At 42.5% G+C, this 134,933-nt stretch overlaps 2 protein-coding genes and 4 long non-coding RNA genes across 7 annotated transcripts; 3 read left to right on the top strand and 3 right to left on the bottom strand.

Annotated features, from left to right (window-relative positions):
• The first annotated feature begins 22,124 nt into the window (after nt 1-22,124).
• ODC1 (ornithine decarboxylase 1) lies at nt 22,125-32,895 on the top strand. The gene is made up of 11 exons (XM_080999223.1): nt 22,125-22,422; nt 26,515-26,658; nt 26,785-26,958; nt 27,103-27,275; nt 27,522-27,656; nt 27,765-27,846; nt 28,096-28,179; nt 29,657-29,819; nt 30,526-30,638; nt 31,218-31,432; nt 32,418-32,895. Exons 2-11 carry the CDS (start codon nt 26,557-26,559, stop codon nt 32,557-32,559), a joined length of 1,383 nt encoding a protein of 460 aa, XP_080855349.1. The 5' UTR covers nt 22,125-22,422; nt 26,515-26,556; the 3' UTR covers nt 32,560-32,895.
• LOC308473693 lies at nt 23,283-26,507 on the bottom strand. The gene is made up of 2 exons (XR_013984208.1): nt 26,371-26,507; nt 23,283-26,312 (listed from the first exon to the last, which is right to left on the bottom strand). It is a non-coding gene; the product is annotated as an uncharacterized lncRNA (long non-coding RNA).
• Nucleotides 28,271-35,548, bottom strand: LOC308473651. Its single transcript, XR_013984142.1, has 3 exons — nt 35,308-35,548; nt 34,039-34,160; nt 28,271-28,474 (listed from the first exon to the last, which is right to left on the bottom strand). It is a non-coding gene; the product is annotated as an uncharacterized lncRNA (long non-coding RNA).
• Nucleotides 35,549-35,822: 274 nt separating this feature from the next.
• Nucleotides 35,823-59,475, top strand: LOC308473646. Its single transcript, XR_013984132.1, has 4 exons — nt 35,823-36,051; nt 38,411-38,488; nt 54,910-55,032; nt 59,304-59,475. It is a non-coding gene; the product is annotated as an uncharacterized lncRNA (long non-coding RNA).
• On the bottom strand, nt 50,785-125,907 carry HPCAL1 (hippocalcin like 1). Its single transcript, XM_080999400.1, has 4 exons — nt 125,514-125,907; nt 56,939-57,341; nt 55,826-55,931; nt 50,785-51,903 (listed from the first exon to the last, which is right to left on the bottom strand). Exons 2-4 carry the CDS (start codon nt 57,314-57,316, stop codon nt 51,806-51,808), a joined length of 582 nt encoding a protein of 193 aa, XP_080855526.1. The 5' UTR covers nt 57,317-57,341; nt 125,514-125,907; the 3' UTR covers nt 50,785-51,805.
• Nucleotides 125,908-126,100: 193 nt separating this feature from the next.
• On the top strand, nt 126,101-132,827 carry LOC308473684. 2 transcript variants are annotated; one of them, XR_013984195.1, is made up of 4 exons: nt 126,101-127,037; nt 130,749-130,851; nt 132,169-132,244; nt 132,718-132,827. It is a non-coding gene; the product is annotated as an uncharacterized lncRNA (long non-coding RNA). The 2 variants fall into 2 exon arrangements; XR_013984196.1 differs by lacking the exon at nt 126,101-127,037 and having other exon boundaries at nt 127,537-130,851.
• The last annotated feature ends 2,106 nt before the right edge of the window (nt 132,828-134,933 follow it).

Raw genomic sequence — 134,933 nt, 5'->3', positions numbered from 1 at the left:
TTTAAAATTCAAGTTTGCCTAATTAAAATACACAAGTTTGCAAAGCAAATTTCCCTGCTGAAACCAGTGCAAGATCAGGACGAACAGGGACTCAACCCCGCTTGAAAGTTGTTCCCATTGATTCTGAAACACTTCTGTCTAATCCAGATGTGGTGCTGCCGATTGTGTTTGTTCAAAGGTTTCGGAAAGGCACTATGCACTTGCTCATGTGCACTGTATTGTATTGCATCCAGATGTGTGTCTTAAGCTTGCATATATAACCTTAACATGGCATGCCTCACTTCATTGTGCAGAGTTAAAGGCAGAATTCATTTTGTAGGCTAAGTATAAACCATATCCTGGTATTATGCCATCAGTGATGACCAGAAAAACTAGAAGAACAACAGCAATAATGAAGGCTGTGTCTACCTTGACATTTTAAATTTATTTTATCAGATCTGCATGCCACTTTTCAATGGAGGATGGCTATGTTGAGAACACTATAAATTAGCAACTTAGTTACTTTATGAAGAGGTTCTCTCTACTCCAGATATGACTTCTACATCACTTAGGAAAACCTTGGGGCCCCTCCACATTCATTGCACATTAATGATTATTTGTGCTCTTGATGGTATTGTGGTGTTACACATGATCCCACTGTCAATACTGTTTGAGCCTGCAAAAGTTTTTGGGCTAGACGTGCTGCTTTGTTTCCATTAAGTGCATGCCCCATAGCTTCCAGATTGTTTTTTACCACAAATGTTCCTGGAGGTTGTTGCACTGTAGAGTGTTTGTTCAGATGGCAATAATATTGAGGAAGCACCACCGAATTAATAAATCAGAATGATGTATGCACTGTCTAGTATAAATCCACTATTATCACACTATTATGGCATCAATGACATGCTTGACAATACACTGGCAAAACAAACAAAGAAACCCTGCAGTCTGGAGGGGCTCTTAAAGAACCTAGAAATAGTGCTCATAAATATATCACTGACCCAGGGATGGTATTCATATTAAATGGAGAAAACTGAAGCAAAAATTGAAAAAAAAGGAGGAGGGGATAGCAAGTGTTGATTGAGTTACAAGTTATGAGGTCCAGCTCTGAGGGCCTTCTGGCTGTTCCCTCACTGCGAGATGTGAGGTTACAGGGAACCAGGGAGAGGGCCTTCTTGGTGGTGGCGCCCGCCCTGTGGAATGCCCTCCCATCACATGTCAAGGAAATAAACAACTATCTGACTTTTAGAAGACACCTGAAGGCAGCCCTGTTTAGGGAAGTTTTTAGTGTCTGGTGTTTTAATCTGTTGAGAGCCACCCAGAGTGGGGAAACCCAGCCAGATGGGCGGGGTATAAATAATAAATATTGATGATGATGATGATGAAAACACACACACATAGCAAATTTCAGGAGCAATATTGTGTTTTAAAATCTTATTTGCTTGGGTTTTATAAATTAATGCTCTTTGGGGTGCTCTCCTGGGGTTTGTTGTGCCTGTTGAATAATCAGAAAGAGGTTCTTTGAAGCAAAGAGATACTTAATGATGTGAGTAACTCTCAAGCCAAGCTGTGCTCCAATTGCTGACCTTGCCTTGTATTTTCTGAGGGTTAGTAACCCAACAAATGACCCTGATCTCTCCAAGCTGGCTCTAATCTCTCTCTGTGTGTAAATAGATTTATTGTAAGTGGCACAGCAGACATACAGCGCTGGAGCTGCGCTTTCTGTGGAAGCAGGCTAGATTTGGTGGGTGATGCTATAGAGCCAGTCAGCTCAAGATAAGGGCATATTTTCTCAGCATCCAGCCAAAAGACTCAACAAACTCACATAAGACATCTTGTGGGAGTGGAAAGCCATCACATCTGATTGTTTTCTCTCGCAGTATCTCTCAAAGGCAGATCTTACGTTCCACATTTGCTGCTTTCTTACTGGCAGCCCAGCTTAATGCAGCGGTTCAGTGTTTTTCAGGAAATCTTTCTATACCCTACACGCCTGCCTTCTCTACATCAGAGACACCCAAGGCTGACTGATTAGGCTGAAAGCTCATGTTCCTTCAGACATGAATGCTGCACTAATAATAATAATAATTATAATAATTTATAATAATTTATAATAATAATTTATAATAATTTATAATAATAATTTATAATAATTTATAATAATAATTTATAATAATTTATAATAATAATTTATAATAATTTATAATTATTTATAATTATTTATAATTATTTATAATAATAATTTATAATTATTTATAATAATAATTTATAATTATTTATAATAATAATTTATTTATACCCCCCCAATCTGGCTGAGTTTCCCCAGCCACTCTGTGCAGCTCCTTCAGATGTCCTTTAAAAATAGGGTAACTGCTTATTTCCTTGACATCTGACGGGAGGGCCTTCCACAGGGCAGGCGCCACTACCGAGAAGGCTCTCTGTCTGGATCCCTGTAACCTCACTTCTCGCAATGAGGGAACCGCCAGAAGGCCCTCGGCGCTGGATCTCAGTGTCCAGGCTGAACGATGTGGGTGGAGACGCTCCTTCAGGTATACAGGACTGAAGCCGTTTAGGGCTTTAAAGGTCAGCACCAACACTTTGAAGTGTGCTTGGAAACATACTGGGAGCCAATGCAGATCTCTCAGGACCGGTGTTATGTGGTCCCAGCAGCCACTCCCAGTCACCAGTCTAGCTACCACATTCTGGATACACATGCTATACTGCTGCCCTTTCACATTTACAAATGGCCCCTCTTTCACTTTTTCCTCCACGTTAACGCTGGTCAAATGTTTGCCTAAGCAACACAAGAAATCCCAGGTGTGAAAGCAATCTTGAATAAAAAGCACCTCCATCACATGACTTGTGTGATAATTGTACACATGCTGATTTTGCTGCAATGCACATGTGTCGATATGGTGGTGCCTTAGTGCGCATTGTATCTCTTTCTCATCTGTAATAGGCAACCGTAGATCTGTGAAGTTGAGCAATGGCCCTACACTCCCTCTGTCTGCATCTCGATAACATTATACAGTATTCACCCTGTACTCTTACTGTTATCTCTGTCACTCACTAGTTTATGTATGTGTGAGAGAGATTAAAGCAGGCATGTATAAGCAGGAAAAGGAAAAGGCATGGGCTGTGTAAAAAGATGCCTTGCTCGTCCTCGTAACATGTTTTCCTGTTTTATACTTCTCTCCTTCTTGTACTGCCTGAAATAGACATTTCTGGAGGGGTGGTGTGGCAGGGCAGACACTAACTTCACAGGGCCTGATTTGGTCCGTGGGGTGCTAGTTGCTGACTCTCAAAACTCACTGGTGGTTTTGCCATTCAAGATTCCCTTGTTTAAAGACAGGAACAGGTACCGCACAAGGGAGTCAGGAAAAACAAACAGGATCTCTAATAACAATGGTTTGAGGTAGCACATTTCTTTCTCTTCTAAACGAATCAGGTTGCATCACCAATTAACTTTACAAGAGTGATGGCTGATTCATTTTATGCATGCAGAGCAGCAAGCTGTAAAATATTTAAATGTTATTAACATGGGTGAATCAGAACGGTTTCCTAAGTGGGCTTGCTCTCTATGTTAGGCAACGAACTGAATACTGAATGCACTGACTGTGTTGTCTACTTTAATAAGAAGGTGATTACTTATTTCAGGGAGGTTCTATGGCTGCAAGGGCCATAAATATAAAGAAGATAAAAATCATGATCTGTGCTACTATCGTAGTATCATATGAGTATGCGTTTGGTACCAACCATGCCTAGACAGTAGGCATGATGCTGCCAAGTTATACATTTTTAAAGCCCAATTAAATTTGGTGGAAGAGTTACGTATCTGTTTAAATTCCTCCCATATAAAACCATGGGATTTAAAAGCACCTAACATTGGCTGAATCATATTCCGTATTTTTTAAAATGCAATGACTACCGAATTTTTCGCTCTATAGGACGCACTTTTTCCCCTCCAAAAATTAAGGGGAAATGTGTGAGCGTCCTATGGAGCGAATGCAGGCTCCTTGGCTTCAGCGATAGCAACGCGAAGCCTCCGAAGCGCAGAGGGTGCGCTCCCTCCGCGCTCCAGAGGCTACGCGTTGCTTTCGCTGAAGCCTGGAGAGCGAGAGGGGTCGGTGCGCACCGACCCCTCTTGCTCTCCAGGCTTCAGGGATAGCCGCCTGAAACCTTTGGAGCGCAGCGTGAACTCGCACTGCGCTCCAAAGGCTTTGGGTTCCTTTCGCTGAAGCCAGGAGAGCAAGACTCTCCTGGCTTCAGCAGAGAGGAAGAGCTGCGCAGCGCCCCTTCAGCGAAGCAGGAGGAGAAATGGAAGGGGCTCCTTTTCTCCTGCCGTTTCGCTGAAGGGGTGCTGAGCAGAGAGGGGGAGATTTTTTTTTTTCTTGTTCTCCCCCTCTAAAACAAGGTGCGTCCTATGGTCGGGTGCGTCCTATAGCGCGAAAAATACGGTACATAATTGTTACTGACATATTGTGCAGGATCCAGGCTTTCTGTAAGATAACATTTCTGCTTGAAGGGCATGGGGAGGAGAATCACATTTCTCCATAATTCCAGCTGCAGGGGAGAGGGGAGATTGCACTCAAATACAGTGGTACCTTGGCTGTCAAACTTAATCCGTTCCAGGAGTCCATTCGATTGCCGGAATCATTAGAAAACCAAGGTGCTGCTTACGATTGGCTGCAGGAGCTTCCTGTGCTCAGTCTGAAGCCGTGGAAGCCATGTTGGATGTTTGCCTTCCAAAGAACTTTCAAAAACCAGAACACTTATTTCTGGGTTTTTGGCATTTGGGAGCCAAAACGTACAAGTACCAAGGCGTTCAAGAACCAAGGTACGACTATATGCTGTATTATTGGGATTTGGTCAATCAGCCAATTGTCAGCCCATGGAACTCTTAGGTTTCATTGTATTCGTGTATCATTGCATATCGTTGCAACAGGAGTGGGTGCTTAATTTATCCTTACTTTTCAATCCAAGGACTTTTAGCTAGGGACTATTCAGAGCTCACCTGGATAACTTGTGGATTTCCACAGAAATTTCGCAGTGGCAGCAGGAGGCCCCATTAGCTAAAGTGGTACCTCAGGTTAAGAACAGTTTCAGGTTAAGAACGGACCTCCAGAACGAATTAAGTTCTTAACCCGAGGTACCACTGTAATGCTGTGTCATTGATAGTCCACTTTTTTTCCTATTTTCATCATTTCTTAGAACTCTGGATTTTAGAAGTCTCTTTCTTTCTTTCTTTCTTTCTTTCTTTCTTTCTTTCTTTCTTTCTTGGGAAGCTTTTGATCCCCCTTTTCTAATACAAATTACGGTACATCAAAGAGGTGCCTATAGTACACAGAAACCATCTTTTGTGATCCAAACTGTGAAGTTGTCCGCCAGAAAGACTGGCCAGCAAGCAGGGAGTGACAGCTTTTTTTGTTCTGTCAAATTCTGTTGTTACAATGATATTCCTGCCCATGATCAAGCCCTTTCCCCCCTGTTTTGTAGTTTTTATCTACCTTTGAGTATGTTCTATGTGATCAGTAAAACTGAACTTCTTTCAAGTGGGGGACTGCGGGAAGCTCCTTATTTCTAGGAACCATAGGCTGGGTTCTCTGTCATTCATTCTAAAGAAAGAACACTGTAGTAGTTTCTCTAGAATTCAGTGTTAGATCCGGATTTGTGTCTGTGTGTATCTGTCTGTGCGTCAGAGCTTCAGCGTTGTCTTCTATGAACCCACCACAATCACCACTTCCTTCCAATAATGCTAGATGTTGGAGAAGTACAATAAAAGAGCATCGCCCTCACTGGGAGAGGGTGGAATAGTGGTGACTGCCTCAGGCCCTTCTTTGGAAGAGGGGGGACGGGACGGGACATGCCTGACACCATGGTCAGCAGCTCTGTTTCCTAATCAGCCCTGCCATATCCCACAAACGCAAGTGAGGCTTTCTATCTCCTCCTTTCCTTAGAGCAAAGCAGAGTGGAAGTGGCATGCATAAGGAAATATAAAGTAAGTTGTGTGGAGAATCCACAAAGCACAGCATTAATTAAGCCAGGGAGCGAGAGCACTGCTACTAATGGTGAAATATACTCGGAGTCGAGTGTGGATTTCATGCTCTTTATTCAGCTCATAGTAGTGAGGAATGAAAGTTCCCCCAAAATATTTGCTTTATATACATTATTTACACAATGGGTTGCATGTGATTGGCTAATTCCGGGGTTCTCCTGCAGGCCAATCAGGTTGTGGATTCACTTCCACCTGGAGCTGGATTGAGTGACTCCTGCAGACCAATCATACTGCTGCATTGTTCTAGGACCAATCAGACTGCTGCATTCTGAATCCTATTGTTCTAGGACCAATCAGACTCCTGCATTTTGGATCCTATTGTTCTAGGACCAATCAGATTCCTGCATTTTGGATCCTATTGTTCTAGGACCAATCAGGCTGCTGCATTTTGGATCCTATTCAACTCAGTACATAACAAATGGCATGAAGGGGAGGAGGAGGAGGAGAGGCAGAGGCAAGGGGCATTTAAGGTAACAGATAGGGGATCTTTGCCCAGATTAGCACTAGTGCAACAGGACTTTACCTCCTTCTCATGCCCCCACAGAGGCCTCATGCCATGCCCAGAAGACATTAAGGGGGTCTCCATAGGCGGGAGAGAGAAGGAAATAATGTTTTATAGCACAAGTAGAAATTCTTGCACTGACAGAACATTCTCCTTAGCAATCCTGATCTCACAGTGGCCAACTAGATGGTCTATGGGAAGCCCGAAAGCAGGACCTGAGCATTTGGGAAATGCTGTTTGTGGGCTTCCTGTGATCACCTGGCCTCATCCAGCATGGCTTTATTTATGCATACCTCCCAAGTGCCTGAAAAAACATCCCATTTTTTTGGTGTGAGACTGTGGCAGCCATTTTGGGTGACATGATCTCGCATGCTGTTTTGCCGTACACTTGCCTCCCAAAAGCACTTTTTTGGGGTTGTGATCTCACACGGGGGAAAAAATATATGCCCCCAAATAAAAATGTGCTTCCCAGTTTTGGCTCTGGAGAAGTTGGAATATACGCTTATGTACTTACCGATGCCCCATACATATGCCTTCTCCCTATAGGCCCAATTAGGACCACTGCCTAGAAGGAGAGTGCAAAACAAGTGGCGGCAGCTTCTACATGAGAACTTAAGAAGGGCTTGCAGGATCAGGACAAGGCCCATATAGCCCAGCACTTTGTCCACACAGTGGTCGAAAATCTTCATTCACTTCGCTCCTCTCATACTTCGAGAGGGCAGGTGGCAACAGCAAAAAAGAGAGCTCAGTCAGGTCAGCAATGGACCCCTTGTTGGAGTTTGGGCCTCAGCAGCTACCCAGTGATGCCAAGAGCAACCCTCTGTAACACTAGCCATGAGTAGATTTTACAAGAAGCACGGAGCTACAGCCACGCTGTCTCCTTCTCCCGCCCTAGTGTCAGGGTGCTGTCAGTGGCTCCTGGCCAGTTGCCCAGGAAAGTATAAGGACAAGGAAAAGTTTCTTACAGTCCCTTTTTATTTCAAACTTTACAGAGAGAGGCTATAGTCCCCAGCCTCTTGGATAATGGCATTCTCCCAAGTGAATCTCCACCCCTCCTTCTCTCCCACTTCCTCATTCATCATCATATGGGTGCTGTTAAGTGCCCTCTAGGGATGTGGGTGGTGCTGTGGGTTAAACCACAGAGCCTAGGACTTGCCGATCAGAAGGTCGGCGGTTTAAATCCCCGCGACGGGGTGAGCTCCTGTTGCTCAGTCCCTGCTCCTGCCAACCTAGCAGTTCGAAAGCATGTCAAAGTGCAAGTAGATAAATAGGTACCACTCCAGCGGGAAGGTAAACAGCGTTTCCGTGTGCTGCTCTGGTTCGCCAGAAGCGGCTTAGTCATGCTGGCCACATGACCCGGAAGCTGTACGCCGGCTCCCTCAGCCAATAAAGCAAGATGAACGCCACAACCCCAGAGTCGGTCACGACTGGACCTAATGGTCAGGGGTCCTTTTACCTTTAAGTGCCCTCTATCTTGAAGTTGTTTGCTCTCCTACTTTCAAGGTTTGCCAGGTTCTGGGAGATGGTGGGTCTGGAATGCTTTCTATTGACAATGTGTCAGCCAGCTGCTGCTCTGGCTCTGCCTGCTCCTCCTCTCCCATTATTTCCCAATTTCCCCCCTCTGAGTTGTGACCTCCCGCAAACCACTGTTGTAAATCTATCCTTTCTTCCTCTACCTCCTCCCTGTGTCAGGATGGGGAGGCAAGTCTATACCACTCCTCTTCCTCCTCTGCCCAGCTCCTGGCATCTAGTGACGTATAGGAAAACTTTAGATGTGTCATCTTCACACTGTGTGCTGCTGTGCAATCCCTGCTGCCAACAGGGAGACACAAGAATGTGTTTGTGCGTACGGATATCGCAGCACACACTGAGTTTACCTCAGTGAAGAGGAAAGGGAGAGGCACAGTGTGGTGACGTCTCTGAGTATCTCTTCCAACCTCTAATGAAGCCCTCAGAGATCTCACTAAATGAGAGGAGGAGAAGAAAAGCACAACGGAGATCAGGGGGGTAATTTAATATAGCATAGCCTACAACAGAAAAGCTGAGATAAGAAACACACACTTATACAGAAGCTAGCATATGGCATCACAGTTGAAACCCAGCTGCATGAGGAATTGCAGCCAATGTTATTGTGGTGCTTCATTCTTTCATGTGCTTATGGTTTTATTGTGCTGGCTGCTGTTATTTATTGACTGCAGCGTTATTGTGTGTCTTTAATTGTGTTGCCTCATATATTGCTGTTAATTTTTGGTGACTTGCCTTGTAAGGAATTTTGGGGTTTTTTTTGAAAGGCAGTTTACAAAACTACAAACTAAAACAAGAAATCTGTGTGTACAAATGTATTCAGTAGGTACACTGTAGAAACAGATAGCTAAACTTCAGAAGAACGGATGAAATACAACTGCATGAATAGTGGACACAACGGATGACTAGGGCAAAAGATGGCTGGAAAACTTGATTGCAGCATTCGATCATGGGCCAGTTTCTGGAATCCATGACTGAACCAGTTTTCTTAGCATCTGAAAATGCCAATTTTACTTATAGTATCTGCCTCAGTGCTTAAGCAACCTTTGGAACTCCTAAAGGCAGTAAAGTTGCCAGCAGATGTAGGTCTTGTGGGGATCTCAGTGGCACCCACTGAATACACACTGACTGATTAGCAAGGTACAGTTTGTTGTGTAGAGTTACATAATGTGTGTTAGGAAGGAGTGTTGAGTCATACACCTGTAGTCAAAATTACTGGAGAGCTTGCAGTTGATTACAAAAGTTTAAAACTAGGACATTGGTGATTCACTAAGCCTCACTCTTTAAAAAAAAAAAAAAAAAAAAAAAGACACAGCCACACACACCTGCCAGTATATTATTAGTCTGCATTTGCTTACGGTCTTCTTTCCGTCAAAGAGATCAGTCAAAGCCAATTCAGTTCCTTTTACCAGGTGCCAAAGGGCTGCGCAACTAAACAACAAAGCATTTCCGTTTCAGCGGATGATGTGTTCAAGAAAATAAAGGTGGCTGTTGTGAGGCTTTTTGTTGGCCTTTCGTTTTTCATTTATTTATTTCTTTAAAACATTTCTACCCTGCTTTTCCTAGTGTCTCAAGATGTATTAAAAGAATGAGGAACAATACTAAAAACAAGCCCTTATAAAGCCTCAAATGACACACAACAGAAGCAATAAAACCATTCAGCATTACCTGCGCTCCCTTGAAATTATTCAGTGCCTGAAAGGCTCTCCTAAATGACCATGGCCATCTAAAATCAGGAGTGCAGTACACGGTTCCAGTTCCTAAAGGAGGCGTATCCACAGTGCTGGGACCATCCCCGAAAAGGCCCTGTTCCTAAGTTCCCATGTCCTTAATGTGGAAATGTTCCAACTAGTTAGTGTTGAGTCAAAGATGCCGCCCCACTTTTGCAGCTCAGTTTCACAGGCCACAAAAATGGAGCAGCATTTTTAGCAATATTGCCAAGAAGAGGCGAAATTCTTTAAAAACGTCATTCTGTAGGATAGGGGTGTGGCTACAGTGGCTTTTTATCTGGATTATTTATTTAACCACAGCCACCTTGATGACGTCACCTCCAGCCAGGGAGCACGGTAGTCTGCGGGAAGCCTGCTCCCTTCCCAAAGGAACTCTGGCTATTAGGAGGATCTTCTATGGCCAAACCCCTCACTTCTAACAAATCTGCCTGGCTAAGCTTGTACAAATGACTAGACCTCTTTAGCAATGCTTCCCGCTCAAAAGAGGATGGCGGTGTTACAGATATTCTAAATATTGTACATTTATTTATTTTCTTTCTTCTGCCATGGGACTGGATCCTGTCCCAGGAGGTCTCTCATCCAAGCACTGACCAAGCTCAAACCTGCTTAACTTTTAGCAAAGTGATAGGCTCCTTTGCCTTCAGATAATACCTGGGGTCATATGACATTATGTCAGACGTATGCTGGAGATGCATAAACCCAGAGATCTATCTCTTGTGCAGTTATTTCCACATTTGAGATGTTAGGAACTGGCCCTTAAGTATGCTAAGCTTGGTTCAGCTCATGGATATAGGACAACAATTTTCTGAACAGCACCAGCCAATCATTTGAGGATGCTCTGCCCATTTAACCAGTGAGGGAGAAGATTGCAAGATTTCTGCCAATGGAATGAATCCAGTTGTCGTCTAAATAATTTATAGCAACAGGTGATGTGGATGATCTTGCATGTCTTTGATCCTTCACAAGTCAATAATGAGTGGAAGTGATCGGGAAACATCATAACCACTTCCAATTTGGAATGCTCTTGGAGGTGGTGGTGGAAATCAGTGACTGCACGTATAATGGAGATAGTAGGGGCAGTTATGCCATCCAAAGCTTTTTGAGTCCTCGGACATTTTTCATTTCCATAGCAGGCAACGGGGAAGGCCCTACCTGCACATACATATGGATGCCTCGCTGGATTGCAGTCACATCTAGCAAATTAGCTCATGCAACTGTTATTCATGCTCTGCTTGTGAAATTTCCCAGGGGAATTGGGCTCCCACTGTTATAAACAGGAGACTGCGCTAGACAGATTGTTGGGCTGATCTAGCGAAGCTCTTTTTTCATCCTTATGTCATTCAAGTATAGGTACTGCACAGACTGTGAAGTGAAACTAAGTATCTAAAGAAAAGAGAAACCTAATCTCCGTTGGCTCTTGACCCGAGCTCAGGTTTCACCAGTATCTCTGTCTTTTATTATTTATGAGTTCATTTGCATTTAATGACAGGCTTTTATATTTATAGTCTCGTTTTATTTTATGACCATTTGCTCGCATGAATTAATAGCCTGTTAATGTCTTCTATTTTCAAAAGTTATGGGCACCATTAAATCAGTTAATAAGCTGTGTTTGACGCTCTTGGGTGTGTGTCATTCAGCAGGTCTATGCGTACCTTGGGTGTGTTAAGTTCCAGACGTATGCATGCTGAAGGGCACTTCTTGCTGACAAGGTATATTTTTCACCTTTCTGTGCCAGGTGAGATCTTTCTGTCTTGGGCGAAACCTGCCCTCATTTTGCTGTCCACCGTCATAGCAGGCGCATGGGATTTGGTATAGCACTGCCACAATTAAACCACCCTTCTCCCAACAGTAATGGCCTTGAACCTTTGTGCAATCTGTGCATGTGCGTCTTCATTCTCTTTCTTGGAAGGTGTAGCTCCCCTTGCATAGAATGTGCCCGCAAACATTTTACACGATTAAAAATTGGGGCATGTCTGTGGAAGTGTAGGAAGAGATTTAAAAAAGGAAAAAGTGGCTAAATGTAAGTTAACAAATTGGTGTAAGGAGGGAAAAGTGCGCATCTCTTTGAATGCAAACCTGAAGCACACAACTTGTGCGTTATGGGGAACAACTATATCATGGGTAGGCAAACTAAGGCCTGGGGCCGGATCTGGCCCAATCGCCTTCTAAATCCAGCTGGGAATCGGCGTGTTTTTACATGAGTTGAATGTGTGCTTTTATTTAAAATGCAGCTCTGGGTTATTTGTGGGGCATAGGAATTCGTTCTTAAAAATAAAAAAATAGTCCAGTCCCCCACAAGGTCTGAGGGACAGTGGACCGGCCCCCTGCTGAAAAAGTTTGCTGACCCCTGAACTATATTAAGCACAAAGCTCCATATAGCTATCAAGATAACAGAAGACCAGAAACTGCAAAGTTGTATCATGACCACTGTTTGATGGGAGTACTGCTGACTAATGCTCTGGAAACAAAGTAGTTCAAAAGAAAAACCCACTGCCCCAGTTTTGGAGTTATTAAATTGCTATCTACTATCCACAAGAACCTCATTTTTAATGCACAAGCAACTAATCTTTACTTGAAAGTAATGGCTGCTCCAGGCAAAGGGCCTTCTCAGTAGTGGCGCCCTCCCTGTGAAACACCCTCTCTTCATATGTCAAGGAAATAAACAACTACCAGATTTTAGAAGACATCTGAAGGCAGCCCCGTTTAGGGACATTTTTAAGGATTGGTGTTTTTATTATGTTTTTAGATATGTTGTAAGCCTCCCAGAGTGGCTGGGGAAACCCAGCCAGATGGGCAGGGTATAAATAATAAAATTGTTGTTGTTGTTGTTCCAGACTGTTGCTATTTTCGGGTGGGATTTATTCATATATGGGTAAAACTCAGGTTATGCAATAAAAATTGATTTGGAGCCCTGGCAAAACTTCAGCAGTATGAGCTCGTTTCAAGATAAAAATAATAAATGCCTAGTAATGGTGAATTCATGCCCAGATAATGTTGAAAGTGTACCTACAGTCACAGACTACAAAATAAATAGGATTTGGGGTGATCCACTTGGAACAAAAATCACCCTTTACACAGGATCACCTGAAGTGAATTTAGCACACTGACTGTCTGGAAAACTCATTCCCTGATACTTCCACCACACACCTGTCTGTTTAGGGTGTGAATGGTGGACTTTTGGTAATGTGACAAACCTTTCCTTAGAAGCAAGTTATACTGAAACTAGTGATATTTGCTTTGACGTACATAGATATTTTCCGGAAAAGCCTGTTGTATAAGCAATAGCTTACCATGTGCTAACTTGCTCCTGCTTCCTTCAAATGTTCACCTCAGCTGCTCTCACTACTAAACCATTGACCTGCTTTTTAAAGTAAAAGTAATTTGATATGTCAGCACTGGGAATTACTGTTAAGGAAATTAAGAACAAACCTTGGGTGTTCCGGTGGATGAGATGTATACTGTCAAGGGCCTTGTGGCCACAATATTTACGCTTGTGCTCACGCCTTGTCCTACAGGAGTTTCAGATGTCAGCACAAATCTCTCTCTCTCTTTCTTTATGCCACGTTTTGTAGTGCAAAAATGCCTAAGATTTTCATTTAAAGAAATGGAAGTGAGAACACCCAAGACGTCTGAGTATTGCCCAACTGTGGATTTTGCAATTATTCTCATGGGCCTACAAACAACCTTTGCTTTTTCTGTGAAGGAAGTTAGTCTGCTAGTGCGTAAGGCCTTTTTGTAGGCTTCATAGTGCTCTGAACTTGCAGTTGTATATATAAGCACCATAATTGATTCTCTTATTTTTTGTGTGTGGAGGGGTGGGGGAGTTAAATTGAATTACTGAGTGTAGGGAAAATTCTATTTAATAAACAGCAACAAACTGGACACCGGTAAGGAAGTCCTGTGTGGAAAATACCACACTGACTGGAAATGTGATACACCCATTGCAAGAGAGCTGCGATGTTTTAACATCGATATTGCAGCGCTTCAAGAGACTTGAAGAGCAGGCGAGGGACAACTGAAGGAAGAAAAAGGAGGCTACACATTATTCTGGAAAGGTCTATCTGAACAAGAACATTGAATACATGGGGTAGGCTTCGCTATTGAAAACGGCCTTGTGGAGCTTCCAGAATTGGCCTCCACAGTCACTTACAGACTCACTGTTAAAACCGTGTTTATGGAAGACAATCTTACTCGGCTACGAGTAATCGCCAAAGAAGAAGACACCCATTGAGAAGAACTTACAGAAATCTGGTGGGAAAATCCTCTTTGGGGGAAAATATCGGGGCATTTCAGCCCCTTCCAATCAGGATGGAGCCTGAAGGCTCAAAGCCCTGTTCCATAACATTCTGAATCAAATCTAATTCTGATCCAAATGCCCTTTTGGGGTTTCTAGACACAAGTTTACCTGTTGCTTGAGCTCTAGAATAATGCTGTACTTCATGATACAAGCAACACACAGCAATAATAATAATAATAATAATAATAATAATAATAATTTATTATTTATACCCCCGTCCAGCATTCAGTATGATTTCAGGACAGCTTGGGAGTCATATTTATTCTGTCCTAGATTTCCCCCCTCATCTATTTTGCTATACGAGAGTCTTCTACCATCTGATGCATGCCACCTCCTTATAACATCAGAACAAAACAAAACAAAAAATCAGTTGACAACAATTTCCTACCTCACGAGACAAAGGTTCATCATATCGCAAGGCGGTTGCCATGGCAAAAGCTTTGTGCTATTGCGAACCCTCTGATGGTGATAATAGGAAATGATGTCAGCAACATACCTACCTAGAGCCCTTTATCAACAAGTATGTGCAGCTTGAGCTCCTTCAGGGCATCTTTCAAGCTTGCTTTAAAATGAAGAGAAAGAGCCTGCCTTACGACAGGACTACACATGTGAAATGTAAAGCGCTGAATCAATCTTGACAAATAAAGGAGAGGGAAATGCAAAGCTATAGAAAGTACTGTAGCTTCAAACGTATCTCCTTAATAATCCCTGCTTATTCATCTTTGCAGAGGTGTGGGGGAGTTGAATCAATCAGAATTTTATAAAGTCCTCTGAACTACAATATTTTTTAATCAACTTTAAAAAAAAACTTCCTACAATAGAATACTATAAAGGTAAAGGGACCCCTGACAATTAAGTCCAGTCGCGAACGACTCTGGGGTTGTAGCGCTCATCTCGCTTTAAAGGCCTAGGGAGCCGGCGTTTGTCCGCAGACAGTTTTTCCGGGTCATGTGGCCAGCATGACTAAGCCGCTTCTAGCGAAACCAGAGCAGCACACGGAAACGCTGTTTAGCTTCCCGCCAGAGCGGTACCTATTTATCTACTTGCACTGTGTGCTTTCGAACAGCTAGGTTGGCAGGAGCTGGGACCGAACAACGGGAGCTCATCCTGTTGCGGGGATTCGAACCACGGCCTTTCGATCGGCAAGCCCAAGCACAACAGTGGTTTAACCCACAGCGCCACCTGCATCCTAGAAGACTATAGAGATGCAAATATTCATTCGTAGTTGTTAATCACCCAATATCAGCTACTGGTTTTTGCTTCAAAGTGTGCTGTGCTGTAAATCACCAAATTAAGATGGGCTGGGAACCCTTGTTTTCCCACCCACAAAACCTCCACTGGTTTAAAACAAGATGAGTAAATAAGATGGGTAACTAAGTACATCTGTTCAAAACAACTCCAATCCAGTTAGGGGTAGGGGAGTTCTCACTGTGAAAATGTTTTTTGAAAAACAAACAAGCAAACATCTACACCCATGTCCCCATGACACTGCATAAAATGTTGCATGTCATACTTCATAAAGCTGTTTATTACCTTTCTCCTCCTCCTCATCATCATACCAAGTCAAACCTGTGCATCTTTTCTCAGAAGATACAGGACATTTCCAGGTGACCTATTTATTGAGTAGCCATCCTGTTTCGTATGCTCAAAGTCTGGGGAGAGGTGAGGCAACTGTTTATCGAGCATCCATTCTGAAGTGTTTGCAAGGAGGTGATACTTGATATTCCAGGCTTTCTAGAGCATTTTCTTGAGACTTTCCTTATCACGAAACGTCTGATTTTGGGGAAAGGAGGTGTACCTTGTGCACCAAATCAACTTTAATTGCGTGACCTTAATTTGCCAGTATGTGGCTGTGTGCACACTACACAGCTTCAAAGCACATTTCCCCCTCAAAGAATTCTGGTCACTGTAGTTTGTTAGCAGTTTATGGAAATTGGAGGAGTAAAGTACGGTGCCCAAAATACTTTGGAGGCGAGAATGTGCTTTGACATGTACTTTAAAGAGTGTGTATACAATCCGAAAACAGCAGCTCTCTGGAAGCTGTATATATTTTTCCCCATGGGCAAAAGAAAGCTGGGAGGCAATTGTGACTGGAAACACAGCAAACGGGGAAAGGTGAAGCAGCTGGGTTGCCCCCCCATCAATGAAAATTTCTGCTTCAGATTCAGTCACCTCTCTGTTATTTGATCTCTTACAGACTTCCAGTCACCCTCTGGCAGCTTTGACTTTCAGACACCAAAAATTGTATTTGTTTCAAAGGGAATGGAAAAAACCCCAACAACCAGGTTTCAAAACACATGAGGTTAGTGGAATAAATATTTGTTTCTGGATGGATCTGAGCACTTTAAAACAGAAAGGGCAACCCCATACATGTTTAGTCAGAAGCAACTCCCACTATGTTTGATGGACACGCTTTCCCTAGGGAGTGTATTTAAAATGGCAGCTGCCTGACGTTCCTCACTGCAATATGCACAGAGCCAGGTATTTCCTTTTCGAAAAAAGAGAAGTAACTAAATAGCAAACAATGGCAATTTGTTTGACACTCTTCTCATACTTTGTCCCAGCAACAACAATCTTGTGGAGCAGATTGGAATTACTGACATTGCAGATATGAGGGAGAGAACTCAGGCTGAGAGATCTTACCTGAGGACATTTTTGGCATCCATCTTGTCTCGAGAGACAATGGAGTGCTCCTCCAGGGGTGAAGTCAAACCACTGCATTAGCAGTGCTCTCTTCCACCATGTGAATCTGACCAGAGAAGACATCTGGGCTAATCACTCCAAGCCCAGACTGTGTATTTAGAAACATGACTAACCTTTTTTGCCTGTGTTTTCTTGCTGCTGTAGGAAAAAGTACATGAATGTGACCTTTGAAAGGTTTGAAAGTAAACCATTTTTTTAAACTTACCAAACTATTCAGTTTTTTCTATGCTAAAGTTGCTTTGAAAGAGACTTTAAAGAAGGTGGCTCAGTTGGGTAGAGCATGGTGCTGATAATTCCAAGGTCATGGGTTCGATCCCCATATGGGCCAGCTGCATATTCCTGCATTACAGAGGGTTGGACTAGATGACCCTCAAGGTCCCTTCCCACTCTACGATTCTATGATTCTAAAAACTGGATTTTTAAAGGTATTTGTTGTTGTTTAGTCGTTTAGTCGTGTCCGACTCTTCGTGACCCCATGGACCAGAGCACGCCAGGCACTCCTGTCTTCCACTGCCTGCTGCAGTTTGGTCAAACTCATGTTAGTAGCAGACTATATTTCCACACTTTACTTCGCTGCATGTCTTGTGATTTTAAACTTCTGCTTGAGCTCTCTTATTGGAGAGTGCATGCCCCACGTCTGGATCCAGGGAATTCTTCTTCAAACCAATCATAACCAACAATAGCTGAGTGAGATTCGAAGCAGATATATTCTTCATACTCCTAGTCCCTACACTACACCAACTCTGTACCTAACAGTTCCTGTGTGGCGCAGAGGTTAAAGCAAGAGTCAAGTTCAACCCCCCCAGCCATGGCTGGGTAACCCTGGGCAAGTTGGTACAATTTCTCAGCCTAACCTACCATACAGAGTTGTGAGGATAAAGCAAGGCAGCGGCAGGGGGGTGGGGAGAGAGGATCAGTGTATGCTGCTGTGAGATTCTCGGAGGATGGATGGGATCAGATACAAATGGACTAAAGGAATAAATTGGTGAGAAAGTTCTTTCCAAAAGTGTTACGTGACACACTGAATTCCTGTGCGGACTGCTCCACATGAGGATGTTCGACACAACTTTTGCCAAAGGAACTGGGCCAGTAATATGTGTCTCACCTGCGTTGCCTCTCGTCTCGCCTAACAAAGAAGCAGCCTGTCCTCTGAAACTCCTCTGTAATGAAGGGGTGGATCAGGTAGCACTGGAAAGGCACACAAAGGGCAACTGATAACCAGGACTCCATGCAACCTGCACCACTCTCCTGCTCAGACCCCCATTTTAATTCTACTTCTGGGAAATCCAGTCACTACAAATGGTAAAACGGGAATTAAACACACTGGGCCGCGTTTGTGCATTTCGTGTTACTTAGACTACTTCTAAGAGCCAGAAATTTACAGGAAAGATAACTTCATCAAATTTGGATCTCCGTGCCAGTTTTCTCATTAGCTGGACTTGCTTCGTTGCCTCAAAGAGGATGTTTTGGTTCCAGTCACAGAGTTCAAAAGGCTTGATTCAGGCTGCAAGTGGCCATCCTCTGTTGTCAGGATTGTAAAGCAGAATGGGTAGCAGGGCGGCTTCAGTCCACACTCAGCCACCTTCCTAGGACTCATTTTCTTATCTTTTCCACCCACGCCAGTGGCAATTATTTCTGATCACCCAACCTCATGGGGAGAAAAATGGCTGACAAACATTGTTTCATAGGGGGGGAGAGTTCCACAGTGGCTAGTGTCTTTGGGACTGGTAGGGCGGAAAGGCAGGTAGGCCAACAGTAGGCAGGGGCCAGAGTGAATGACAGGTAGAGCCAATTCATTCAGGTTTTGTCTCAATCCTACCACTTGCTGAGTTCTACTAGGAGAACGCAAACCCTAAGGACACTCGCCAGCTAATCGCAGTTCCTCTTGCTTCATGGGAATCACAGATAGATTAAATTGTGGCCTGCCATGGCACGTAAACCTAGATATATTTAAAGTAGGAAACGCATGTAGATCCTCACGCTTATAATAGGATGCTTCAAATGCATCATCTAGTCATCACTTGCATCCGTGCCCCCAGACTGCCTGGTTAAAATAAGAGGCCCACTGTACTGTGGGTGCGCAAGCCCACATCTGATGTGTTCTATGATTAGAAACTGGATTTGTTTGGCTTGACTATAAAAACAATGGAGCTCTGCGCCTCGGGTCTTAATTTTTGATCCACCACAGTACCATGAAACACTACATCTGATTTTCACGGTGAAATCCTCTCCATCTATGTTTTCGTACGGTAGAAGCATCATGAAATGTTGGATCCATTATATATATATATATATATATGCCTTGAATTTCATGGGTATGCATGTGAGTTGTGGGTAGACAGCAGATCTGTATTGTCTGATCACATTGCCTCTGGAAAGTCGGTGGAGATACTGCAAGGCCCAAAACCAAATTTCTGTTTAGTGCTTCAGATGCACTTTTATACAGTGCTTTTTTCTTCTTCTTTTTTTAAAAAGGTGCTGGTACTCACCATGAATTTGTTACTGTAAGTGCCACACTTTTAACATAGGCAGGGGGGGGGGGGAGGTGCCAGTACTGCATATTGTTGAGTACCTCCAGAAAAAGTGCTGCTTTCGTAGAATCATTGAATTGTAGAACTGTAGAATTGGAAAGGACCCTGAGAATCATCTAGTCCAGTCCCCTGCAATGCAGGAATATGCAGCTGTCCCATACAGAGATCAAACCTGCAACCTTGGCGCTTAGACAAATAATATGTTAGCAGTCTTGTGAGCTTTCAAGTTACACAGAAGCCTTTTAAAATTTCCTGTCTGAAGAAATTCTTATTTGTAACTCTGTGGAATGCGACACCAATGTTTGCACAGAATGCTTTCTCTTGTACAATTTTTTAAAAATTATTCTTAAAAAAGAATTCTATGTAACTCTTCTTAGAAATCAACCAGCATCTTAGGTGAGGACGATAAAACACAGTATATCGTCCACAATGATCTGGAGAATTTCTTGTTCAAAGCCTGACTTCAGGCCAAGGCTATATATACAGTAAGTCTAAAAAAGACAGAGAGCGCAGATTCTTCAAAGTCCATCAACTCCTCCTCCTGCCAATTTTAGCTTTGCTTTAGGCTTTGCTTTAGGCCCAAATCAATGACCCTGTTTCCTGCATTTGGAGCATGACTAACCTTGTAACTGAGGAAGCTGAAAGGAGGCTGTTGCACAAACACATTCAAAACTGTGTTGAAATACTATATTCTTCTTGGGTTGTAGAAATGTAAAAGTCATAGGAAGGGCAACAGCAGGGGTCGACTTGTGTAATCTTTCATAATATGGAATCTGCTGTGAGGCCCAAATTTTGCACCCCCAAATGGATCTTCAGAGTTATGGATCTTCTCAATTTTGCACCTGTCAGCTTGGTGACCTGTGCAGGGTTATGCCAACCTAGCAGTTCAAAAGCATACCAGCAAGTGCAAATTAGTAGGTACCATTGCGGCGGGAAGGTAAATGGCGTTTCCATGCGCTCTGGCACTCGTCACGGTCCTCCTTGCGCCAATAGCTATTTAGTCATGATGGTCACACGACCCGGAAAGCTGTCTGTGGACAAATGCTGGCTCCCTCGGCCTGAAAGCAAGATGAGCGCCACACCCCATAGTCGCCTTTGATTGGACTTAACAGTCCAGGGGTCCTTTACCATTTTACCTGTGTGGGGAACTGCCACACCGCCCTAAATATGGCGCTGGCAGCAGCTTGAATTATTACTAAGGAGGAGAAAGGCAGGTGGTAGAATTGTGTAGGGTGGCTCCAGAAGGCATCCAGTCAATTCCTTTGTTATTTGCCCCACAAACAGGATCATATATTTCCCCCCACAAAAACTATATAGGCTTTAAATTTGGAGAAGGAGGCGGACTTCTGTGCTGGTCTAGGCTGTGTATTATGTTAGTGAGAAAATGCAGCCCAGCACATGCAGCACATGCAGCCCAGCTACCAGTCAAATTTCTGCCTCTTCTGCCATTATCCAGCTAAGTCCCCTTTTCTAAAGGTAAAGGTAAAGGGATCCCTGACTATTAGGTCCAGTCGTGACCAACTCTGGGGTTGTGGTGCTCATCTCACTTTATTGGCCGAGGGACCCGGAGTGCAGCTTCTGGGTCATGTGGCCAGCATGACGAAGCCGCTTCTGGCGAACCAGAGCAGCGCACGGAAACGCCGTTTACCTTCCCGCCAGAGCGGTACCTATTTATCTACTTGCACTTTGACGTGCTTTCAAACTGCTAGGTTGGCAGGAGCAGGGACTGAGCAACAGGAGCTCACCCCGTTGCGGGGATTTGAACCGTCAACCTTCTGATCAGCAAGCCCTAGGCTCTGTGGTTTAACCCACAGCGCCACCCCCGTTCTTTCTCCTTTGTACAGTGGTACCTCAGGTTACATATGCTTCAGGTTACAGACTCCACTAACCCAGAAATAGTTCCTCGGGTTAAGAACTTTACTTCAGGATGAGAACAGAAATCGTGCTCCAGCCGCGCGGTGGCAGCAGGAGGCCGCATTAACTAAAGTGGTGCTTCAGGTTAAGAACAGTTTAAGGTTAAGAACGGACCTCTGGAACGAATTAAGTACTTAACCCGAGGTACCACTGTAACTGTCCCTCTTACAAACAGTAGAATCCCAAGTAAGAAGTGGTGTGTTGTTTTAATCATGTTGCCAGCTGGACACTACTTACCCCATAGCTGTCAACTTTCAGATTTGAAAATAAGGGATCAGCAGCCTCACCTGTCCCGGGGACAATCTACGGGATATCTAACAATCCGGGATAGCAGGAAACGGCACTGGAATAAGGGACTTTCCCGCAAAAAAAGGGAAGGTTGACAGCTATGAATTACCCTGATTGAACTTAATGGCCCAAGAAATGACTGTTTCAAAGCACTCAGTGCCTTTCCTTATTTTATTGACAGCACTGTATTTAAAAGATTTCAACTGCCCTCCTTTACACAGCTGCGGGGGGGGGGCTGCTTGCAGTAACAAAAATAGGCTATAAATGAAACATAGTGTGTGTATGTGGAAAAATATTATTAGCATTTCATTAATACATTAATTTAAACGTCTACACTGATCCTTATACTGTATATTGATCCTCCCACTACTCTTGCACCGCATATGAAGGATTAGAATGCGAACGTGGAAGTGAAGCTTTCCTCCCCCCCCCCCGCCCCGCCTACACTTTCCCCTCCCCTTTGAAGATGGGCGGGGATGACGGCCGCATGTCTCTTGGCATGCCACGCTCGCCTTCGCCACCTCTTGCCTGACGTCATAATAGCGGTTGGCGAATGCCTTTGGCCCGGTCGCAGCCGAACGCGGCTGGTTTGAGCTGGTGCGTCGTCATGGCGACACCGCCGGGCCTATAAATACAGGCTCTGCGGGGCTGGCGGGGCTTTGTCAGTGAGGCGGCCACAGAAGCAGCAGCAGCAGCCGCTATCCTGCGCGGCGGGCGAGCGGGCTCCGGCTCCTTCTCTCCTCCACAGCGGCCGGTTCTTCCCCCAAGTCCCGCAGGGTGCGACTGGGTAGACTCGACCCGCCCGTCGTCGTCCCCCCGCCACCGGCTGCCGCGCAGGGTAGGAGAGGCTGCTGCTGCTGAAGGACAAGAAACCGCCGCCGCCGCCGCCGCCGCAGTCTGAGGTAAGGCCGGCCTAAGCAGGCAAGCCGGCCACGTGGATGGTGGGGTGGGCGGAAGAGCAGCTGCCGAGCAGGCCGGGCCACCCTGTGGATGGCGGAGGAAGGGGGGTCCGCGTGGGGCCGAATCGAGGGGTGAATGTGGAGGATTTTGGCGAAACAACGTGGCGTAGCCCACCGCGCTCCCATAAATACGGGCTTGGGTGATTGTTATGATGATTATTAGTAATTATTATTAGTAGTAATATTCGTTATGGGGCTTAATACTTGCCCGCACGCACTTTTAATTAAGAACGATCCCCCAATTCCGCGCGCCCCCGGTACATAATGGCCGTCTCCTAATTAACTTTATTAGCAGATTCGTCCCGTTGAGATTCTAAGCTGGCTTTAAAGTATTTCTTTTCTCTCCCACCCCATATTTTTTTTTTAACTTGCTCCACTACCCACCCCGGTGAGATTAGTAACGTATTGGAAGTTCCACTTTAAACCTCCCCTTTTGCGTGTCTCTTCCCCTCCCCCCCCCATCTCCCTAATATCCTTGATTGTCGTTGCGGTAAAGAGGATGACTTACTGTTCCTGGTAGGGTAACTACCATTCCGAGGTTGGCCTTGTGGGGAGACGGTGTGTATACGGAACTGCGGGCTCTTATTCCTTATTTGTGCCGGGTAGGGAGGGAGAGAGGAAATACTGCAGTGCTTTTTTCCTCTTCGGTCTCACTGCAGTATGATAGTTCAGCACTGGTACGAGGGGGTAGTGGGGATAATGGGGTGAGAGAAACCTTTGGAAATGGAAATATAAATAGGGGTAGGTGCTAGCCTGAGCAGCTGCCGTTCAGGTGGGGTCTGGGGTGGAGGTTGAGAAGCTGGTTTGTTGCATGTTTCTGTCCTGAAAGCTAGCATTAATGATGGCATGGTTTCAAGAAGTCAGTTTGAACTGGGTTACAGAGCCCCAGACTTGGGCCAACCCATTCTCATTCTCTCTCTCTCCCCACCCCCCTGCAATATAAAGGGCGACTGCAGATGCGGCTCTATTCTTCTTGATCTCTCTGCTCCACCCCCTTCACATGTTGGAGCTGGTGTGTGCTTCACCCTGCCACAGTTACCTTATCAGTTAGGGGAGGAGGAGAGAGGGAGCACTTAGTCATTCTTGGCTGCCACACATACAAAAGACAAAGCCTGACCCTCCTCAACAGAATTTGCAAGGGGATCTGGCAAAGTGGTGACAGCTAGACATATGTTTAAGGCAAGAGGGAGGAGGAGCTGCTTGGGTTGTAGGAATTGTCTGCGGGGTGTACAGCTGAAGTTGAGTGCTGGAAAGGAGAATGCTTGTTATGTCTGGTGCTTAAGAGTAAACAGCATTTTTCAAATGCGAGCCAGTAAAGCTTATGGGCTGGCCTTCCTCCTCTGTTCCAAAGAAGGGACTCTTTGCCATCTTGATAGTGGTAAATAGTGACCGCTACAATCCTAGGAACAGTTAGTGATTAAACTAAAATGTGTATGCTGTTACTTAAAACTGTTGAACAAGTATAAATGATACTATTGTGTATAGGTTACTTGGAAGAATTCTCCATAAAATGATGTATGGATTTATTTGGAAAGTTTTATGCACAGGGTTTGCTTCTGTGGAATTTGAAGTAGCATGTGAACATGCACTCCTGAATTTCTGTTGATTTATATTTCTTAAGCAGGATCTATAGCAAAAAGATACATTCAGTTTACTATGGGTTTGCCCACCATAGGAATTTAAGAGTTCAGATTCTATTGTTATACAATTGGAAGGCCATTGGTATTAGTGAAATAGCTTCCAGTTATGCCCAAGGTTCAACGTTATTAGTGGAGCATAAGCATAAGGCTATAAAACATATTGTATAATTGATGAAAGGGCATAAAAAGATTGAGCCAGTAGGGACATACTAAAAAAAAATTGCTTACCTTGCTCCTTCAGTAAAATTACTGCTTTTCATCATACTTAGTTGGTTGCTAAGATACACTTTCAAAATATGGGTCAAACATTGGAAAAGCACAGTGTATTTTCAAATCTTGTGTTCTAAAATCATTTGTGCAGGCTGTAATGTACCACATTAGTGACATCTCAGACATTTTCTCATCTGTTCTTTCCCTCCCAATCTTTTAATGGTGATTTCAGAGATGGAAAGTAGACTGAACTGAATGCAAATTATGAATTCAAACACAATTAGTCATTTTAATGGCATCCGTCTTGTTGTTCGTTGCAAATAAATTTGAGTTAAATTTCAGGCCTGTACATTTTGCTCTGTTTAAATTATTTTTATGCTGTTTTTCGGAATTGTAGATCCTCCCTCAGCAACTTATAATGAAAGAATAAAAGATTATTAATTACATAATTAAAATCAATGCATATTAAATGCTTATTAAATATAAAAATTGATATCACCTTGTGAATTTTATTTATATATAAGTCTCTAAAACTTTTACATCACTGTTCTCTGTTTCCTGTGGCTGTTTACAAAAGGCATGGTGGAATGTGCCAGTGAATTCAAGCACAAATTGTTTCTTGTCTGTCTTTGAAGCAAGTTGGACTGCAGAACTGCAGAGATTGTCCTAGCACAACAGCAGATTGTTTCTATGTTGCATTAGCTGCCTTCATTCCTTCATTATGCCTTCATTATGCCATTCATTCCCCTAAGATCTCTACATCTGCCAATTGTTTTACTGTTAAGGGCCTGGAGGTGGCAGGAATGTTTTGACATTATGCCTTAGGCATTCATGCAGGAGTCTGGCATCAAGCCAAACCAGAGTGGGTCAAGCTGTTTAATGCCATAATTCAGCTTTTTATTGCTTTTTATCACCAAGTTGTGTGAAAATGTGTGCTGTTATTCACTTGGAGTGACAGCAGAATTACAGTATAGGCAGCATGTTCCCACTGTCTTTAATGGAACTTACTCCAAGGATTTCAGCCTTAAATCTGTAGTGATATTAGAGCAAAGAAACAGGCTGTTTTCTCTAATGTTATACAAATTTTGTGTACACAGCTGCTGGTTCTTGACCCTTAATCTGTAGCTACCAGCTACTGCAGAGTGCCTTCTCTCCTCCATTTTTCTGCCAACCAGTCCCCCCCCCCCACTTGTCTGGGCTCCCGCCAGGAGTATATTTAAACTCCTTGTGAGTGACCAGCATGGACTGTGTATTTGGCAGTTGTATTTGCAATTCCTCTTATGCTTTTTCCGTACTCTAGGCTCCCCCTTTTACTTGAGTCAAAGCAATACTACATGAAATTCTCAAGTGTGACAACTCACTTGACTTTTTGTAGTAGCTTAATTAAACTCCATGGAGAACTTGAGTTTTCGGAAAGCTGTGGAAGAAAATGGACACTTAAATTGTAGCAACTATATGCACCTGTAGACAGACTTCTTCTTTTATGAGTAAAACAGAAACAAACACAGGAAGCTCTGTCTGTCTTCCTATTGTTTGCCTCTTCTAATCTCAATGTTCACTGCAAGAAAGTTTGTTTGTCTTTTGGTACTGGTTTACTCAGGAAGCTCCTAGGTCCAATTTCTTTAAAAGACACATTTTGGCATAAATGTTGATGCCTAAAAGCCTTTTATAATCCAGAACAGTTCATGTAACTCTGATATGAAAATTGCTTAGGGAGCATAAAGGTTACTTTCCTGTTTCAGGATCTTTCTTTCCTGGAGAGACTTCCTTGGAGCACAACTAAAAGTAGTTGCCTTCAAAATTGCACCTTGAACTGTGAGAGATGGCTTTTTAAGTTGCTGTACCGTGGTACCTCGGGTTACAGGTGCTTCAGGTTAAGACTCCGCTAACCCAGAAATAGTACCTCGGGTTAAGAACCATGCTTCAGGATGAGAACAGAAATCGCACGGTGACAGCGGGGAGCCCCACTCGCTAAAGTGGTACCTCAGGTTAAGAACAGTTTCAGGTTAAGAACGGACCTCTAGAACAAATTAAGTGGTACCTGAGGTTAAGAACAGTTTCAGGTTAAGAACGGACCTCCAGAATGAATTAAGTTCTTAACCCGACGTACCACTGTATTTTCCATTCCCCTTGTCTCACTGTGACGGGTGGGAGAACTAATAAACTCTTTCCTGTGTCTTTGCAGTTTTTCACTGAAAATCACTTTGGTATAACAACATCAAGCAAGATGAATGACTTCTGTGGTGAGGAATTCAATTTTTCTTTCCTTGACGAAGGCTTTACTGCAAAGGATATCCTAGACCAAAAAATAAATGAAGTTTCTTCCTCGGTGAGTATGGTAGATAGATTGAATATTTTTTTTTAATGTTTTATACTAAATGTAGGGTTGTTGCTATTGTAATATACACTAGTAGGCAACTGCATATTGACAGATGAATGTTTTCTTTGTTTCCAGGATGATAAAGATGCATTCTATGTTGCTGACCTTGGGGATGTTCTCAAAAAACATTTGCGGTGGTACAAGGCCCTCCCTAGGGTATCTCCTTTCTATGCCGTCAAATGTAATGATAGCATAGCTCTAGTGAAAACTCTGGCTGCTCTTGGGGCAGGATTTGATTGTGCCAGTAAAGTAAGTGACTGCTTTTAAATGTTTTGATTAAATACTGTGTATTAGAAATGAAAATATGTCTGCCTTTGATTTAAATTGTCTTATTTCCAGAGAAACCATTTCTAGTAACTAATGTGCAAACTAAAAAAATGGATTTTTTTCCAGACTGAAATACAGCTGGTCCAGAGTGTTGGTGTGCCTCCAGAGCGTATAATATATGCAAATCCATGCAAGCAAGTCTCTCAAATTAAGCATGCTGCAAACAATGGTGTGCAGATGATGACATTTGATAGTGAAGTTGAGCTGATGAAAGTTGCAAGAGCCCATCCAAAAGCAAAGTAAGAAACATTTACAATTTATTTTAGTACAATCTATATGTTCTCTCTAGGTAAATGTGAGGCCCCAGATAACAGACGGTGACCATTTAGGCAGATCTGTGCAAAAAACAGGTGGCATTGCTGTTTTTGACAGAATAAAGGTAGCTCCCCACCCCCAACTATTAAGCTACTTTTTCTCAGAGCAACTACAAATGTGTGTTCTGAAATACATGTGCATGTGCTTATATGTTCTAAAATGTTTTCTAGGCTGGTCTTGCGCATTGCAACAGATGATTCAAAGGCTGTTTGTCGCCTAAGTGTTAAGTTTGGAGCTACACTAAAAACCAGCAGGTTGCTGCTTGAACGAGCAAAAGAACTTGATATCGACATAATTGGAGTGAGGTGAGCAGCCGGGTTGTGTGGAAGAAATTGCACACTTGCTACTTACAAATTCTGCTTTTGTTAAGAAGGATGAGCAAAACTCCCACTAACTCAACCCATCTTTTCTAGTTTCCATGTTGGAAGTGGCTGTACAGATCCTGAGACGTTTGTGCAAGCTATTTCTGATGCCCGTTGTGTCTTTGATATGGGAGTAAGTACATTTTAAGAGCATTTCCTATAGCACTAACGAGTCATAGTACTGTGAGATTGCCAGAATGTGTCTGAAATACAAAATATTTAAAGTAAACTTGGGAAACCTACATTTTTGTACTGTTGGTCTAAGATGCTAATTCAGATTAGTTAAAATTCTTGTTTGCTTCATTAGTTCAGATGGTGAAACTGATCAATACTATCAATAAAAGTATGATTTGAATCACATTTCAATATTTCTGCCTTTTAGGTTGAGCTTGGTTTCAACATGTACCTGCTTGACATTGGTGGTGGTTTTCCTGGCTCTGAAGATGTGAAACTTAAGTTTGAAGAGGTACATAACCTTAAATGTTTTGTTTGTGAAGAGCATTCTTCAAACTTTGCTCCCCAGATCATATTAAACAACTCCCAGCATCTGCTTCCAATTGACATGGAGGGGATTTCACTATTATAGGCAAAAGATGTTTGTATAAGTTTCTTGAAGTACCAACAAGCACATGAGTCTATGGCGGCTGCAGGTTTCCTTCTCCCACTGAAGCGAGACTTGAAAGAGGCCTTTTGTTGTAGCCAATAGAACAGGTTGTAGCATGTGTGGTGCCCATGACAGCTTCTCCAGTTTGCAAATGTGCCTGTGAGTCAAAAAAGGGTTTGTCAGCCTAAATTTAAGAGTATTGCTTAGAGTGAAGCCACCAGTTCAATTATTTCTAATATATATATTTACTTCATTACTTATACTGCATAATAGATGTAGCTTATAGGCAGTTTACAAGTATAAAACAACTTGTACTAAGTAATAGCTTTACCTACATGAATAACTTTTACCTTGCCTCTGTGGAAGAGAAATCTGCATCATGATTTTCAAGCTGAAATACTTTGCTATACGGCAACATCAATTTCTGGGCTACACTGTGATACATTTTACAGCATAGTAGAAATTTACTTGCTATGTTGCATAGCCTCCATACTGCTAAAGTGGCAATACGGCCTGTGTTAAGCTTGAAAAAAATGCTTACAGGAACTCTTCCATATATGGCTATTTCAGTTCTGCTGCAAAACATTGAACCTTCAGTCTTAAATTAGACAGCTAGTATAAGTGAATACACTCTAGAATGAGTTAACAGTAGCTAAAGTGGGCAGGGTGAATGGAGGGATAGGATAACAATGGAAGGAGATAGCCGCTGCCACATCTCTCAACTCCATTGTTCACACTGAAGTGAGGGGGAGGCAAATTGCTATGCTAGCCTGGAGCTGATGCAGACAGTGGGGCTGACTGCCTGTCCCTGCCACCAAAACACCCGATATTGGGGCACAGTACAAACCACTGTGAAAATAATGTGATGCTGGTGTCGCTCTGGGTAGAGGGGACATCTCTGTCCCATTCTCACCCCCAACAGTGCAAAGGGAGTTTGGATTGCAGCCAAAGTCTTTCACATTCTAGTTCATTTGAGCAATCCAGATGTGCATAGCTGAAAGTTCACAAAAACTTTCTGTTGGCTTTAAATTGAGTTGAGATTGCTTGGGAAATCATGAACTGATTTTCCAAGTCATAACTTTTTTTCGAGCACTGTTGTGAATGATTTATCAAATTCAAAGCAACCTCCTTTCCCTAGTGTGGAAGTTCTATGTTTCTGTTCTAAATCATATCCAAGTTTTTAGTAGATTATTCAACAAAGAGCCAATAGTTTGTTGCTGGATTCCAACCCATCAGTCTCTTGCATTGAGAATGTAGTGCAAGCTAATTGTTTATTGGATATCCATGTTGCTTAACAACTCTATTAAACCCATTTCTTTCTCTCTCTCTCTTTAAAAAGATAACCAACGTAATCAATCCTGCCTTGGACAAGTATTTTCCTTCTGATTCTGGAGTGAGAATTATTGCAGAGCCTGGCAGATACTATGTTGCATCAGCTTTTACACTTGCTGTTAATATCATTGCAAAGAAAGTAGTAATAAAAGAACACACTGGATCAGATGGTATGTAATACTTAAATAACATCCTGGACCTTATATGTTAACTGTCCAAATACTCATAATTTATTTTTAAAAAAAATAATTTTATTGATTTTTACAATTTTTATCATCACCACAATCATTATTTCAAAAACAAAATACATTATAAATCCTCTGCTTCCCCCTCCCTCCTGTGACTTCCCTCAACTTCCTTTTCTGGTTCTTTTGGCATATTATCGCATCCTGCTTATTGGTTAATTCTTATTATTCTTCACTTATCATTTTAACATCTTGTTTCTAGTTCTACATTTATTTTGTAAATTGCAAGTGTTTAATCAAACCCTGCAAGTGAGTCAATTTTTTTATATTGATTCTGTATATATAATATAAATGGTTCCCAGTCCTTAAAATCTCTACTGTCTTTATCTTGAAGTCTTTTCACTAGTTTTGCAAATACTCATAATTGATGGTGGGAACAGAGGAGAGGTCCTTAGAGGGGGCTGGGCCACCCAGTGTTGGAGTGAAAGTCAGTGTTTTGTTTTCTTCATAAGAATTTCAAAAGCAGGGGCTAGGCGGGCAATTTTTCCTGATGACAGTAACAATGCACAGCACTAGCCCAGGTTTCTGTTGCTTGGTAATGGCATAGCATGACAAAGTTGGGAACTGTCTTTTAAATATCTAGCCAATTGCTCTATTCTAATATTCTTTTTTTCCCCTCTCCCCCAAATAGATGAAGAAGAAGCAAATGACAAAACTCTTATGTACTATGTAAATGATGGGGTTTATGGCTCTTTTAACTGCATCCTGTATGATCATGCACATGTCAAACCAGTTTTGCAAAAGGTACTATGTGTATATTTTATATTGTATTGTATTATATAGTGTATTTCTGTATAAAAGTATACTGTTAAACTTAAGCCCATTTGTGCTGTAGGTAACTGTTACTTGTCATTTATCTATGCCAGATACTTAAAACAGGAAAAACAAAAGGGCATCGGTTCTTGCAGAACTGGTATAATGTAGATCTAACTCAGCGACTCTGACTCCCCACATCCCCCTGGACCTTTTGAAAAATACTATGGGTCTTGGTGGAGCTCAGTTGTTGTTCTGCTTGTTGTAACAGCTGCAGTTCCATAGAATTCACATTGTGATGCAATAAGATACAATATAAGAAATAAAAGCAATAAAATACAATTTAAACATCAGCATGACTATTCAGTGTGATGGATGTGCCTCCTCCCATCTTCAGCTAAAAATCCACAGATGACACAAACCACAGTTTGAGCAATCCTATTCTAACTCATCTCAGCATTATGTAGTAATGGAACACATTCTAAATACCATATTATTCGTGATTGTCTTATTGTTGACTGCTGTGGCAGTATGTATGCAATAACTACTTAAATTTTAAATTATTTCCAGAGACCTAAGCCAGATGAGAGGTACTATTCCTGCAGCATATGGGGACCAACCTGTGATGGCCTAGATCGCATTGTTGAGCGCTGTGGCTTGCCAGAGTTGCAGGTTGGGGACTGGATGTTGTTTGAAAACATGGGTGCCTACACAGTGGCAGCTGCTTCTACTTTCAATGGATTCCAGAGGCCAACAATACACTATGTAATGTCAAGACCAGCATGGTTAGTAGTTCTGCTTTTAATGAAAGTACACTCTTAAGTTTGACTTAAGTGTGAGTAAACTCTTGTTTGAGAAAGGTTATGTAGATTATTATGATAGGATAGAATATAAATAGACTGTGCACTCCACCCTGAGTGCACAGAACACATTCAGATTCTTTGGTTGACTTACTTAATAGCCTGCCTCACTAGCCAGTTGCCTGGTTTGCATGCAGTTTTAATCCATAGTTCATTTTAACAGTCATGGCTGGGGAAACCCAGCCAGATGGGTGGGGTATTATAATTATTATTATTATTATTATTATTATTATTATTATTATTATTTATTAATCTCCCCCACCACCACCACTCCTTGGGAGGGAACAAGCCGGTTTGGTTTGTTACGAGTTGTGACTGTGGGCTTGTGTCTTTCAAACAGCATGAGGGGTAAGCTAAGAACAAACCTTGACTTCTGTTTGTAGAAGAAAATTAAACGCAAGCCAGGGTTCATATCTCACAACAAACAAGATAGGTTTGTTTCCTCCCACACATAGCAGGGGAGGAACAAAACCCTCATGCATGTTAAACCATAGTTTAACGTGAGAGAACTGGACAGCCAATTTTGCTGTCATGTTTTCTCTAGTTCAGGGGGGCTGCTGTTTGGAAGGCTTGCTTTATCATTATGACTTCGTCACAGTTCTATGAAAGTGCAGAAGCTCATGTTGAGTGCAGAATTCACCTGTTTGAGAATCTCAGCATAATCTTAAAAATAAATCCTCAAGGGTGTGAGTGCAGTGCTTGGCTAAAACTCAGAAGGCAGAGCATTTTCAAAATAAGGTCTGTGGTACATAGTTTTCACTTTCCCATAGCTAGGAAGTGCAGTGATTTGTACTGGTCACAATCCTTTTTGGTGCAGAATCTAGCAAGTGATTAGTAGGGGGTACACACAGTCATGGTTATCTAGGCCATCTAGGTTACTTACTCTATTTCTTTCTCTCCCCCTTATTAGGCAATTGATGCAGCGGATAAAGGAGCAAGGTTTTCAAGCTGAAGTGGAAGAGCAAGATGTCACTTTGCCACTCTCATGTGCCTGGGAAAGTGGGATTGAACACTATCCAGCAGCTTGTGCTTCAGCTAGCATTAATGTATAGATACAGTTTTGGCTAACATGCAAGTTTAGGAATGGATTTTTAGGGCTTTTGGGACCATTAACTTAATTCTTGCTAGAATTTTTAAATGTTTTTGAATGGCTAGGGTGGCGTAAATGTAACTTGAATAGACAACTAGGAGATGGGGAGGTCACATTTATCTGTGTTCCTATGGAAACTATTTGAATATTGTTTTATATGGATTTTTATTCACTTCTCAAGTATACTACTAAAACTGATCCTTTCTGCCTGTCAAGCATTGTAGCTTGCATATCTGGCAGAATGGTCTGGACGTAGTATTGTGACCTGACTGTTTTACAATAAAGTCTATTGAAATAACTGGGTAGCTGTTCCTTGTCTGTATATGAACAAAAATCTGGGCTGAATAGATTTTAAGATTTTGCGTTGTCACCAGCTCTGGGCTTGAACATTATTTTGATATTTCTACATAATTAGGCCTTCCCAGAAAGCAACTAAGGTGGTTCCCCTCAAGCTGGCTTTCATTGTGTGCTGCTTTTCTTTTTTGCCTTTGATTTTTTTAACTACTTGATGATAAGACACATCCAAAATGAAGGGAAGAGACTCTTGAGATAAGGCTTGCATGTTGTAATTATGTATATACCTGTAACATCCCATTTAAAGTATATGAAGTATCTTTTAGTTCTTGGCTATCTGAATTTTAATCCAATACAAGCCTGCTTCTCTCAAATTACAGAAATGCCAGTCAACGATACTTTGCATACAGAACTTTTGTAAATTGCCCAGGCACATAAGCTTGTATGGTTTCTTTGGTTTATTCTGTTGAACAATAAAAATGTTCTCTGCAAAGCATTTGTGTGAGAAAATGGCCCGTATGTAGCATTTAGCTAATGAGAACACTTTAAGAATCTGCTGAACTGCTTTTTCAAGGCAGGTATTTTTTTAAAAGTTTAGTATGAATCGTAGCTCACAATTGGATTCCACTATAAAACATAGTCTTGAAAGTAAATGCATCTTGTTTCAGTGGGACTGATTTCAAAGTAAGACTTGGAAGCACAACAGCACGTTTGCAATCCTCATGAGAATGAGTTTTGGTTTTGACCGCTTAAGTGTAAATGAAATGCTGCTTTTGCCTTTGCCACATCAGAATCTGGCTTTTCTTGTATGTCTCACCCTTTCGTGGTGGTGGTAGCACCACAAAACGGGGGGGGGGGGGGAGAGAGAGCTTTGCACAAGCGTCATCTTGATCAGCAGGAACTTTCAAATTAATACTTGATTCAGATTCTATGATTCCTGGTGTTCTGAATGGTGCATAATAGCTATAAAACAAAACAACTAAAGCATGTTTTATAAAAACCAGGATGTAAATCAAACATTTTGAAAAGCAAGCTATTTGCAACACCGTTTTTCCTTAATTTCAGCTATGAATGATGGGTTAAAGCCCAAAAGTACTTAGAGAACATACTTAGGACAGCTATTAAGCTGGTAGAGAAGTAGCTTTACCTGTACTCCTGAGGATGAGCAGGTAGTATTGAGGAGCTGGGTGTCCTGCAGGGAAAGAGCTCACTAGAGCTGACACTAGTATTCAATTTCTGATTTTCCTTGGATCTCTAGGCAATGGAGTTCTGCAATAGTTAGTCATGCATAGCTTTGCTGGTCAATTGAGTATAAATTACACGAGAAGAGGTTATTTCAGTTTTAAAATACAATGGAACAGGAAAAGAAGACAGATAGCCTAAAACTGGAGATATTAAGGGTCAAAGTCACTACACCTTGATTAGAACTTGGAGCATAATAGCATATTGTCCCACATGGTGCATTCTGTTCCTTGGACTTACAAAGTAAGCTATGATTATCCAAAAACTATATCCAGCTGCCAAAAGCAGTTGCTTCCTACTTTATGCAGCACTGCAGTTACCTAAACATTTGGGGCTCTGCACTGGACAAGGTTAATTAAAAATGCATTCCATCTTCCATAGGTGTTATCTGCTATAGATATGCAGACGTTAAAAATATCAGTGGGTGCTCTCTCCCTTGCTCTATCTGCTACATTTGCACAATTACTGTTGTGGAGGGAAGGGGGCTATTTCCATACTTATTAAGAAAACCCAACTTCCATGCCAATGTTTTTTCTAAACCATACCACTGCTATCATTCAATATCACTTATACCCTAGGCTTATTTTATATTATTACTAAGTCTAGACAGTTTTAAACTTTATTAAAACTCTGTTGCCACTTACCCCATCCCAGTTAAGCCTAACCAACACTATAACTGAGGACTTGTGTTAAAATCTGTTTCAACCCCTACTGACCTATTTAAGCACAGGTCTGCTTCTGCTATACTATCCTGAAATCTTGTTCTGGCTCTCCTACTACACACCAGAGCCTTGTCGGGTAAACAGCCTCAGAAAACCAGTATGCTTGACTCTTAATTAGTGCATGAAGGGGTTAAAACCATAGAGCAAGCTGCCCTGTGAGGCTTAGCCTATGTCACTTCCCCTCACCTTGGGAGGAAATAGGTAATCAAGCCTTTTTTTATCCCACTTCACATGTGGAATTCAACATGTGAGGAGGTCTGAGGCAGCCAGCCTTAATGATTTTTCAACCAGCTTTTGTTTCAGACAAGAATGGAGCTTGAAACTAGTATTTTTTCTATACCAATAGTTTAGAAACTTACCTTTTGTAACTAAGCAACGTTTTACAGCTGCATGGAAAAACACATGGATCTGACCTTAGAAGAATTTTGTAAGTAAACCATTTTATGACTTACCAAGTGGGTGGTCTACCTCTGTACCAGGGCACATTTTAAAGGTTTTGCAGCCTCTATTTCCACACTTAGTTCTTTGCTGCATGTTTTGCAAAGTTAAATATCTGTTGTGGTTCTCTCACCAAACAGTTTTTGCCCCAAACTTGGCTTTCAGGATCTCAACAAGCCTAGCCTTCCAAACTGAGGCTCCCTCTCTTCTCCCTCAGTGCTGGAGGCTGGTTCTCCCATTATTTCTGAGCCAAGCGATTTGTCTACCTTTGTAAGTCTTTGGCCACCAAGCCACTCTTGCTCCCTTTCAGGTCTGCTTCCTCATTCCCCTTCCTCTGCTGCCGTCTACTTTTGGCTGCCCACTACAAACACCAAGCACCTACCAACACAGACTGACCCGGACTGAGTTGCTCTCAGGCTTTTATTATCTTCTTCTGGTTCTCATTGTCTACCCTCAGCCAATCACACTGTCGAACTGAAAATTCTAAACCTGCCGTTAACCAACCAGAATGTGTCTTGCCTTCTGTCCTTTTGCATATGGAGAGTTCTATCTCCAAGGTCACCTCAGTTGTCAGTTGAGGTTCCTCAGCGGCAGTTAATTTACTCGGCTTTCCCCATCAAACACATGACAATACAAATGACAGAATACGTGGCAATGCCCATTAGCCGTTTCAGCTAAACAGGGTTTCTTCACAAATACCACTATGTATGAAAACTGGGATGGACCGTAGTTAGCTCAATGGGGATAAAGAAAAGCGAGTGAGACAAACAAATTAAATGAATAAATAAACTAAACAAGGGCCTGAGGGAAAGGGGTGCAGGCGGAGACGGGGAGGCTAGGAAAGGTGGGAAGATGGAGGGAGGAGGACGTAGGAAAGGAAGGGAAAGATGGGGCGATGGAAAGGGGACAGAGGAAGGTTTCTGTGAACCGTCCTGAGAGCTCTGGGTATAGGGCGGTATATAAATTCAATAAATAATAATAATAAAGTAGGTGCCTGAGAGGAAGGGTGCAATAAAGCCAGTGGAGGAGAGATGGAGGAAACATACTAAGGGAAACATTGAGGAAGGATACTGGCGTGCTAAAGTGGGGTGTGTGTGTGTGGAGCAATTGTTATCCTCGGCAATTGTTATATTGTTGCGTCAGCTGTTTTGTAATATTTGTATTTATAACTTTTTCTTTTTCTTTTTGCCAAACCTTTCCTAGGAATGGTAACTGGCCATTTAAGGACTGGGTATACATTTCAGAAACAAAACCATAAACAATATCAGGCTCCAACATTAAATCCTTAATTTCATCTGTGTTGGTTTTATTACATGGCCAGAAACTTTAGATACACTCAAAAGTTACATCTGGGTCTGAGGGTGAACACCACAAAGAGTAGACTTAACATACAAAATTGGTCTTAGGGCAGGAAAATATTGAGAACCCTTGAATTTAAAATAAAAAAACTTTATTTTATGCAGTTTTGATGTCATTTGCCAGTAGGTGGCAGCAGTGCTACATGCAGTACTTATTTCTGTCTGCTCCTTGCTTAGCTATGGGCTACATTTTTGAAATCACAAACATGTTTTCCCACGGTTCATATCTTGAGCCAGATAAGCTCACCAATGATGGGAGATGAGAAGGCAAGAGCTTTAACATAGCTGAAGAAGTTCAGTTTTGGGTGATTCCAGATGGGTGTTTTTATCATAGAATTGTAGGGTTGGATGGGATACTATGGGATGCGGGTGGTGCTGTGGTCTAAACCACTGGGCCTCTTGGGCTTGCCGATCAGAAGGTCGGTGGTTTGAACCCCCGCGACGGGGTGAGCTCCTGTTGCTCTGTCCCAGCTCCTGCCAACCTCGCAGTTCAAAAGCACGCCAGTTTGAGTAGATTATAAATAGGTACCCTGTGGCAGGAAGGTAAATGGTGTTTCCATGTGCTCTGGCTTCCGTCACGGTGTCCTGTTGCGCCAGAAGCGGTTTAGTCATGCTGGCCACATGACCCGGAAACCTGTCTGTGGACAAACGATGGCTCTCTCGGCCTGAAAAGTGAGATGAGCATTGCAACCCCATAGTTGCCCTTGACTGGACTTAACTGTCCAGGGGTCCTTTATCTTTTACCTGTGGGTCCTCTAATCCAACTCCCTGCAAAGTCAGATGGCTTTATCTTACACATACAATTTTTTTTTGGCAGCATTTACATGACACTGTTGTCATTAAAGTGCCACTTTGTATTTTCTCCCATTTTATCCTTTCAGGATGTAAATCAATAATGATGCCTCCAGACAACCTGTTTATTGAGCATTCATTCTGATTGGTTTGTAGGGAGATAAACTGACATTTCATTTCATTTCACTTTTAATTTGTATATCGCCTTCTACATTACTATATGCAAGGTGGTTTATAAGCTGAAGAAACAAGACAGCAAAGTTAACACACGTAATAACAATCTGATTACAAAAAAGTCACAATAGCCGCTCCCCACAAAAACACATTTTAAAAGGGCATAGTTTTAAATTTATATCAAATAAAGCAACATTCAATAATCCATTAGAATATAATATTAAACAGTAAAATTAAATATCTGCAAATTATTAAACAGTTTACACTTATCAGTGACAATAAAGAATTACTAAAATATAATCAATAAAAATAAGAGCAAGTCACACTGCATAAAATAACACAAAACATACAAAACAATGTAAATGAATCAAATTGAGAAACAAGGGCACACAATTTACAAAATTATTATTATAACTTTTATGTCCCTGAACTCCTTTCTTACCAGCTGTTTCTGCTGTTCTCAAAGTAATGGCATGAGAAAGGTTCCTAGGCCTGGAGGGTGTGGCAAGGCAGGTGGAAAAAGCCATTGCCTGATGAGCAGCAGAAAGTCTCTCTCCCCTCACAGTTCTTCCTCTGGAGCAGCTCCTTCAGTGCTGGAGGGCAAGTGTTATCCTCACTTTCCAGTGATTTTGAGGGGATGGGGCTACAAAGGAGGAGGAGGAGGAGGAGGAGGAAGTAAAGTCTGTTGTGTAAGTGGAATGGCAACATTGGCTCTCTGTTGGAAGTTTCATTGTGAGGTATTATCAGTATGCTAATGACACCTTCTTCTTTTTCTCTTTTTCATTAAATACAGATGAAGCTGTGGAAATTCTGAATTGTCTGTGATCAGCATGGAGACCAGAAAACAGAAGCTCAATCCACACCAGATAAGGTAGAGGTTCTGTGGGTTGGTGGTTCATCTAGTATTCAACCTGTTTTTGGATGACTTTGCACACCGCCTGTTACCTTCAGCCTTATCTACAGAAACTAGTGGGTTTTTCTGCAGCATAAAATATCTTTCAGAGGTCTGCATAGAACAGGTCCTTTTAGATAGAGATAGCCTAGTTCCAGTTATCTATGCCGTGGTAAATCTTGTTCAGATTATTACAATGTGTTGCACTTGGGACAACATGCTGTACTTAGGACTGTTGCTAAGGACCTTTTATTAACTACAATTTGTGCAAAACACAGTAGCAAGTGTACAGGGCATATCTCACCTGTTCTCAGGTCAGGGAGCTGCACTGGTTTCTGGTCCACTATTCAATAAGCAAAGTAACCGTATACAAAAAACTGTTGCCAGGTTAGTCCCAGAAAACCACAAAGAGATAAAATAGCTAAGGTGACACCTTTCAAAGGACCAATTTTCTGCATCTGTAATGGCATATAAATTGAACTAGCGTTACATCAGTGAAAGTTGACCCACTGAAAGAGATGTGTGGTATTATCTGAATTTCTAGCTTGGCTCATCACCTCTACAAACCAGAATGGGAAAATACTCTGATTCCAAACAAATAAAATGAACAGAAGCCTAGGAAACTATCTAGTTCAGTATTGTCTGAACTGAATAGCAGTAGCTTTCCTTTATTTTAGGCAAAAGCCTTTCCCAGCCCACCCTAGAGATGCTTGGGATTGAACCTGTGATCTCTGGAATATAAAGCACCCTACCAGTGAACTATAGCTGCTCCCTAAACCTCTGTGAGAAACAAGTCTGTAAAATGCTACTTTCCAGCTGGCCTTTGAGATCTAAACCAAATGCAAAACAAGACTGTCTTACAAAATGTCCCTTACATTTCAGCATGTCAGAATGCAGGTGGTAGATTCAGAGGACCGCTTGAACTCTCATAACTCAGAGCTGCATAGAGGGAGGAAGAATAAAATGTATTGGCTCTCATCCTTAGGGCACCAGCATGCCTGTTCATAGCAGCCGTGTGTCAGTGTGTGTCAGACTTTTAGAAAACAATGCAAGATTATCCAAATCCCCAGATAATCTGTAGAATGAATGTGGAGTCCACAGTAGGATTTCTAGATGCACAGCTGAATCCTAATATTAAAGCAGAAATCCTTTCAGTCCTGGGTAAGAGCACCAGCTCCTACTAGAGTTCATTGGAAGCTGCTGTTTCAAATGGAAGGTCCAGTTCACTGAATGTGATGTAGTAAACCAGGGGCAGCCAATGTGGTGCCCTCCAGATGCTGCTCACATCAGTCCCAGGCAGCATGTCCAATGATGAGGTGAGTTGTAGTCAGAGCTGTAGGAAGGTCAGGTGGTACCCAGTGCAGAAAATTTATTGTCACCCCCCCCACACACACATTGATTTTTTTTTTTTTGCCTACAAAAATGGTTTTACGTTATTTCATATTTTCTTACAAAGGAAGGTGGATTCTGGGCCCCTGATAATAAGTAGGCGACTATGGACAGATACTTAAATCTACAGGATGGATTGTGTTTTGGCTTGTGTTATTTTATTTATATTTATTGTTTATTTATTTAATAAAATTTATGTTTAAAAACCTGCAAAGTGGTTTACCAAAACAAAAAAACACCACAGCAGTAAAATCAAGAAAAATCAGCTGCGTGCAGGGGGTGGGGTGGGGCAAAGGCAAGGTAAGGCTTAATCTACTCAGCCTAGTCTCATTTTCTTCACATAGGCCAACTTTCCAGGACCTGGGAAGCCCAGTGGAGGGTAGGGCAATAGGGTGGTTCATAAAAAACTTTAAAAAAAAAAAATGCCTGCTCCAAAGGTCTTATCTCACTAAACTAGGGATTATATAGCTATATCTGAAATTTCATGCATATCAGTTAATATCTTGACCCTGCTCCACTGAATTGAAATTTCAGCCTTCACGACATAGGAAAATGGCCAAGTAAACAGCTATTCTCGTGGAGGAGGGTCAAGATATTAACTGATATGCATGAAATTTCATATATAGCTATATAATCCCTAGTGTAGTAAGATAAGACCTTCGGAGCAGGCTTTTTCAAAAAAAGTTTTTTATGAACTGCCCTAGTAGGGCAGTAATTGTTCCTTGATAATTTGTCACCCCCCTCCATGATGGCACCTGGGGCAGACCCCCCCCTTTCCTACGCCCCGGTTGTAGTTCAGCAACATCTGGAAGGCACCATGTCAGCCAACCCTGTAGTAAACAGTAGCATAAAGTGCATGCATGGGAGATGACAATTAGGCTCTAAATCTTTTAAGATTCCAGCCTAAACCTAAGGCATTGAAAGTATGTTCATTAAACATTTCAAGTGATTCATATGTTGTTTGCCAACTGCTTGTCTGGAGACTGTTCCATCCATCTGTAAAAGTGTGATTCTGTGAGAAAGAAAGAAAATTGCATTCATGCAGAAACACACGTGATGCAACGATCCCATTAATATGCAATGCATATACCATCCTGTGTTTGGTAAAGGTGAAAGCTGTTTGCTGGGGGTTTTTTTGAGGGAGGTGGTTGCGTATAAAAAATGCAGAAGGTAAGTTGCGTGCTCCATTGTTCCACAATATCACACGGGAGCCTTAGCTTTGTCCTAAGCAAAATACTGGAGAGCACATTCCATAGCTCTGCATCAGAGCTAATGGATAATATTCAGACGTCTTACTTTTTTAATGTGTGTGTTACGTTTTTATTGTGGTCCCCTCCAGATGTTGTCATCCCTGACGATTGGCCATACTGGCTATGGCTGATGAAAACAAGAACATCTGGAAAGCACCCTATTGGTTACTCCAGTATTAGAAGGTTCAAACTGAAGCGTCTCACTCATATCCCTAAACCTCTTTCTTGCCCTTTCTTGATGTACTAACAATCTTGCTAATCTGTCCAGGTACACACTGAGCCAGGCAGAAAAGTCTGTTCTTTTGTGGGGCCTTTCCGTCTGCCTCACTAACTCCACACATAAAGGGACCCCTGACCATTAGGTCCAGTCGTGACCGACTCTGGGGTTGCGGCGCTCATCTCGCTTTATTGGCTGAGGGAGCTGGCGTACAGCTTCCAGGTCATGTGGCCAGCATGACTAAGCTGCTTCTGGTGAAACAGAGCAGTGCACGGAAACGCCATTTACCTTCCCACCAGAGTGGTACCTATTGATCTACTTGCACTTTGACATGCTTTCGAACTGCTAGGTTGACAGGAGCAGGGACCGAGCAACGGGAGCTCACCCCGTCGTGGGGATTCCAACCGCCAACCTTCTGATCGGCAAGTCCTAGGCTCTGTGGTTTAACCTACAGCGCCACCCGTGTCCCAACTCCACACATATGAAGCAGGAAAAAGAATTTTTCATGGGTACATCAAGGTGTTCATATTTAGTATGCCAAAAAGAAGGCCATCATTTTACTCCCTAGAATTTTTGAGATGGGGTTAAACACATCATATATAAAAACGTTTTTACAGGAGTGAGCATTCAATCATAGGACCTCCCACCTGTGCTCTGAATGGTTATTGCTACCTTTGACAACCTGGTGGTTTGGACTACAACTCTCATCAGCCACAGCCTACACAGCTGGAGCTGATGGGAGCTGTAGTCCAAAAGAGCTGAAGCCCACCAGGTAAGCAAAGAGTGGTACAATACAATCAAGAAGACTATGTGCTATTTGTCCACATATGCAAAAAACAAAAAAAGTAACTTCTTACTGAAGGCACTGTGAAGAGGTGGTTAAAGTTAGTGGTTTACTAAAGTGAAAGAACAACAAGAAGAGTAGAGACCCAGTTGCAATGTTTGAATTGTCTGGCAGGGCTAGAAATGGCGTAGATGTGTGCGTGCATACACAGGCCCCGAGTAAACATAAAGCTCTGAGCAAGCACTATACAGCCCACTGACCAGTGAAATGCAATCAGCACTGGAGCAAAAAGCATTCATTATTTAACCATGTATAATGACACTATGCTGCTACATAGCAAGGAATTAAGTATATATTCTGGAGTATTTGGCTAGGGTACCTGGAACAAGGGTATTTAAATATATGCATTTCAACCAGATAATATATAACTTACTCTTATAAAAGGATGCTAGCTGGCACTACGTTAAGATGTGTATTTCAAGTTGAATAGCAGTCTGGTTACCACAATTTGTTACGGACTAGAAGGACCTTTGGTCTGATCCGGCAAGTGTCTTCTATGTTCTTAGAACATGTAAATCTCTCCATTCCCAGACCTCTATTGGAGCCAGGATTATATGTGTCCTTTTCACTTGTATCTGGCCTCAAATGTTGCCCTGCAGAAGAAGACCTATTGTAGCATAATGAGCAAAGGTGGCTACTGAATGAGCTTTTGGTTGGAAGAGTTCAGGAAAAAACCATCTAAATGATACATTATGCATTGTGTATTTTATAGATGCGTACAATGAATATTTTAAAATCCATAGTATCCAGGCATTTGGGCATGGATGAACACACACAGGGCTCCTGTGCTGAATCATTCATGGAGCTTTTTGCATCGTTGACCCATAAGTTCCATAGAGTTGCACCCACTGCACTGAAGGCACTTGTGTTTCTGGTCTTGAGGGACCACTCACAGTCCTCTCCCTAATTCAGGGATTGATCTGGGGCATACGAGTAAGGTGTTCCTTAAGGTATCCAGGGCTTAAGATATTATGGACTAGTACAAAAACTTAGAACCTAGTCTGGTAGCAGATGGGAAGGTCTTTTAACACTGATGTAATGTGTTGGAGGCAATCTGTTACCATCACCGGTCTAGTTGCAGTGTTCTGCACTAGCTAAAGCTCTGGACCATACCCAAGGACAGCCCAACAAAGAACACATTTCAGTAATTCAGTTGAGGTTATTGATGCATAGACTACAATGGTCAGGTTGTCCTCGTGTCCTACTTATAGGGGATACTTCTCTGTTTGAAAAGCTCCTCTGCTTGAAGAGCTGTCCATTCCAAGTCTTAAGGAACTATAAAAACAGTGAGGAATAAGGGCCTAGAAGTTGCACATCAACAGTTAGCACCTAAACACCAGACTGAGTAGATTTACAGATCAGCTGATCACTGTCTTGCCCAGTATGCAGTGAATTATATTTCTGTTTTAATTAGAGTATTTCTCCTTCAATTTGCTGCTATGCACAAACATCTGCATATGCAAATCTGAATCCACCTTTGCCCTATTTTTATTTTTATTTTGTATTGTATTTTCCTTTTTTGGGTGATGTGTTAATGGTCACACTATTTTGGGCTCCTGGACTTGGCTACCTCAACCAGTCATCTTATCCTTAGTAATATCATGTACAAAACAAATATTCTATTAGTGAACCATGCAGCATTGCATAGGACAGATCTGCAGAGAGAAACTTGCCTGGTGGTCTATGGCAAATAAGTATTGCTGAGCTTGGAAGATTTTGTTAATTAAAGAGAATTTTTTTTAATTTTGATGTAAGGCCACCAATGTAGGGGCATTTCAAATTTTAGCGGCACCCTGTGCAAGGCCAAAATTCTGTTCTGCATGTGCACTATGTCATAGTTGTGATGCTCTGCAGCGTGTCCTTTGGCTTGGTGCCCAGCATGGGGGGAACCTGTTGTGTTGCCCTAAATCTACCTCTGACCAAAGCACCACAGTTCATATATGATTATAGTAGGTCTGCATTGGCAGTAAAACTAGATAATATTTTAGTAAGCTGGTAACTTTTATAGGCCTATTCACAATGATAGCATTGGTAGATTTTGTATGATATGCACTTAATTTATTTTAATGGATTTCACAATATTGGCTATAATCTGACACTAGTTGATGTTGCAGGGGGTATGGGGTTGACTCTCCTTACATCATGGGGCGGTGCCCAAAGTCTGCAGCCTTTAAAGAGACTGTGGATCCAGAGGTGCATGACAACTGCCACTAAGTTGCAAATAACCCCTTAGAATCATAGGATCGTAGAGTTGGAAGGGACCCCAAGGGTCATCTACTCCAACCCCTTGCAATGCAGGAACCTCAACTAAAGCATCCTTGACAGATGGCCATCAACCTCAGCTTAAAACCTCCAAGGAAAGAGATTCCACAGCCTCCCCAAAGAGACCATTCCATTGTCAAACAGTTCTTACTGTTAGAAAGCCTTTCCTGCTGTTTTGTTGGAATCTCATTTCTTTGAACTTGAAGTCATTGGTTTGAGTCCTACCCTCCAGAGCAGGGGAAAACAAACTTGTTCCCTCTTCCATAGGACAGCCCTTGAGATATGTGAAGATGGCTATCATATCTCCTCTCAGTCTCCTCTTTTCCAGGCTAAACATACCAAGCTCCTTCAATCATTCCTCATAAAGCTTGGTTTCTTGGAGGAAATGGATTATCTAGTCTCATTCCATTCTGATTTCAGGCTTGGGTTTGTGACAGAAACAGGTCCTAACTGAGGACCTTATGTGGAAGAAAGACTGTGACTCTATTGATTTTCCTAGTTCTCTCTGAAGATTTAGATATGGTTGACCATGGTATCTTACTGGACAGACTCTGCAGGTTGGGAGTTGGGAGCACAGCCTACCTCTAGGATCTGTTCTAGAAAGTGGCACAGCAAGTGATTAAATGCTGAGGCAAATGCATTAAAAATATAGCATCCGACTGTGGGCTGGCTTTGTTGGATGCGGCCAGAGGAAGCTACAAGCTTTTGCTATTTTAACTGGCAAAGCTTTGCCAGTTCTAATTGTGCTGCTCCTTCTGTAATCAAGACCCTATATGCTAAAAAGAACCAGGGCGCTTATGGGTGAGCCTTCTCTTTGGGCAGACAGTCCTAATTACTTAGTATGTTCTGGTTGTTCCCAAACACACTGTGCCTTCTGGGCCGTTATATGGCAATATTATCTGTTTATCTATGACTGTAGGCTGGTTCACACTTGGTGACTCAGGAATGATGAATGTGTGACCCAGCTCAGTTGTAAAACATTGTACTTGAGGCAAAATGAAGATTCTTTCTGTTGCTTTTGTTCTAAGATGGCTGATTCATTCATTCTCTCTTTCAAACACATACACATCACACAATACTGCAGCCATCTGGACATGAATGAGTAAATCAGACTCTAAAGACCTGATTTGTAGTAGTTTATTCAGTGGTGCCCACCATTTTCCTAAAACAAGCTTACTTTCCTACATAGCCCACTATTTGGGGGAAACAGCAGGCTAAAACAGCATTTCCCAAACTTGGGTCTCCACCTGTTTTTGGACTGCAGTTCCCATCAACCCTGATGTAATGGTTCTAGGGGTTGCTCGTGCGTAAGCCAGTGCTTATCTCCCCGGCTGGGTGCAAACACCTGGCTGGGTTGCCTAAGTGAACCTTTTCTGTCCGGACAGCCACTCACCCCTGGCTGACTCAATCGCTGGCAGAATCCGTCAGTGGGTGTTTCTTAAACTTCTTCCAGCAAAGAAGCTCTTTGATGCCTAGTCTCCTCCTACTCTCTCTGCGCGAAAGCCTTCTGCGCAAGGAGGGCGTGGGCAACGGAGGACCCCTACTCTCCCCGCTGGTCCCAGGCAAGGAGTCATGGGACCGCCTCGCCGCTTCCCCCATCTGCCCCCCTTCTCCACTGGTGCTACGCTGATTCTCTTCCCCAGAAGATGGGCTGCTTCTCCCAATCCCTGGACACTCTCTGGTATCCCTCTGGCTTTTGCTCTCTCCCTCCGGCACTGATGGCAGTTCCCTGACACCTGACCACTGATCCTGCTAGCTAGAACAGGACCCTGTGCTGGAATGGATAGCCCACAATTTGATAAACACCTGGTGCAACGCTAGTAAGAATAGTCCTAGTGAAAAACCCTAACCCTGAACAAACTGTATGTCCACACATCTCATTAGTTTTCCATGGTATATAATGTTGGGACCATGGCCTATTTATGCTTCCTGGCTGAGCCATTTATCCAATTATGTATGCTCAGAGTACAGCCAAGTGAGCAGTTTCATCTAAATATACAGTATGCTGCATCTCCCATGTATTTCCAACATCTTTTCTTATGAACAATAGCTTTTATATCAACCAAAAACATTTGCCCGCAGATGGTCCTCCTGTTCAATGCCAATATTTGCACAGGGAGCACTATGTCAATTGTTCCATCTGCACAAGTTTTCAGCTTGCCAGATGGAACGAGCCCTTCTCTTCCCCCTGTTCTGGGAAGTCTCCCTACCCCCTGAGGAAATTGGTGCCGGGTTCGGGATGGGAAGTCCCATTGCCCCAGCATAAGTCTTTGTGTGGGCTTCCGCTAGCAGGACTAGCTAGCTGATTCCTGCCCTCAGCATCACTCTCAAGAATGAAGAGAATAGGTTGACCTTGGAATATAAAGTATGGAGGAGAGTACTACGAAGTTACCTACAAAATCTGTCCTCTCTTCTGCCTGTGGGAAATTGCAATGATTTATGCAGAGATTTTATTGTGGTGAGTTTTGTTCATACAACTTCAGTGGTTGCATCTCTTGGATTTCCAACTGCACTGTGTGGGAGATGAGTCAAAACAACAAATAAGTCTTCCTAGTTCTTCCTAGTTCACTGGCATTACTAGCAGCTTTGTTTTTCCTTTTAACCCCTTTGCTGTTATTTGCACATTTGCAGCAACTCAGAGGCATGTTGTTAGATTTTTTCAACTAGATTAGTGCCTGTTTAAAAATGTGTACCCTTTTTGCTCAAACGGTCTCCAAACAGCTTACAACAGATTATAAACAAATACAATGCAAACAGTGTTCGAAACTCCCATTGTTCTAGACACATTTTGTGACAGGGAATTTCATTGGCACGAGCCGTTTCTGAGCAGTTTCTGTCTGTGCCTGCACCTGGAAGCTGCTATATAGGCAGACCAGTTGTCTGCAATAAATGTGTCTGACAGCAGCTGAGAATGTCATTGCTGTTTCCATCTTTTGCATAATGTATGTACAGAGTTTTCTGTCAGTGTCACGTGGATAGGTTCTCTATTCATTTATTTTTGTTGGCTCTGTGGGAAATTGGGGAGCCCAGAACATGGTTGGTTGCAGCGAATTTTGTTTATGTGTGTAAGGGGGTGGGAGTTGTTGAGTCAAATTAGCCATATCAATCTGCATACTGCCGGGGGAGTTATGCTGTTGTATCGCTGGGCTTTGTTGTATATGTAATAAAAGGAAGCCACACCAGGGTGAAGGCATCCTCTTGTCCCTGTGCTAATTTCAATTGATCGGTTAGCTTTTCTAGTCTGGCTGTTTCCCATATAGTTTGGTACCAGTGGTCTATGTTCATTCTTGACAGGTCCCTCCAGTGTCTAGTTAGGACACTTCTAGCAGCTGAGAGTAGGTGGCTCATGAGTTCTTTATAATGTGCGTGTGCATTGTTGTCTTGAAACACTGGTTTAGGCCAGAGTTTAGACCATTGGGTTTGTGGGGTCTTGGAGTAGTATTTTGTATATTGTTGATGCTAACCCCTTACTATGTCCCTCTGTTGTGTCAGAAGTTTTTCTAAGGTGGTTGGGGGTCTGGTGGCTGCTGCTTTTATTGCTGGATTATTTAAGAAGGCATATAGTTGGTGATGTATCAGCCAGAATGCCCCCTAGTTTGTCTTGTATTTCTTGTGTCGGCAAGGGTTTGTCATTTTTGTAGAAGTCTGTTAGGCGGTGTAAGCCTTTGGCTTGCCATGTTTTTATTTGGAAGCTCAGGCTTCATGGTGGACTAATGGGTGGTGGGCTGAGGGGATTAGTGGGAATGGGTTTGGGGACATTTTCTCTACTTTTTCCGTCCATGGACTGTGTGAACCTGTTTAATGTTGTGGGAATTTTCCTTAGTTTGTTTTGGAGGAATGGGTGCACTTAGCTGGCGATGTAGTATAGTTCTATACTGGGAATTCCCCATCCTCCTTCTAAGGGAGCTTATTCATAGCTTTTTGTGTGAGAAGATAAATGTTTTTTCTGCCACCTAGAGTTGGGTTGGGAGAATCCAGATTGGAAGGGTTTGTTATAAGCAGGTCACTTTTGGGGAAATTATCATTTTGATCATGGCTATCTTGTCTGAGAGGTTGGTTTTGTTCCATTTATTTAAGTCTTTGTTGATTTCCTGCCCTAGGGAGTGGTATAGTTTGATGAGGTTTCTGGTTATTTGTATCCCTTGAATTAGGAGCAGCACAGTTTATCTTTCTGGTGTCGGTGAATTCTTTTGGGATATGCGGGTGAAGAGTGTTGAAACACATAGCCTCAGATTTTGCGAAATTCACTTGTAGGCCCAACAACGTTGTGAAGATGTTGAGTGCTTTGGTTAAGGTGGTTGCTGTGTTTATGGGGTCTGGTGTTGTGACCATCAGGTTCTGTCTTTTATTCCCACTCCCTTGATGTCAGGGGCTGCTCAGAGTCAGAATGCTAATGGTTCAAGGGTTAGGATGAATAGAAAGGGAGATAGTGGACATTCCTGTTTTGTGCCTCTTTGGATTGCTATGGTATTGGAGTCCATTCTGTTAATCCTGATTTTTGCTGACGCTTTAGAGTAAAATTGTTTAGGGATTTGTAAGTTGGGGCCAAATTTCATATTGGTTAATACCTCCAATAGATATTTCCATTCCAAACAAGCAAAGGCTTTAAGGAAGCCCAGGGACACGATCATCAGTGGGGATTTGGTTGTTTTGCTGTGTTCAAGCAAATCCACTAATTTCCTAATTTGCAACTAGGGACAAAGCCAGGCTGGTCTGGGGTTATTAAGTTTGCGTAGGAAGCATTTTAAATGGTTGGCCAGGATTGATGTGAATATTTTATAGTCTTGATTTATCAGTGAGATTGGGTAGTATGATTCTACTTTGAGACTATCTTTGAATGGCTTTGGGATAGAGACTGTTTTGGAGGACATGCAAGTTTTAGGGATAGGGGCCCCTTTATGATGTTGTTAAACATGCGGATCATGTAGAGCATCAGGATTTCTTTGAATTTCTTCTAGAATTCTGTTGTAAAGCCATCTGTGCCTGGGGATTTGTGTGGCTTTAGGTTTTTGAGGACTGTCTCCATTTCCTCTGTGGTATTAGAACTGTCCCAAGAATTCTTGTTTCTCTGCAGTTAGGATGGTCATCCTGTTAGGAATTTTTTCATTTCCTGTTTGGTCAGGTTGTGGGAGGTATATAGGTTAGAGTAGAATCTAGCAAAACCTGATATTATTTCTTGGAGGAGAATGTTACATTGCATCACCAAAAAGGATGGTAATGTATTCATGCTTGGAGTGATTTGCCTCCCTGCACCTGTTTGCTAATAGTCTGGAGTTTCCCCCTCCATATTCGTAAAAGCGTTGTTTCAAGTATAGGATGTTGATCATTGTTTTATTAATTTCTAATGAGTCAATCTCCCTTCTTTTTTGTTCTATGAGGTTTTTGGGTTTTTTTGCTCCTGTTTGTTTGTAGCATGTTGAGAGGGCCGTGATACCCTGTTCTAGCTTGCTAATTACTCAGGAGGTTTGTTTGTTTTGTAAGGGATGCCTTTTCTTTTATATAGGCTCCTCTGGCAACTGCTTTCATTGCATCCCAGAGGGGGCTTGTTACGCTGGCTACACTATTGTTTTGGAGGGTCTTTGAGACTCTCTCGTTACTTGATTTGTGGTCAGTATGGGGCTAAAGAACCATGATGGGGTGGTTTGTATTTCCTCCATTTTGAGGGCAGCTTCTACTGTGGCATGGTCTGTGATTTTCACGTTTGTGATGTTTGTTGCTTCAACCAGGGGGATCAGACCTGGTGTGAGCAAAATGCTATCCAGTCTGGACATTGTGCCATGGTGCCCAGATTGGAATGTGTGGCTGGTGTTGCTTGGGTTCTTTGATCTCATATATCATATAGGTCTTCTATTTTTAAAAGCATTTTTAGTAGTCTATATGATTTTTTGATGGGGGGTGTTTCTCAGAGGAATGTTGCCCATGGGGATGTGTAGCGGATGTCTCTCAGGGAGATGCCTCTCCCATCTAAGTTAAGGTTGCCTCCTAGAATTGCTTCCCTTCAGATAAGGAAATGAAGTCTATCTGTTTTGAGTTTGGGGCATATACGGAACCAATTGTCAGTTTGTTTTTTCCATCTAGTGATCCCTTGGCAAAAACGAATCTGCCCTTTTTTGTCTTTTAATACTGTGGCTTTAAAATGTAGGTCTCTGCTGAGCACTATGGCTACCCCCCCCCCACTTTTCCTAAGCTGGGAGCCAACTGCGTGAACGATATTTTAAACCAAGCATTTAGCTCCTCACAACTGGCCCTTTTATTGCTTTTCAGAGAAACCCTGCCATGCACAAACCTGAAACATTGAAGTATGACACAGAGAGACAAGAAAATCAAGTCTTTATTTCAATTAACATTTCTTGGCATTAGGCAGATATTAAATAACACTGGAATGCACAAGACTATTAACAGAGATGGACCGCAACAAGGTAGGACGGCCATAGCAACTGTGTGTCAAATCACCTCACTTCACTCAAATGCCATTTTAAAAACGCTGTAGCCACAGTAAAGTGGCACTTCACTGATAAACACAGAAGGAAAAACATTCCTTTTAAATTTCATTAACACAGTAAAACGCTTGAACAATCAACAGTAAAAATGAACAAAGTGTTGCAATTGGTAATTAAACAGTGTTATTATCCACAAACAGCTAGTCATGCAGTGCCTTAATGGCAACCTTGCTATGCATAAATATCACTTTAAAAAAAAAAGATTTGAATAATCACAGACAACTAGAAGAAATGAAGCATGGATTCTACTTGATATATTAAATATGACCTAAATATTAAAAAAATTACTTCACCATATATATATATATTTATAGTATGTATATATATATATGAATGGAAAGACCATTAAGTAAGTGCAAGCAATTTTCCTCATAGCAGGAAACTGGTATCATGCTCTTTAAGAAAATTCTACTCAATTTATTCCACATTTTATATCCATTTTCTGGGAAGCAAATTAAAATGCCTGCCATTTGTGTTGGTCAAAAGGAACACATGTCATCTCTTTCTTAGGAGCTAACTAGAAAGTCATCTGTTCATATTAACCAAGTGATGTGCAATAAACCTCTCTTTAACCTGCCATTGTAAACATACGCTTCAATTATGTTAGATGTGTAGAGTGAATCATAAGGGGAAGAAACGAAGGACGGGATAGTGGAAGGAGGAATTTGCATCAATGTTGGTGAGAGGAGTGAGGCTCTTTTTCACTTGGATACACAGACAATCTGGCAGTGGAATCTCATCCACTAGCCACTGAGGAATGGTTGAGAAGGCATCCATTTACGAGTAAAGCTTGAACAAGCCAGTAATTTTCTTTGCAAACTGTCCAGAGTTTAATTAGAACTGACTTGCACTGCTTGGATCACATTGTAACAACCGCACGATAGAGGGATCACTCTTGGCACCTTTAATAAACTCTTCGAGAGATAGTTTACCTTGAAGGGAAACAAGAGAAAGATACAAAATCAAATCATTTTCTCTGCCAATAAATGGCAGCCAAAAGTAACTTACAAAAATAAACTTAGCCTCTCAATTATTGGCTTTTAATATACCTAATTAGTTGCCAATGAGTTTAAAGATGAAATATATAATCTTGAAAAGATGAGCCAGGCAATTATTACGACAGATCTAACATTTCCCAGTTCAGGGTGCATTTAGATAGCATTGTGAACTTTGCACTCCAAATGATGGTACTAGCAATACTTCTAGGTCCTCCTAATAATCCTTATTCCAAAGATCCTAGCAGGCTGTTCTTGGGATGGGCTGTGTAAGGAAATCTTGATATGATGTAGACAATAGAACAATAATCAAGAGTGTGAACCAGATAAGACTTTCACATCCGTTTGCATATCCCAAACACTCAAGACAAATGCAGATATTTTTAATGGAACTGACATGAAAAGCATATTTAATCTCAGTAGTGATTCACTGCTCCCTTGAACTGACACCTTGTAGAGGTGTGAACCTGAATAAATCCAGACAGCAGCTGAATCTCACTCAGACATATATGTTTTTGAAACAAATGTAGAACACCTCCCTTGCTCTTGGACTATGGCATACAAACCAGTGATGTTGATCTATTTGTACCTAAGTAGACATAAAAACCAACTACTCTAGTTTAGCTTATTTGCATGCTTGGCTATCTGCATCAATGGAAATATTTGTGCTTCAATAAAAATGGCTTACATTAATTCCAAATTAGAGCAGAACTACACATTATGAGAAACACAGGGCAACCTCTGAAAGTGACACCCTTGCTGCAGGCCCAGATTATGTGAATTCACTATGACTCATTGCCATACTTTGGATTGTCCTGAATACCACCATTTGGTAGCCAAGCCCCAAACCAAAAGTCCTGTTGGATGCATTTTGGCTTGCCTGCTGATGAAATTGTGTGGTGATTGATAATATCATCATTTATCTGTTTTAGACCCCTAAGCAGTAGCAGTTGCCAGGACATTAGCTTGTTCGTCTCTGCATAGTTCCATCCTTATTTCGGACATTATGGTAGATGACAATGTTCAGCTGGTGATATAGTGTGATTCACCTAACCCTCACATGCATTGTGGTTCACGAGATATATTGCCAGGTCAAAAATATTATGAAGCTTATCATGATGTGAACTTCAAACTGGTTTTCAACTATCTATCAATATATCGCCCAGCCCTAGAAGTGATAGAGTTATTTCTAGGATGATTTGGTTGAACACAGATATAACCTCCAGGGACATCACGTATTGTGGAGGCCATCTTTGCTTGATCAAATCATCCTAGAAATCCCAGGGATAGAGCAGGACAGACGTTACACAATGGAAACATGCATCTATTTCTCTCTCTTTTATAGCCTTTCAGAAGATCACAATTAAAAGTAGCAGGATCTCTGACTTAAAATTGTGATACTTAATTTCTCCCACAACTTGATGCTACTAGAGAGAGAAAGATGCACTGTGCTTACTCCAAAATGCACTGGCGCCTGAAGTGTTAATGAAATGCTTGTAAAACCTTGAGGAAGCTCTCTGAGCATTCAAAGAGTACAAATACAGTACATCCAACAACTGTTACCCCACCTCTCCTAGGGTAAATGTTCTTCTAAGAGTACCAGCCAGCAAAGGACTTCAGTGAAAACTGGGGAGTCAGCAAATGAAAGGTATAGCATAACTGCCAGCCAGGAAATCATAGAGCCTGTAATTCATCCCATGATTTCCTAGCAGGGAAAAGAAATTACATTCTAGGCATAATTACTACTCTCCTGATTTTGGTGAAGTCCTCCAATAACTGCTACCGTATTCTCCCCTTCCAATTGAAGTTGGGGGGTTTTTTGTCGTTGGGGAACAGGGTAGGAGCTGGGAGGATTGGGATGAAGCAGAAAAGTTGGACGCTGCTTGAGATACAACCTATCTGGTTTTAAATCTGCTCACAGTGATTTGAGCAGGGGTGGTCTCATAGTTGAGCGCTTCAGTTTAATATTCTCACCCCTTCTCGAAATATGACTGTTTCTTAACAATGTCTATGTACTGCATAAGGTAGGGTTCTTCCTTTTCCAAAGCTGTTTGAACACTGTGTTTACTAATAGGTAGCTTTTATTTTAAATAATCACTTTGAATCATTGATGCACATTTTGCATTTGGTGCCTCTGGAGAGAATTTTTAATTTATTTATTTTTTAAACCCCCACTAAGTAAAAAAAAAAACATTTTAAGGCAATTTTTATCCCAGTTTTGATTGTTCCTATTATGAGAATAACTTCCATCACATTTATTTTGCCAGAGGGGAGGTTATTAATGTTGGAAGTCATGTAATACCTAGCATGAAAGGGGCTTTGTTCATGCCATTGTTATCAACTGAGATGTTCAATCTTTGCAAGGCTAGGACACTTCTACCCTTGTGGGATTTTAAACCCCCCCCCCCATTAAATATACTCACAGTTAGGTTTATGTTTTTCCTACATTATAAATATTACTTCTTATTTTGATAACTATTATATTTTTATGTATTCTCTTATGCCGTTAGAGAGGTAACATTTCATGGAATGAAAATCTTAGCTATTCTTAAGTCCTGCTGCAACGGTTATAATTCAGCGATTGCTGCATTAGCCACATGCTCATGTTATGAGCTGCACTGGTGATTTATACCCAAATAAGTCTTTCTTGATTGTCACAATCTCCCTGAAGGCACCATCAGTATTTGAGAATGGCTCCCCAGTTTGGGATATGAGTCATGGGATGGAGAAACCCCATTTGGGGATATATTTTGAGATCCCACTGTCTGTAATTAAATACCGATTCCAAATTTCCCCTGAGGTTAGGCTGGTCTCAAACTACGGTCTCAGAGCAGTCACACCCACTGTCCTATCAAATCTCAGTTCACTTCTTTATAGATGGGTAAGAGTCCAACTAAGTGGCGACTGTCAAATAACATCTTGATCCTTCCCCCTTTTCTTCAGGTCATTAACAAAACACCTGGAAGAAGACTGTCCCACTTCTTAATAAGAATTAGAGTCCTCCACCACAGCAGTTTTTAAAAGTGAAAAAAAGAGACACTTGGTGATGCAGTTGGGCTCTCCTGGGTAATGTATCGTTTGACTCGAAGTTATAACTGAATTGTTACCCTTTTCATATGATTCAGCACACTGACAGTTTTAACTGTGCTGCACTGGGTAAAATGGATTTGACACAATATTTTAACCTGTACAATTGCTGTGTTATGCAAAAGAGTAGCTAACTAAATATATGTGCTAAAATGCTCAAAATACTGCAGTGAGAATAAACTACAAACGAGGTTAAAAGTACTAAAGGTAAAGGGAACCCTGACCATTAGGTCCAGTCATGGACGACTCTGGGGTTGTGGCGCTCATCTCACTTTACTGGCTGAGGGAGCCAGTGTACAGCTTCCGGGTCATGTGGCCAGCTTCTGGCGAACCAGAGCAGCGCACGGAAACGCTGTTTACCTTCCCGCCTATTTATCTACTTGCACTTTGACATGCTTTCGAACTGCTAGGTTGGCACTTATGCACTAAATTTATTTCAGTTGCAAAGCATTGCTTGGCAGGGACTGTGGTCCTGGAGGAGAAAAGTTAGGGCATGGATAAAGGGTTAAAAATGCATGCCCAGGTGTCACTCCTCACAAATGCTGCTTTCAGCAGACTACATTTTCTGCAGCCAAAGGGCTAGAACATGGTTTGGTTGTAAAAAATGGAAATGTAAGATCTTCAGGTTGTTTTTTTTTTTTTAAATGTATGTGTCACAGATTGTGGCCATGTAGATCTCTAGACCCTAGAGATTAAGGAGTGATGAGCACATGCATACACACACCAGTGTTCCAATTGTGTTTGTTATAGTAACTTGCTGCAAAAAACATACCATCATTGTTTGTGTCCATCTGTCTGAATATTTTGTCTGTTCGTTTCTCTGGAGTTGATTCATCCTCTGGCATTTTCATTACCGAAGATACCATTTTGTAGATTGCCTACAGGAACAGCAAAATACAGGAAGTCAGTTTTGCATCCTTGAAGGAAGTAGTGGAAGCTTATTTTGCAAGTTATGGGAAATAAGTGATAAACAAAAAGCAGAACATGTTGGTCGTTGTTTATGCTGTTGCAAAAAAAAATCAGGACACTCACTATGATATGTACATAATGTATTCTCCAGATACTGCATTTGCTTGTTTATATGCCAACTTACATTTTTAGGCATAACAAATACACAGCCCTTATGTTTTCCTAGAAAATGTCCATCATTTTGATAGATTGTGTGTGCGTTTTGTTTACTCATTGGGAGGAATGATGCGTGAATGCAGAGGGCTGCACATTTGGAACTGGGTCTAAGATTTGTGTCTGTAAAATATATAATAAGTACCTAAATATTTTCTGTTTGGTAGTCTGGTACAAGATGAGAAGAATTTAATCTGGAATGTGCTCCAGGCATGTGGACACTGATCAGGATTATGCACACCTTTAAGTGTTAAAATATGTAGTATGTATGTTTGTTAACAAAAGATACCATATATACTTGAGTATAAGCCGGTTCACCACACCACAAACCTGGTGGTGGCGGCAGTGGCGGAAGAAGCTGGCTGCTTGTTCCTCCTCCTCCGCTGCTGACAGCGGCAAAGGCAGCGGAGGAAGAATGAGCAGCTCGAAAGGCTCCTTTCGGGCTGCTCGTCCCTCTGCCACCGCCCGCCTCTGCCTCTCGTAAGAGCAGGCATAGGAGCTATGATTGGGAGAGGCACAGCGCAGCGCCTTCTTCCAACCGCTGCTCCTGTGCCTGCCCTTGCGAGAGGCGGGACCAGCGGCGAGAAAGGGCTCCTTTTGGGCTGCTCGTCCCGCCGCTGCCTCACTCGAGTATAAGCCGAGGGGGGCTTTTTCAGCATAAAAAATGTGCTGAAAAAGTTGGCTTTTACTCGAGTATATACGGTAAATGAATTATACTGTACTGGGTGAACTTCCTGTGCCCTTCCTGTATCGGTTTACTTACCTGCACTATCTCAAGCATTTCTGCACGGCTGATGTAGCCATTGCCATCAAGGTCATACATGCTAAATGCCCATTTCAGCTTCTGCTCAAGTTTCCCCCGTGAAGTGACACTCAATGCGATTATAAATTCCCGAAAGTCAATCGTCCCATCGCCATTGGTATCAAAAGTGCGGAACACATGCTCTGCAAATTTTGAGGCATCGCCGTAGGGGAAGAAGTTAGCATATATCTTTTTGAACTCTTCAACAGTCAAATGGCCAGTTGGGCAATCTTTTAGGAAGCCTTTGTACCACTCTTGCAGTTCATGGTCTGTGAATTCTGTGTTCTCTCGGAGGTCCTGGAGCACTTCGGGTCTCAGTTTACTGTTCTGTTTCCCCATTTTGTTCTTGGTTAATGCCTAAGAGCTGCAACAACAACAAAAATCCGGTCATTCTTAAAGCCCCTGGTGACATACAAAACACTGTGTTTTAAACACAGATATTAAACATATGGGATGGCAGAAAAGGGTGATGCATATATACTGAATTTAAGAGAAAACGGGTTGTTTCATGTAAAGAGAGGGCACGTTTGATTAAAAAAAAAATTCAGAAGAAACAGCCAACATCCTTTCCACTTTTGCCCAAGTTTACTTCTGCTGACTGTATCTCCTTCTATTCCACAGTGGCACAATGTGGATCACTATGCAATAGTTTCTTTCTCTTCCATTTTGATTGCGGGTGGCGCTGTGGTCTAAACCACAGAGCCTAGGACTTGCTGATCAGAAGGTCGGCGGTTCAAATCCCTGCAACAGGGTGAGCTCCTGTTGCTTGGTCCCAGCTCCTGCCAACCTAGCAGTTCAAAAGCACGTCAAAGTGCAAGTAGATAAATAGGTACGGCGTTTCCGTGCGCTGCTCTGGTTTGCCAGAAGCGGCTTAATCATGCTGGCCACATGACCCGGAAGCTGTCTGCAGATGCTGGCTCCCTCATCCTTTAAAGTGAGATGAGCGCCGCAACCCCAGAGTTGTCCATGTCTGGACTTAATGGTCAGGGGTCCCTTTACCTTTACTTGTACTGAACATAAAGAGTTCTGAGTCCACCCCTCCATTGTGAGTTGCTTCCATAAAAATAAAAGAATCCTCCTTTGATTTAGTGACGGCTTCTGCTAACCAAGAGGTGAGGTTCTTTTTTGCTACTTTCCACACTCCCACACTTTTCTGGAAAGTTTCCTAAACTCTCTGGAGCAGGTTTTTTTTGGGGAGGGGGGCAGGCGGGCTATGAGTATTTCTCCAGCTGTTGTTGGACTACAACTCCCATTATACTTGACCACTGGTACTACTAGCTAGGGATGATGATAGTTTTTGTCCAACAACAGCTGGAGATCCAAGTTTGAGAAACACATGGCTAAATTAAGGAGGGGGAAATCAGCAAAAATCACCCTCCCACAACTTCCACTGGTGGAAGGCTTCAACTGGTCAAAAGTCTTTTCACAAACAGAAGAGCACAATTGGACATACAAACTTATTCTTTGTGTAACAAGTTACAAAAACCATTATAACAAACTATTCCTCAAGCATAGAATTTTGTTCTCCCAACACTTTGGGTACCCAATCATAATGATTACAGTCCTACTGCTACTACTTAATTTGCCACCTCCTAAGAAGACCTATTATTCTTATTACTTTTAACACTCTTAGGACAATATTTCTAGACATACTTACTGCAGGTTCATCAGATCTGTCCTGAAATCATTTCCCATGTTTGTCATGAGTATATTCAAGCCCAATTTCATATCTACATGTACATCTTTATCACCTCAGGCGTATGAACAAAGTGGCAACATACAGTATTTTACAGGAATTTCTAATACCCAAAGGTATCAACCAATACTGTCAATGTGGTGCCCATTTTAGCATATAAGTTTCTTCCTCCCATCATAAAAATATTGTCTAATATAGACATTGAACGTTGGGCTTTCTTTTCGCTCAACCTTCTGTTCTAGCTAAACAAGCACACAGTTGGAAGGCCAAAGATTTTAGAAATGTTTTGAAAGTTGATTGAAGAATTCCAAAACAAATAAGCAGGATACAGGAAGAACAGAAGGAAATATGATAAATTCACTGGGAGGCCTGGGCTAACAGCCACCCCTATGTTTAATGGGATTACTCTAGAGGAGCACTTCTCTCACACTCACTATCACATTACACAGAAGTTCTCAAGGAAAATTCATTTGTGAGTATTCAGAGCGATTAACCTGATTTAACATGTATTTAACAAGCCAGGATAATAAACCCAGGACCTGATCTATCCATCCTGCTTCAATGCGACCACTAGCATTCTTTACAGTTTGAAAAGGAAACAGTAACTCTCTGTACTATCATCCATTGCAGGATGACAGTGTCAATTTGCGAAGACCATGCATCAAAACCCCTCTGAAAAGGATCTGTGAGAAACCAAACTCTGCCTGCTTCCAGGTTTTGGGGGGTGTTCATGGCAGTGGGCCAATCTGAAGAGTCATAACAACAGGCTGAGAGTGCAAAATAAACTTTTAGTAGCTTGCTACACTGAACAAGCATTTTTCCTAAGGATTAACTTGATTCATACATATCTACAAAAGGAAAACGCCACTCTCATTAAATAGGATTACAAATAGATACAAACACCTCTTTCTCTCTTAGCTGTGAAAATTTGCTATGTTCCTCTCATTCCCAAATCCAGTCCATTCAGCAACATCAAGGGGATTTGTGATTGGCAAAACAATTATACACGAATCATTTGTTTAAAAACCCCAATAAATATAGATTGGAGTAGCACTGAGTGCAGTACTCTTGAGCTACATTTGGAGAGGGGAAAATAAAGAGAGCTTTAATGCACACACTGGAATCATTGGAAATAATGACGGAATGGTCTGTATGGACTCTGGTCATGAGTTGTCAAAGCAGCTAAATACTTTAGGATGCTAAGAGCAACTGTTCTTCCCAATGTCACGAGAGCCACAGTATTTACAGTATATGCAAGCAGAGATTTGAAAAAAGACATTACATAAAGTTTGCATACACATTAGCTAGCAGCCACGGTAATATGCAAACTGAATGTTGGGAAAACATTACCTGCATGAAGAAATAATTAACAATAATAAGTCACTGCAATCTGAATGCAACCCATTATTTCAAAAGGGATGTGTACAAATGGGCTAGTTTGTCTGTGAAGTAGAATGTTTCAATCGTAAGATAATGGCAGCCAGTGCAGTCAGGCTGGGAATAGGTTCAAAGCGACCTGGCCACCAAATTCTGAACCATCTTCAGAGGCAGCTCTATGTATAACGCGTTGCAGTAATCTAACCTAGAGGTTACCAGAGCATAAACAACAGCAGTCCCTGTCCAGATAGGGGCACAGCTGGAACACTAGCCAAAGCTGATGGAAGGCACTTCGTGACACCGTGGCCACCTGAGCCTCAAGCAGCAACAAAGGATACCTTCCTTCAGATATAAGAATTCATGTACACAAGTGAACACATGTACAATCATATTTGAAATATAAAGCCTCATGAGAAATAAGTCTTTAAACAAAAGCAAGCTGCCTGTAAATTCTTTTCCTGCAGTCAAAATTTTGATTTATACTCCATTCCATGGGGCGAATGGGGAGTGTATGGGAAACACATTACATACTTTTAACCTGGATCTCTTTTTAAGGTTTATCATTATTTCAAAGAACTTTTCAGGTTCTTTGAAATTCAAGTAATTCAGCTATCAAGAAGGAATACATTTTGTGCCTGGTGCAACATTATGCTTGTAAAGCATCCAACTATTACATATACAGTGGTACCTCTAGATGCAAACGGGATCTGTTCCGGAGCCCCGTTCGCATCCTGAAGCAAACATAACACGCGACTGTGCGTCTGTGCATACGCAGGATGTCATTTTGAGCATCTGCGCATGTGCAAGCAGCAAAACCCGTTACTTCCGGGTCGCCGTGGAGCAGAACCCAAAAATATTCATCCCGAAGCTACTTCAACCCTGAGGTATGACTGTACCTTCTTGACAGTGGCACCTGCCCTGTGGAATGCCCTCCCACCAGATGTCAAAGAGATGAACAACTACCAGACCTTTAGAAGACATCTGAAGGCATCCCTGTTTAGGGAAGCTTTTAATGTTTGATGTATTACTGTATTTTAATACTTTGTTGGAAGCCACCCAGAGTGGCTGGGGAAACCCAGCCAGATGGGCGGGGTATAAATAAATAAATAAATATAATAATAATAATAATTAGAAACCCGAGAAAAGCCTTAAAAGCAGGAAAAGCAAGTTGGGAAGTGAGATCTCTCTTTTTTAAACAGTCCATGTCTTCTCCTGATGGAACAGAATCACTTCCCCCAACACTTATCTCCAGTGTTGTGCTCTTTGTTACAATCACAGCCAAATCATAAAAAATAATCTAGATAACCACTCCATGGATATTGATATTGTTAGAACTGGGTTATCAATGCAACACTAGCGACCCAAGTGCAAAAGAATGCAAACTCACTCTCACATACTACCACACCATTACCGGTATTTACATACAGTTTAATACAAATTTAAAAGACTATTTCAGCACCTTTTCTAAAAACCATCCTACACAGCTTTTCATCATAAACACCACAGAAAACACAAGCTTAAATTACACTATTAAAAATACCACAATTCTGTACACAACAGAACACAATATGCAGCTTCAGCATATTGTGATGGAACTGATGATTTCTCCACAATTTCCCACAAAATCTACTCTCCATTTAAACTTCAAAGCCCAAGCAGTCTACTGAAATATTTATTTGTAAACATTTATATGCCACTTTTTGTTGGGTTCAGAATCCAAGGACATTAGTAAAGAAACAGCAATTTGAATGTGCTAAAAACATGCAGCACCAGATGGCGCCAGAGAGCAGAAAATGTTAAAACACAATTTTCCATAAAGAATTTTTTCTTTTGTTATAACAATCTAATTTCTGACTTATCTATAGCAGGTTTTTCCATTGTCTAGATCAGGCAACCTAAGGTCCACGGGCCGGATGCGGCCCAATCGCCTTCTCAATCCGGTCCGGGAATCAGTGTGTTTTTACATAAGTAGAATTTGTGGGGCATAGGAATTCGTTCATTTTTTCTTTTCTTTCAAAATATAGTCCAGCCCACCACATGGTCTGAAGGACGATAGACCGGCCCATGGCTGAAAAAGGTTGTTGACCCCTGGTCTCGATCCACCCTATGATAGTGTACAACAAAAACTAATAATACATAATTTATCCACAACAAATATGAGAAAAGGCAGCAATTAAAACTGTTATGTAAGCTAAACCTTAGACCAGAGGTGGCTAATCTGTGGCTCTTTAGGTTTTAATGGACTACAACTCGCCTTATCCCCGACTACTGGCCATGCTAGCTAGGGATGATGGGAATCAGAATCCATCATCTGGAGGGCCACTGGGTTAGTCGCTCCTGTCTTAAACAACATAACTGGGTAAATAAAGTCTTTTAACCTGACAGCCAAAGGATTGTCGTGTGGGTGCCTGGCTAGCAAAGCCAGAGTGTCGTCACTGAAAAACAACAACAACCCTCTTTTATGGCTGGATAACATAGTCTGGATAGGGAAGGCAACTGGGTTTCCTGTAGAAGATCTTAAGACATGGCCAGGATGGTCTGGAAGAAGCACCCTTCTAATATATTTGACTCCCAGGTTGGCAAGCAGTAAGCCACTCTTCTGCTTGACTCTTGGCCATCTGAAAGCTTGCACCTGTGTGCTCTTCTGCTGCCAACATTTGGAAGAAGCATTTTGGCAGTGCTACTGTGCTTCCACTGGGATTTGGGGCGGGGGGAGGGCAGAGAGAGAATGTTTTTAGATTACATACACATCACGTGAATTTGCTTGTATAGTCTGGGGCTCTCTACTATACAGAAACACATTCCTGGGTTTATTTCTGATTTCCTCACCACACCCTGAGTTTCTCTTAACTAATGGAGGGATTGACAACAGACTATGGGCCTGACAATCTCACAAACACGGACAAAACAAGCAACCCAAGACCGATGCGCATGTAGTTTCTCAGGCCAAGTTGCATATGAGCATCAAAAGTGGGGGGTGGGGCAGGACTGTTATCAAGAAATGGTGACATAACCAGAGTTCTCAGAAATGACACACTCTGGTATGCTATTAATACTCCATTTATTTTCTACCCAGCATTGGCGATACAAAATCTTTATCCTGCTCAGAAACAGAAAGAAGAAAAAGAAAAAGCAGCCAGCTGCTCATTAATAAAACACATCAGGTTTAAACAGAAACCTGTGTTTATATCATTAGCTACTTCTGCACTGAAGGAAACCATAAACATCCCAGCCTCCTAGCTTTATTTCTATTCACTGTTTGCTCTAATGGAGCCCTGCTTGCTTCCCAAATGTTGAAATGTTTAAACTAAGCTCCCAGCTGGTAGAGCCATAAGCCATGTAAAGAGCACAGAGGAACTCTCCAGCTAATTGCACACACTGACATCTAGGCAAATACCTGGCTCTCTATCCTTTTTTCAGAATGCTACATAAGATGTACTGCTTGCGCAAAAGGGTGGGGAGAAGAAAGAAAGAAGCCAAACCCTTTCCATTCTCGAGTATGCTAAAGGGCAGTTGTAATTACCAGCCTCACTATGGAAACAAGGACAAACTTTGCATGAATGGGACTATCAGAGAGGCTACTTTAAAAAGACAAATAATTGGCATCTTGTATTTCCACACTCCCCCACACCATTTACTTTCTGAAGAAAACGGCCGGTTTTTTCTTTGTCCCTTACGCAGCATAAAACCCTGGGTCAGCGAAGTCAACAGCAACGCCTCACATTGGCCTGCCAACAGGCTCTATTGCTGCCAATGCCACTGACTTCCACACTAGGCTGATCAGATTTGGCCCAGAGGCCATCAGTTGCTCAGAGCAAAAATGCCCTATGTCAGAGGTGGGGAAGTTGGGGCTCTCCAGACATTGCTTGGCTACACTCCCATCATTTCTGAAGGGAAAGGTCTTTGTGGATGCGATTCAATGGGATATGGATGTGGTTGTAAGGGACATGGCAGAGGCAAAGAGTGTGGCCACATGAGGGGTCCAATAGAGGGCAAATTGGGGGGGGGGTGAAACAATGGCAAAAGAGGCACTAGAACTCATGCTTGTTTTTCCACAAGTATGGTGGAACAAGCCATTTAAGACATGCCTCCAAACAAATCTTTAGATCCAAAGAGCAACATTCTGTGAAAGATGTCCACTGTGTGCATTAGCAACTTGTAAACCACACTGAAATTAATCCATCTATCTATGTATCTATCTATATTACATGTCCAATGAAACTGAAATCATGGAACAGAAATGGGAAAGGAAGAAGAAACTCACCCAGCTTAATGTTCTCTGTTTGAAGCAACGGAAAACTGAAATGGGCAGCCGTCTATGAGAAAGACTTTTTCCGCTGCAGGATATCCCCTTTATTTTGTTCCAATTTTGCCTCACATTGTTAAAACACATTGGTCTTATATTGTCTGCTTTTCCCACGCTCCCTTTCCCAACACAGGGGTTAGTCAAAATAACTTAGGATATTCCTCATAGATCATACATACAAACATTTTCCAAACTGGCTTTTGTAATCATTTTTAATCTCCTGCAGTGGTTGCACTGTGTGGCACACTCATGCAATTCCAACACCTGCACTAAGTATGCACTGTGCATGTGTGATGTTGCACACCTAACATCCCCCACTGCTGTATTTTAGTTTGGAAATAAATCACATGTTCAAGAAGGCAACTTCTAACGCTTCATTTTCAAAAACCTCACTACCTGGCAAAAATAATGTCAGTCCTTACATGGAAGTATGTCTCTGCTAGATCGTTTCTATCAATTCAAGAAATAGGTAAGAGCCACTACCTGAATATCAAAGGGCTGCTCCCCATTTTAAATATTGACTCAGCTGCAGTCACAAGTTCAGACACAGTTTGTGTTAATCGAAAAAAGAAGAATTCTGCATAGCTTGTTAAGAACATCTTCTTGCAACCTTACCTGAGCAGTATGCTTCCAATGACCTTACAGAATATTTAAAGTGCTCCCTGTGTGCCTGATTGGTCACAGGAAGACTCTGTAATCTAAAGAAGCAGGAATAACATCCAGTGTACCTTTCATTGTTTAGATCAGGGGCCTATGGTCATTTAGATATTGCTGGACTCCAGCTCCCATCATCCCTCTCTGTTTGCCACGCGGGCTGGGGCTGATGGGAACTGGAGCCCAACAACATCTGATGCCACAGGTTCCCTATCCCTGGTGAGGAAAATGCCTAACAACTGAATTGTTTCAGTTGTTAACTTTGTACTCAGTGTTTTGTTTAAAAAGCCCTGGTTGTTTGAGTGTGATGGGCTTTAGTATTAAGCCTTCTGTTGTATAATCAATTTATTAAGAGAAATTAACCCATAACTGTTATTTAAATTAATTTATTAAGGCACATGCCATGCCCTTGAGCATAACTTGTGCTTCAGATAGTTCCTACGAAATTAAATGCCCCCAAATCTCATTAATTGTGACGAAGAAAAGAAGTCTTGCTGCTGGCATCCAAGTTAACATTTCCTTCAATAGCTCTAAAAGGCTTTTATCAAATCACTTCCCAGAGTCTCATTCTCTGACTTTGCCATAGCAACCCTTGGAAGAACACACCTATCCCTGCCCTGAAGTACAATTTATACAAATGTTCGGTGAACATACATGAAAATTGCAAAATACTTCAATTTTTCATGTACTGCATTTACTTAAAAACAAGGTTAAGGTTTTCTGTTTTATTTTGTGAGCTACACAGTTACCAAAAGGAAAGAAATGCATGTTAGCTGGGGGAGCAGGCTTACCACTGAGTATATTTTGAGGACAGAATCAAATACGCCAAGGATTTGCCCCAAGCTTTTGCACTTTTTATGTAAACATTTTTACTGTAAAGTGCCATTCAGAAATATTTAATTTTGTTTGTAAGATTTCAAGAAAGTGAAAAGTTCGCAATACGAACTGGGCAGAAATATGTGATCCTCCTATCGCTTTTTTGTTTGCCTTTGACGTTATTGAAAAGAGCATGAAAAGGAGCATCAGCTAAAAGTAAATGCACAATAAAAGAAAGTGAATCAAAATCAAAGTTCTGTTGTTTGCTTCTCAGATATTTTCAATACAAGTTACCCATTAGATCATGGCAGTGTTCATATTCTTTCCATGCCAGATGTCCTTTAACTGTCAGAACCAAAGCCTCTTTAGGGCTTAGCATTCTTGTGTACAGGGTCAGTGGAAGAGCTCTGCTCACTGTGTATGTTGTATCTATGAGCTGCCAGCAACGCACATCAAAATACACTGTGCATTAGTAAGAGATTTTCTGTGCTGTGCCACGCCATCTAGTACCATGGAGCATGAAGATATATAAAACGCATTAGTTCTCCTCCCTGTTTTGTTCTAAGAGGCACATTTCATATTTTATATTTAAAGACTTCCAAGTGTGTTCAGTGTGATAAAATAACTACGACACATTCCTCCCCAGAACTACTTGTTACATGTGTACACAGTCTTATCATCAGCCGTCAGTTACCATTTTCCCCTTACATTTTAAAATTCCTCTGTCTTAAAAGAGAGTCTTCCTAGCTAAGGGAGCCAAGTTGCATGTTGTTACACTTTTAGGGTTGTTTACAGTCATTTGTTTCATTGCATAAAGCAGGGGTAGTCAACCTTTTTATACCTACCGCCCACTAATGCATCTTTCTTGATGGTAAAATTTCCTTACTGCCCACCAGTGCTCGATGGAAGGAGGATTCAGCTTGTGCCGTAGAACCCCCTACCGCCCACCTAGAATCCTGAAACGCCCACTAGTGGGCGGCAGGAACCAGGTTGACAACCCCTGGCATAAAATCACACAGGTGAATTCACCTGGATCACATCAGAGCATGGCTACGTTTGCACTATACCCTATGTATAACAACTAATAAAAACTTTGCAAAATCTTCCATTAGGATTGGAAACGGGCTGGAAGCCAGTGAAGGTGGCAAAGCACGGGCGTGATGTGCTTATATCACCCAGTCCCAGTTAACAGTCTTGCCACTATATCCCAAACTGAAGTTTCTAGATCATTTTCAAAAACAGCTCCATCTACAACACATTGCATAATGTGACAACATCTTGAGAAGGATTTAGGAAAAACATGACAAACCAAGTAGCAACCTCCAATGAGCTTTGCCCGTGTCAAATGAGTATCACCTTCTCTACCAACTTCAGGCACAGAATAACTTTACTGTGTAGTCCAGGGGGGCAGAATATCTGGTTCATGGGCCAAACTTGGCCTGCTCAGGGTAACAATTGGCCCTTGAGGTCATTTCCCCAAAACCACAGCACTCAAAAGGCAACACAGGGCTGTTTGCAAAAGGACGTTGCAACTGCCTTGCCCTGTGCTTTGTGCTGTTTAGTCCCAACAAACAGGGCTTCAATGTGCAACATCATCCAATGTCATCATGAAATCAGATGACAGTTGGATGGCCCTGCTCACTTGTCAAACTTGGTCCACCAGAGGTTGGGCCAGGGGTTGAGCCTTCTGGCCAAAAAAGGTTCCCAAGAAATGTTCAAAATGACTAGTGGTGTGTCTGACTGTATCTCAACTCTTTAAGTTGCTAGTTATAAATAGAGAAATTAAATCCAGAGAAAATGGGGAAAATTGATGGCCCGAAGGTGGTTAGAATCAGAGGCAGATTAATCACACTTCATTCCTCAGGCTAGTTCAACACACAGGTCTAGAAGAGGGCAGAACTTGATCTAATGTAGAACTTACACCATTTTGAAAATGGCAGGCTCTGCTGTCCATATTATCCAAATATGTAAAAAGCAAATTCAGTAGAAAATAATGAGGACAATCAAGTGAATACTTGAAACATTTTATGATATTGCACCTGCAGATGTTTTCAGAGGGGTTCATCATATATGTGTTCACATGTAGCCAGATATTCAACAGATCTTTGTACTAATTTTTAGCAGTGCAAGTAGAATGAAAAAAGTGAATTGGACATTTTAGATCAAATGCTAAGAGATCTTGTCTTGCGTGTAGGACCTGACATTCTAGTTAACAAGACTCCTATATGTTAAGTTGCAGTGAGTCCATTTGAAATGGGGGGAAAGTCCTCTTTTGTTATTATTTCCTTTTAATATGAAAATATCAGCAAATCATAGCACCCATTGCCTTCTCAAGGAGATTAAGTAATGAGATATATTCTTGCTACATTTTGCTGACAAAAATACTAACTTGTAGCTATCCCTATGGTTCCCAAAAACATTCCACAAGAAGCTCCGAAAAGGCAGCCTAAATACCAGCCTGAAACCATTACTGGTTATCACAATATGTGAGTTCAGTGGCCTGGTGGTTGATGTTGATGATTGTTTTTATTATCATTATTATTATTATAGAAAACATGCAAAGAAAACAAAGAACCAGAAATAGAGACTCCGCGGAAGCTGAACATTTCCCTTCAAGAATGGCAGCACTCCAATGCACACAAAGTAATGTAGGGAAATTCCAAACGAGTGGCAGCTCCTTAATTTCAAAAGGGAAGAAAGAAGCAAGAGAATCAGGGTGGAAATTACACAGTTGTTCAAAATAGCTAAGCCCAATGCTCCAATAGGCATTATAAAACATTTTGTTTTAGACAAGAGAAGACATAAATCTTAGGACAAACTATGTACCCATTGGAGCTTCTGTAGAGACTGGGATTGGAAAAGTTCCAAGCAGGGCTGGAGGAGGCAGGGAAAGGGGGGGGGGGAAATCAATGGAATTTGGGCAGAAAAACCTGCTGGAAGGAAATAGTTCATACTTCCCTTGTTACTTGAATGGAATAAAGAATTTTAAATAAGTCTCAATCTTCAGTGCTTTATGCCACCATGTCCTTCTATTGCTTTGCCTTGAAAGATATACAGGTACTTTCTGATGGGTTGCGGGGAGAAGAAGCTTCTCACAATTTCTACTTTATGCAGGGAAAACAGTAATACATCACACATAATCAAGGGCTTTTGAGCTCTTCTATCTTTCCTTTTCCTGCACTCCATTCACAATTAACAGAGCAAACACACACAACGCCCAGAGTTTCTCACTGAGAACGAAGTCATGATTTTATTATGCCAGAAGCATACAAAGGAATTCGAAGAAACAATTATAATCTACAACAGGCATAGGCAAACTCGGCCCTCCAGATGTTTTGGGACTACAACTCCCATCATCCCTGACCACCGATCCTCTTAGCTAGGGATGGTGGGAGTTGTAGTCCCAAAACATCTGGAGGACTGAGTTTGCCTATGCCTGATCTACAAGGTCATGGATGGTGAATGATACCCATTACACCACCCCACCCTGGTGACTTCTGTTTCAGTGTACACTGGTACCTTGGGTTACAGATGCTTCAGGTTACAGACTCCGCTAATCCAGAAATAGTACCTCAGGTTAAGAACTTTGCTTCAGGATGAGAACAGAAAATGTGCGATGGCAGCGGGAGGCCCATTAGCTAAAGTGATACCTCAGGTTAAGAACAGTTTCAGATTAAGAACGGACCCCCAGAACGAATTAAGTTCTTAACCCGAGGTACCACTGTATCTGAAGAAGTGTCCATGCGCACGAAAGCTTATAGAGACTTAGTTGGTCTCTAACGTGCTACTGGACAATTTTTTAATTTTTTAATTTATTTTGACCCATTACACCTGTAAGTAATACTATAAGATGAAAAGAGCCAGTTAAAAACACATCTTTGGTTTTGTTTCATTGTAAATATCTACATTATGTACCCTCCTTCCTCACTAATTGTAATAAACATAAGCCATGTGGTTTCATCTTGAGTTACTCATATGCATCCAAGGACAAATGAATGTGCATCTCTTTACCTTCCTTTAGGCTGTTTTGCCTAAATGTAGGTTATCTGGAATAGGCCAGGCACACGTTTGTTGCAAAATATGTCATCCTTCAATATTAGTATTGTTCCCCCCCCCCCCCAATATTTTAAGTATTTTTTCCAACACATGCATAAAACTACCATCCCTTGGTACTGAAATGAGAATGCTGAAGGGAATAATAAAAGCTGTATATGCATTACAATAAAGCCATTGTTAATTAGCCATCACCTCTTTTATCTGTATAAATCAAAACTTAAATAGTTTTCTGCAATGATTTACAACCCAGTTCCGCAGAGAGTGTTTCAAAGCAAGTAATATAAAACAAAACTAAGAAATCATTTACTGTATATCTGGCAATTAGCATAAAATCCTGAGCAATTAACTAATAGGAGCTATATACAACCTAATGCACAAAGTCGTCCTGAAGAGCAGATGAGGGTATGCAGTCACAGTGAGTTGCCATTCATGTTTATGTACCGACAGTGAAATCATTCTGCTGTCTTGCTGAAGAGGGGGCGAAACTGACAAAGAAGAGAATATTTTCCAATAGTAATGACCTCAAGATTAAATTAAGCTAAAATATAAAAGAGACCATCTGGCAGCCAGCTTTCTAAAAGGAAGCTAATTTCTAAAAAGCCTGCTGAAGGCAAATAAAGATTACTAAGAGCATCACTGGAAAAGACTTGCAGCGAGAGAACACTTAAAATGGCGTGGAAAAGCACAATAGACACTGTGCCTTGTTTGGGGGACGATGAGAGAGATGGTGTTATGAAAGGGAGGCACACTTGGATGTATCTAGAGGGCATGGGTATTTCTTTACATATCTCCATGCTCAGTCATCTGTGATCTTGTCAGTACAGGGAGATCCAGCTGATCTGCTGACAGATCCTTTGGCTCAGATGACATGGGACATCTTTTTATGAGGCAACTTCCTGAGGTTACACTGACCTGGAATACACCACAGCCTCCAAGACAAATGTTCTCAATCTCACAATGGTTGTTTTCAAACAGATAGAGAAAATGGCGAGGGAGAGGTCAGCGTGGGGGACAAGTGCGAAAAAGGAGAATTCATTTTAACAGACATAAAAGTTTACAGTTGGGATATAGAAAAAATGCTAACAGGTTGAGAGGGCTATGCCTTACAATTAGTATGTTCAAAACACTTCAGCTTAACTGTTCTCTTGGAAAAGAACAGCCATTTTACATCTTTGGGTAGACCTGCATACCGTGGTACCTCTGGTACATACTTAATTCATTCTGGAGGTCCATTCTTAACCTGAAACTGTTCTTAACCTGAAGCACCACTTTAGCTAATGGGGCCTCCTGCTGCCGCCGCGCAATTTCTGTTCTCATTCTGAAGCAAAGTTCTTAACCTGCGGTACTATTTCTGGGTTAGCGGACTCTGTAACCTGAAGCGTCTGTAACCTGAGGTACCACTGTACAGGAGTTTGACAAATACATGTATGTAAGCTTGTGTTTGCAGAGATAACAGTAACAGGATAGGAGATGCTTGCAGCTGAGAATCAGAAGGCAGGAAAGAGAGATGCTCAACCCTTTCCCTCCACCACAACTTCTCGCCTTGAGCAGTTTCTCCCCCTTGTGCTCTATGTGGCCAAGCTCTCTTTTGGTTTTGGAGTGCCGATGGCGGAAAAGAAAGTCTGATCATGGCCAGGAGGGGCATTTGCAGGACAGAATTGACAGGCAGTACGGGAAGCACCTCTCCTGACTTGCCAGTCCTCTCCTGCAAGTCCCCCACCCCAACCATCATTCTCCACAGTTGTTTGTAATGTCTGCACTGGAAACAAATTCATTACAAAAATGTACACGCGTGCCACTTGCCAAACACCACAACACTAATACAACCGTGCTGGGCTCGCCTCAATTTGTTTCCCAGGGGATGGACCCAAGCATTGGCTGGTTGGGACCGCCCCCTGGGGAATCCCCGGACCCAGGCCTGCTGCTGGATCGTTGACCAGGCCGCAATGCGGCCTGACCGTAAGTAAATTTATACAACACTCAATAGTCTTCAAAGACCTGAATTATTTTTTGAGGCACTCAGAACAACCACCAACGCTTGATTTCAGCTTAAGCCAGGTAGATATGAGATCCAACAAAATATTTAAAGATAAAAATTCCATTTAAAAAGCAACAAGATCTCCCCCCCCCCCAATCTTTATTGAAATTTTCTAAACTACCTCTGGCAAATATTCACCAGATGCACCAACAGTGCTTGTTACCACAAATAAATATATATAAAATAAAAGAAGAGCTGAGATAAGAAAGCACATTTGATTTGAACATCTTTGTTTATGCTACAATGCAGATAAGCAGAAAGAATTTACACTGAAACATCCTTTTATATTGCAATGCAGATCACTTCATCAGAAGACATTAGTATTAGTTTAAAAAAGGTAGATAAACTTAGGATTTACTTTTTTTAAAAAAAAGCTTTTCTGGCCTTTTATGTGGAAAAAAAAATGAATCACAGCATGAAAATTAATTGTTCTGGCAAGGTTTGATTTAATACTTAGCCAGGCCAAATCCACAAGATGTTCCTGAGACATCGCAGACCTTAAATAATTCTTAATTAGCTTAAGTTTGCTAAATGACCTCTCTCCAGAAGCTACTGTTGCTGGAATTGTTAACAGTATTCTTAAGCTAACACAAACATTTGGAAACAGGTCGGCAAGTTCTGTACTCTGTTAACAAGTTCAACAGATCTAATGGCTTTAACTGTGCATTTACAAATGTGTGTTATGTGCTGTGGGTAAAATGTTTCATTTCTTTCCAAAATCATCTCCATTAAGGTCAGCAGGATATTGCTGTGATAGAGCTTTTCTCTCCACATCGTTTACGGACATTGTGAGACATTTCCACAAGAAATCAATTTTTTTGGTCAACTACTTAACAGTATTGAAATGAACGGTTAATCCTGCTATAACATGGTCTATCAAAATGTCAAACACACGTTTTCGGAAGCAGGCCTCTTCTGGAGTATCATCTGTGTCATTCCTTTCTTCCAAGTGAGCATCAGGTGTGCTGTAGTATACGGTAGAGTTTTATTTCTTGTTTCCAAGAGCTCTGTGAGAAGAGCTTCTATGTTTGCTACTTCAATATCCAGTGTGGCATCTCTAGCTTGAATGACCTTGTTGCATTTCATAGAATCATAGAGTTGGAAGAGACCACAAGGGCCATCGAGTCCAACCCCCTGCCAAGCAGGAAACATTTATGCCAGCTAATTTTTTTGGGGGGGGGGGTGTTTGTGTGTTTTGTTATGCCAGCTAATATTTTGTACCACACGGCTGACATTACACACAGGCAAAAGATGTCACATATAATAAAACTTCATGGACTTCATTTATTGTTTTGTCCATCAAATTTAGTTCTAGGGGGGTATTCCAGTGCCAATTTCATGCCAAGCAAGTGAGTTGCAAAAGGTTTTACACATTCAACACAATCTGGTCAACATGTTTCAGACATACAATGAAAAGAACTGAACAATTTGAATTGTTCCAAAAAACATTTGCTTCATGTATGTCTTCAGCACCAGCATTTCCAGATAAGTTTAATGTGAGACAACTGCAAGGTTAAAAATGCTGTTGAGCATTGTTCTTGTATCCTTGCTTGTGCTCTGTTGTATTTTCTGGCCATATTTGCCCCATTATTGTAGGCTTGAGCTCTACAATCACTGAGAGGAACAACATGTTCTTCCAATGAATCAGTTATCAACTGAGCAATTTCTTCCCCTCTTTTGTTGCTACAATCTGCAAACTTGAGAAATTTTTCTTCAATCTCATACTGTGTTTCTTTTAAAAGTATACATCTGAAAAGAAATGCTGTTTCTTCAATATGGGCGGAATCTGGTGTGTGGAATATACTATTACTGCAAAGTACTTTGCTGATTGCCTCTCAAGCAAAATGTGTTGTTTTACAAGATTCAGGCATTCTGCAATAAATTCATTTTGTGAGCCAGGGGACAGATAATGAACTTCAAGCTGCTCACTCCTTTTCTTCTACACTTAGCAAGTTTTCTCGAAGGACGGGTCCCACCTAGAAAGCAGTTTAATGAGTCTAAAAATTTGCTATTGTTTGAATCTCCAATTCTAGGGGATGAAACCAGTAAATGCTAGCCCACGTTCTCTCAAGAATAGAACAACATTGATGATGCACTTTAAAAGTTTCTACCATTTCAGTTTCAGTTTTTATTGATGCTTCTAAGATGATGTAAATGCCTGTCTCAGACAGCAGGCACCTTTTTAGCACTCATCAAGCTAGGTAACATTCTCTGTGACTTATCTTTTTCATGTTTTTGGATCCTGTAGGGAAGTTTCTGCCACTTCCCACTAGAATCCCAGCCTTCAGCAGATACCAGTACAGACTTAGACACAGAGGTCCTAATCTCAACTGTCTAAAACTGCCCTTTACCTCATGCTATAACTGATCTCCCTCTGTTCCAGCTTTTAAAATGTTTTCTAGTCTTCACCATTCTTTCAGTCAGTTTCAGATTTGTAAGCAATATTATAAATATAAGTAAAAATTGCAGCTCCCAGCTGTGCTCGTTTGATCAAAATGACAACAATGCAGCAAGAGCTCCCCTGCAAACTCTGAAATAACTTGAGTTGTGCTCAGCTGTAAAAGAGACTTCACATTTCCTTGTGTATTATATCTGAGCAACACTGTTTCTTAATTTAATCAGTAATTCCAAATTAACTACTCCTTTTGTCAGAGAAAGTCCAAATTAAAATACAGTGGTACCTTGGGTTACATACGCTTCAGGTTACATACGCTTCAGGTTACAGACTCCGCTAACCCAGAAATAGTACCTCGGGTTAAGAACTTTGCTTCAGGATGAGAACAGAAATCGCGCGGCGGCAGCAGGAGGCCCCATTAGCTAAAGTGGCGCTTCAGGTTAAGAACAGTTTCAGGGTGAGAATGGACCCCCGGAATGAATTAAGTACTTAACCCAAGGTCCACTGTACACAGAGATGAATAATTATCCAGTCTTCTATTCATAGTATTAATGAAGCAGAGCACTATGAAATATCCTGGGTGGGTTTCTTTTCTTATTTTGAGTGGCTTCCCCCCCCCCTTTTATTATACCTTAACAAATATAACTTGAAACAATGCAACTATAATAATAATAATTTATTATTTATACCCCACCCATCTCCTGGGAGCCAGCGTACAGCTTCCAGGTCATGTGGTCAGCATGACTAAGCTGCTTCTGGTGAAACCAGAGCAGTGCACGGAAACGCCGTTTTCCTTCCCACTGGGGTGGTACCTATTTATCTACTTGCACTTTGATGTGCTTTCGAACTGCTAGGTTGGCAGGAGCTGGGACCAAGCAACGGGAGCTCACCCCATCGCGGGGATTCAAACTGCCGACCTTCTGATTGGCAAGTCCTAGGCTCTGTGGTTTAACCCACAGCGCCACCCGCTCTTTATGTTGTCTTACACAAAATGCAAATGCTAGTCTTCACACAATATATGCAAACGTTTTCTGAGGTCCCAGAAAACTTCTGGCTCCCTTCCTTCAGTTCCCTGGTCTCCTTTCGACCCCAGGCAGAGGTATGGTGTACCCCCTGCACATGCCTATGCTGGGCCCTGTAATTAAGTGCATAACTTCATTCTCATAAAACAGTATTTTAATTACATCCACACAGACAGAGCACTGATTCAACAACAATGAAATAAAGAGATCAAGTGCAAAATGTCTCCGACTGATGCAATGCATGGCTTAAGTCGCTTATGTAACTAAGAAGCTGTAGGGTGAAAGGGCAGGAGAACCACCACAGTACATATCTGAACAACAGCTGAAGTGTGAGCTGCGAAAAGCTCATAAAGAGCTTTTACTGGAACCAGAGGAGTCTTGCAAAAATAAGACTGAAAGTGAAGCCATGCTCACAGTCTCTGGTGGGGAGGACCTTGCTGTAATTATCATGTGCGGCAGCAAGATAAGGTTACTGGCAAATGTACAAATAGTACATTAATGCCTTAAAATAACAGAGCATCAAAAACTGGCTTTGGCTTATCTTTTCACACATGAAACTATTAGGAGCCGCCAGCATATAGTGTTGTTGCGTACTTTCAAATGCTCAGCATGCACTCATGCTTGCTGTATACTGTATTCATTCTATGCGTTACATAGGAGAGGCTTTTCTGTTTGTTCTGTGCTTTGCTATTATGTATTTTACTCATTATTTTAAGTCCTCCACACAGAAAATGATTAAGTATTTCATAGAATCATAGAATCATAGAGTTGGAAGAGACCACAAGGGCCATCGAGTCCAACCCCCTGCCAAGCAGGAAACACCATCAGAGCACTCCTGACATATGGTTGTCAAGCCTCTGCTTAAAGACCTCCAAAGAAGGAGACTCCACCACACTCCTTGGCAGCAAATTCCACTGTCGAACAGCTCTTACTGTCAGGAAGTTCTTCCTAATGTTTAGGTGGAATCTTCTTTCTTGTAGTTTGGATCCATTGCTCCATGTCCGCTTCTCTGGAGCAGCAGAAAACAACCTTTCTCCCTCCTCTATGTGACATCCTTTTATATATTTGAACATGGCTATCATATCACCCCTTAACCTCCTCTTCTCCAGGCTAAACATGCCCTGCTCTCTTAGCCGTTCCTCATAAGGCATCGTTTCCAGGCCTTTGACCATTTTGGTTGCCCTCCTCTGGACACGTTCCAGTTTGTCAGTGTCCTTCTTGAACTGTGGTGCCCAGAACTGGACACAGTACTCCAGGTGAGGTCTGACCAGAGCAGAATACAGCGGCACTATTACTTCCCTTGATTTGTAGTAGGACCTCATTGAATGCAGTGTCAACCTAAGTCATACGTCCAGCGTACATATAAATTCATAACTGCTGCCTCCTGAGTTGTTTTTGCTGCATTTGTAGCACCAAAGTGACCTCACCAGGGTGCAAGCCAAGATAGTGTGTTTGGAGGTCCTGGGCTGCCCAGACAACAACACACCCGCCTCACTGGAGTCCTTCTTTCCTGTAGATGGTCTCAGCATCAGCCTTATAAAATTTCAGCCCTGGTGCGCAAATTTCTTATTTGTTGGACAGCCACCACCTGCTGCCACTATAACTGACCCAGACCCTGCACTTGTCTTCTGAGGCCCTTCTCTTTGTCCCCCATCCGGGAAAGGTTTGGAGGGTGTCAACAAGAGAATGGGGCTTTTCTGTGTGTGGTGGCTCCCGACTGTGGAATGCTCTCCCCAGAGAGGCTCGCCTGGTGCCATCATTACATGTCTTACATGTGTTTAGGCAAAAACATTCCTCTTTACCCAGGCCTATGGCTATTAAATCATCTATGGCCTGTGAAAATTTGGGGGGAAAGGACTGTTCTTATGATGACTATTTTATTATTAGGCTGTCTGTCAGTATGCTTTTTATTATGTTGCTATTATGTTTATATCATTGATATTCTGCAATGTGTTTCTGATGTTGTACACTGCCCCGGGATCTTCTGAGAAAGGGTGGTATATAAATTGAAACAGCAACAATAACAGTTCAGCACTAGCCCTGCTACAGCTTCTTCCTCTGGCTGCTTCATTTTGGCTCCTGCAATGCTGTGTCTGCCTTTTTATTCTCTTCAGCCAGTCTTTCAACCAAAGGTTATGCTCGGATAATGCAGTATCTCATTGGTTTTTAACTAGACCAATTATTTCAAATGGAATGTGCACTGAAGGATCTATCACAGCCTGATCTTCCTGATTCCACTAACCCAGATTAAAACAATGGTCTGTGATGCCTAATGATATAACAAAAAACCCAGAAACAAAGCTACCTCTTAACATCTGCATCAGTACTTTTATTTCTTGGCAGACTGCGAAGTGAAGACACACAGGTACCATTATCCAGTTAGAAATAAAACCGCTACAGAGATGTGGCCATGTTTGGAAGGCTGTTTCTTGGCTTGGCTCATACGACACAAGGCCTGCTTGCATCTTGACTTGTAAGATACAATTGTCCAAGCAGGGCTATTCATTGAGCACTATGGCATTGGGTAGGAACTCTTAAGGCACAAATGCCATTTAACTTCACAAACTGCCCTATGGTGGATTATAGCCTTGAAACAACAGGTTTCCATCCTGTCTGCTTCCTGAAGATGATGAAGTACCAAAACCTGGATAAAGTAAAAGTAGTTCAACCCTTTTCAGATCTTTGCTTTGTGTGTCCATGATTCATTAAAACTTGAGCCAATCTCCATGATTCATTCAAGCTGGAGCCACTAAGTATACCACCACACCCATGTTTTCAGGGAAATTTTGAGTCTGAACAGTTAACCTGATTTATTTATTTATTTATGAAAGGTTCCCTTCCAGTTCGGCTTTAACTGAGATTTCACATAAAGATTCTGTTTAGGGGAAGGAGGAAAGAAAATATAGATTCAGTCCTCTTATATTCAGGCCCTGTTTAACAACTTGTCTTAAATTTTACTCTGTCAGGTTAATTATGCACACGACACATATTACACATATTACAGAGAGCCCATCTGTCTTAGGGAGGCCAGCTGCCAAATTCAGCAGCAGCAGCAGCAGTGACACATAGAGCAAACTACAGTGCTAAATCAGTCACTGCAAACAGAAGGGAAGTGGTTACTGTCCTTCACAGACTACAGTATTTGACAGATTTTGTTGCAGATACCCTATTATTATACCACTTTGCTTATTTGCATGGGTACAGAGATCAAGCTAGTGTTTAAACTTCAAATGGAGAATCAAAAGCAGGCTCTAAGTTTCATTTATATATTTTATTTTTCAAGGCAAATACGGCATTGCACTTTGTGAGTTTTTTAAAGTATCTTTCCTGGCCACCTTGGAAAATGGGTAGGTCATGGCTGAGGCTCAAGCATGAAATGCAGAATTCTATCCTAAACACACATATCAGGTAAATTGCAGTTGGATATTGACGTTATCTGGAGTCATATTACAAACAGAATGACAAAACAGAAACATTACCTCAGCATTCATACCTTGCTCAGTCAACACACAGCAGAACGGGGTATCTGGCTTGCAATAACACCCAAAGTAAAAAACTTCAAACAGACTCTATCCTTTGCCTTAATTTTGTACTTTTTATTGTACTATTAGTAAGACAAGCAGGGCCAGCATGCCTTAGCATGAGGGGTTTGTGGCTCTCAGCCACTTTAGTCCATTGATTCCCAAACTTTTAAACTTATGGACCACTGGAAAATTACTGAGGGTCTTGGTGGACCACTTATTGATGTTTTTGCCTGTTGTAGCAATTGTTATGTGCTGTTGTGATCCATGGATGACAGTTTGGGAACCCTTGCTTTAGTCTAAAAGGACATTAATTCTTAAAGCACCAAATTTCACAAGCTGTGCACTCTGCTTGTGCTGGGCAATGACAAAATATTTTGTGGGTATCATCTGAATGTCCATACCTATCCCACCTCAACAGATTGTCATTATGGCTAGCAGTTTCACACTATCTCTAACAATGTGGGAGCGACTTTCCTGTACTGAGATCTAGTGCCACAGTGGTGAACAGCTGGACACAGCAACCAAAGGGGGGTGGCTGATTACAGAAGTCTGTCCCACCAGATCAGTCCTGCCCAAGGGGTTCCTATATTCAAGTCTCTCATTACAGGAGTACAAGAAAACATGGAGAAGCAGTGCCCACTTCACTTGCATCATTATTCTGGTTCAATGGGCCAGATCCTTATCAAGATTAGTCTTGCAGGATGAATATGACAGGTGGTTAGGGGGTGCCCACCTTTGTGCAGCCTTGTAAGCCACCCCTTGCTCCCTCTTTAAGCTCCTGGTATTCAAGGTTTAAAAGGGGAGCACAGAGAGACTTGCAAAGGTTTTAAGACAGCCCCCAAGTTACTATTTGACTCCAATTGTTTTATTGGATTCTTATAGAGGTAGCCAATGTGGTGTTTTCCAGATGCTGGTGCACTACAACTCCCATCAGCCCCAGCCAGGATGGCCAATGGATGATGGGTGGGTGTTGTAGTCCAACAACATCTGGAGGGCACCAGGTTGGCTATCCCCAGATTAATACATTTTCTTTACATCTTCTATAGTCTTCTTCACTCAAATGAGTAGGAAGCCAGTGTCAGTAAGCCAACTACCGTATTTTTCGTCCCATAGGACGCACCTACTTTTTGGGGGGGGAAATAAAGGAATTTTTTTTTCCTTTATTTCCCCCCCAAACCAGGTCGGGGAACAGTGGGATGGTGGCGCTGCGCCTCCCCACTGTCCCCCGAGCTTGTGGGGCTGGCCGATGTCTGCCCGGCGCGAGGCGCGCTCTGCTTCAGGGCGCCCATGCGCCGGGCGGCAGGCTGCGGACACCTGCGCGAAGCACGGGGCGTCCTCCGGAGGGCGCCCCGTGCTCCGCGCTACAGGCTGCCGACCGCAAGCCTTGCACGCCCGGGGGGAGTTCCCCCCGGTGCGCAAGGCTTGCCGACACCTGCGCGAAGCACGGGGCGTCCTCCGAAGGGCGCCCCGTGCTCCGGGCTGCAGGCTACCGCCTGCAAGCCTTGCGCGCCCGGGGGAACTCCCCCCGGGTGCGCAAGGCTTGCGGGTAGCTTCGTGGAGCCTGGAGAGCGAGAGGTGTCGGTGCGCACCGACGCCTCTCGCTCTCCAGGCTTCAGCGAAAGCCTGCATTCGCCCCATAGGACGCACACACATTTCCCCTTCATTTTTGGAGGGGGAAAAGTGCGTCCTATAGGGCGAAAAATACGGTAATAATAAAAGTTGGTGAATCAGCCCTGTGAATCAAGATTATTAGGTGGAAAGTAAAGATTACTGAACTGCTTACCAAGATTACTGAACTTGCCTTCTCACTCTCTCCTGAAAGAGACTAATAACATGGGGACTACTGAGCAATCAGTTTCCAAAGATGAGTCACCTGGCTACTGTATAGTAAAAGTACTTGTTTAAAAAACTTAATACCCTACCTTTTTTTCCAAAAGTGAACTCAACAAGGTTTATAGCATAAACATAACTACATAAAGCCATACCCCAGAAACATTACAAAAAACCCCCAAACAAAACATGAATTATGGATGAACAAAAATAGAACAACAAAGCCAAGAGAATAAACTAAAAGCCTTCTGGTACAGACATGTTTGGGCAAGATATGCAAAACAATTAGGAGGGCACTCCACTAAAATGAGGGCTACTACTCAAACCATCCTACTTATGGTAGGTACCCACCGTATCTTCTTAAGCTGTGGAACCTGGAGTAAGACTTCAGATGCTGAACACATTATGCAGGAAGAAATTTATGTTAAGAAAGTGGCCTTTAAATACCCAGCTCTCAACCATTCAGGCCCTAACACTTGAAGCCAGCACCTTGAATTGAGCCTGGACACAAATTGTCAGCCAGTGTGGAGTGAGCAAAGTGGTGCAATATGTTCTGGGTACCTAGTCCCAAGTCAGCAACCTGGCTGAAATATTTTGTGTATTTTGAGAAACCAGCAGCTGCAAAATCCACATTAAACTCTGCTTTGGATGAGTCCTCTGCCAGGAAAGGTCACTGCTAGTTTACTAGGAAAAAGCATGCAGTTAAGGATGAGAAGGGCAGTTCTTGTGACCTCTCATACCTGAGCCATTTGCCCTTTTAACTACAGAATGAACTGCCAGGAAGTCTTTTTAGATCTACAGAAAGAAACTTAAATAGGTAAAAGGTAAAAGCACATAGGATAGATATGCAGAAGAAATAAAACAATGCAATAGGAGCTTGCAGGGCTTCAGGTTCACATCTCTCTCTCTCTCTCTCATGTGTGTGTGTGTGTGTGTGTGTAGAATAGTGTTCAATGCAAGAAAGAAACAGCTTCCTCAGGAAGCTCCATGTTTGGCTATAACAGATTATTTTGTAACATATCTACTGTCATGCAGGGCTGCAAGTAGATACTTCGCTCCTCATACCAATACCGCCAGGAAACATAATCTTTAATTACAGTATGTGTTGTGTGACTCAATTCTATATTTTTATCTGTCCTGAATCCAGTGCCAAACAATTTTATGGGATAACTCTTAGTTTCTAGCTTCATAAGGAGGAGATTTTTTTAATATAAAAAACTATCCTTTTAATAATTTTATCAAACTCCATCATGTCCCCCCAAAGCTTTAACCTTTTCTCATAAGGGAAGATGTTCCAACCAATGAATTGTTTTCTGTTCTTTACTGTAGCCCTTTTATCCTTTTGGATATGAGGTGACCAGAATTGTACACAGTATTCCAAATGTGTCTGTGCTCTAAGTAATAGAAAAAGGATTATGATACTGGAAATTTTATTATCAATCCTTTCCCTAATAACTTCTGACATGCAGTTTGCCTTTTTCATTGCCACTGGTTATTAACATTTACGTGAGTGAGCTGTCCACCACAACCCCAGGAACTTTTTCTTGGGTGACTGACAGATTGATTCTTATGCCCTCCTGGAACGAAATCATAGGCGTAATTCTGAAATGGAGGGGAGCTAGATTTTTCAGATGTCAATTAGTGACAATCTGACAGAGAAGCATGGATTATGGAACTCTCCCTGAACACAAGACAGAAAAAGATGGTGAGATGTGTTCTCCTAGGTAAACAACTAAGGTGCATGCCACTCTTGAATATTTTGAAACTGGATGAACTGATGTCTTGTCTTTGAAAGACCTTCTACTCTACCTTGAGATTTTACACAGCAAGGAGAAGGGACAGAAGCATTCAGTTCACAGGGTGTGTCTATTATTTGGCATGGCTGGTTTCTCAAGAATGTTCATAAAGTGCTGCTGCTATGATGGGGGGGGGGGGTCATTGCCAGAATGGGATATTTAAAAGGTCTAACAGCCTATATTGGGCTTCACTGTGCTGCATGATTTTGTACTTTTGAACTCTGCCGGGGGCTCTCTCTGGGTGAAGAGCATGTTCAGGACAGATCCTGAAGCTGAGGCTCCAATACTTTGGCCACCTCATGAGAAGAGAAGACTCTCTGGAAAAGACCCTGATGTTGGGAAAGATGGAGGGCACAAGGAGAAGGGGGCGACAGAGGACGAGATGGTTGGATAGTGTTCTCGAAGCTACCAGCATGAGTTTGACTAAACTGTGGGAGGCAGTGGAAGACAGAAGTGCCTGGCGTACTCTGGTCCATGGGGTCACGAAGAGTCGGACATGACTAAACAACAACAACTAGGATCTAGGGATCCAGTCAGTTCTTTTATTGTCCCACATGGGCGATATATTATCTATTCCCCCCCACCATCCCACAACTAGGACCTCCTGGTGTTCTGAAACCCTGGCCTGGGAATGGGGAGCCTGTGGCTCTTAAAAGGTTGCTGTGTTGCAGTTCCCACTGGTCATGCTGGTTGCAGTTGACTGGAGTTGTAATCCAACAATATCTAGAGTGAGGCAGGTTCCTCCTCCCTGCCCTAGACACTGTGTTAGAAGCAGAAATAAAATGCAAGGGATATTGCCGGCCAGAAACATTTTAAGATATGAAGCTAGAGTTGGTTTTTACCACAAGTAAGCTACGAGGGAGACAGATCGGCATATGTGGCTATTTAGGCTAAGTGGGTGTGGGAAGAAGCTTCCTGACTCCAACACCATTCACTTCATACCAAATTGTATGCATGAAACCTAATCAGGTTTCTGTATGTGTCCTATCCTATCTTTTATATAAAAAGTAAAATACGTAACACTATCATAGCAGTAAACTTTATACGAGCTAATACAATTCTTCAAAGAAGTAATGCTATTTAACTTTTATATTTATAGCCAGTTAAGAACACCTTTACCCAGGAGGCAAACCCTGTAAGAGGACATGATCCAGTGTTAATATTGAGCATGCCAAGCACCATAAAGTGCCCTTCAGCAAGAACAGTTGGCTCCCAACATACTTTTACACAACTCTCTGGCATTTTTGTAGTGAAAAAGCCATGTAAACAAATTATATAAGTAGAAATGCTTCCAAATATTCAGACGTGGCAAATACAGTGGTGCCTCAGGATACATACGCTTCAGGTTACATATGCTTCAGGTTACAGACTCTGCTAACCCAGAAATAGTACCTCGGGTTAAGAACTTTGCTTCAGGATGAGAACAGAAATCGTGCTCCAGCGGCGCGGCAGCAGCAGGAGGCCCCATTAGGTAAAGTGGTGCTTCAGGTTAAGAACAGTTTCAGGTTAAGAATGGACCTCCGGAATGAATTAAGTACTTGACCCGAGGTACCACTGTACTCCAGTAAAGAAACTCACTTAACACCTTGATCCTAATTATTTTGCCCTGGGAATATATCCCACTGGGGATGCATCCATACATGGCTGATTTAGCCACACCCACTCATCATTCTGCTTTAAGCTGAAAGAGGAACAGCAACTCTATTTTCAGACTACCAACTCTCTGTTGCCAAGTGGATAGTCCCCCTTTCTTCAGCCCCAAATGTTGGAGGAGGGCAATGGGTGGGGGAAAGAATTAAACAGTCCCTCTCCCCACCACCAGCTACACTCCCAGTTTTGACTGCACGGTGCAAACAAATTTAGAGTGACTGGTTTTCTGATCAGTATATTTACGACTGCAATCCTAACTATACTTGGTTTTATCTAAACAGAAGCAGCACCCAGGCCAGTCCAAAGGCTTCCCACCTCTTCTCCACCAATGTGTGCCCTGTGCCATTCCCAAATCTGATCCCGAGGTTTGGGGGAATCCCCAGAACAGATTTAGGGGGCATGTGTGGGAGGGTAATGAAAAAACGATCTGTTGCGCAGGGGAAATCCTTGCCCTGACAGAATCTTGGCTGTAGCGCTATGTTACATACAACCCAGTGTTCAAAATAAAAGCAATGCCTTCACAACCAAATTGTTCTCCCTCCAATTTCGGTCATGCTGCCCCCCTAAAAAACCCCTGGAAATTATTATTCTCATGTACAGATGAGGAATTGACACTGAGAAAAAAAGCGACTTGCCCCAGGCAACATATAGCAAGTCAATGTCAGGAAAAAACTTTTTCACTACTTCCAATTATTATTTAACCAAGCTAAGAAAAGGCAGAACTCTACATCCATCAAAACTCAAAAGTGGGTTTAAACTGTCAATTCCTGGGAAGTTATTCAAAACGAAAATCACAAAATTTGGAGAAACTAACATGTCTGTTCTGACTGGGTCTTCCTCACATTCAGCCCCAATGGAATAGACTTCTACTCTTCCACCACCGCCCATGGAGGAAGCTTTATAGAAGACTCCATAAAACTTTAGAACTTTGACTAGGCATGCCCACCAGTAGTATAAAGTCTCTTCATGAAGCGGAACACTCTGGATAATTCAGCAAATGTTTGAGAAGGTTGCCATAAGAAAATCTCCCTCCCCCTTTCATCACAATGAAGAAACATGAAGGGAAAGAAAGATGTTCCCGCCATTCAATCACAGCAGTAATTTCCTCAAGTTTTCAGTAGCGTTTCAAAAGTTAAGAACAAAACTATTGTTTGCAGAGATGTCTACAAACTTAAAATCCGCAAGGAGGCCCTTTAGGCAGAAAGCAATTTATAGAAAGTGTCTCTTCTCTCAGCCGCTCCTGCTATGCTATTGACCCAAAAGTGAACTCCTTAGGAAGAAGATAATTGCTGCCACAGATGGCAATATACAGTTGAATTTTTTAAAAAAGAAAGGGCATGACTTTCAGAATTGAGATTACAAGAATGAGGAAATGGACATACTATCTGCATGCTGCAGATTCTGTGGAAGCAGGAAGTTTACACACATCTTGCTTCTGTGTTGAACTCTGTGTGTGTTGGTGGGAAGACTGCTAAACACTGGCATTCAGAAAGGTTTCCTTTTGGTCTCTATATCCTCTTTCGATAAAACTTGCACTATATTTACATCACTACTACCATTTTTATTGTAGCTTATTATAGCTGAAGCAGATGATCCATCTGCTGCATCCTTTGGGTGCTTTGCTGTACTACCTTCGTGACAGCAGTGGAAGAGGAGGCGTTTGGAAGATGGTCCAGATAAGTGAATCTCAGGCCTGGGTGTCAATTTTTTTGCCCTAGGGATCCTCTCTAGGTCACAGTCATTCCTGGCCCTGCTTTGCAACCTCCTTGCATGTTTTGTTGCCTGGCTGGAATGTTTCTTTGCTTGTCTGGATAAAGGGTACCGAAGGGGGTGTGAGTGTGCATGGAAACTGGCCTATCGCGCATAGGTAAAATTTTACATTTGTTGCTCTGCCCACTTCTGTGTCCAGCCCCACCCACTGCGGGCATGTGGAGCTCACAATGTTGCACAAAAGGGAATGCATCCCTTGGGCTGCAAGAGGTCCCCCCCCCCAAGTTAGCCCCACTGCAGCTCCATGGACATGCACAACCTATGAGAGATGCTGGCTCCCCATACTTCATATCAACATATCAAAGAGAAGGACAAAGGACTTGGCTCTTAACATCTGTTTTCAATTATCATTTCTAGGGTTTTTCCATTTAGGGATATGATGGTTTCCTTGTCCGTACGTCTGCTGTGTGAGTATGGACTCTTGTGCGGTACAGTCGTACCTTGGATCCCAAATGCTTTGCGAGTCAAATGTTTTGGCTCCCGAACGCCGCAAACCCGGAAGTGAGTGTTTCGGTTTGCGAACGTTCTTTGGAACCCGAACGTCTGATGCAACTTCTATGGCTTCCGATTGGCTGCAGGAGCTTCCTGCAGCCAATCGGAAGCCGTACCTTGGTTTCTGAACGTTTTGGAAGTCGAGTGGACTTCTGAAACAGATTCCATTCGACTTCTGAGGTACCACTGCATTTCAGAGAAAGCTGCCATCAAAATATCAGTCTTAAAAATATTAAAGTGGAATGCTACTAGGCTTCGTAGGTAGGGAGGCATGTGTGTTGGAATTACTTGCATATTCTTTATCAAACCTCAGAAGCGAGAGGTTATCTGGGAAGGCTTGCTGAGTTCAGTTGGTGTGGCTACTGTTCTATCAATGCTTATTGGCTCCTTCCATTTATAGCTTCTCCCTGACTTTTAATTATACTAGCTCTTCCATATATATTCTATGTTCTTTGAAAATCCATACAAAATATTATGTTTTCTGCTTTAAAATGCAAAGCACACATTTATGAAGTTCAAAATTAGTAAGAACAATTGGTTCCCCCCCCCCATATTTTTTTTTGCAGAGTACATCCACTATCTTCATTATAGTTCACAAATCACGTTAGAGGTAGCCAAAACCCAGACTTGTTAAAAGGACAAGACTCCAAATGCCCTAGGCCGCGTAGGTGTATATAAGGGGAAGCTGTGTGTCTGCAATACTCTTAAAACCAGGGCTAAAAATAGACCCATCTGAACTGAAGTTTTATACACATTGTATTAAAGACGCTTCAGACATAATAGGATTTGCTGGGTAGCCCAAACCAGTTACAGCGGATTTCAGGTTGGCCTCTGTTCAAGGAAGGAAACAAGGTAGGAGAATGCCACACCATTTACACGCCACTTCAGCACAGCAGCACTTTCCTGACTGATAAAAAAATTATCTGTATTGTACACTAACAGAATTTGTGCTCCAGGAAGGCCAATGAGTCATATCGCCCATCAAAACAAGTATTTTTTATAAATAAGACAAAGAGGTACAGGAATTAAGTAGTTTTTCAACTAGGGACTATTAAGAGACACAAGAAGCTCAATGTTTATCTTAAAAAGTATTTATATACCTTCATGTCATAAAATATCAAGGTGGTGTACAACAATGTGTATTCAATAAAACATAAAACACCCTTAAAAAACAGTACAGTAAAGGATAGCATAATGGTGAGAAGCCTAACCTCAATTCCAGCCTGCAATAAGGTTCTCTGCTCTTGCACATAAAAGAAGGAACAGAAACTCTTGAGCCTTATTGCTTTCTTGGAACCTCTTTCCCCTATGGGATCCCCTAATAGGATCCAATATTTGTTTCTTATTAAGCATACTTTTCTTCAGGACTTGAGACAACAAAACAATCTAACCAGTGTCCCTTGGACCTTGCATGCTAGGAACATTTATATTACTCATACAGTTTCACATAAAGAGAAATACAGTGGCACCTTGGGTTACAGACGCTTCAGGTTACAGATGCTTCAGGTTACAGACTCCGCTAACCCAGAAATAGTACCTCAGGTTAAGAACTTTGCTTCAGGATGAGAACAGAAATCGTGCGGCGGCGGTGCGGCAGCAGCAGGAGGCCCCATTAGCTAAAGTGTTGCTTCAGGTTAAAAACAGTTTCAGGTTAAGAACGGACCTCCAGAACGAATTAAGTTCTTAACCCGAGGTACCACTGTAGGGGGAAACTTGAGCAAAATATGGACTGAAGCTATGGCCTAAACAATTAAGAGTAATTAAAAAAAACATTTTTATTAATAAATTGAGAATTATATAGTGCTTTAGAAAGTTCAAAGCACTCCCTCCCAGGCATTATCATAGTAATCCAAAGAACTCTGAAGTAAGCCAACATCATTATCATCACCATATTGCAGACGGTTAGCTGCAGCTTTTTAAGGCCATCAAGTGAATTTATGCTAGAGACAAAATTCTTACAAAACTGGATTACTACATCAACTCTTTATTCCTCTAATTTCCACTCACTCAACATTACAGTGTCAAATCGACAGCCAATTCTGGGCTGGGAATATTTCTTGCAGGACTAGATATTCAGCAGCAGGGAATATCTAAGGACTGGAGGTAAACCTGTGATCACATTTCCCCCTTCCCAATTAACTGTTCTCTGCTTTGTTGCATTTTATAGAGAATGCAAGCCAACTGAAGAACTCTAGTTCAGGGGTCGGCAACCTAAGGCCCATGGGCCACAAGAGGCCCACGGGGGTCGTTTTACCACCCTGTCAGCCACTCCCGAACCAAGCCGCCCGCTCAGCAAGTCCCTGTGTGCTGCGCTAAACCGGCACAGCGCAGCGCAGCGCAGCGCAGCACAGGGACTTGCTTTTGTGGCACTGGAAATCGTGCCTGCGCTAACGCAGACGTTGGAAATTGCAGGCGTGCACGCTCACACACACCCACAATCTGGCCCACAGAAGGGGCTCCGTGGCAGTGAATTGGCCCAGGCAAGGTAAGCCTTGCCAACCGCTGCTCTAGTTAGTAGGTGTGGTATAAATACACCAAGACAAACCAAAAGGGCAAGATAAAATCAGCACCCTATAGAGAACATTAGTGATAACATATCCATTAAATATTAAATGAATTGTGGTTGGAGAATTAAGGCTGCTTCATGCACTGTGGTAGTAGTATACACATTACAAAACACACACACACACACTTCTCCATGGCAACGCCTCCACCCAAGGTGTCATGATATACAGGCAACGACCAATTAAGGCACGTCTGAAAGACAATTGATGGCACACGTGTGCATGGTGCTAAACTCGGAAGTGACAAAAAAGTCACCCAACACATCACAAAAATGGTACAATGGGGGCAAAACAGGGCAGGGCACACTTATACGTGTTCTGCTGATGCACGCAGGAGCCAGGAACAGAACTCCCATATGAAATGGTCGTTAACTGTATATTAAGAGGCTAACCAGTTGAATGGCACTACTGCAGAGAAATTCTACGCCACACCACCTTCCTGGGACTGCAGTGGGTGCTTTTTTCAGTGGTAATCCCTTCACATGGGTTTAAAAGTTTTATTTGCAGACATGCTCTGTCTACTATGATGGCTGATCGCCTCTTTGAAAGACATGCAACCTCTGTCACTAGAGCTATACATGGTTGTACGTTAGCCAATTATTTTATAAAGCAAACTAACTGGAACAGAATACCAGCTGGAAGAGAATACAATTAAGATAATTAAGCATGTTGCATACATGCATTTATTGTAGTACTGCAAAGACGTTCCCTGCCCTGTCCTCTTCAGCTCTGTAGCCTGATAAGGTTCTTTATGAAGAATATCACAATACTTTTAGCAAAGTTTGGTCTCCAGTGAATGGCTCTGTGAATGAATTATATAGATCCAACAGAATATTTCCTTTAATGAAAAGATTATCTCTATTCATAATTAGTTGGTGTACCAATATGCTAAATCCACACACTGCAGGTTTAAGCATCTTTGGCATGGTTAAAAAGGTAAAGGTACCCCTGCCCGTACGGGCCAGTCATGTCCGACTCTAGGGTTGTGCGCCCATCTCACTTAAGAGGCCGGGGGCCAGCGCTGTCCGGAGACACTTCCGGGTCACGTGGCCAGCGTGACGAAGCTGCTCTGGCGAGCCAGCACCAGCACAGCACACGGAAACGCCATGTACCTTCCCGCTATAAAGCAGTACCTATTTATCTACTTGCACTTAAGGGTGCTTTCGAACTGCTAGGTGGGCAGGAGCTGGGACCGAAAGACGGGAGCTCACCCCGCCGTGGGGATTCGAACCGCCGACCATACGATCGGCAAGTCCTAGGCACTGAGGTTTTACCCACAGCGCCACCCGCGTCCCTTTGGCATGGTTACTGCAAAGCATATTTACCGTATTTTTCGCACCATTGGACGCACCGGACCATAGGACGCACCAGATCATAGGAGGGGGAGAACAGGGAAAAAAATTTTTTTCTTGTTCTCTCCCTCTAAAACAAGGTGCGTTCAAGGTACCTAATTTTTTTTTGGGGGGGGGGAAATAAAGAAAAAGAAATTCCCTCCCCAGGCACGGGGCAGGCGCGGGGGAAGCCCGAGCTTCCCCCGACCCTAGCCCCCAGAACAGCCTGCTATCCGCAAGCCTAGGGACCCGAGCCGGTCTCCCCAGGCTTGTGGAGAGGTGCGCGAAGCCCGGGCGCGCTCTTCAGTGTGCACCAGGCTTCGGAATGCAGGCAGCTCCGTGCCACCCTCCCGAGCCCCGCGCGGCTTCGCGCCGGGACCGGGAGGGTGGCGCGGAGCTGCAGGAAGCCCTGGAGCGCAGGCAGCTCCGCGCCACCCTCCGGAGCCCTGTGCAGCTTCGCGCCGGGATCGGGAGGGTGGCGCGGAGCTGCAAGAAGCCCTGGGGCGCAGGCAGCTCCGCGCCACCCTCCGGAGCCCCGCGCGGCTTCGCGCCGGGACCGGGAGGGTGGCGCGGAGCTGCAGGAAGCCCTGGGGCGCAGGCAGCTCCGCGCCACCCTCCGGAGCCCCTCGCGGCTTCGCGCCGGGACCGGGAGGGTGGCGCGGAGCTGCAGGAAGCCCTGGGGCGCAGGCAGCTCCGCGCCACCCTCCGGAGCCCCGCGCGCCTTCGCGCCGGGACCGGGAGGGTGGCGCGGAGCTGCAGGAAGCCCTGGGGCGCAGGCAGCTCCGCGCCACCCTCCGGAGCCCCGCGCGGCTTCGCGCCGGGACCGGGAGGGTGGCGCGGAGCTGCAGGAAGCCCTGGGGCGCAGGCAGCTCCGCGCCACCCTCCGGAGCCCCGCGCGGCTTCGCGCCGGGACCGGGAGGGTGGCGAGGAGCTGCAGGAAGCCCTGGGGCGCAGGCAGCTCCGCGCCACCCTCCGGAGCCCCGCGCAGCTTCGCGCGGGGGTCTGGAGGGTGGCGCGGAGCTGCAAGAAGCCCTGGAGCGCAGGCAGCTCCGCGCCACCCTCCGGAGCCCCGCGCAGCTTCGCGCCGGGATCGGGAGGGTGGCGCGGAGCTGCAGGAAGCCCTGGGGCGCAGGCAGTTCCGCGCCACCCTCCGGAGCCCCGCGCGGGGGTCTGGAGGGTGGCGCGGAGCTGCAAGAAGCCCTGGAGCTCAGGCAGCTCCGCGCTACCCTCCGGAGCCCCGCGCGGCTTCGCGCCGGGATCCGGAGGGTGGCGCGGAGCTGCAGGAAGCCCGGGAAAGCCTGCATTCGCTCCATAGGACGCACACACATTTCCCCTTCATTTTTGGAGGGGAAAAAGTGCGTCCTATAGAGCGAAAAATACGGTAACTCAACAGGGTTCTTTCTTTTTTAAACACATCCATGTGTGCTTAGGAGCTATTTTGCTTCTAAACAAAAAGAAACATATGAATGAACAAGCTGCAATTCAACATAATTCAAGCTAATTAGCTATACAGAAAACCAGACTCCCATCTGTCAATTCTGTAGGGCTGGAAAAAAAATACTTCATCAAATCCCTTCCACTGAAGCGCAATTCCCATTCACACAAGGAAACCAAGTTTATCCTTTCTCTCTCATTTAATTAAACTTTATTAACAAATAAAATATATACAACAATAAAAGAGGAAAATCTTTTTTTATAATACAACAAGTTACTCTCAAACACATCTCAAATGCTAACATTTTATTTGTATTTTCCTACCCTTGCCTTGCTCTCTATATTTTTTATAAAATCAAGTAGTCCACTCTAACACTTGAAATACCCAATTCTCTTTTTACATAAGTAGCTAGCTGACTCCATTTATTTAATTCTTCTTGCTAATTAACTGCATACTTTAACATTGCTCACAATTTAATCAAGCTCAGCTGCTCCCAGATATTTTTGATGATATTCTGCTTTGTTGGTTGTATGCCATGCTTTGGCATATAACAGCCTTGCAACAGTCAAAACATGTAGACTCTGGATCTTATATAAATATTGGGACTGTCTTTTTACAAAATTTTATAAGCAGACTAGGGGACTTAACAGGAGATCAATTTGCAAGTTTTTTCTTATAATTTCAGCTACTGTACACAGTTCTAAAACACTTTGCTTTAATTCACCCATACCATAAATGGAAGAACTCTCTATGTAATCTCTGCAGATTATTTTTTCCTCTGTTGTTATTTTGTAGAGTTTAGAAAACATTTTCTTCCCCTCTCCTTACTAAATTTTCAAATTTTCCTGGTTCTCAATTTAACTTATACCTTTGTTCAGTATGTTCTTATGTGTACCAATGAAACAGGTAGATTAGATGCAACATTACCATACCTCCCCACAAACAAACAAAATAACTGAAGACTTTGAATGCATTTCTTTGTCTAACAAGATTCTTTTAGCCCAAACAGTGTAAAAATAGCAAGAATAACCTAGGCCAGTAGATATTATCGTGCCACACCTTGTTTTCAGATCTGCTGTGTGCTTTATGCACTTCTGTAATGTGCTGCATGCTCAAAGTATATATACAGTAAGTAGAAATAAAATTTTGCATCTCAGTTTCAATAGAAAGTAATAATGCTGTAGGCTTAGCTGTCTCAACTTGTTCTTCCAACACTGACAAATGCTGAAAATATATTTCATACCATAAAGGTCACATCTTGGAAAGAGAATTGGTTCTCCTTTGATAGAATTGGTTCTCCTTTGATATAGGGTCTGATCCTATTTAAATTCTCTCCAAGGCTATAGAATAATAGGGGTGTATTTTAACATAGAAGGTAGGGATTTTTTTTTCTTAAAACAGCAATGCTGAAGGATGCTATTTAGGTGCACTTTTAACTATCTGATAAAAAAATGTAAATACATATAATCTCTCTTTTTAAACTCCTATTGACTTCCCAGTTGCTGACTGTAAACTTAATTTATGGAGACTTACTGCACACAACTGGAAAGTTGACTGAACTGGCAATCGTAAATGTTATAAAGTAACTATTTAATGGTTGTGTATTAACTTATTTCTTTGTCTGAGAAGGAAGGTAAACAAATTAGTATTGTTTTATTTGCGGCATTAAGCCATATATTACAAACAGATGTGACATTACATAATTTGTTTTTAATGCATCAAGTACACCTAACAATGGAACAGTTGGGTCTTGGAACCTGAAATTGACACACAGGTGAACATCCCTCGGCACCTTGGCAACTGCAAACTTGCAGATGGGCATGTGAACTGGTTCCCTTGTGCTTGATCCAGAAGCTGCAGTTAGTGCAGAATACTGCAGCACAACTGCTGACGGGAGTGAGACATGGTCAACATATAACACCTGTGCTTAGAGATCTGCACTGGTGGACGATTTGCTGCTGGGCGAAGTTCAAGGTGTTACTATTAGCATGTAAAGCCCTTGACAACTTGGGACCAGTTTACCTATGAGATTGCTTTATCCAGGCCCATGCAGAGTTTGCCTGAGGCCTGGGGCAGGAGTCTTGACCAGGCCACACTGAGAAGGTCTGGCAGGCACCTGGTGCCCTCCCCAGCCAGCGTAGCCCTCCAAGGGTCAAGGAAAATGGCTATCCGCCCTACATGGGCCTACTCAACCACTCTGATCAGCGGAATTGACACTACTAGAGGCACCACATAATAATACCCATTCCGCATTCGTAAAAATTTGATCGTTTAGTGTAGCAGCACTTGCACTTCGGAATTCCCCAACCGCTGAAATCAAGCAGCCACCTTCACTGTACTCTTTTTGGTGCCTGCTTAAGCATTCTTGTTCAGACAAGTTTACCCAGGTGCTTACAAAGTTGAAGTAATTTTAATTTGTTTTAGCATTTTAACTTTCGCATGTTTTAAGATAAGGTTATGAATTTGTCTGTATTTTGTTGTTTCACCTTTCTGTAAAGCGCTTTGAAATTGAAACCTAACAACAGCAACAATTGGAGGGTACTGAGCAAGAGAGGGAGCTCCTGCAGCTTGTTCCTGATTGGAAAAACCATGGGTGCTTCAATCAAATAGTTTCTTCAAGTCTTTAGAGATCGAAACAGACAGGCTCTGTCAACACAGCAAGGTGGCAACATGAGACGGCGGGAATAGGTATGAAAGGAAGTGGTGTCTGAATGGTGCATGTCTGCAAACCAGACATGAAGGCTGGATGCCTTCATCTGCCCCACTCCCGTATCGGTCTCTATAGTCACAGCAGGTGCTGTAAGTCTCCAGTGGTTTGACTTCACCCCCAAAGACGGACTCCTCCATCGTCTCCCAAGACAGATGGATGCCAACAACAGCATATTACAACCACACACAAAAACCTTCCCTTTTTAATGTTTTCTTCACCTATGCTATCAGGGCCATCAACAAACATCCAAGTTATTTTCACTGAAGATTTCTAGAAGCCAATGTGGTGGGGTTGTTTCCAGGCAAAATTAATAAGGCAACAGAAGAATCTAGAACAAGGTTCTCAAATGAGCAGAATATTTACAGTAAATGAGATTGATGACTATTTTTTTTCCAGATCATGCCTCAACCATCTTCCAAGATGAACTAGAATTTAATTTTAGAGCAACACAAAATATCAACCATCTGTTGAAATATACCTGTCACTGTTAACTTTGCTGTGAGATAATTGAGCATCAGTTACTCATTCATCAAGGAGGGGATGACTGAAACATCCTTCCCTAAAAATATTTCTGCTGTGGCAACATCATATTCCCCCAGTACCCAAACCACAATATTTTGTTTGAGGGAAGATTACTTTTGAGTGCTATGTAGAATGTGGCTGCATGAATGTCATAGGCACCTCCCACTGAACGATTGCAACATGACTGACGATGCTTTGATCCCTTCTAAATATTTTTTAGAATGAGCATTCTTCAGTGTATCACCTCCCCCTACTAGCTTTTTGGGGCAAGGATGGACCAGAGTTGTTGTGCTTTTTGGGGGGAAGATGGACAAAAAAAATTGATTGCTTGGATATGCCTGATATACTGCATCCATGGCAATTTGAAACTGTGCTACTGGTGCTGGATGTGTGGCAATGCCAGTATGAACAGAAAACAGTGTAGGTTTGGGTTGCTTGAATGGTTCTCATTCTACAGTGGTGGGAGCTCATAGAACTCTGGCATCATCACACTGAAAGTCTTTTCCATGGCCATGTTCATTCTGCCAAGCATGTGTTTTATTTTGGGCTGACAATCTAGCATATAAAATACAGTATCTCAGCCCTCCGTCACTGCACCGAGTAGACAAAGGTTTAAAAATGTATGGGAACCAGAGCAAAGTTTAAGCAGAACTCAGGACTTAATACAGTGTTCTCCCTTATAATTAAAAGCAGATTTACTAAATAAATAGGTTTTCTTAATTCACAGAATTTATATAAAAATCTACAAAACTTTTATGCAGAACTGAAAGATTAGCATGTGACTGGGGGGTCCCCCCCCCTTTTAAGTAGTACAGGACATTACATTTCCTCATCTCTTCCAAGTAAGATAGTCTTGGGAACATTTTTTGGAGGACAGAGAAGAGAGTATCAATGCAAAAAAGAAAGAAAGAAAGAAAGAAAGAAAGAAAGAAAGAAAGAAAGAGGAATGTTGTAAGATATATTATTACTGCCTTCATCATCCAGGGGTTTCAGGACGCAACCAAATCTTATCAATTATCAAGACTTTATGAATTTGATCAGCCTATCTACAAGACTTTGAAACATGCTCAAGGCCCCAAGCCACAAAACTTCAAACACTTCAAAGCGAACTCCCACAAGAGTTGTAGGTTCAATAGCTCCAACTCCTGCGAAATTCAGGAGTCCTGGAGGACTGAGTCTATTGAGCTAAGAAACAGAACTTTTTATTTTAAAAAATAATATTTAGTATTTCTTCTTGACCAGCAGATCAAGAGTATCACCCCAAGTTGTCTACATGAGCAACGTTTGCATGATCCAAATTCACGTTGTGAAATGGGTGCTGAGTGGCAAGGAGGAAGTTCCCATAGCTGGATTATTTGTATTCCAGCATAACTTGCACATGGGGCATTCCTTATAATGTGGTCCCTTCCGCTAATCATCGGTGGTAGAGGAATTAAATGATTGTTCTATTGCCGTTTTACTTATTGACTAAAAATTATTTGAAATGAAGCTTCGATAGGGCATTACTGGAAGAATGCTTGTGAGATAGTTGGCATACAACTGGGATAAATCCTGTCATGTATTCATTCAAGTGCTGCAATACTAATGTACTTTTCCATTTATGACTTGGAGAGAGGAGAAAGAACCACTGACAAAAATCATTATCAGAAGCATTACTCTATCTTCAATATAACCTATTCTAAAATCTCTATGAGACAGTTGTAGAGGCTGAAGATCCCTGCCTTCCCAGAGTTGCCTAAATCTCCTTCTCCCTTGGGTCCTTCTCAAGCAATCTGAGACTATACCAATGTCTCTGCTACTCTCTCTTCATACATCTCCTGGTCCTGGGAGACCAGGGTGGAGGGGAGCTTGTCACAGCAGGAGGGGAAGACACCCTCACCAGCCTGACTCATCTCTGCTTCTTGGCCTCACTCCTCTCCTGCTTCTGAATCTGATTCTGGACTTCTGTTCCATAGACTCTCCCTCCTCACTAAACCCTGTTACCTCTTCAGCTTCTGCCACCTCCTCCTCTGAGGCTTCTCCTCCTTCTCCCTCAGACTACTCAGCATTGTCCCACCACTAATTCCCAGGCTCTGGGCCTTCTCCCTTTGGAAGTTGCCCAGCTGGTGCCTCCCACCATTCCTCTGTGCCTAGCTAGTCCATGACACTCAACAATGCCCCTTCTCTAATCCATATTCCCTGTCTATTACCTAGCAAAATGAAGCATGAATCTCAGCTGGCATATTATGGTAGGACATACAAGATGGATTGCAGACATACTACCACCCACTCCTAAGCCGTTGTTGTACATGAAAGCATTGTGCATAGGAACACAGGAAGCTGTCTTTATAGAGTGAAGTTATTGGTTCACCTAGCTCAGCATTGTCTACACTGAATGGTAATGACTTGCCAGGGTTTCAGATGGAGTTTTCCCCAGCCCTACCTGGATATATATGGGATGAGTCAGAGACATTCTGCGTGCAAAGCAAATGTTCTAATGAGCTATGGGCCCTTCTCAGGTATATTATCAAAAAACTATTCCCTGGTTTTACCAAGTGTGCATTTCATTTCTTGAATGCTGTTAAAGAACAATGGAACCCAAACACTTGCAAGGTGATTGGCTGAAAGCAACTCAGTTCTCATTAGAATGCTCAAAGCAGAGTTTCCTTTGTTAATTAACTATTCCGCCACACTTAAAATATGGGGGGGGGGGGGGGAATAAACTGGCCAAAGCAGCATTTTTACTTAATATATCTTAACTGGAGTGGCTGAGCAGCATTAACAGACAAAATGAATAAATTATGAGAGCAACTTAAAATCCAGTTGGCACTGCTGTTCCCACTATCACACACCAGATGAGCAGTGAGCACCCCATGAACCGGCAGGTGCAAAGGCAGACAACTTGGCAGAGCATAGCTCAGTATAACTAGCAACAAATGTGCAAGCATCCTTTGAATTGTTAATGAAATACTGCTTCCACTTAAGCTGGAAGAGACTTTTTAAAATATGCATCAAGTTGTTGAAATCTCTCTAGCATGGATCAACTCAGATCCATGACCCTTTCATTAGTACCATGGGAGAAAGGCAGGATTGTTATATTTATGCCTTCCTTAAGGGTAGACATTTACTTACTGACAGAATTCATACCCTAGTCTTCAGCCAAAAGGGGTCTCAGAGCAGCTCACGTTAGATAAAAACAAGCCACTCCTTACCCACAGGCTTACAATCTAAAAACCACAACACACAAGGGAAAAGGGACGAGGAAAGAGGACAAACAAAAGCAAAACTCAAGACACCAATTTGTTCCAGAAAATATCTCTTCACCGTAGCCTGATGAGTGATGCTATGTCATCAAGCTTCAGTTATTGTGAATGATAAACATTTGGGCCAGAATTCAGTGCAAATTTTAGTGTAGGACTGGGGGCAGCCAGACATCAGATTCCATTCCCTTTTAGGACACCTGGATAAAATTGTTACAATCCATTCTGACTTGGATAATGTGCTTATTAATAATAGCTTGCTTCTTCTTTCTTCTTATTATATTTTCATTATAAAAATTAAGCAGCATCAAACTGGATGTCAATGGCATCATTCTATTAGAACTGCTTGAGTTTCAATTGTTGCAGCTTGTCCATCCACAATCTTTGCTTTAGGCCCTTGTACAAACCGTTCAATTATAACAAGCCAAGAGAAGGCTCAGTGAAGGGGTGGGTTCCACAGTTAAGGAAGCTTAGTTTGAATTTTTCATAATCTGTATCATTTGTATTTGATTGTGTGTGTTTATCCTTTGTGAACTGCCTTGGGGGTCTTTTTGGTGGAAAGGCGGCTTATAAATAAACAGTAGCGGAAGCAGACAAAAAACCCAGTTTGAAGAAACCCCCCTTGGATTTTCTATAAAATCTTGGAAATTAAATGCTAGGCTCAAAACATTTCATTCACTAGCAAGGTGATAAAGTGGGTCAACTGCAATTTCTCTTGGGTGAAATGGATTATTTAGATCCATTTCAATCTTGGGTACATACAATTTAAACTTTAATACACTGAAAAAGATATCCATGTAGGAAAGTCCTTGGAGTCTTATAACCAGAGGGTTTACATTATCCTTTTTTCTTGCTCAGAGTTCATTTAAGCAAGAAATAAAGACTGATGGAACATTTAACACAATGCAAACCTATACTTAAAGGATACAGTTCAGGAGGTCAGTTAAGGCTGTCATGCTGCAAAGACATGCACAGTACTTACCTCTCTTTACCTAATGCAAATAAATGAATACTTGCAATGGATGTTAAGCAGTTTTGCACTGCCTAAAAATCATGCATTTATATCTATGCAACGGTAAGAAAATTTTCATTTTCATGCATTTCAAAAATTATATACACTTGTTTGGGTATCTTAAGGAGTTTTCACTTCCGGTAGGAGGAAATGTTGCACCACAATTTCATAAAGGGATCCAGCGGTTCTCAACCTGCGGGTCCCCAGATGTTGTTGGACTACAACTCCCATCATCCCTGAGCTCTGGCCTTGCTAGCTAGGGGTGATGGGAGTTGTAGTTCAAAAACATCTGGGGACCCACAGGTTGAGAAAGGCTGGATTAAACCATGGGTAGGCAAACTAAGGCCCGGGGGCCAGATCCGGCCCAATTGTCTTTTCAATCTGGCCAGTGGACGGTCCGGGAATCAGCGTGTTTTGACATGAGTAGAATGTGTCCTTTTATTTAAAATGCATCTCTGGGTTATTTGTGGGGCATAGGAATTTGTTCATCCCCCCCCCCCCAAATCTAGTCCAGCCCCCCACAAGTTCCGAGGTAGAGTGGATTGGCCCCCTGCCGAAAGAGTTTGCTGACCCCTGGGTTAGACTGTTCTGAGACCATCCATCAGTGTTTTAATTGTAAACAAAAATCAAAGAGTGCAACTTCTCACCAACAGAAAGAAACTGAAAGCCCTAAATTCATGCCTATAATCTTTTCAGTTCTTGGTAGTGGCTGGATTTATTCAGCCATGTTCACTTTTATAAAAATAGCAAATCGCATTACCACTATACTGCAAGACCAAAGATGCCCAGCGATACCTTAATACAGATTAAATAAAAATAGTGCCACCTGAGTCAATCTGAAGATGATAATACTGTGTAATCCCATGCTATTAAAGGATGAGCATTGTAATAGCAGTGAAACAGCAGCACAGGCCTGTAGGAGGACAGAGTTCATCCTTGTCTTCCTTCTCATACGCTCAATTTTGAAAATGTTCAGTATGTGGCAAAAGGCAATCCCATATATTTGGTTTTAGCCAAACTTAGAGCATTTACAACAAGAGTGAACAACCAGAAGTTTATGTTCTAAACAGCCTTCATTTTTATTTTAAACTATTCCCATGAGGAGCAATGGGAACTGCTTTCAAGTAGACAAGTTTAGGATAATGGTACGAAGATAGTAACCTTCTATATACACAAATATGTTGATTAAAAGATTCCAAAGCCTTAGTTGTCACCTTTGCTTGTAAACGTCTCCTGAAAAACACCAGTGTCCAAGAGATGTAAAATTTCCTCAGAAATGTTCAGGTTATATGAAATAATGTCTTTTAAAAGGGGGGGGGGAGGGAGGGATTTGGAGAGAAATTAGAGAACCCAAAATACATTGTAAGCACAATAAATGCTCTGTTTAGTATATTTATAAACCTGGAATGACAATGATCCTGAGAATCCCGCAAGTATTTCTGTGCCCACAAGGGAACTTTGGGCTACATTCTGAAACAGTAGCTCCCCCTCTCACATGGAAAACTGCTTTTTGAAAGTCGGAGACTTTCCAAAGCAATTTGTGATATATTTATTGCACAATTAACTTTGGAGACCAGAAAAAGTCAATAAAATTATGGAGTACAATAAAGCAATCTGGGTAAGTACAAAAATGCCTATAAAAAGATGCAACATTTAAACACACACGAAAAAGCAAGCTGGGTAAATACAAAACTACCAATATAAAAGATGCTGCAATTAAAACATGTACAAATTGCTCTATTTATCCACTATATTACTTTATTTTGAAACCTCAGAGGGGCTGAAAAATCACAATGGAACTGGTCGTAACTGTTCGTTCCAGGAAGTTTGAATATAATAAATGCACTGGCGCATCAGCTACCCTTTATTGTATGGTATGCATGAGATCCAGAAAGACTAAGGCTGCTGGGGAAAGTGCAAGTGTTGCTCTGCATAGACCCTGAATAGCTCAGAACCTATAGGACTTAAGAAACTGCTATCTACTCTATTGCTTGCTGCCATCTCCATAATGTGCCAGGAGCCCCTTCTTAATATCCACGTTCCTAAACTTGCAGCTATGGGAAACTTTTCCACCTGGGAAAAGACCAGACATGCATTTCTAGCAAGTGGAATGGTCCGATGTTTTCTTTTGCAACTAACTTTGAGTAACTGAGGTTAAGTGGAAAGGAGACTCTCTCAAGTCTTCAAAGGTCTATATTTAGTTGCTATATCAGCCCTATTTTAAGAAGTACTGTTAGCAGTGTTCACTAATAATAAACCATGAAAATGCTCTACAGGCATAAACCCACCACTGAAACTTGTGCATAAATGATACACAGACGGGTAGAGCAGCAAACAAGAATTGCGACAGGAGAGTTGTGTAAAAAGCACAGGCTTCCAAACTTTGCTGCAGAGAGTCACCTTAAATACTCCAGTAAGGAGTGTTATTTGGGGGGGGGGGGCGAAATGTAATTTTTACAAATTTCTTCAGGGAGGAGGGGTCTTTAAAAATATGTTTTTGGGTGTGAGAAATTCAGATCTGCTATTATTTTTTTGACTGGGCAAGATTTATTTTGGTAAGTCTATGTCTGATGAAGAAGCGCATAAACTCCTTTTAGAAAAGCGAAGAATTTTAATTTTTCCTTTTTGAAAATGCCAGGTAATTCTAAATAATAAAAAGTGCACATAAAAGAAAATAATAAAAAGTGCACATAAAAGAAAAGTGCCCTAATTCCTCAGGGTCCCTTTCAACTTTGCAATTCTATGATTCTATGCCACAATTCCTAATGCAGCAATGTGATGAAACAGCCATTATGCATGCACTTGAGGACCCCAAACATATATATGTATAAAAGCTAAAATTAAAGCTAGAAATCATCCTGTAGAATAGCAATCAAAGACACATCATCACGGTCTTTCCTCACCATACTTCCCTGTTACAACATAAGCCCTTGTGGGACAAACATCCCTCACTGAAGATGGGTGCTGGCCAATATTTTGGGTGTGTGAATAGATAAAACTTCCCTTGTATTCAAAAGCAGAGTTCATTTAACTGTTTGTGGTAGCATTTACGATCTCACAGCAGAAATATTCTAAACTTCTGCGAAGGATGCCCAGCATCCACTCCCCAGTCAGAGGTTCAAAATATGAGGAGGCACTTCTGGAACAGAACTGTATATTTATTTAATTACGTTTGATGGTTTCGTAAGTAAGGCTCAAAACTTTGTTAAAAACAGGTAAGTTTTTAAACAGTGCACTTTATCAAACCAAGTCTCAGGTAGACTTTTCTCACGGGTTATCTGTGTTCTAACCAGCAACACCCAGCCAGCCCCTTCTAGGATTTAACCTCTCCACTGGGAATCAAAACCTGGTTGCCCTGCCTAGCTAACCCCACTCAGGTCATCAGAACTTGGCCTGCCCACAGGCAATCCTTATCTGTAACAGAGCCAATTCACTTTCTGATCCCACAAACAACCCCTGCCTGCACTGCCTCAAGACAGGAAGTCCATATTTGATTGCACTCAGATAGTCTGCCCACCCAGACAAAGTTCCTATCCCACTGTGAAACCGTCAGCAACTAACTTAAATTCCACACCCTCTCCCCTGTTTGGCTGATGGTTTCACCAGATCTCATGAGTTGCTGGATCACCAGGAGAGACTGTCCGTCACATCCTGTTCTTTACAATGCGTAAGTAAAGGTAAAGGGACCCCTGACCATTAGGTCCAGTCATGACGGACTCTGGGGTTGCGGCGCTCATCTCGCTTTATTGGCCGAGGGAGCCGGCGTACAGCTTCAGGGTCATGTGGCCAGCATGACAAAGCTGCTTCTGATGAACCAGACCTTCTGACCGGCAAGTCCTAGGCTCTGTGGTTTAACCCACAGCGCCACCCCGTCCCTACAATGTGTAAGTACTCAGTCATGGACTTCCGGGGTGGCGCCATCGGTAATGGCGGACTCCCTCTGATCTGGAGGGACCAGCTCCACGGGAAACGGGTCTTTCCCGCTACAGCGAAGCGGGGACCCTTTCAAAAATCACAGGCGGATGAAGCCTGTGACCATGGGACTCGGCGGACACCCCCCAACCCGCAAAGGAACCCACTAACGGGCTCCGGAGTGAAGAGGGGGAAGTGGCGCGGTGCTGAGAGTCAACTGCTTCTTCCGTGGAGCGAAGCCGCACAGCCGTTGCCAGAGAGCGCTGCCTTTTTCCTGGGACAATTTGGCTTTTAAAACAACTACCCGTGAGTACTTAAATTTCAGACAATTGGACTTCAATTAATGATTTGCGAGTAGAAAGGAAAATTGGATTAAGAAATTTCGGACAATTTGGCACTGAAACGGGAAGGTCTAAACAGGAAGTCAGCCTTCCGTTTCTTGTAGATAGATTAAAGCAAAGACATGGCAAACTAGAGTTCAGAAAATCGCCTGTAAAGGATTAACTTTCATCATTTAAAATTGTTGAACCCCCTTCGGAAGCAGGAGAAGAGGGGGGATTTTTTCCGGACTGTTTAAACCTGCAGAAGAGAGTGTAACGCAAAGTAACTTTCCACTGTCTTGATCCTGGAGCGGGGTGTCAGGACTGACGTTCTTCGGGAAGCTCATTGACCAGAGACAAACGTCTTTGACAGATAGTTAAAAGAAGAGAAACATAGTGATTCCATTGTTCCCCTTCACATTTTAAAGGAACAAATATTGACAAAATATCTGAAAAAGGAAACTTTGTTGTTAGATCTGCCCTTAAAAGAAAAGAACAAATAGAAGCTCTTCCCCTAGAGGGAGCCTGTGAAACTGTTACCAATTCTGAACCGGGGAGCTTGCAGCTGCAACAGATTACGATCGTGGGAATAGACTTCTGACCTTGCAGAACAATGTATTCAGAAGCTCCGCTGCGTGCTTTCTGTAAAACAAGTGCCCTACCGGGACAGCTACATGAGAAGACGGACTTGATGACTGTTGCGATCAGAAATTTTGGACAGGTAGTGGGAAACTATATAGAGCCTACCCAGGAATCAAATCAGGAGTGTGCTCTGACAGAACAGATGAGGGAAGAGGATGTTGCTGAACCTTGGGCACCAGAGATGGAGGGAGCTGTGGCCCAGCAGGAACATGAGTTCTTGGATTTGACAAATGAGCTTGGAAAAAGCCAGATTTGGAAAGATAAAGTTTGGTTTGGTTTGGAAATGGGGGGTTGGATAGACCCCCCTATGCAGGGATGTTTGGACTTTTCAAGTCTGGCAATGGGCCATGAGATGTTTGGGGTGGTGGGGGCTCTTAATTCTGGAGGGACTTTGAAACATGTTTTTAAATACCACATGGAGTTTAGTGTGGACTATGGAAAAGGGGCTGATTTGTCGAGAAGGGTCAAAAACACTGTTAAGTTGGAGTTCCCACGAGTGAAAGGAGCAGGAGACAAAGTAAAGTACAGGTATAAATATGAAGGAGAACTGCGGATGGGACATGGAAGGGATTTAAGGGCCTCGGACATAAGATTACCAGGTTAATGCGCTAGATTGATGGGATAGAAAGGACTGACAAAACCCGGGACCAGGAGGAAGAGACGCTGAATGAAGATTGGAAGAAAAAAAAATTTTTTTTTTATTAGGATTGTTTTATAAAATTGATGAATGTTAGAAAAATGTTGGAATGAAATTATCTGGCTTTAGCAAAAATGTTTAAAGAATTATGTAAGAATATTATGGTTAGGAGAAATTGGTATAAATAAGATTTAAGTTTTAAGTTTTAAGGTTTTCTATAGTAAGATAAGATTAAAATAGATTAAGGTAATGTAATGACAGAATATTATGAAATATGGAAAGGATTTGCTGTGACAATTAACAACTAGGATACAAAAAAAGGGAGGAGTGAGGAGGTCAAAGAAAGAAGGTAATGACAGTTAAGGATTTGAGAATATTGGATTTGTTTTTAAATGTTTGTGGCATATTTTTGTTTTTTGATTGTGTCGTGTTATTTTTTGATTTTGATTTTTACCAATTTGTATTGTTCGATTGTGGTTTGTTTTTCTTTTGTTTGTTCTCTCTCTTTTTCTCTTTGTTTTTCTTTTTGTAATTCTAAAATTCTTAATAAATATCATTAAAAAAAAAAAGTACTCAGTCATAAATATACTTGTTAATGCTAATACAATGCTAGAAAGGTAAAATAAAAAAACTGATGGAGAATTAGTGGTAATGTCCCCAACTCCTCTCCAAGCATCTACACACACACACACAACCCTACAACTTTGCAGGGTTCACAAAGATTAAGAATGGAGTGGACTGGTTTATAAAACCTATTTATATTTCCTATTTTTTGCATTCATGTTCCTGAAACCTCTGGTTTAATATCCAGGTCTCTTTAAAACTATCCATCGTTAGAACCACCATCTAAATTCCCTAAGTTCAAGTTCAGATACAACAGGGAACTATTATTAATGCAAAGTGGAATTTACATGGAATATGCATGGAAGAAAGTGTGGGAAGAGCACTCAAAGTTCAAGTCTCATTCTTGTATAAAAATCTAGTAAAATTACCTAAAATCCTGTAAACTCCAAGGAGTCATTAAATGACAGTGCAATGGTCTGTCATACTTTACACCCCCTTTTCCATTGCTATATAAAATTCTATAGGAAGTTTAGGCAATGTGAAGTCACAACTAGCTCAAGATACAAGGTTCCAAGGCAGCAGAGATCTTACCTGTGTAGCATTCCCCACACCCAATGCCTTACTTAAGTTGGGTTCACAGACATGGTGCCCACCTAAGCACTTTATCTCTGACATACTAAACTATCTACACCCAGAAGAAGTCACCTGGTTCAAAACAGAATCTTGTTTTGATGCAGAGGATCTCACACCATTCAGATTATTACACGCTCTATCTCACATTTAAACAACAGGCCTTGTGTTTCTTCAGCCATTTGTTACTTGTAAGACACTGATACTCATTATAATGACTTTCTCTTTCTACAACCCGGCCAGTCCAATTTCCCATGTATGGAAATTATTCAGGGTTTTTGAAAAAAACAAACAAACTCTCTTCTTTTTTCCAAGCCTTCAACTTCGTTCACATACCCCAAGTTTCCAAGTTATTTCTTTTATTTCTAATACTTACTTTAGTTTTTGCTTGTCAGCCTCCTCATCTACCCTGTTAGCAGTAGTCTCAAATGCAAACTATTTCAAGAGCCAAGCGTAAACCTGCAGAGCAGCTTAAAATCCATCTTGAGACTTATTTCTCATCACAGTGACAACTGAAATGTTGTAGACTTTTTAAAAAACCCTTGTCAGTTTTTATCATTACCTTATGCTGCTTGTTCTGGTCCCCTCAAATTCCCCTCTCTCCAATCTACTCATACCATTTCACATTACTTGCTTATTGCAATGGCTGAACATTATTATGTGCTACCTGAATGAATGACACTACAAAGTGCTTCCCTGAAACACATTACAAATACCCAAAGGGCACACTCTAATTGCACTTCTTGTTTGCAGCCAGCGACACAAAGAAAATCCGCAAAGAAAACTATGCAGGGATGAAATCTCTTAGCCACAAAAGCTTCATTATGTATTATTTTAAAATGCAATAATCTAGGACACTACAAAACAATTTGTCAGGCATGACTATGTAAACATGAATAGTATAAACAAAACCAATAGGTTTGCTAAAAACTCTGTGAGGCTGTTAAATTACTATAACCTAATAATTAACAAGCCATATTCATGTTACATTACAACAGTGCACCTGTCAGTTTCACTGACCCCCACCCCCAATTATTATTAACTGCATTTAGTGATTGCTTTCTACATAACACGCCTCAAAGCAACACAAATATATAAAATATCACACAACGTGCCAACCATTTAAAATCAAATACACAGAATAAATACAACAGAACAATAACAACCTTCACAGAAAAGTGTGTCCTATTAACACACTTCACTGCTGGGGAATTAAATAAATTCTGGTATTTTTAACCCACCTCCATGGACACAGACATCAATAGGGACACGGGTGGCACTGTGGTGTAAACTAAGGTGACTGTCCCTGGGAAATGAGGACGTCTGGTAACCTTAGTCTAAACCACTCAGCCTCTTGGGCTTGCCGATCGGAAGGTTGGCAGTTCGAATCCACGTGTGACAGGGTGTGCTCCCGTTGCTCTGTCCCAGCCTAGCAGTTTGAAAGCATACCAGTTCAAGTAGATAAAAACATACTACTGTGGTGGGAAGGTAAACCTTTTACTTTAGATATCAATATCAATGAATTAAGTATATTGTTCTTGAAATCAGGGGGATATGAAGGCACAACACACACATCTCTTGTGTACAAGCGAAATACAATTTTAACCAATTCATCAAGGGGCACATAAAATCAAGAAAACACAGTCTTCCCAACAGCAACAAATAATGCAAGTGATATAATTTGTTCCTTTAAAATGATTAGTTAACATCAGATGGCAGTACCAATTTGCATGGGATTGAAACAGCTTGTTATTTCTCCAGAGCAGATGCCATAGAAAAACAAAACTTCTTGAAAAGGGTAGTGTTAGTATTTCACTGACTTCCAGTAAGATAAACCAGCTATTAAGGCTTGGGTACAGAGTCTACCATGGCACCATTGGAATATACAATTTTCCCATAACAAAAGAGTAATTTTTCTGTAGTTTTTGACAGTTGTGTAGAAGAGGAAATCTAAAAGGTATCAGGCATGTGACTACTTTATGTTTCTCTCTGTGTGTGCACATGCTTAAAGAAAGACAGACAACAGTATGATTCACACAGTATTTCAGCAACACCAAATCTTGTTATTAAATATCCCATCTAATATACCTCATTTCAAGTCTGTTTGCTCTTCGAAAGCAAAAGTACAGTGTTAATGAATTTTAAACCAAAGCTTCTGATAATGATTCATGAACTGTCTCCAGGCTGCAGAGGCTCTAAGAAAATATCAAAAGCTAGTCATACTACACAGAAAGTTTAATAATTAGACTAAGACCCTTCCTGCAAAAATGTTCCCACCAGCAGAAGTGAGGACACAAGAGGGGGCTCCTTGGATGTGGAAAGTTTTTCCCAAAGAGGCCTGCCTGGCCCCATCTTTGCCACCATCTCAGAACCAGCATTAATATCTTCTCTCAGGTATTTAATTGTTGATTTTATTGCCGCAACTTTGAGGCCATTTGCTGGCACTGTTATTTTTATGGTGATCACGCTGAGATTGTGGAGCTTAACTGCATGGCCATTTGCAATTTTATTTTGCCTCTAGCTTTCGATTTTTGCTAATAAGACATTGTGGTGTCTTCTTAGCTAACAATAATAAAATACTGCAAATCAATGGTCAATCAAACATTGATAAAAATTAAACAAGCCTTGGCTTTCAATTATACCGTCTAAATACTGCTATAAAAACACAGAACCTCCCCCATCTTTGTTAAGTTCATATAACATGCAGCTACACGGAAAAGATGGATGGCTTCAAAGAGAAGTACCAGCAACATTCCTGCTTGGTCAGGCTCAAATTTAAGTGCGTTGAAGCAAAGCAGTGGAGGCCCTATTGATGCTTATCCACATTTAGCTTCATGAACTTGGGCAGGAAGCCCTTCAAGTTAGAAGGGGAGGATTGCTTCTTTAAGCTACTGTAAGATAACTTGAGTCAACACTACTAACAGATGCTTTAAGAAGAAGAAAAGGTTAGCACATAACCGCCCTTTTATGCTCAATGTGTTACAGCCACCCAGGGAAAAGATTTCTTGTACAGGGCATTTAGCCCTCAATCTAAAATTAACATTACATACTTAGGAAAAACCATCCATTTTTAAATAGGCACGTTATTAAAATGTTTACCAATTACAAAAATCCTGTGGCAAACATTTATTTGGAAGTATGGCCCAAGGATTTATTGGAGCTGTCTTTGAAGAGTGCGTTCATAAGATTACACAGCTTTATGGAACTACTCCCATAAGAAACAGCAACAAATCCTTTAAGACAGACATGTGGATTTAGGCAAGCTTTATTCACTGCATAACTCACGACTGTTGAATTGTATAATCAGACATTCCACAGCAGCATTTTAAATAGACATGCTCTGACATCAGATACAGTTTTCTTATGCTCTAGAAGGGTAGGATGACTTGTTGTTTACCATGGAACTGATCTTACCCCACAAGAGGAGGGGGGTGGGGACCTGATGCATTCTAGATGTTGCTTGGCTGCAGCAGCATCCCTGACCACTGGTCATGCTAGCAAGCGCTGATGGGAATTTGAAGGCCATGGGTTCCTCAACCTTGCATTACGTAATAAAATTCTGTGCCACTCAATCCATCACCACAGCAAGATGAAATATTCAGGAGGTTCAGGATGAAGCAACTCTGTCAGCCTCTCCCACTTCCTTCAAATTCCTCCTCAAAACCACATTTTTTGTGTGACTTTTGGATTAGCTTTCGGGACATGTTTCAATTACATGTAAGAGAATTTGCTGACGTTTTCCTGCCCCTGTCCTTGTCTATCTCTTCCTCCCAACCCCTCTTGTTTTCCTATTGTTTAGAATGTAAACTCCTTGGGAATGAGGAGCCCTCCACGTAACATGAACTTGCATATATATTAACTGGCATGGTTCTAACATTGTGCAATACCACCATGGTTAGCAAACTCAGCCAATGGAATGCATTACATAGATATCATAGTCTTCAAACGTGTTCATCGGGGAAACAGGTGCTTGGACCTCTTTCTGCTCTTCTTGGGCGCTTAGCTCAATGATGTAGAGCACAAGCATTGCACATATAAATGCTGGTACAATCCCTAGCATCTCAGGGAACAGTGCAGGGGAAGATCTCTCTGAATGAGACCTCAGAGAGCTGCTGTCAGAGTAGACAGCACTGAGGCTTGCTGAACCAATTGTCTGACTTGGAGTAAGCCCACTTCATATATTCATATGTCAAGCAGAGCGACAGAAGGAGTAAACCTATGCTAATATTACCACTAACAAAAAAAAACCTCATTTCCTACCAGCTTTTCTCGTTGGTCTCTAAATATTTAGCAGTAACTACCAAGAACCTTTCTGTACCTGTTTTACTATGTGAAAACTGATTCAATATATTTTATGGTAACCCTCCACTTTTGCATTTAACAATGTTTCTACACCCCTTAATCACCAAAACTTCTAAGAGGTTTACATGAAATAAATGTATAAGCCACTTACATTGAGTATAATATACTGAACTTGATACTTTCCTCAAACCACTTTCTTCAGAAGCAGTTCATGTAAAATGTTGTAATGCTGTGTTACATCTCATTTAGTCACATCCTTCAGCTTTTGAAGATCACACATGAGATTTATTATTTTCCTTCTTTCTCTACTAAGGCTACAATATATTTGTTAGTTGGCAGTTGGCAGCATACTGTAGTTCCTCACGAACCATTCAGAGGTTTTATTTAAGCAATATTCAAATTCTGTTAAATAAATAGATCAACTACCTAGGAAGAAAGGGGGCCGATGGGGGAGAGTAAATAGGCAGCATACAATAGAACTGTGCCCATTAATTTGATTTTCCATTTTTTAATGTTAAAGCGTTTCCAATAAGGTTAACACAATTATATCTATGCACATTAATTACTCAGGAAGTTTATCATTTCCCAATCAACTGCACTTCCAGTTGCCCAGGAACCTAACTGCCACAGTTATTTCTTCAGCAGATAAAATGTAATAACAGCTTTGTGGGGAGGAAGAAATTGAGGGAAAGTAGGAAATTAATCGGCTACCATAAAATTTTCCAAGTAGAATCTCAATTAAATAACATTTGAAAATTAGATTGAAAGGTCTAAATGAATTTCTGTTAACATGAATAGGAAAGTCATAAAAACCAGCCATTTCATAGCTTGGAACATCTGGAAAGCGACAGATTTAAAAATAACCAGAGAGAACATTTCAGATGAGAACTGCTGAACAGAAGAAGATTTTAGAAAATGTTTGTGGCATGTTATTCACCTGCAGTATAATAGTACAGTATGCATGCATTTATAAACATATTATATTAAAGTATTCCACAGTGCTAACTGTAATGATTTTGCAATTAATGGCGCTGTACTCTACAATCTTGATTTCATCACAGAATTCTCTTCTTTAAATTTGTACGGCTGTAAAACAGTAGCGTCCAACTCTGTAGAAATGCAGGTGCAGTTTGGCGTATTTCAAGTGGATCAACTATTTCTGTGAACTCTTGTTCTCTCTGAACCTTGAACCTGCAGAGATGGGTGAGAATAATCTCAGCAGCTGCATGACAACGAATGTTATGAATGTGATATTGTTGACAAAAATGAGAAGCGAAATCATTACCTGTAGCTGAAGCCTGGCTGTTACTTTGTTATGTAGCCTGCTAATGATCAGTTGCTACAGTTATAAGGAAGCTGTTGCAGGCCTTACTGGTTTACAGTCCAACCTATCAGCTTATATTCTAGACAGGAAAATTCCAAAGGTCAAGTGCTGATAGGCCACTTAATGGACACTCCCTTGGCTCATAGCTATAGGCCAGCGATCTGGAAACTACAGACATGGAGGTCACTAGTCAGAGGGTCCTGGCTGAAACTGTAGAAAAGGGCAATTTGGTGTGTGATTAGTGGGGACATTTCATGGAAGGAAGAGACTGAGGAAGCAGAAGCAGAATGCTATCCACACAATATCTGTATCACTGATGGTGTACTAAGGAGACACAGTATTACTAAAGGTTTTAGGGCATCAAGTGACATTTTTAGGGAGGAAAGTGTGTTTGTAATATATTTGAGGATTTGTAAACCAGGTCTTCCACAGTTAGGTGAATCCTCTACTGCAGTGTTTCCCAAACTTGGGTCTCTGGCTGTTCTTGGACTACAACTCCCAACATCCCTAGTTAGCAGGACCAGTGGTCAGGGATGATGGGAACTGTAGTCCAGAAACAGCTTGCGACCCAAGTTTGGGAAAACACTGCCCTACTGTCTAGGAAGGGTTTGTGTATGGTACAAATGGGCAACTCTGCCTCTACTGGTATTTTTCCACTCTAAAGCAGAAAAGGTTTCAGGGAATTGTTTGGACACCAGTTCATTAAGGCGCCCCAAATCTTCCACTGTGAGAATTCTTTCTCTCAACTCCTTCCAACAATTAGTTGGAACATGCATTTAATGTTCACAATTGAACTTGTAAGACTGTTGTGGAAACCAAAAGCCGACAGGGGTGACGACGGGAGGTCTGAAAAGCCAAGAAATGGATAAAATTATTACACTGGGGTGTGTGTGCATGCGTGTTTGTGAAGACGTTGTCAGGATTGCTCAGTGAAGAGCAGACTTCATACTCCTGCATGCTCTGTTGCAGGTTCAGCAGCTGCTATGGGCACATCTTTTTTAAAAAAAAACCCAAAGAAAGGAGAAAGGAGCTAGAAACAGCTAGCTCTGTTAGAGGAAGTTCCCACAGCTTCTGCCTATATAAGACTTGACCTTTCTGTAGCACTCTCATTCCCCATTTGTAATATCACACTGCACCAGCCTTCTGGCCAAACCTGAGTGCATAAGAGCCAAAACCCTTTGTGCTCCACCCTTAAGGCCAGTTTATTTGGCTGAACAGCTTTATTTGGCTCTATTAAATCCAACCACATTGGGGCTGATCCAAGCTCATCATTTTTTGAGAAGCTCATCATAATAAGCCTTTAAGGTATAATCTACAGCTGTCCTTTTTTTTTTTTTGTATCCCTTTGCCCTTTGGGAAAGAAGTTAGGGTGCCTTTTGTTTTATATATAAGTTATGCTTACTATCCTCCCTTCGCCAAATGGTCCGAGGGCAGGGTTACAGAAAACAGCACAATTTAAAACAATATATAATTCATTATGCTTCCCAGGGGTCCTAACATTTGGGATGCTGCTTCAGCAGCAGCAGCAGCATTCTAGGACATAATGGAGGCTCTGGGTCAGCCCTCCTTATTGCGAGACTCTGCTGTCCTCAGTGCCATGGAAGTTTTAAGGGAATGAAAGAGTGGTGCAGCCCCTCTGAAGAAGCACTGGGTTGATGGGGCCACGTCCTTTCATCAATCAGGCCTTGCTATCAATCAGGAGAAACAGGACCATGAAATTTCAAAGAGGCTCTGAAATAATAGGTCTTCATTTTAAAATACTCAAGCCAATTCCAAAAACTGATATTTTTGACGGCGGAAGGTACTTGTCCATCACTGAAGAAAAGCAGGTTGAATGAGAAAATAAATGGAAGATGAAATGGGAAGGGGCAGAGAAGAGAAATAAGCAAAACCAAATGTACTGTTACCAAGGCATGCAACAAAACAGTTTTCAATCAGAGTGCAATAGCTGGTCAGTACTAGCATTGCAAAAGCCACTTCTCATACAAAATCTACACTGCAGCACACATGCAGGCTTTCCATACATGGATTATACTTTTTACCCAAGTTGGGAATAATATATGAAGCATGTCAAGAGGCACAGGAAGAGGTGGAAGCACAATGCTTAGGGTTGCCACGCCGAAAACTTCAGAAATGGAGTCCTCTCTTCTATGTATGTGCGGTAAATCCCAAACAAGAGAGCAAGGAGGGGAAATGGGTTGCAGGTCCTGCATCTGTCCCAGAAAGTCTCCACAGAGTTCTATGGAAAGGATGGGGAAACCTGCAGCCTCACAGGTGCTCTTGAACTCCAGCTCCATCGGCCCCAGACAACATGGCTGATGGTCAGGGATGATGGCGGGGAGTAGGCCACAAGCACTTGGGAGGGCACAGGTTAGCCATACCTGTTCTATTGCAACTGAATGTACTGATCTGGAATAAGGTGAATAAGCAGGTCATGGTTGTCCAGGACGTTTTTTTTAATCACTCTGAGGAAAAACCATTTTTTTTCTCCAAGGCCAGGGAAGGAGGAATTAATTAGTTCCTAATTTAAAGCATAAATACATTTCATTACCTTCTGGTACCACAATTTTCCTATTAATGGCAATAAAAAAAAGGTTTACTCTTCTTCCTTGAGGTCTGACTTAATTCACTATTACTTGGCAATACAGTAGCATTTGTACTGTCTTCAAAGTCAGATTACAATAAATGAATATTGACACCCCAAACAATGATTCTGGCTTTCTTCTGACTCTGCCTTTTTTCTTTTGGGAAAACATTGCCACACGCCTTTCCATCCATGTTTTTCTTTTCTGGCTTCTGCACTAAAAATGCTTTCATCCCAAGCAACAACTATTAATTAGGAGCAAATCCCATTTTACATGGCGCTTGCTTCTAAGAGGCAGAGGATCGACAGCAACAGCCTGCCAATTCCAAGAACTTTTCTGAAACAGCCATTAACTGGGTCAGGAGTAGCCTTCCAACTTTTCACATGCTGAAATATTTACACGTCACTTAACTCAGCTGCTGTAAAATGTTCCAGGCCACTGGGACAGTTTCTGCTCCAGGATGCCAAGTAGCATGACCCTTAAGGTTGCGGCTGAAACTAACTTTAAAACAAGAAAGACTAAATATTTCAACAGCTTCCATTGCTATGTTTTCAGCTTAGCCAGTAAGAACTTTGCACAACCCTATCCTTCGCCGCCTATCCAAAATTCAGGTTGCCCTATGAAATTGACGATTTCAAATTTAGTTTGAACAGACATGTCTGATGCCATTCTGAAATAAGGAACAGACCCCAAAATAAGGAGAAGTGCTTGAAATAATCATCATATTGGTAGTTCTAGGCAGAACACTGCATAGCACAAGGGGTGAAAATGAATCTGATACTGAACCATGGGGCCATTTTACACCCGACAATAAAATTTATATGCTGTGGAAACACATGGGCCTATCAGCCACATTTCCCCCCCCCCCAACAATATTTGGAACATAGGAAGCTTTCCCTTAAGCCAAGTCAGAGCAGTAGTCTTTGTAGCTTAGTATTGCTTACAGTGACTGGAAGCTCTCTCCGGGATTTCAGAGAAAGGTCTTTCCCAACCCTACCCAGAGAGGCCAGTGACTGAATGCAATACCTTTTGCATGCAAACCACACTGAGATTTGTCCGTTCCCCCTAGGGAAGTTGCAATGTGAGTTGCAATTGCCTGAACTGCCTAGAACAGTGATGGCCAAACTTGGCCCTCCAGCTGTTTTGGAACTACAACTCCCACCATCCCTAGCTAACAGGACCAGTGGTCAGGGATGATGGGAACTGTAGTCCCAAAACAGCTGGAGGGCCAAGTTTGGCCATCACTGGCCTAGAAGGATGCACCCCTCACGATTACATGCAAGTACATCTTGCATGTTAAAAAGGAAGGAGCTACAAATACACCTACCAGTTACCACACCCAGACCAAATTTTACCAGCTTCTCTGCAAGAATATCATGTGGAAGACAGCCAAGCAGTTAGCTCTTGGCTACAGTGCTCAGAAAATACTGTTTCAACAAGTAAATCATCTAGTGTAGACATTTATAAGATTTTACATGCCTACACATTTAGGAGGTAGTAGCAAAGAGAGCCCATATCATTATAATGAGTGTTTTGTTCAACATCGTGGGTATGTGGGGGAGGCCATTATGTTGAAGTCACAGCATACCAAGTCCAGAGTTCTCAATCCACTCATTTTCAGCAGTTCAACATGGACTGTTTTGCAAGGCAGTTGATTTTTGTGCTCTTTCCATTCACACTCTTTAACAGCTTTATCACCATCAGAGAAGGGGGTGCCAGAAAGGGGTGCTATTGCTTAATTATCTTCATTACATACAAACCCAGATACGGTGTACACTACAAATAATTTGTGGCTGTTAGGAAAACATATGCTCGTGTTCCATTGTCTCCTTTTTTTGAAAATACACGCACAAGCTCCAACTGCAGAAAATTAGAACAGGAGAGGTGAAAATGGTGAATGTCACATTTTGTTTCCTATTTATCTATCAGGGCTATAATCCTATTCACGTTTATCTGTAAGTAAGCTCCACTATACCCAGGAAGACTTGCTTATGAGTAAATATCATGGGATTGCAGGGCAAGCAGTGTTCTAGGAGGTTGCTCCTATCAATTTCCCATCCGTCTTTCACTTCTCTTTCTATTCTGTGCTGTCTGTGTCACGGCAAGGTTTTGTAACGCTATGGGATCCTCAGTGGGGAAAGTGGGTGTGCATTCATAGATTTAACGTATTACAATTTTTTTTATATTAATTCACTGGTCTTCAACTGGTAGGTCAGGATACACTGCTAAGCCATGGCCTGATCTAAGGTGGGTTGCAAGAGGAGCGCTGCAACAATGCAAATATACTGTATGGGAAAAGATTCAGAAAGCCCCCCCCCCCCACGCATGTCTAGGTTAAAGCCAAACAGTTTTGGGTTAAAACTGGGCGGTCCTGGGTATAAAAAGGTTGAAGACTGCTCTACTATACACTCTCACATTCCAAATCATTCTGTAACCTACGGTGAATTTAGCACACATCTTAAGAGCCCTAGGAGGCATGGAAAGCTGTAATGACAAAGGCTTCGGGTAGACTATACTGATCAGCTGGAATTATGTGGATGGGATAGGCTGCCACGATGTAGCTACAGAAGAAGGCCAGAGAAGATGCCATGAACAAGAGGGTGAAATGGTGGGTATCCCTCACACATACACAAGACAGTGAACTGAACCTCCAAAGGAGACCAAGTGGAAACAGCTGCTTTTTACCATGCAGAGATATAAAATGCAAGGCCAACAACAACATGCAGAAGCAAATTCTAATAATACACTATTACAGAAAGGTTACTTAAAAGAACAAAATAACAACAACAACATAGCCAGCTGAGTAAAGTTAAGACTGATTGCAGATATTATAGCAGCTGGAAACCAACCGGGGTTCTCTCACACATGCGAACAGTAAGCAAAGGATTTATATTTACACACTTATGTAAAACTGAAATAAAGGGATTAAAGCAGAATGAATGCTCATACCCAAATGAACTTAAAAATCATGGAAAGCCAGGCTGACTTTGCTTTCCCCCCACCCACACACCTGATTTGTGGCTCAAGAAGATGCTCTCCTCCCTGCCTCTGCCCATATTTCCAACCAAAAACTCCAAATGAAGTTTATACAATATACATGCCAAAAATGAATGACCTCGGCAAAATGCATTTCCTTATCCTGGCCATTCCCTAGATCTCTGACTAAAAGAAAAAGAAAAATAGTATCTGTTATTTTGACAGAAATCTAGCTGCCAAGATTGCTCGTAGCAAAGGGGTTTTTTTGTTTTGTTTCTTAGAAGAGATCAAACATTACAGCTCATTTGCAGAGGGTTCAGCAGGACCTGACATGCAGATCTGATTCAACTCACACATGCCACCTCCCCGTTTATATAGCAGCCCAGAAAAACTGTCAGGGCAGTATGGGTGGCACACCCCAAACAGAAGTTGGTTGTGCAACGCCTCATCCCATGTACTCCTTCCTGTTCACAGGCATTGCTTCCCATTGCTCAAGTTTAACACTGAAGCAGTATATTGAAACTGCAAGAGCCTCCTCTGGCCGTATGTCCCATTATATTCAATACAAATGCAGGAGCACCACCGCCAAGATGAAAACTGAAGCCTCTTGTAATGTGTGCTAAATTTAATCAGGGACAGCCCAATAAATTTTGCCTGCTGAGGCAAAGGGTGAAATGGTGCAGCCCACCATCCGGTTCCATGTGCAGAATCTGACCAGCCTGGCAGATAAATCTTATTTCAATGCTGGTAATGGTGTCATGACCCTGGAACTGGGAGGGCATGCAGCGCCAAACGATTGGATGAACCTGTGTGGTGAGTGTCCCACTGGTATGGAGGTGTGGCACTGCCATCCTCTGGACTCAGAGGACTCCAATGGAGGACCTTAAGGTGACCCAGGAAGACCTGTAGTAGGAGAAGGCTGTGTCTCTCATATACAGAGCAGCATAAATGCTGCCAACAAATAGGTGACTGCTGCTACTGTTACTTCTACCGCTCAGTATCAGGGTTCAGTTTCAGTTTGTTCCTCGCTTCCCCAGAGCACAGCCTGAACCCTACCTTGCCTCCAGCAAGGAACCTTATCCCAACACCCGAGTCAGGCCCTGCCTTGATGCAGAGAGCACAGCTAATGGGAAAGAGACATCTACTACATCTCATGGCATCAGGCGCAGGCCAGGCTATGCGTGGAACATGCACGTCTCTCTCCTCTAGTCTCAGCTGCCTCACTCTACCCAATAGTAGGGCTGGCCCTGTGTATCATACAGGTAATCTCCCCTCCCAGCAAGATTTCCCTTTCTCTTCGTTCCCATGCTGTTGCCTACACATTGGACTCAGTGCAAGAGCCCTCCTGGTGTGTTATTTGAGTGAACGGGCAACACATAAGGGGCAATAAGTCTGGACATTTAGTTCTGCCCCTGAGGTTGCACAGCTCCTCAATATCCCCTCCAGGGCTGAAGGATAGCTTCTGAAGAAGAAGCTTTTTCTATCAGTGAAATATTTAGAATCCTCAAACAGGGCCCTAAAACACACAGCGAGCCTACAGGAATAGAAAATGCTCCTCAGTTCAGAAATTACTCAACATGTAATGGGTAAGAGGGAGATGAGCAACCACATGGCCTCACAGCTCTGAGTAATGTGTGAAGAGAATCTGATTCAGGTCTGCTCATAATACGGCTCCCCACCCCCCATTTAAAGGATGTGCTTGCAACAGTGTATGCAATGATATACAGAACTACTAGAAAATATGACTGACAGTCTTAAAATCTAGGTGTTTGGATTGCTACTAAAGTCTGAGGCATTTTGTGTTCCATGTGGTTTGGTTCGTTCACTGTTGGTGTGGCGTGGACTATTACTTAAGAGTCTGCTGTGCATTTTGACCATTAGATACAGAAGTCTCCCATTTTTTCAACTTTTCTACTGAATCTCAGATTATTCTTTGCACACAACATTTCAACTTCCTGTTAAAATTCCTATCAGTCACTCTCAGAAGTCTTCACACACACGTTGAATATCTAAACATATTGGTATTATACTGCATTAAGCAAACCTACTGCCATCTTGAAGACAAATCCAATTCATGTTCTGGCCTGCTTGCTGTATATTTACACGGAAGACTGAAGTTCAAGGCTAACCAGGCCCCAGATGTTCTCCAGATAGGATACGCCATTAAAAGTGCCTCTACCCAAACTTTCTTGGCTTATTGGTTCTAATTTTTTTTCAACTCACAAAGTACACTACAGTGTGTTGCTCTGGCAACTAAGGATGTTGCACTTGGTACACAACGCATTTGGCTTTAATTTGAATTCTTTATCAGCAAACAATTGCAGCATGCACTTCTACTACTTTAAAATATTTATATTGATTATGAAACCACTTTAAGGCCACAGTGGAAGATTTCCTCCCTCTTACGAAATACAGTGGTATGCCTTCCTGCCCATTAGAGTGGCGGCACCTTTTTCTACCTAATCTCCTATCTAATTTGTCTAAATAACATGTAACTTGTTGTGATTAGGAAGACTGTCAAACAATTTCTTGTGGATGGATAGACTCCAATTAGGATGCAAGACCACAACAATTAAAGAAGCCCCTATAATCTCATTTTATCTTAAGCACAGAGGTATGCACAGCTCCTGCTTTGGTCAATATTGTTGCTGTTTTTACACCCATCAGATGAATGTACTTCCAAACCTCTTAAGTTTGAAAAGCAAAGGCACATCCCTGATCTTTTTATCATGAGCCAAGGAAGAATGTTGCAAACTTGTGTATTTGTCTGCCTTATTTTCCAGCCTTTGATGTCTAAAATAGGACAGTGTGAAACTGCAGGAATGTGTGTGTGTGTTTCAAACTTTCAACTATGCTTTAATTTGTGTCCTGGTTTTCTGAAATAAATATTTCCCCCCAGTATTTATTTATTTTTAAATTTGGCCCAGAGTTATTCAGAACTCAGATTCCTGCAAAGTCTTCTGTTGCTTGTATACATTTGCCTTTTGAGCTACCGTATTTTTCACTCTATAAGACGCACCAGACCATAAGACACACCTTGTTTTTGGAAGAGGAAAACAAGAAAAAAAACATTCTGAATCCCATAAGCCAGGACAGCAAGCGGGATCGCTGAGCAGCGATCCCGCTTGCTGTCCTGGCTTATGGGATAGCCGCACGCAGCCTCTCCCGGGCAGGGGATGAAGGCTCCCCTTGCCCGGGAGAGGCTGCGTGCAGCTAAGGCTCCCCCAAGAGCTGCACTCCCTTTAAAGAGCGTGCGGAGTGTGTGTGCGGCTCTTGGGGGCTTTTCCCCGAGGAGGGAGAAGGGCAGTCCTTTTCCATCCTCGGGGGAAAGCCCTGAAGAGCCCCACACATGCTCCATGTGGCTCTTTAAAGGGAGCGCTGAGCAGAGCCTCCTGCCTGCATTTGCTCCATAAGACACACACACATTTCCCCTTAATTTTTAGGAGGGGGAAAGTGTGTCTTATAGAGTGAAAAATACGGTACTTATGTATTATTTCCAATATGACAGAGAAAAAGGGTCACAGCTCAAGTGGTTTGGAAAGCCACGTAGAGTAACTGAGGAACATGTGCATAGAACCCTAGCGTTATTTCTTAAAGCTACTTTAATTAAAATAAAGTATATTATAACTGGAGTGAAGCAGTTAGAACTGAGTGGTCAAGTAAATTTGGTTACTCATAGTCTTGTGTGTTTAAAAGTCACATGATAGTGGTTCTATGACTGGAGAGTCTGTTGGTCAACCAGAATAGTCCCCAACACCATCATAATCATTTGAAGTTACAACATGGGGGAGAATGTGTTTTCCTCAGTATAATTCATTTGTAAGGAAGTTTCAAATGTCCCAACTCCCATTAGCCCCCAGCCAGGATGGTCAATGGTCAGTGATGAATGGAGTTTTAATCCAGCAAAATCTGAATAACCACAGGTTTCCTACCCTGCCTCTATTGACTGGGAAGGTGCCCGTTTTTATCTAGACAACAAAGCATTCTGTTTGTTAGACATCAGAGATCACAGAATTGTAGAGTAGGAAGGGACCACAAGGGCCATCTAGCAGCCCAACCCCCTGTGATGCAGGAATCTTTTGCCCAACGTGGGGCTTGGACACAAGACCCTGAGATTAAGAGTCTTCTGCTCTACCGACTGAGCTATCCCACGTTTTGGTAGGCAGTTTGGCTTCCTGTAAGACTGATAGGCCTCATTATTCCAATTATGAGTAATTCGTAATATTTTAGCTGGAACTACCTGCCCTAGATAGTGCACTCTGGGGGAATTAATGCACTTCCCCTATGAAAAAGCTACTTAGTTTTCAGACATGAATGCCGCAGCACTAATGAATTCAGAGATCACAAAGAAGCACATTCAGCCAAAATTAGTAGGCACCTGAAGGTTCCATGTCCCATGTGTAGCAATCAATCAATAGTTCTCCCTCCCGTTACTTTTTAGAGTTTGCTTTTTTCTTTACTCTTGGAAGGAGGGGAGGAAAGCATTCCACCCCCATTAATATTCTTTCACAATTTTTTCTTTCGCTTTTTCTCTGTAGTATGGAAGATGACAACTAGAGGAAGACTTTGGACTACATCAATCAAAGCAAGCAAGCACATGTAAAATCAATATGCCAACAGAGATTTGCAATTAGCAATAAGCTGCTAGAGTGAAGATCATTTGTTGTCTTGCACATTTGTTCGATTGCAAACAGGCATAATACCAAAAAATCCAGAATTAACTTAAAACATGCAATGCTCATTGAAGTTTAATTGATGGGTTTCTGCATGCAAAAGCCTTTTTGCATTGGTAAAGAATTTATAGCTCAGCCACCAGGGGTAGCCAACATTACCTTACTAATACGGTCAACCTGAGCAAGAGATAAATGACATCTTGCCAGCAGAAATTAACTCTACTGAGGGTTAAGCTCCCTCGCTTCTCATTGCCTCATATGCCCTAAAGGTATATATATATTTGACTCAAGATGAAGTATTATTAAATATCAGAAACTTAAAAGCTTGCTGAATAACAACAAAATAATTGATCTTTCAAACCAGTAACGAAAAACAATTCCAATTACTACAAATTAACACCCATAATACATCACAATTTCCCAGAACATTCAAAATCTTCTTTCTTAAGGAATTAATATTTTCCGCAAGCTAGTTTTCAGATGGAATTCTATAATCAGTTATATAGCAGAAACCCAAACTGGTTTCAGTGGGAGTAAGTGAACAGAGCAGAATGCAAGGCTTTCATTTATAGCCTTTGCAAAATTAAGCAAGATCATAGGGATATAAAAAACACATTAAGCAGACCCTAACTCTACTTACCTGGGAGTAAACTGAATTCAATGCAACTTGCTCCCGAGCACACATGCTTACAAATGCACTTTGAGGCTACAAAGCCAATACACATTCACCTGGGAGTAAGCCTCATTGAACTTATTTGGTCTTATTCCTAAGTGGACATGCATAGGACTGCACGATCACAAAGAGTTTTTCAGAGTATTCCAAAATTAGAAAATTACAACAGGATTTAATGGGGGGGGGGAAGGATGGGCAATATAACCACAGATTCTCTCCCAAAATAGGTACTTTCCAGATTTGTTGGGCTATAATCAGCAAGTGTTTCCCTTGCTGGAAAGAACTGACGCTAAACTATTTTCTCCTTTAACTGACTTTGCTTTGGGATAAATCATCTTATTTCAGCAAGTAAATTACAAATCCATAAGCAATGCTCTGAGATCTTCTGTCACATTAAACTCAAATGGTTACTTTCTTGCAGTTAAAAACAATTTTCAAAGTACTGGAAATGCTCATCAGCATCACATTCATAGGAGTCAAATACTTCTAACTAGCATTTCTGCTTCCGCCAGAAAAGAAATGTGACGCAAACTAATTTCTTTCTTATAGCTCAGGTCTACTTCTCTGGAACATTCCCTTTCCACTGAATCGTGTACCCCTTGAGAGAAGAGGACTCCGTCATTCTTAAATTTGCTTGTATGAGATGCACAGAAGCACCACAACCACTAAGTGCAAAAGGCAACTGATGTACTGAATTATCAACACACTAAAATTGAGAATCTCGGGGTCCTCTTCATGTCTCTCCTGTAAAAGAATTGTTTAGTGCCAGTTATACTATACAAAACTCACAGGTGACAGGGACCCTTCCCCCGGAAGACTTCACAATCTACATCAAGACTGGAACTAGACCAAGATCTGAGAATTTATGAGGAACAGGCCCCATGAGGAGGGACATCCAGACAACTGAGGGGCAGGTGGGACAAGCCTAGGTTGGATTTTCCCTGATAAAAGGAGGATGTTGACTACTCAGTCAGTTAAACCTTTTTTGGATTGACTTGTACCCAGACAGTCTGGAGCTTGCATAAGCACATATATATGTGTGTGCAACAGGCATGGGTCAGTCATACAAGCCAGAAAGCAGTTCTCAAAGACCAGTAGGCAGGGCACTTCAAAGTCATAGCAGATTAACTGTTGTCACGGCTTTTCTTTTTTAGTGGCAGCAGGAAGCACTGACGGGACATTGGCAAGAACCCATGCAAGGCAAGCTTTATCACAATAATGGTTTACAGAACATTCCCTGTGCTCCCAACACTATAGCTTAATTTCAAACACTGGAAGGTTCGAGCTCAAGATGGCGCCTTAACTTGCAGAATGTGTTGCTAATGTAAGGACTGGACTAGTGAGCTGCCCCAGTCCCTTTCATTGCAAGAAGCATTTGCACTGCCTGACATGCCCATTGGAAGCTTTTCTGTTGCTGCTGCCAATATTTCATGAACACATATTATGGATAACAATGCTATAAACACAGACTTGCCAGCAGGCTCCACTGATCTGAGCTGGACTTAATACTGAGTAAAATTACTCAATTACTGATGGATTGTTTTCTCTTTTTTTAATGATGTGAAGCACCCTGGCACTTTTTTTGTGTGTGTAAGTAAAAAGCTGCATAGAAATCATTTAAAACAAACAAACAAGTCTTGATGGCTGTGATCCTAAGTACAGATATATTCAAATAGTTTCCACTGAAATTAGTGCTACTTATAAGAATCAGACGAGTTTAAGCTAGAGATATATCCTCAAGAGAGATGCAAAGTCATCTAGCTGTTATGCGAACTCATAAGGAGAGGAGAGTGTTATTTCAGATGCTGAGAGGCTACATTTTGCTGCTTATTCTGTCGTTAAATCTGTTTGTATGGAAAGCTGTTTGAAAAGGACAAGTGGATTATTTTACATGTCATTCCCTAAGAAACTCCAAATGTCAAAGATCTTTTCAGAAGCTCAAGTATGTTGTCTCCATAAACTATCTAGCCAATTCAACCAGAAACAGTTTGCAAGGGTTCATTGAAATTTCCTTCGCAAACCCTAGATTTATAACTGTCTCTCTTATCAATATACACATCTGGAAGAAGTCAGATCTGTGTTTTAAGAGGAAGGGGGGAACAAGAGGTTTTGACAAGACAGTTTGGAGAACAGCAGCTAGGAGTCTTTGTTTTGAAGTTAGTAGCAGCTTAATATTTATGCATTTGTACATTGACCAGTCAAATATTAACTACCCTTAACACAAGCCTTGTGGGTACTGAATAACTTTAATGCTAGTATTCTTTTGCGGCATGGGACAGCTTGCATGCTCACAGTCACAAAAGACCACACATTTCTATTTCCTACAGCCCAAAGCAAAGGACTGTCACCTTTCAGAAAGCAGGGGGTGGGGTAGAGAAAGTGCCTCCAAGTACTGGCGTCTACAAGGGGTGGGGAACCTATATGCCTCTCCAACTCGCTCCAGCCAGCACGGTCAACGGTCAGGAGTGATGGGAGTTGTAGTCCCAAAATCATCGGGAGGGCCACAGGTTTCCCCCCCACCCCGGGAGCAGGATGAAGTTGGAAGAGCCTTTCTTCTCCCTAGTGAACCAAGTCTCTCTCTCTCTCAGGAAAGAGAGAAATGTAGGAGTTTGCCTCAACAACCACGAATCACGAAGCGGCAGCCAAAAACAAAAACACCACAGCGTTGTTGCAAAATGAATTGAAACCAAGCACACACCGGGGTGGGGGTGGGATAAAAGCTGCTGCCAGGAATCCTGGAAGGCAGCCTAAGAAGGGTGTAAAGCTCTTTTCTTCCCGAACTGGCCACATTAATTCAAGTTGGCCCAGAGGCTTGTGAGAACACACCTCGCTCCATAGCGTTCAACCCCGCCTCGTCTTACGTGTCTGGGCATCTCTTTTTTGCGCGAGGATACCTGCCAAAATGCAATGTCTCCGGTTCGAGTCCCGTGACATGGCTGCAAAAGCAAGGAAAGTTCCCCACTCGGTTCAAAGAGTCGCCTTGGCGAGGGAGAGGCTGGTCCAGAAAACAACCGAGCCGAGAGAGGACGAAGACCCCGCCAGCCCGCTCCAAAGCCCCCTTACCGGACTCGCGGCTGCTGCGCGCTCTTCTTCCTCGCTCTTCGCAGGGCGCGGTGGGGCCCCGAGACCGACCGGGAAGATGGGAGTTGCTTGCGACGGGCGAGTCCGCCTTTCGCTCGCTGGCTGGCTTCTGCTCCCTCGCAGCTGCAGCCGCGCCTCGGCGTCGGCGAGGAAGGGAGCCGGGCGAGGGAGAGCGGGAAGGGCGAGGAGGCAGCGGCGGCAGCAGCAGATGCAGCCTGAAAGGAAACGAGCGGCCCAAGTGAAGGGAGGGGAGGAGGAAGCGGAGGAAGATAGAGAGAAAGAAAAGTGCGTCTGAGAGACAGAAGTTGCCAGGCGCGTAAAAAGGGCCGTGCGCCCAGCAGCGCTCACTTCCCCATAGCGCGCACAGCCGAGTACTACCGCGCGCCGAGCCCTCGGGAACCGCTCGCAGCCTCCGCGCTGGTTTACGCCCGACGGGGAAAAGAAGCCGCGCTCATATTGGATTAGGGGGCGGACCACGCGCGGCCCGGGAGGGGTAGCGGCTTAGCAAGGCGGCTCTCGGCTCCCGCGCGCCCGCTCCGCGTCGCCTTTTCCTCACCTGCCCTCCTTGTCTCCTCCGCCGCGGGAGGGCTCGCCTGCAGGGACGGGGCAGCGCGGCTCTGCCAAGCGGCCGGGCTGGGGCTCGGAGCGAGTTGGCGCCTCCCGCTGCTGCGCCGCGCTTGGTATCGCCCTCCACGCCCCGCAGATACCACGCTGCCCAGCCCGACGGCGGGGAGGAAGTTGCGAGGAAGTCCCGAGAAAAACAAAAGTGACTCGCTGCCGCCGCTCGAGTGGAAGGGCGGAGGGGAGTTGGTGCGCCGCCGCTGCCCGCGTGGGAAAACAAATGTGCAAGGAAGCGGCCGGGCAGGGGCGGAGGGGGCGGCGGCGTGAGCTCGGCTCGCGCCCAGGAAGAAGCCCGGCTGCTTTCGACTCCGTGCAGAGGCAGCTGCGTTGCCTCGGAGTCCCAGCGCAAACGGCTGTAGCTTCCTCGCTCGTTAAGGTTGCCAGCTGGATAGCTCAGTTGGTTAGAACACAGCACAGTGCTGATAGCGCCGAGGTTGCAGGTTTGATCTCGTATTATGGGATAGCCGCTTACTCCTGCATTGCAGGGGTTGGACTGGATGATCCTTAGGGTCCCTTCCACTGTTCTATGATTCTATGTCAGTCCATGCCCTGTTACCCCTGAATCCTTATTAATGATGCTTCTTTATTGAGCAGTGCCCGTTCTGTGGAAGGACGACGGTTTCAAGTTAACATTCTGCAAGGCAATTAAAACAGAAACGCTTCTGCAGTGCAGCGATAGCGGTTAGCCTTTCTATTGCAGCTCACGTGCAACATCACACCCTCAGTTGTTGATAAGGATGGGAAATCTGTTGTCGTCATTCCTTCCCCCTCTCTCCATGTTTTTAACTCTCCACTCGCATCACATCCAGCTACCATGGCCAGAGGTCAAGAATGATGGGAGCTGTAGTAGTCCAACAACATCTTCAGGACACCAGGTTGAGGAAGGTACCACAGGCAATGACACATATCGTGGATGAGGATTGTTCCCCATCCCTGGTTTACATGTTTACTTCCCACTCCACTGTGTTTCACCTTCCTTTTTTGAAAAAAAGAAGCAGCCAAACAACGAAAGGGAAATGATAAGTTATGCAAGGGCAGTGTGTCCTGTTTTGCTACCCGAAGAAAACCAGGAAAGTGCCATGCCTTGCTCTACCCCTGCCCAAGCCTCCATTACCTGGGTTGCACAGTGGCGGCAGCAGGTTGTGGTGAGATCCTGTGCGGTGCGTAAGATCTCATGAAATTTCTGGGAGATCTTGCAAGATTTCACACTGAAAGCCGCTGGTGCCACTGTCGCTCCTATGCCAGCAACAGGGCAGATTGCGTGCCACCTCTTGCGGTTTCGCCGCCTGAAGCAGCTGCCTCCGTCCACTTCATGGCCGAGTTGGCCCTGAAATCATTAAGTGGAAACACATCAGGATGAAGACTAGCATGGCGGGTAGTCTTAGAACACGGGGGTTTATAGGGTGCTTATTGTGGGGGGTGGGTTCTTCCTGCATACACATTTTATTCTATATATTTTTGCAGAGTCATAGAATCGTAGAATTGGAAGGGACCCTGAGCGTCATCAAGTCCAAAACTCTGCGATACAGGGATCCTGTCCACAGCCATCTCTGGGTGGACTCCAACCACCAACCTTCTGGTTAACTGTCAGATGCACTGACCTATTTTGCCACTGTTAGCAGTATTTCTGCCCACCCAGTTTAATCCCTAGACTTACAACTTTCCTGGGGGAAATCTCATAAATTAAAAAAACCCCAAAACCTGTTTCCAACCACTTGCCTGTGGTATCCAGACTTCCCTTAAAATATTAAGCTCTTGTCCAAAAGCTCTCTAAGTTTAGCTGAGGGTCAGAACTCAGATCTCCCTAGTTGTTAAGCAATACCCTATGGGGCTTCCAGAAGGGGGCTTAATATTGTAAAGGGTTGGTCAGATATTGAAAATGGGTAGTTGGCAACAGGTCTTTTTCTCAACTTAGGGTGCTTCCAGACTGTCACTCTTTTTGAATGGGATTTGATAATATACTGGCAGAGTCAGGTTTTGCAGTTGTAGTAGTTTATTGGGAGGTCTCGCGCAACGAACTGGCTTTCTCAACAGATCAGACTTGTTATAACTGCACTAGAAAGTGTGAGGTAATACCTGCTTTTACACATTATCCTGCAAACAAATCAGAAGGAATTAAATAGCCACAGCATTTAAACTCCCTGCAAACAAATCAGAATGAATAAACAGGTTACCTGGAAGCACCCCTAACTGTATTTTTCCTGGAAAGGGTAAATCTGAATTAAATTATGGGGGCAGGCAGGCTGGCAATTTGATGCTAAGAACACTGAATCAAAGAATAGAAACCTTACCGTCTGACTGCATAAATCAGAGATCTGCACTAGCTGACAGTTTGTTACAGGACCAAATTTAAGGTGTTACTATTAGTATATAAAAGCCCTCAACAGCTTGGAACTAGTTTACTTGAAAGATCACCTTACTGTATAGATAAATATATAGATATAGATGATACAGATATAGATATAGATCTGCTTGACTAGTTCAGTCACTGGAGCCAGCATATCTTTAGGCACCAGGCAAAAATGTTTCTCTTATCACCCTGAGGAACCTGACATTGAAGGTGCCGTGAGGCTGCAGAGCACCCCCCTAAGCATCACCCTTTGGAAATGTCCATCCAGTAGGACTGGAACCTCCACAAACCTAACTTTAGGGGTGGACACCAGAAGGACACCTCAGGCAATAGTATCAAAAGCTGCTGAGAGGTCAAGGAGAATTAACAGTGACACATTTCCTCTGTCTCCCGCTCACATACTAGCGGACACAGGTGGTGCTGTGGGTTAAACCACTGAGCATCTTGGGCTTGCCAATTGGAAGGTTTGTGGTTCGAATCCTGGCAACAGAGTGAGCTCCCATTTCTCTGTCTCAGCTTCTGCCAACCTAGCAGTTCGAAAGCATGTCAGTTCAAGTAGATAAATAAGTACCGCTGCAGCAGGAAGGTAAACAGTGTTTCTGTGCGCTCTGGTTTCCATCATGGTGTCCTTTGCACCAGAAGCGGTTTAGTCATGCTGGCCACACGACCTGGAAAGCTGTCTGTGGACGAACGCCGGCTCCCTTGGCCTGAAAGCGAGATAAGTGCCGCAACCCCATAGTCGCCTTTGAATGGACTCAAAAGTCCAGGGTCATTTACCTTTTAGCTTTACCTACTAGCAAATTCACATTGCTTAATTAAAGTGGATTTTGTGCGCCTGTATAACAGACCCACTCCCCCCCCCCATCAAAATCAGACTTTTTGCAGTAAGGAAAGTGACGGGAAAGTGTGGGATAACAATTGCTTGATACGTCATATAGCTCCCCTACAAACAAATCAGAATAAATGTTCACTAAACAGGTAATATTGTCTAACCTTCCCACAAACTTGTGCAGATGATGAATGCTCAATAAACAGGTTGTCTACAAGCTAACTCAGCCTCATAGACGCAGGCTTGTTGTGAAGGCCTGCATACTTCCTTGCCGCACAGCCCTCAGTTGTGCTTTGGAATTGCAATAATCTTGTAAGGCAGGTCAGTAGCAGTCCTCTCTCTACGTATCTAGGAAGCAGCACTCAGAAAGAAATATGGTATGATTTGTGCTCCTTCGCCCTGCACACATTGCTGGCTCTTCTCTCTGGCAGCACAACCTACAATTTATTATAGCTGTTGTATGGACAGAAAGATAACTTGAGGAGACTTTGCACAGGTCTGCGGGGCTTCGGGTGCACCTTGAAATATAAGGCATGAAATCATCTAATGAAACTTCTGTCAGAAACAAATTTTATATAAAACCTGACATTTGTTAAGACCACTTCTGAGAAGGGGATGTTTGCTTTCCGTTCTTTATATGCACCCCAATAATCCCAGTCTCAGAAAATTTTCTTGTGCAAAAACCTTTTGTACAAATCCTATACTAGTGGCACCCAGAGTAGACCCAACAAAGTTAATAGGCACGACTAAGGTTAATGCAATTCTTAAAAATTAGCTGAATGCAACCCTTAATTGAAAAGTGTCTTCTTGCAATTTAATGCCCTCTTGCAAAATAATTTAGCATGTGGAGCATACATGCGACTATCAAAGAATCACTGGAGAGAATAATTTTCAAACTACACAAGCCAAACATCTGCACTATTCCTCATTTTCTAAAATTAGAGCAATCTAAACTGTTGTATATAATCAAGAGCACTCAGTACTAATATTGTGATTATTTGGCAGAAGTAGCTATAGCAAAGAGCTGATCCTAGGAATTATGCCAAGACCAATCTTGAAAAGGAGAACCGTTTGGCTGTATACCATCAAGAGCCAGGGCAGAGGAAGGGGGGAAATGGAGGTTATGGAGCCTGGTTTGATTTTAATGAATTTCTAGGTTCTTTATTGTGTAACCATCAGAATTATTTTTTGAAAGTGTAGAAAACAGAGATACCAGAAATGAAGCCTAATGCGATGGAGTAAGCTCCACTGACCCCATTAGGGCTTATTTTAAAATAAGTATACACCAAATCGGAAGAAAGTCATGTATTTAAAAGGGAAGATCATTATATAACCTTATTGTAGTAGCTACAGAGAAAAGAAACTGGCCACCTTCTCTAAGTTTTGTTCCAATACCTTCTTGTTATATTTCTTCTAGAGTTGTGAGTTGAAGTTGTTGGCAAGCCAGGATAAGATCTGACAGATTAGCCAGCAGGGACTTCTCCATGAATGGCTGTTTGCCCATGTGCTTCCCAACAATGGTAATATTAATAGAATTTTGTTGTATGAACAAATGAGGTTGGATTTAGTCACTAGAAGAGCATCTTTTTCGGTTAAAGGCTCTTGGATCTATTGCTAGTTCTTGTTGTTATTAGTAATGTAAAATGCATGTCTTTTGGCTTTTCATTCTTGTTTGTTTGATCCTGCATGTCCTTTTCTGAATTCTTACAGAACAGGGAAAGGCGTGCGTGCACACACACACACACACACACACACACATTGGCTAGTTGATGTGTGCATGTCTTTTGGCTTTTCATTCTTGTTTGTTTGATCCTGCATGTCCTTTTCTGAATTCTTACAAAACAGGGAAAGGCGCGCGCACACCACACACACACACACACATTGGCTAGTTGATGTGTGCAAGGAAAAGGGATTTCTTCTTGAATCCATAGATGGTGATCCATCACACCCACATGCTGCATGCATTGATCATGTGTCAACCACTGTTTCCATGGTAAACACTGTAAAGTATGAAGTGGAAGTGTATGTTTTCATGGGGCAACACATGGCATGAACCACAGATATAGAAGAGTTACACATAATCCAGTTTCTGTTTGAGCATTGCCATACAGAGTGCAGGAAATAATATGTTTTGGGGAGTCCCTCTAATTCCAAATCTCTATAGCGCCCTGCCCCTTTTACAGTGGTACCTCGGTTTAAGTACTTAATTCGTTCCGGAGGTCCGTTGTTAACCTGAAACTGTTCTTAACCTGAAGCACCACTTTAGCTAATGGGGCCTCCCGCTGCCGCTGCTGCACGATTTTTGTTCTCATCCTGAAGCAAAGTTCTTAACCCGAGGAACTATTTCTGGGTTAGCGGAGTCTGTAACCTGAAGCGTATGTAACCTGAGGTACCACTGTATTTGACTGACCAGCTAATTCAGTTGCGAACTGAAGGAGTCACTATGGTTTAACTGAGCCAGCCACCTCTTCATGTGTACTGGTCCATTGACTCCAAGCATGTGAACCGACTGGTCCTCCTGTATTCACCAAAATAATTACAGTGCAGGAGTCATCCTAGGTAGGCTTCATTTAAATGAGAGAGCCAAGCTGCTTTTTAAGAAATGTGCAGTATACGTAAAAACATACATGTGTTTTCAAGCACGTGTATTGTACATTATTTGGCAACTGGTGTAGATTGTGGTTTCCTGCCAAATGTACAGTTAGCAGAAAACTTGGGTTTTCACCTCATAAAGAATGAAATGGGGTTTTTTTTGGGGGGGGGTTGCCACTTTTTAATCACATCTTCACTACTACCGCCTGATCAAATTCTGCAGTGATCATTCTTCCTACTTTCAGATTGCTCATGCAAAATTCTTAAAGGAAGATCTTCTGGGGGATTTCAAATGCATGCCAATCAGCATCACCAGCTGAGGTAATCAAGCCATTTTTAGTGCAATGAAGTCAAAAGCATTCATCTTTAATGGTGGTGTTTGGGGAAATCTCAAGGAAGTCTGTCCTAAAAGCACTATTTTCTTCTGCAGGACAATATTTTCCTGAAATAATAGAACTAGATGAGTATTCAGTGTAAATTAACAAAATGCCTGACATTTGTTGCTGGCAGATGCTGATACTTGAACCTTTGCCCATTTCAGTTCGGCTCTTCAGCACTCCTGATCCCTCCGGATTGCTAACCTGGGCTTAGAGTGTACATAAATAGGTCTTTAAGATGCTAGTTGCATATGTGGATTTTTTGATCAGACAGCAAATGTTAGTTTAGTGCAAGAAGAATTGGTGTCTAGCTGTAGTTTATCAGTTAAGCTAAAGGCAGGCAGGATTTCTGAATAATTATTTGTTTGACAGCAGATGAGAAACAGCTAATGGGACTTTCATTTTATTTCCCTTCAGCTCAAAATTTCCATCTGCAAGCAGAGACAAGCATGTTGTTTGGATGTAAATTCCACTGAAATGAATGGGGCTTGCTTACAATTGAATATGTTTAAGATCTGGTTACAGGAGCAGATGTGTTGTGTTTATTTCTCCTCCCCCAGAAAACCAGCTGCTTCTCATGGCAAGTTAAATATGCATGATAGTGAATTAGTTAACGGTAGAGTCTCAATGGGTCTTATTATCGTATCATACCTGAAGCACATCTCTACAAACTCCCAAAGATTCTGTGAGGATTCACCAAATGTTAACAGATCCATGTTAAGCTGTAATGTTTTTAGTTAACTCCACATTATCCACAACGTAAAAGATTGTCAGTCAGAAAATACAGTGTTCACGGTAATGCTTTATAGTGCACAGTTGCCTTCCTGAGAATGTCTGCCTGCCTCATTTCCCTCCCCAAGTTCTCAGAATAGCCACCGTTGTGTATTTTTCATGCACCCAGCATGACACACGTGAGATACAGACTTGCACAGCTAGACAAAGAAAATAGGTTGCATTTCAGTCCCGACTTTTGTGTGAAAGTGCCCCGGGGGACACTGTCATGCGGAAGTATGAATATATGATAAGACCAAGCCATAAAGTTGCTCACAAAAACGAAAAAGAAAAATGCTTTTCAGTTCAGTGATAAGAAATTGTGACAGTATCGAAAATAGAAAGTACGCCCATCCCTAAGGGTTTTCGTAAGATAACACAACAAACACATTCTGATAAAAACCATCAGTGCTGAGTAATGCTTGACGTTGCCATTCCAATTCACTCATAAGCTGGTCTGGAAACAAAATAGCATGGCTGGGCTCCATTCTCCAATTTGTAGGTATAAACTTGGGCTAACCTAAAATCATGAGTATCTGCAGGGGGAATGGGCAACAGAGGGCAACTGCCCTGCCTCACTGGAATCATATATAAACACAGAGATACACTACGGTTACCAGATTTTTTTCAATGAATCCAGGGACACTTTTTTTTTTGAAGCTGAGTAGCAACAGGGAGTCAATAGTGGGGATGCTGAGGCAAAAGACCCTGGGCCCAAGCACACATGCTTATTGTATAAAGGTGCAAAGCCCTTCTTTTGCACCCTCTGAAACATAAATGCACAGAGTTTTTTAAAAACTGGGCAACAGCCACCCGCCCGCAACTCCCGAGCCTCCCCTGATCAGTCAAAACAAAGAGGGCAGAGGGCAGGAGATCTGTACCACTGGACGTCCCCAGTTCTCCTTCGGCAGTGGCGGCAGCAGCGGCAGCCAGCAGCCTGGATTTAGCCTGGTAGCGCAGTTGGCTCTGGCTGGCTTCAGGAGCTGCTCGCTGCTGTGGTGTCTGCCATTTTTCCTCACCAGAAGTTCCAGCAAGGAAAAATGGTGGGTGCCACGGCAGCGGGCAGCAAGCAGCTCCCGAAGCCAGCCAGAGCCAACTGCACTACCAGGCTGGCTCTGGGCTGCTGATGCTGCCACTGCCACGTTTCCCGGGGACGGAATTTGTCCAGGGACAGATTTGCAAATCCGGGGACTGTTCCCGGGAACCGGGGACATCTGGCAACCCTAAGATACACACACTCACAGCCAGCCAACAACAGGTTTAGAGTGAGCTCCGAGACCAGTTCTATTGAGAGCGGGTGCCAGACAGGCTCTCTGCACTTTTCTGGAGAAAAACCTTCATGGGCCAGCAAGGAGCTGAGATGTAAGCCACTTCTTCTGATCTAATGATGCTGCTTCTGCAAATGTTCAAATGATATAAACAAAGGAGTTGTGCTGGCTCTTGGTGATCAGGTGAGGAGCATCAAGGTGCTTCAGGACCAGCCCTGCTTTATGAGGGGCGGGTGAGTGGCGGCCAAGAGTAGAAGCCAAAAGTAACCCAGCAGAAAAGAAATCAAAAGTGCCGACGAGGCTCTCAGGAAATGGGTAGCGAAAATCCCTTTTGTTGAGCAGCAGAAGCTTATTGCTTCTGTTTTGAATGGTTGAAAGAAAGGCACAAAGGTGATATGTATAAGGTTGCTAGAGAAAGCAAAGAAGCGGAACTGTTTTTATTTGCTTAGCTGTGGATGTTTTCAACTACTTCAGAACTCCTGCCTTCCAGATTATTTCTGTAAAGTTGCACGTCTGAAATGGCTGCCTCTGCTTGCAGGTGACAAACTGGGTTAGCCATTTGTTTTTTGTCCCAAGGCTTGGGTTTGGAGGGTG

The sequence above is a fragment of the Podarcis pityusensis genome (genome assembly GCF_964106645.2).
Source record: "Podarcis pityusensis genome assembly, chromosome: 3".
NCBI classification, from domain to species: domain Eukaryota; kingdom Metazoa; phylum Chordata; class Lepidosauria; order Squamata; family Lacertidae; genus Podarcis; species Podarcis pityusensis.
Note: the sequence above shows the minus strand (reverse complement) of the source record. Positions and strands in the feature narration are given on the sequence as shown.

Coding starts and splice junctions, on each gene's coding strand:
- ODC1 (XM_080999223.1), top strand. CDS start 26,557: ATGAATGACTTCTGTGGTGAGGAATTCAATTTTTCTTTCCTTGACGAA. Junction 26,959..27,102: donor GATTTGATTGTGCCAGTAAA/GTAAGTGACTGC, acceptor ATTTTTTTCCAG/ACTGAAATACAGCTGGTCCA. Junction 27,657..27,764: donor ATCGACATAATTGGAGTGAG/GTGAGCAGCCGG, acceptor CATCTTTTCTAG/TTTCCATGTTGGAAGTGGCT.
- HPCAL1 (XM_080999400.1), bottom strand. CDS start 57,316: ATGGGGAAACAGAACAGTAAACTGAGACCCGAAGTGCTCCAGGACCTC. Junction 55,932..56,938: donor AAATGCTTGAGATAGTGCAG/GTAAGTAAACCG, acceptor CTGTTCCTGTAG/GCAATCTACAAAATGGTATC. Junction 51,904..55,825: donor GATGGACACAAACAATGATG/GTATGTTTTTTG, acceptor TTTCCCTTCAAG/GTAAACTATCTCTCGAAGAG.